Raw genomic sequence first — 141405 nt, 5'->3', positions numbered from 1 at the left:
ACGGCACGTCACTACGATTGGAGTGGAACGAGCCTCTGGACAATGGCGGCAGGGCGGACCTGAGCTACAGTATCAGGTGCCTCATGTGCAGAACGCCGAGGGGCTCGTGCGTGTCCTGCGGCGACAGCGTCAGCTACCGGCCGGCTCAGCACGGTCTGACGAGTCGCAGGGTGGAGGTGTGGGGCCTGCTGCCTCACACCACCTACACCTTCGCCATCCAGGCTCTCAACGGGGTGTCTCAGCTCAGCGGCAAGGATCCCCTCAGCGAGGGTGTCAATATCACCACCAGCTACGATGGTAAGCAGCAGCCGGGAAAATGCGTGAGGTCATTTGGGCGGTTTTTAATTCTCTTCTGCGCAGTGCCGTCTCTGGTGTCCGTGATTCGGAAGAGCGACTCCACTGAGAGCAGCTTAACTCTTCACTGGTCCGTCCCTGTGCAGCCACATTACACCATTCTGCAGTATCAACTGCGCTACTGTCAGAAGGTATGAGCGGCCACAAAATTAGATACACACACATCCAGTACAAAAACTGTATCAATAGAATCTTAGAAATTAGAATCCAGTGGACTTCATAAGATGCAGTGGTAGTAGAATGCAATCGCAAAGGATGCAATTTGATGTCATCACCAACAGCTAGAAAATTTGCTATCATCCACAAATAGTAAAGGTAGCAGATTATTGCAAGGCGTTAATGAAAAGTAAAAACAATAACGGGCCCAAGGTTGACCCCTGGGGTACCTCAGACTAGATGGGATTGATATTGGTTGTTACCTGAGACCTGAGCAACATTGATGTCATCTTCAGTCGACAGCAAGTGGCAAAATGGCCGCCTCCTGAGATGGATGAAAACCTTACTCTCATTCCAGTAACACAATATTAACCAAAATACCATAGTTAGACTCGTGGGGCAGTATAGAACATATTATTGTCCCCAAAAAATTGGGGGGTTGACTTCCCCTTTAAATGGCAATAAAAAAAATATATAGTGGAAGGGGGAGGGATAATTTTTTTTTCATAATCGTTCAGCCCTCATACTTTATAAGCAATATTAATTTTGTTATCGCCATAACTTATTTTTCCTGTAATCAAATTCAACAAGTGTTGATTAATTTTGGCAGAAACCACCAGAGTTGCAAGTGTTTTCCCAAGCACAAATGCTGCATTGTTGCCGCCTGGCGCCCATGTTTGACGTGTCTGTCGTCTCCTCACTTGTTGCCGTTTCACTCGCACCTCCATCCCTGCCAAACTGTGTTTTCATTCCACGTGTAGGAGCGGCGCAGCGAGGATCCGTGCCACTACACGGAGAGTAACAGAAACCAGGCCGTGCTGACGGACCTCCGCAGGGCCACTCAGTATGAAGTGCAGGTCCGGGCGCGTACCATGGCCGGTTATGGCAGCTTCAGTCCTGCAGCAGTCTTCCGCACCCTGCCTGACGGTATTACAAAAACAAATAGAATATATATATATATATATATATATAGGAACCATGAACGGGGAACCGAACCCTGTTCACCTCCTCCTTGTGCCATTAAAAGCTATGCATTATTCATGGTGAAAACCTCACATCTTGCAATGTTGACAAAAGTACAAAACCATTCCAGAGTCTGCAGCAAGATTTGAATGTGTTCTGCCTTGGTTTATGCCCAAACCCTCCAGAGCTTAGATTGCGTGTAATCTCATGCACTAAATACTAAATGCGATGAAATCATAACCTCCTCCAGGGAGGTTAAAACAGAAAGATTTTTTTTTTCTCATTTGGTTTAACGATGTATGGAACAGCCAATGTGGAGTAAACATTTTTGACTGGCAAGTACTGTGCGTTTGAACGTACCCGTTATTTGCAAATATGTTTGACCGTATTTAAATACGGCTGAACGTACTCGCAAATGCGTTCAAACGTGCTCACAAGTATGTTCAAACATACACTGAAAAAATGGGGATTGATATTTACTTGAAAAAATCTAGTTCAGAAATTCTAGTTAAACTCCTTGTAAATTGTACTTAAAATTTCTGTGCATCAACTTTTACAAAGCTTTTTCAAGTAAATATCACTCCCCGTTTTTTTTTCAGTGTACTCGCAAGCATGTTCAGTCATACTCACAAATATGTCCGAACATACTCGGAAATACGTTCAAACATACTCGCAAATATTTTCAAACATACTCGCAAATATTTTCTAACATTATCGCAAATATTTTCTAACATACTCACAAGCACGTTTGAATATACTCACAAATATGTCCGAACATACTCGTAAATACGTTCAAACATACTCGCAAATATTTTCAAACATATTCGCAAATATTTTCAAACATATTCGCAAATATTTTCAAACATACTCGCAAATGTTTTCAAACATACTCGCAAATACGTTCAAACGTACTCACAAGCACGTTTGAATATACTCACAAATATGTCCGAACATACTCGTAAATACGTTCAAACATACTGGCAAATATTTTCCAACATACTTGCAAATATTTTCTAACATACTCGCAAATACGTTCAAACATACTCACAAGTACGTGCAAACATACGTTTTTTTTATAAAAATTTTGAACGTTTTGTGATAATGTGGGCTAAATGATTAAAAAAGATTAGGGGAAAATATGCTATATTTGTAGCATTTAGCATGGTCAAGCGCAAGTACGTTTGAACGTATTTGCGAGTACTTTCAAATGTACCCGCAAATACATTTCGAGCGTACTTGCAAGTCAAAACTGTTGACTCCACATTGCCAGCTCTAAATATGCGCTTGTGTAATCTCTTTAAATGAAATTAACGCCGTCCTTGTAGCAGTTTATCGTCTTATAACCCATGCCAGTTTTTTTTTCTGCTTCTCTTCATTTCCTGCTCTTCTCGTGCTTTTGTTCTCCATTGATGTGAATCTCCTCCCTTGACTTCTGTGGCGCCTTTAATTCTCTTCTCTGTTCTACTCTGCCAGGAATTGACTCTTCCTCCCAGTTCTTGGTGCCGGGCATCCTTATCGCCATCGGGATGCTGCTGCTCGTCACTTTCATCTTTGTGGCTGCTTACTGCATACGGTGAGAATACAAGGGGGGGGGCATCATGGGGGGGGGGGCATGCTGCAAGAATAACAGGAAATGGAAAAATGGGGAGAATGTGACGTTTGACTGTCTAGTGCCACTTTGTTCTGTTGTTTATGCGAGTCATTTTGTTGTCTTGCACTCTGCTTTTGCGCTGAGTGTGCGTCTCTTGCACAGCTAAAAAACCTATCCTGTTCGTTAGGACACGTTCCTTTTGGGCTTCATTGTTTGAGTCAACTGTGCGCGATGCCATCTCAAGGAGAGAAAGTGTGTGTTTATATACGTTTTATGCGGGTGAGAGAGGTTGCGATGACGGTAGAGGTAGCAGGCAAGGAGAGACAGGATGCAGGCGTCCCAACCCTGTTTCCACAGGACAGGAGAACAATAGCAGTGACCTTGTGACACGCACACACACACACGCACACACACGCGCACTTACAAACCGGTGGCGGAGGCCCAGATCTGCTTCTAAGGGTGGTGCATTAATGCTATTTTGGGCTTATGAGGTGGGTGAGGGACTAGAAATGGAGGACGGCAGGGCCCCAGCAGCGACATGGCTGATACAGTTTTACAGTATCGTAATTAATAATGTGTCAAATGCCTGCTATTTTTGTTCTTAAAAAATGAGGGGTCTCGGTGAAAATACAAAAAACGTGGCGGGAAACATGATTATCACCGGATATGTTTGATGAGAAGGTTGTTGCTTAACTGGTCTCCGCTCGTGTTGTCTTAATAGCACTAATAAAGTTTGAAGCATGAAATACTTGGCAGAAAATAATGATTCTTTGCAAATGGAGCCTTTATTTGTGCTTTTGAACAAACAAGAAAAAACATTTTTTTTTAATTGGGATAAATGGAAGTTTCACACGAATTTCGATTTGTATCATGTTTGATACATCCGTTTCCAATGCTGAAAGGGAAAGTCAACCCAAACACTATGTTGATGTTTTATGCAGCCCCACTCGTCTAAACACAGTATTCTTGTTAACATTGTGTTTGTGAAATATGAATAAAGAAGCAAAATCCACCTTTTTTTTTTTTTTTTACAACTCATGGGGCGGCCATTTTGCCACTTACTGTGAACCTGAAAATGACATCACAGTTGCTCAAAGAACTCAGGTAACGACCAATCACGGCTCAGCTTGCGAATGTCACATGACTAAACTCAGAAAGAAGGTGAGCCGTGATTGGTAGAAACCTAAACACTGAGCATCTGTGATGTCATTTTCAGTCGACAGCGAGTGACAAAATGGCTGCCCCGTGAGATGGAAAACTGTAAATAATCAAGTCATCACACATTGTTTTTTTTCCCTTTTCACGTTTTCAATTTTTTTTCCAGCCATTTGTGTGATTTTGTTATTGTTTCTTCATCTTCTAAATCGGATCATTTGCATCACCAATCATTTTGCCTCGCATTTGTCCAATGGAGCGTGACGTGACGGTCTTTGTGAGAAAACAACAGAGCTCAACGTGACTCTCTTATCTCCTCTAATCTTATTTTGTCACTGTCTACCTGCAGCAGACACAGCCGCATAAAGGATCCCGAAATGAGCGACAAAAACAGCCAGTACTTAGTAGGCCAAGGTAAGTAAGGCGCTCAACACTGACACGACAAATGTGCAAACGTTACGAAAAATCCTTCTTTAATCTTGACGCCGCTTGTCGCAGCTCATACTTCTCTAACCTTCTGTTTTCTCTTCCTTTCCCACGACTTTGTTTGCTTTACTCCCATAGGGGTCAAGGTTTATATCGACCCCTTCACCTATGAGGACCCCAATGAGGCAGTGCGCGAATTTGCCAAGGAAATCGATGTTTCCTTTGTAAAGATTGAGGAGGTTATTGGAGCCGGTAAGCCGCCAGCTTTACACGTCCGACGTTGAAGACAAAACGTTTTGCTGATGTTCTTTTTAGATGCAGATTATCTTCTTTTGTAAAATGTCATTATTTGGAGTATATCTAATTTACCGAGTTAAATGGATTCGGTGACATTTTAAAGCAATTTCTGTTCTTCTTTATCAAGCTGAATTCAATATTGCGGCACAAAGCTATTAACTGATAAATATGTTAGCTATGTTAACGGCTCCTATTCAAAGCAAAAGGGCAGCACTAGCTGCAAGCAAGCTTTACATTAACCCGTCCCTCTAATGACGTAAGCTCCCTTTGTAAAGTGTATAAGCGCGTTTATGTGTCGTGACAGGAGAGTTTGGGGAGGTGTGCCGAGGGCGGCTGAGGGTCCCCGGGAAAAAAGAAAACTACGTAGCGATAAAGACGCTAAAAGGCGGCTACACCGAGAAGCAGCGGCGCGACTTCCTGTCCGAGGCGTCCATTATGGGCCAGTTCCAGCACCCCAACATTATACACCTGGAGGGCATCATCACAGCCAGCTGCCCAGTCATGATCCTCACAGAGTTTATGGAGAACGGGGCTCTGGATTCTTTCCTACGGGTTAGTTTGGTCGCTGAATGGCAGCATGCGCATTGGACCATTTCATGACAAATCACCCCCCCCCAAAAAAATCTGAAATTTTAACCAAGCTGATTTTGATTTGAATGAAACTTGGTGTACTTGTTGATTGTGACAGCACAACACAAAATCAAAAAAAAATGGGTCAATCGGAGCAGGGGTTTATTATTAAATTAACTTGTTCAGGTCACATGATGTACAAGGTCAATTAAAAGGTCAAAAGGTGACTAAAATATGCACCAATCTTCTAAGTCCGAATTTAGAATCCTTGTAGAATTCCCTTCCCAACAATACTTATTTTGTGAAGATTGGCCCAGTAGTTCCTGAGATACAAGGGTTCAAAGGAAGGCGGCCACGCCCCTTTTACCAAAATATAAACATAAAAAAATTGGCAGGCTGTAACTCCCAAACCGCCGATTGACCTAAAATTGGAGATTTAGTGTCGTTCCATCACTATAAACAAGTACACCAAGTTTAATTGAAATCAAAATCTGCTCTGTTGGCGACGACCCCCGTTCAAACGGAAACTTTTTTTCTCCATCCTCCACGTAGCTTAACGACAGCCAGTTCACGCCCATCCAGCTGGTGGGGATGCTGCGCGGCATCGCCTCAGGCATGAAATACCTGGCGGAGATGAGCTACGTCCACCGAGACCTGGCGGCCCGCAACATCCTGATCAACAGCAACCTGGTGTGCAAGGTGTCCGATTTTGGCCTGTCGCGCTTCCTCCAGGAGAACTCGTCCGACCCGACCTACACCAGCTCCCTGGTAAGCTCGCTTACGTCAGGCCCAGCCGAATCAGCATGTCAAATCCAGCGTTGCGCAACCTCTATTGAGCCGACTACTTAACAATATTTCACATGGAGAATGTTGCAGCGCTAACGTTTTCTGTGAAATGTTCTTTTTTTTCACTTGCGCAGGGAGGGAAGATCCCAATCCGCTGGACAGCGCCGGAGGCGATCGCCTTCAGGAAGTTCACCTCCGCCTCGGATGTGTGGAGCTACGGTATCGTCATGTGGGAGGTCATGTCCTTCGGAGAGAGGCCCTATTGGGACATGAGCAACCAAGATGTAAGTTGACGACAAAATCGTGTCAGGATATTCGTATTTGCGAGATGTAGCCTCGTCGCTTACGGGCCACATCATTAGGCACAATCAAAGCCAGAGATGCTAACAAGAGCAGTTTCAAAATGTCTGCCTTGAATCAGAAAATCCTAATGAGAGCCGAAGTGTAATTCGTTGCCACTATTGTTTAGCTAAATAATGATATGTATAATATTATGGCAGCACTTACAACCACAATAATAGATTTTTGGAATCAGATTGAACATTCACCTATTCATAGTTCACAAATTCAAATTTTCTATGGAATCTATCCCAAGCTATTTGTTGAAAACTCACCTCTTTGTGGCTCTCTGTGTTATTTTTGTGGTATTTCTGTAATGCCCTAAAATGTCACAAGATGGCACCAAAGCCCTGGTTAACAGGAAAGTAGTAATCGGTGTCAAGGAAGTATGCAACGGAGTGTGTTTACCGCATGCGTTTGGTTTTGCTCTAATCAGTAACAGTCAAGCTAACGGGTCATTCTGCAAATAGAGGATGTATATATATTAGGGGTGTGGCACAAAAGATGATTTGATTAATAGCGGAGCAATTCGATTCGATTTGACTCCGTTCGAGAAGTATCATGCAATAACTTTTTTGTTTACATACATTTGAATGAACTTGTTAGTACTGTTTATGTGCCATTTCCTTCTAAGATATATATTTATATATATATATATATTATGTATCTCAATATATTTCAAAGTAGATCGATTCAGTTCAAATCAATTCACTTGCATATTTCAAATAAAAAAGGATTCTTTGGTTCAAACCGTTTTTTTTGTTACACCCCTTTTATATATGTATATAGTGTTTTTTTTCAAAAATGTGTAAGTCAAAAAGTCAAATCTCAGATAATGCGACTGTCCACTACCTTCCATAATAATGATATTTTTCCTTGCGTCCAGGTTATCAATGCTATTGAGCAGGACTATCGGCTGCCCCCTCCGCCCGACTGCCCCACCCACCTCCACCAGCTGATGCTGGACTGCTGGCAGAAGGATCGCTCCGCCCGGCCTCGCTTCGCCGAACTGGTCAGCGCCTTGGACAAACTGATCCGAAACCCGGCGTCGCTGAAAATTGTCGCTCAGGAGGGAGCGGGGTGAGTCCACGAACGCGCGCCCCCGGCTGAATTGACGGGTCAGCGGTCAGATTAGGAGTGGCGGCGGGAAACCAGCCGCGCGTGCGTGCGTGCGCCTTTTCGTGCCGATTCCTCTGCGGCGTCAGTCGTGTGACTGGCGTCCCCCCTTTTTCCTGCTGTTCGTCTTACGTAGCGACCTCACGTCCTGCTGTGACCCGTCAGCATCTTGCTGTGCACGTTTCCCTCCGTCCACATTCTAGCTCGTATACAGTCGAGGACGCTCCGCCCCTGACGAATCTCATTGTTCGTCCCTGTCAATCATGCGGCCTCGCATTAGATCTCTGCATGTCGACGGGAATGCGGCCGCGGGACAAGTATGTAAGCTTCTCCGTATTGTTTTTGTTTGGTGACGCTCTTCCCTTTTGTTTCCTCTCAATTTCCTCCCCCCCCCCCCCCCCCCCCCCCAGGCCCTCCTACCCCCTGCTCGGCCAGCGGTCGCCGTTGACCCTCTCGTCCTGTGCCTCGGTGGGGGAGTGGCTGAGGGCCATCAAAATGGAACGCTACGAGGACAGCTTCCTGCAAGCCGGACTGGCTACTGTGGAGCAGCTGGGACAGATCACAACGCAGTCAGTCCTTTTTTGCAATACATACTAGAGAACAGTGGTCTCACACTTCTTTGCAGTTTTGGTTATTTTACGGATTTTTGATTGCATTTGGTTAAATCACGGTGCCCCCAAAACAGGAGCCCAGGGCGGGCAGTTAAAGGAAAAGCAAACCTAAAAAAAATAAATAAATAAATAAATCAAAATAAATAAATAAATAAAAAGAAGAAAAAAAAATAAAAAGGAAAAGCAAACCTTAACTAGAATCCCACATCGTATTGTAGCTAAAAGGTACAATACGATGGATTGTTGTGACTTTTAGATCTTTATTGCTCAACGTGAAAATAAGTTGCCATGGCTACAGCTCTTCTTTCTCTTCCTCTTCCTCTTCTTCTTCTTCTTCTTCATTTTAACGAAGAAGAAGAAGAAGGTTTGCCATTTGCACGTCGGAATGAAGAGTACGGGTTAGCTTAGCGCTAACTAGCTAGCTAGCTGTTAAGACACAATACAGATGGATTCACTGGACCAAAAGCAAAAACCAAAAAAAAAAAAAAACAAGGGAATTTGAAGTAAGCTATTTTAAACTAATTTAAAAAAATACTAATAATAATTCCGTGGGTTGACACTGCTGCATCAAATTCTGTCCACTCCGATTCAATACATACAGTAGATACATGTTTAAATAAGAAATAAGGAATGAAGCTTTGTAAAGTGCTTTGGACGCCATATGTTGTAGATTTTGTGCTCCATAAGTGCACTCCGTTTACCATTTTGATCAAATTGGATTTTTCATTTGACAAAGACAATGAAGCATTTTTTTAGGAAAAGTACAATAAGTATCTGATTTGAGTTGATTCAGGTCTCGCTCATTATCATCATTTATCAATGACATCAATAATCGACTCAGTGAATATTTAATGTTTATCAGTGTGTTTTTTGAAGATTTTTTTCCCCACGCGTGTTTTCGCTATTCGTGGCCATTCGCAATCCCTCCCGAATGGCAGCGGTTGACTGTAAATATAAAAGTTGTTGAAATAACAGATATATTGCGCCACCTTCTGATCAAATGGGTGATTGGTTATATCGCTTGTTTGTTTTCTCAGAGGCTGAAAAATCTTGACCATGTAAAGCCTATTCTAAGATATTTAGTCCCTTCCTTGTCCATTTTGTCACGACGATAGCATCTCCCAGCATTTCAGCATTTTTTTTTTTAAACACAATCAGTAGCTGATTTGATGTTGAATTACATTTTTTTTTCCCCCCCCCCAGAGACCTGCTACACATGGGTGTGACTTTGGCCGGCCATCAGAGGAAGATCCTCGCCAGCATCCAGACCATGAACTTCCAGAACAAGAGCACGGCACCTGTGACCTTCTAGCTCGCCTAAACAAAGATGCCAGAAATTTTCTGCGGATCTTCTTCTGTGACCGACTTTGGACACATTGGCAGAATTTATCATTAATCACCCTGAAAAGCGAGAATCAGCGAGCGTTGCCCGGAGCTCAATCATCACAGACGACGCCGGCGCGTGCAAAAGGACTCCCTGGCTGAGTGGGCCGCGCTCATGTGTGGAAGGACCCCCCCCCCCCCCCCATTTCAAGTGCCAAGCTGAGAGAAGAATAAAGAACACGGTGATGAAAAGCAGCTGCCCGTCAAATGCAGCAAAAGAAGCTAAAGGCCAATGAAAAGGTCTCAGTGTTGTGTTAATACGAACAAGAACCACTCACACACGTCTGCTGCAATCTGGATCACAGCTTTCGTATCAACAATCGAACACTTGAACTCTGTCGGATTTGTCCTTTTTTTTTCTTTTTTTTTATTCATTTGATTTCAATGTGACCTCTCTTTACTCAGGTGTGGCGCGTAAAACCGGCTTTGCCGTGCTCGCTTTTCATCATAACTTCTTTCATCCTCTTCCGTCTGGCTGTCGCGCGGAGGAGTAAAAAAAAAAAAGAACGACGGCACACAGAGGGAATTCGAAAAGTCCGTTTACGAACATTTTCTACAGCATGCTTTTATGGGAACTTGAACATGGACCAAACGTGACCAGGAACGTCTCTGGCCTCAAACGTCCGTGCTTATGTCATGTTCATTATCTTCCAGTGCCATTCTTTCTTTTTTTTTTTGTGAAAAAAAAATGACATCCTATTTTTCTTCATTTAAATGTACAGCAACTGTTAAAAAAAAAAAAAAAAAAAGAAGAATTTTTTTATCTTTTCAACATTGTTTCTGTTTTAACCTCAAGCTGTACAAAAAGTCTTCTTAAATATTCCGATTACAAATAATGCACCCGGTGTGCCAAATCCCTTGGTTTCAGAATGGAATGCTAATAACAGCACAGAGCTGCTGTTTGATTAGCACCACCCCCCCCCCACCCCCTCCCCCTCCCTTGTAGCGCTTGCTAAAAAAGAAACTGTAATTCTCTTTTCTTTTTTTTACTCCCAAGATTTTGCATCTTTTTAAAGGGTAAGACGACTCTCTTTCTGGCATTTACGGCAATTAGTTTGCATAACGTCCCCCGGGAGGCTGACAGCCTTGCAGTGCACATTTGGGAAAAAGTATCCTGCCAAACAGACATGTCGGATACGAAAAGGCGCACCACTTCTTTCTATGGGCCATAAGACGCAGAATCCTTCTTTTAGATTTTAATTTGCACCGCTGAATATAAGTGAGGTAATGCATAATGTAGAACAACCCCCCCCCACCCCCCACCGCCCCAACAACCTTCCTCGCTGTACCTGATGGGGCAAATTAAAGCTCACGGGAGCTTAAAAATGGCTCTTTTTTTTATCATCTGGGATCATTTTTGGTGGCTTTAAGAAGATTGAGGCGCAATTAACCCTCGCTGATTAACAAGAAGCCGCCGAAATGAGGCGCAGGAAGTGTGCGGCCATTTTATGGCTGCACTTTCATAATCAATAGAGAGTGGACTTAAGACTCCAATCAGCGTAAATCAAACTGGCGCTTAGTGTGCCATTTATTATTATTATTTTTTTTAATACTCATCTAAACCATGACAAGCCTTCATCCAAAGCACTGGGGATGCGACGCAAGTGTGTCAAAACGTTCCTTATGAAGGATCGTGGGAAACGTGGTCTTCATATTGAAGGTCTCGATATACTCCACTTTGAAATAATACATAAAAAAAAAGATGTTTGATTACTGTCCTGTGTGTAGGCTAATTTGTATTCAGTATTCATAAATAAAAATGCTCATAAAATATTCATTGTGTGAGATGTTTTATTTGTCAGTGGATACAAAAAAGAAATTAAAAAACACCCTTAACAGCTTAAAAACCAACTGGCATGTTTAGGGAGAGAAATAAGCCTCTAAAAAAGTCACACGAGAACTGATAAAAAGAGAAGAAAAGTGTGACAACGACCATGGAAACCAAAATATTTATATCATAGTCTTGTAAAAAATAAAACACGCATCCTGGCGGCTCAGTTCAATAAATCCTAAATGAGTGGCCGTCGATAATTTAGCAACGGGCTCATACTGTAATGTACATTAACAAAGACAGTTTTTATCATCTTAATATTTAGTCGTTAGGTCTGGCCAATAACAGTAATGAATTATAATGTATTTAGAATCATACAACATTTATTAATTTATATACCGGTAATTAAAAAAAAAAAAACAGCTTCCATAGCTCACACAACACAGATTTATTTCAACTGAAAGTCAAATCAAGATTTTTCTTCACAATATGTTCTGTGCTTGTCTAATAAACACGACATTCTGATTAATATTGCGTTTGTGGCGTATGAATAAAGCAGCGACATTTCGCCATCTTGCTACTTAATGCTGGCGACTGAAAACGACATCACGGTTGCTCAGGGCTCAGCTAATAACCAATGACAGCTCAGCTTGCGAATGGAACGTGACCACACCCAGAAAACACGTGAGCTGTGATTGGTCATTACTCTTCACCTGAGCCTTTGGCACTGTGATGTCATTTTCAGTCGACAGCAAGTGGCAAAATGGCCGACCCTTAAGATGGATCACAAAAAAATTCATATAGTGAGGGCGCATTAACTCTATTATTGTAAAGATGATTTTTTTTTTTTGTCTTGACATGTACTTTAAATAATGCAATTAAAATTGCAATTTGTGAGAAAAAAAAGATTTTATTTTTATGCCATATCGGCAGTCAAAGTGGTAAATTTTTTCCACGGGTATGTAAGCTAGCTTCAGTGCTAATGTCACACATCATCAAAAAGGTCAATAGTTCATGTCGTGTTATTATTCCGTGGTTAACTTGTTTATATAAATTAAGAATGTTACTACTAAAAAAAATGTGTCTTACTGTTCCTAACGGTTTTATTATGATGGCAGATGAAACAGATGATATCGTTGCGTGTTTGGAAAGATTGCGTTGGCCCTTAAGTTGCAGATGACATCACAGAATCCCCCGTGTGGCCTCCAAGTGAAAATCCACGTCATTAGCCTGTCTTCAGTCTCTTCTGACAAGCCCGCGTGACCCCGCCGCGACTCCTGTCTTAAAGTCTAATCGGTTACAATAAAGCAGATCCACCTTTTTGACCAAAGACATTTCCAGATAGGTTTTCAAACCTCCTTGTTGTAAAGTTCTTTTCATTGCGAACAGATGTGAAGTTGCAGCTCCTTGTCTCTCTTGTTCATATCACAGAAGAGCCAACGGCGTGTTTTTCTACCTTTTTTTTTTTTTGGGTCTCTCATCTATCCCGCCGCCCCAGTTTTTTTTTTTTTTTGTTTTTAATAAGGGAGCACTACTGAGGCTGACTCCCGGCTTGTGTTTCTCCAGAGAGCGTTTGCCCCAAAGGCTGGGAGCTCGTCCTCTCCTGCGTTCCACTTCCTGGTCCTCAGCCCTTGTTTAATCAGGAGGAGATGTTCTTTTCTTCTCTTCCGCCTCGGGCTCAGATGGGCTCACAGCGGGAAAAAAAAAGAAGAGGCTTAAACTCTGGCTCTCCGCTTCTTACCATAACCGGGCTAACCTGCCGGGACTTTTTTTAACAAGTCTGCCTGATGAATGCACTTTGATGATCTCTTTCCTGACTCGCGCTGCTGCTCTTGTGTGGCCCCACAAGCATCCGAGCGGTGGCGGTAAATAAAAGGCATATATTTTTTGTTTAATGAAAAGACAGCCCCGCATTCATTCCCCCGGTTTCTACTTCTGTCAGTGCTCGGAGTGACCCTTGACCTCGCCGTATAGCGCAAATCCAGCTGCAGCTTTGTCCCGCGGTCTGAATGGCTATTCATTAGCGAGCGGGCCGGCCAGCTTTTTGCATTTGGCGGATTCTGTCATTCCACTTGCATTCCTGGGTGCATTCAAGTGTGTGTGTGTGTGTGGTGGGGGTCTGTCAGTGGGACAGGTACATGTGTGTGTATGCGGAAGGAAAAAAGGGGGGGGGGGAGCAGCATGTGATCCTGTATGGAAAGCAAATAGTTCAATTACTGTTTCAATGCATATCATACATTGCCCATTTGTAAAGTAAGCAATGATAATTCGGGCAACAATTTGCACTCCAAAAACAATTGGGTTAAAAATAACCCAAATGGGGTCAAAAAGGTACCGACCCAACTTTTGGGGTTAAAGAAATTATCCAATAAATTAAATAAATAAGCCAAAAAAGTTGGGTGAAGTGAATAACCCACAAAACAACCCAATATTGTTTTGTACAAAACAACCCAATATTGTTTTGTACAAAACAACCCAATATTGTTTTGTACAAAACAACCCAATATTGTTTTGTACAAAACAACCCAATTTTTTGGGAGTGATTTATTGAACCCAAAAAGTTGGGTCTGCCGCTTTTTGACTCAATTTGGGCTTTTTTTTTTTTTTTTACCCAGCTGTTTTTAAAGTGTTCACTCTAAAATAACAACGATCAAGTGAATTTTTTGGGGTCGTTTTGTGGGTTGTTCACTTGACCCAACTTTTTGGGTTAAATAAATAACCCAGAAAGTTGGGTTGGTCCCTTTTGACCCAAATTGATGTTATTTTTTTTACCCAACTGTTTTTAAAGTATTAACAAAAATCAAGTGCATTTTGGGGGGCTGGGGGAGGGAGGGTTGTGGGTAATTGACTACCCAACTTTTTTATTTTAAAGTGTTTACTCTAAAATAACAACATTTGGGGAGGGAAGGTCTGTTTAAAATAAATAACCCAGAATGTTGGGTTGGTCCCTTTTGACCCAATTTTTTTTTTTTTTTTTTTTACCCAACTGTTTTTAAAGTGTTTACTCTAAAATAGCAAAAATTCAATCCAAAAAGTTGTCAAATGGACCCATGTGGTGAAAACGGATGGACGTTGTAACGCAACGACGATTGGCGACAGAGAGTCGCATCACGCATCGGACTTTTTGGCACGTGTCTAATGTCTAATTGTCATACGAGTGGGAAAAAGATCATTACAGTGAGTCGTGAAAAGTAAAACCAACACAGCGGTTAGAACTCTTGACATTTTGTATCAGATGAATTTCACATTGGGCCGTTCAACTCCGGGGAGGCGCCACTGTATTTATATTATACTCGCTTTATAATCAGACTTGACTGAACTAATTTGGCTTCGCCTCCTTTTTTCGTCATTGGAAGCAGAAAGAAGGACATTCAGATTTCCAAACTAAATCAAATGCAACCTTTTGCTGCCAGATTTCCTCCGAGCCAGATTTCCTTTGGCAGACGGTTTTGATCCAAATGTCTTGATGTTTTGTGGGTCAAGCAGGCAACGTGGATGAGGCGTCACCTTAGGTCACCCGGTGTCAAACTCAAGGCCGCCGGGCCACATCTGGCCCCCCGCTCGTCATTTTATGTGGTCTGTGAAAGCTTGCCAATAGAATTTCCTAGACTTCTACAACCTTACAAGTAATAACTAAAAATGAAGGGGCAATTATGTAATATGACGCTGTGATCATTAGGATAACCACATCGAAGATATTAGGGAAGGAACAAGAACTTTGTCTGTGGGAAACGCAGTGCAGAACAGCCTCTGCTTAACAGACATTATGGCTAGCCATGTGTTAGAAATTTTTTTTTTTTTAAATATATATATATATATATATATAGTGTATATCTTCAGATCAAGCCAAACCAATTTCAAACGATTATTAGTGTTTTTATAGCAAACTTTTACGATTCCGTCGCACTCGTTTGATGACGCACTCGCACGACGAGCCACCTTCAAGTGATCTTTCGGTTTTTGTCATGTCGCTCCCCCGCTGCTCGCCGTCCCCGTCTGTTGACTTAACAGCAGCCGGGGGCCCGCATCCGACCCACCTGCTCAAACAGAGCGACTAAGACTGTCATTATGCTCTCAGGCTGCAGGGAAGTCCGCGTAGAATTAACTTTGGACTTTCCAGCCGCCTCCGGCTCATCTGCGGACGACAGACCCCCCCCCCCCCCCCTCCCCCCCCTGCTGTCTTCCTCAACGTTATGATTATCCTCGCTCGTACTTCATTTCTCAGGGAGATTACTTCCGAGCTGTCGCTTTTTTCGGAATGCGTTTGTGCAAATTGTAATGTTTGACTTTCAAATGAAAAATGTGGCCAAAAGTTGCGCGCACGCAGGCTGCCTGCTCATTTGTTTTGATTTTGTTTTTGCTACTACTAGCTAGCCATCAATCAAACGAAAGAAGGAAAATGTCCTCCAGGTAAACAAAAGTCTTCAATTCTTTTAACTTCAATTTGAGCCAATTGAACTGCAATAGGAACCATGTGGCTTCTTCCAGCCAATAGACAAAAGGAAGCGTATGATAACAATAAAATTGTTAAATATTGACAGCAGACTTCAGAATTGAACAAAAAGACTGCACAGGTATAATATTACTTTAATGATTCTCAGTGCTGAGAAATGAATAAAGTAAAACAAAAGTCATCTATAGTTCATTTTTCTGAGGTTGAAATGGTGATTTAGAATTTTGAAAGAGTCGGTCTGCTCGCTACAGGACGAGTTAGAGACTTCCATTAAGTTAGCATGCATGTTTTTGAGACATGGCAGGAAGCCGGAGTACACAGAGGAAACACACGCGAGCGCGGGGAGAACATACAGACTCCACACAGGAAGGCCGACCCAACCCAGACCTGCCTTTGATATGTTTTTTTTATGTTTTTTTTATTGAGTGTTGTTTTATTTATTGTTGAGATGAATCCTCTATTTAAAGCAAACTAATGCAAATGAATCAATTAAATTCAAATTAATAGTGTATAATAAAAGGTGATTATTTTTTTTTTTAAGTTTATTGTGACTCACCTGTGCTCTTTATTATGCTGCCTGAATGAACAACTAAGGTTTTATTTTATTTTTTGCATCGTTTGAGAGGACATTTTAATTCACGGCAACATAGGGGTGTCCAAGCTACGGCCCGGGGGCTATTTGCGGCCCACCGTCCTTTTTCTCGCGGCCCACAACATATATTACACCTGACAACTATCACTAATGATAAATTTGACTTCGACGGCATTTGTAGATATGCAGAGAAACTACAACCCCCCCCCCCCTCCCATGTTTGCTATCACCTTTAGGTGTTAAACACACACACACAAAGAAAAACCCTGAAAAAAGTGGTATTGGACATCTCAAATAATTATTTTATTTTTATTCAATTCAGATATTGATTTGCGTACCATAGGGAAAGCAATGCGACCCAAAGATGAGAGAAGGAAGGCTCTTCATGAACCCCCCCCCCCCCCCCCCCCCCACACACACACACATGGCAGCACTCCAAAACAGCCATAATTCAGCCGACTTCAAAGAGCGGATCATATTTTCACTGGAGGTGTCGCAGGGTTGAAGAATGTGAACATGAACACTAACACCTTGGCAACAAGCGTCTGGGCCTCCCCGGCTCCCCCGTGGCGCCCTTTTTTTTTTTTTTTTTGGGAGCGCCAAGATGGCTTGTCATGAGGAAATTAAAGAAGTGCGAGCCTGGCCGATACTCTCAGTGTGAAACGTCAGCCGGATTGGGAAAGTTGACCCGCGCTGATTGAATTCCCCCCCCACCCCCCCGTCCATGTGATGCGGCCTTTGTGCGTGAAATGGCGCGAGCGTGTCCGGCAGCATGTTCAGCATGTTTCTGATCGCTGTGATGGATTTCCTTCTTGAACTCTGCCGGCCAAAAAGTTAGATTGATGGCTTTACGCTCTTAACCTTTCACGGAGGCCTCGCCTGCACGCGCTAACGCACCTTAACTCACCCTCTCACCTCGCCGTCCCTCAAAGATAAATCTTAGCTAAAAGCTGCACCCCCAGAACATCATCATCATCATCATCATCATCATCATCATCATCATCCAGTGTGTTTGCTCAACCCCCATCAGAGCACTCGAAGGGGCTCTTAAAGAGCCTCATTTAATCCATGATGACCACCCAAACAAGCTAATGTTGCCACATGAGATTTTTCTTTCACTTCAAGTCTGCCTCCAGGGTGCATAATAAATGCGGCGCCCCCCCGCTCGGACCCCCGATGCCCTCCTGCTGTGTCAGCCCGTTTTGGATGAATGACGGCCTATCATAACTGTTGAATTATACTGCAAAAACATGGCCACTCACGTCTATTACTGACCGTGTGCGTTTGCCGCATATTGTGTCAATCTGCGGGGCGGTCGGGGGGGGGGGGGGGGGGGGGGGGGGGCGAGACCAAGTGTGTGCGTGTACCCCATTTAACACATGGTTGTAATTTGAGCAACATCTGGATGCAATATGAGACAAAGGGGGACAGGGGGCAGCACTCCATGTTTGTAGAAAGTGAAACTGTAATCTGGAAAAAAAAAAAGTAATCAAATTACAGGTGGTTAAAGTAATCTGATAGGGAAATTAAAACGGCGGCAATAACGTGATAACAATCGCACAGAAGTAACCACTGAGGAAAGTGTGTTCGTTAATGAAAGCAATTACGAGGAATTGGGTTGAAAATGGAAAATATGATATGAGACAGCAATCTGATTATTGAGGCGCGGGAACACTGACTGAGACGATAAACGTAAACTCAAAACAGACTACATTTGAAATTGGATGACAGTGGTAATAATTTAGAAATAAACTTGACTGCCGTTTAATCAGTTAACAGTATTCCTATTGTATTTCATTTGATTTCAGAGTACATACAGTACAACATCTAAAAATGTTAACCTTGTGTCACAATGAGGAGTAATACATAGACATTTTTTTTAATCTACTATTTTGATTGTGAAAAATAACAAACACATCTAAAGTATTTTTCTCAAAATCTGTCTCTCCTGATCTGCTTCTTGCAAGCTCTGATGCATCCTTAACAGCTACGCCGCACTGCCGCCCTCTAGCGGCCAAATGATGACATTACACCAATGTCGTGTCGGAGGCGAGAATTTATGTGGCGCCCCCTTCCGTCGGCAAAAAATATGCTCGTAAAAAAAAAGAAAAAGGAAAATATATTTTCAGTCTTCGCAAAAAAAAAATCTAAATGAAAAAACTGTTTTTTTGCTCCTCAAATATTACAGTATTGGGTTAAGATACAACTTGTGTTATGCAGTAAACTGCATTTTATTGACTTACTGAACTCAGCCAATACATTAGCCATTCACAAAAGTGACCTCTTTCATAAACAGTATTAACATTTTGCGGCTTGAACCGAGGTGCAAAATTTTTGACTAGTAGCAATTTCAGCTGTATTTATGAGTGGCTGGGGACTGTTTTTCCTATTTTCTCTTTCAGTTTTTATAATGGCCCTTTGAGCGCCATACAAAATTTATGAAAAAAAGATGACTCACTATATCATGAGCTTTTGTGGGTCTAATGTTTGGGGGGTTTAAAGCATTCAGCAGTTCCTCTGAGGCGTTATCAAGTGCAAAATGGAGCAGATCAAATGCTCTTGTGGGCCGCGGGTTCCCCAACCCTTGCTTTGAATTATTAAAGTGTTTTGGATTTCCTCTAGAAACATACGTTGACAAAGATGTTTTGAAATTAGTCATCATTGTGGATTCATGCACATTGTGTGATCTTAAGTGAATTGATCATCATTTCGATAGGTTTTATTTGACACGATGCTACAAAACATTCTACAGCATAGTGGGTGCAAGGTGGAAGAAAAATAGTTTTAGATTCCTGTTTTTATATAGACAGTGTCACTTTTTATTTTATTTTTATTAATTTTTTTACAAAAGTGAAGTGTTCCCTCAATGTATTGTTACACAACCCCAAACATATTTTCTATATTTGAGCACTGCGGCGGTCACTTCATGCACGCATCATACTAATCCCACCACTTTTAACCATCACGGAGGGGGATCAAGAATCCCCCCCCCCCCCCCCCCCAACACACACACACACACACCCCACACACACCCCCAGCTGCTTGTACGGCCGCAGTCAATCGCAAGAGTGCTTATATCGGCTTAATCCCAGATGATCTGCGCTTTCAAAAGTCACCGCTGCAAAGAGGCAGACGACGCATGCAGATGTGGCTCAGGCGCAAAAGTGTGATGCTGAGAGGGTGCACACACCCCAGGACAAGACAAATGCATGAATGGATCCGCACATTGCTAACGAACGGGAATTTTCTGGACTCGTGTACGCGATTCATTCAGTTATCTCCTCTGGGTCAAAGACTTTTATTTAATCCTTCCTGCGTGGCTGTCTGACCTTTAACCAGCATACAGGAAGTCATTTAAACAGAAGAGATCCATCTGTTTTATTTTGAAGTAAGGAGAGATCCGACTCAGAAATCTGTTGAGTATGGATGTTCGATACCATTACTCTTACTCAGATACTTTTACAGAAAGACCCATATATGCTAATATATATAATTTCTCCTTAAAATGTCCTATTCTTGTCATTTCTAGTTCCTGATCATAAAATGGCCACGGTATAAACAAAAAAGGGTCTTTATACCGCTTTCCCTAATTAGGGCCATGGGTTAGCTTCAAATGCTGGAAAGAAAAATACAAATAATATATATATTTTTTAATACCTGAAACTACACTTAATATTTACAAAACCTAACTATAATTATAATAAAACTAAAACTAATACTAAGAAAAACTAAACTAAAACAAAGTATTTTTGAACCATCTCCTCTCTTTTGAAACACTAAAAACTAATAAAATAAACACCCCCACTCTAAAAAATTATTATTAAAAATAAATCTAATGAAGTAAAACAAGAACTGTTAAGTATAACACGTATACACACACGCACAAACCTATTTACAATTTAGAGCAGGGGTGGTGGGAAAATAATTACGTATTTAATCAATTTAGCCATTTTAAATCAACTAAAGAAAATGTATTTAAAATAAAAAAAAAATCTGTTTTTTTTTTTAATCCGCAGGTATGGTTAAATAATTTGTTAACTGATTTTTTTTCCTATATATTTTCCCATTGTTTAAATTGTCAAATTTCCTTGAAAATCACGATGCTTTATCACTTCTGAGCTATTTTTAGATCAGGTCCTCGATCTACTCGTGGTCTTTGGGGCGACCTGGTGTCGGTGGGCTATAAATTACTTCACCAGCAGTACTGATTCTGAAGCAAATTATATTTTGCATAACACCACATAATGGCTGAAGTCTGATTGGACCACAAAAAAAAAAAGTCTAACATTCACATTGTAGGAAATACAACGGTCTTCAGCGAGCGAAATGCATGCTCGATTGGATTCAGGTCAGGTGATCCACTTCTTGTCTAAAATAAAACTCTTTGGTCGCTTTCGTAATACCCTTCGGGTTATTGTCCATCTGCACTGCGAAGCGCCATCCAAAGAGTCTGCCTTATTCTGCGGCTTTTTTCCGACTTTTAACACCAAACGGTCCTCTTCTAAATCCGCGGTCTTGATGCATTTTGGCTGACGCGCATGTCAGCTTCATTAAGTGTCCCGCTTTTAGGCAAACTTGTCTCCTAAGGTGAAGGTCAGAGCGTTGATCTGCATCAGCCTCGCCTCTTCCAGATTACATGACGGCCGCAAGAGCAGAGTTACTTCATCTGTCTGGTAATCTGAACACATGTAAGCTGGTGGGGGCTTGAGCACAAATCCCCCAGCGTCCCTCCTTTAGGGAGATCAAGAGAGAAGGATGCGGATTGCTTTTTATTCCGATCCATTTTTTATTCAAAGAGGCGTCATCGGCAGCCAGCCATTGTTTGACGCTGACAGGTGTGCTCTTTGTTTTATTTTAGGAGCAATCCAGCACTTTTTTTTTTTAATGTTTTTGCACGGCCTGTTAAGTGCGCCTCTGCAAACATTTTGATGCCCGACATCGTCCGATCTTCACCGATCTTCATCGAGATAGCGCCGCCTTGTTGTTGTTGTTGCGTCTCAAACTCACAAGCTGCTTTTTTTTTGCTTAACGTCGCTGACACGATTGCGCCAAAGACTTGATTTGTTCCAGCTTTTTTTTTGGGAGTCGGGATAACGATGTTCGCCAGCCGCGGTGGCACCGGAGGAGGCAAGGGAGGAAAGTATTCGGTGGAGGACCTCTATGGCATCAGCAAGAAGCCCAAAGCGTCGTCCTCTTCGGGGAGCATCGCCGCCAAGGCCGGAGGAGCCCGGAGCGGCGGCAGGACCGGCGCGGATCAGAAGACCGAGTCCGAGGCCCTGGCCTCTCACATCCTGGAGGCGGCGCACAGGCTGGTGGAGCGTCGGCGACTGGAGCTCTACCTAAGAGAATGTGGCCTGTCGCTGGCCGACTGCGAGGCGGAGCGCTCGGCCATGTCGTACAGGTGAGAAGAACTTCGCCGCTGTAACCTCGCTGCTATTTTGCGCTGCAGAATTGAGTCACAATGTTTTTTTATTCTTCCAATTTCATATTATAAGCCATACAAAGACAATGATGGCATTTTTAGTTACGATCAGTACTAGTTACAAGGATATATTTTTGAGAACTATGAGCATGAGAACTAAAAGAGCGGTTTTAAAAATAACTCACAAGTTTTGATTGACGCCTTCAGGGAGGTATTTTCATTTCAAAAGTTGAATAAAAGTGCCTTGACGTTATTGAAGATGGCTTCTATTAGATCATGCCCCCCCCCCTCTCCTCCCCCCAGAGATGGTCTCATGCTTGACAGGGTCAGCATCACCATGGATGGGGGTGGGGTTTGGTATTTGGGTTTAGTCATAGGGGGGGTCAGTGACGCATGTTTTGACAGGCGGTTGTTTGTCTCACTGGCTCGCTTACATCTCACTTAAAAGGGCTCAGTGAAGCTATTCTGGGATGGGGGGGGGGGGGGGGGGGTTTGGCGACACAAATAAATCTGACACAATGTTGGAACAAGGAGACTTTTTGATATTAATACATACACCACAGATTTGTGAAATGAACGCATTTTATGATGCATTTATTGAAATGGTATGCATGTTTTGCATTTAAAGGGAAAGTCACCTCAAATAAATGCATTTCCGGTAGTATGTTCGAGTCTAAACACAGTATTCTGATTCATATTGCGTCTCTGGAATATGAATAAAGCAGCAAAATCCACCCGTCTTTAAACATCTCCGAGGGCGGCCATTTTGCCATTTTCTATTGACCTAAAATGACATCGCACTTGCTCAGGGCTCAGTTAACGACCACTCGTAAGCCTGCTCAATATTATGAGATCTAACTATATAAAATATTATTAAAATATTCATTGCTGTATTTAATTGAGGAACCATATTTGATCATTTAAGAAAGTAAAAAAAAAAAAAAAAAAAAGCAAAGGGATGGGATCCTTTATTTAAGAAAATGTTTTGTTCTTTTTGATTTTACAAACCTAAAAACCTATTTTAAAAATGCTGAGAAACATTTATATACATAAAACAAGGAAGAAATAAAAGCAGAAAACAGATGGAAAAGAACAAAAATCTTAAATATAATAACAATGATAAATCTGTGAATAAGTGAATCCGAAGCTGCCAAACTGCAAGTATGCAGGGATTGACTGCAATTTGAAGTAGTAATATCACTATCCACCACTAGATGGCAGACATGGCTTAGTTGCGCTTACACGAGGCCTTATTTGGCACCCTTAAAATTGTTTGGTCACAAATAACCCAATTTTGGTCAACAATTGGACAGACCTGCTACATATATTGGCCAATTTGGTTTATTTTTGTGTGTGTGTGTGTGTGTGTGGGTTAGTAGGTTATTTTTTTGTTTGCTTCAAACTCCAGCATTTAAAGTTGCTCATGATCTAAAGCTCGAGAAAATACACTAAAACTAATATCAAAGGCAGTCGCTAGGGGGCAGCATTATCTCGGCCCTTTCCCTGCACTTGTATCAATTTGCTATTAACTATAATGCACATATGGCAATAGCGGTAGAATATGGTTGAAATATTTACATAAAAGCGATACAGTAGCTTTAGCAGGGACCTGCTTGACTATATATTTGGAAAAATATCAACAACTTTCCTCAAGTTTTCACATTTTATCGGTACTCTTTTTTTTTTTTTTTTTTGTTACAAGAAAATACTACGCAGAGTGTTTTTCCCTTCTAGTGGAAAGTTACCAGCTCAACAAAAGTTCCACTCAGCTGCCATACAATCTGCTGTGGGACTGCAGAAGGCTCCAAGGCGAGCTTCCATTTGACATATAAGCAAACTGGCAGAAAATGATGAATGTGTGCAATTGTATTCGCAGTCGGGGGAATATTTTTTTTTTATATTGTTGTGCGCATACTGTGAACACATACTTGTATACAGCATCGACGTGACTCATCATTTTTTTTTTTTTTTTATGTGATGATGTGGCATCTGGACTCACGAGAGGTGATGGTACAGATGTTGCAGTAGAATTGTGATGGCTTCTCATTCAACTGAATGGGCGTGGCGGATGAGATGCTGCAGACATGCCTTCACGCACGCCCGCCCGTACACGCGCGCAAATCATTATGGCTGTCATTTATTTTCCAATTGAGCCACGAGGCAACATTGCATAAGCAGCACACACATGATGTGAGGAAATTTGTTCACCCGTGTGATGAATGGGAGAGAGCGAAAGAGAGAGAGGGAGGGAGGGAGGGGAGGGAGCGACGTGGGAGAGAAAGAGAGAGAGAGAGGTTGCGCGGTGTGCCGTGAACATTTTGGGGAGCTTCTGGAAAAAAAGCAAGAAGAGCAACAACAACAACAAAATCCATTGAAAAAATAATGATGAAGTGATGATGCTTACGTTGAGCTTTTTGCAGCGATTTGCGGCGCACAATGTTCAATGTTCCGTTTTGACATTCTGAGCCGAGACGAAGAATTGGGAGAGCCGCGCGCGGCTTGCTCAGCTGCTGCCGGCATGTTCGCCACTCCGCACACTGAAGAAGGTAAATCTGACAAAATACATTTATGGGATTTGATGCCGCTTTTTTCTACCGTCTCCTTTTTTGTACCCCCTCGCATCCAACTGACGGTGCGCGATGCTGCTGCACGCATGACGACGATGCTTTGAATTTTTTTTTCCCCCATCTTTTCGCACCTTGCGACAAAAAAAAAAAAAAAAAATACGGGGAGGAAAATGCTGTATTTCGACGCCAAGTGTGAGGATGTGTGTGTCATTGCTGCGGCACGCCGGCGAGCTCTCCGGCTCAAGGCGGGAGCGACTCACCTCAGCTGAAGAGGAGACACAAGCCCCGGGAACCCGTGTTCATGTTTGTGGGTCTCCCTAAAGAACCCCACACCCAAATCTGCAAGCAAGCATCATTGTGTGTGTGTGTGTTGTTGTCGTTTTTTTTGTTTTTTTTTAAAGTGGACTGCAGTCCTGATGCATCTGATGAAAAGTCAAAAAGCCTTCTGCCAGGTTCGCATCAGCAGACAGGAGACGTAGCAGACGGCAGCTCTGCATGTGTCATGCTAGAAGCTGGACCCTTGCCGGCGCCCCCTCCCCCTGGAAAATCTCAGACAAAATCTTTAACCTGGACCCTTTCAGGTGGAGCAGCAACGAACGAGCGCTACTGATTCATTTGGACATTTGTCAAGCGAAAGGTCCCACTCCCAAAGTCAACCCCCGGAAACCAGGGTCAGGATGCAGGTGTCCTTCGCCTGCACCGAGCACAACCTCAAGAGTCGCAGCGAGGACCGACTTTGTGGCCTTCGCACCGCTCCGCCCCCGGGAGGTAGCAGCGGAGGAGTAGGAGGAGGTGGGAGCGGCGGAGGAGCGGGCGGAGGAGGGAGCGGACAAGAGCGCAATGGCAACTACTCGTCCCAAGGGTCGGTCAAGACCAGGGAGGGCCCCGGGTCGCGACACACCCCTCAGGGTCATGCGCACATGAAGGAGGCCATCGGGCGCCACACGAGTATGAAGTACAGGTGAGTGTGCTACAGGTGGAGGAGAGGATGGCTGAGAACACTTTTGGTTTGATCGGGCGTGTGCCATTTGACCTCCAGATGATCGAATAAATTGAGCAATGGCAACATATATTTACAGTAAGTGAGCCCAGATACGATCGGCTCCTCTTCATATTGCCCCTAGTGGTTGGATCGAGACACAACAGCGTTGCAATCTACCTCCAGTGAAGTGATTTTTTTATTTTATTTTTTTTACAATTAAGGTACTGTAATACCCTCTTGCATGTGGGCAAGGAGAGCCACAGTCACCAATGCACTTTCAAAGGTTAATTGAATGGGACAAACATTAAGATATGAATGTAGACGCTGACACACACACACATTAAACTACGATGGCCAAGTCAATTCCAGCTGCAGATGTCACAAAAACGTTTGCGTCTCTCCAATAAAAGACGATTCAATAAGTATCACGATACATGTGGTACGATCCATTTCAAGGATGGTGCGTAGCAATGGACAAATGAAGCTTCATGAAGCACTTGTGATATTTTTAAGGGTGTTTTCCGTCGGGATTGTCCTGTGTACCCCTCTTGAACCTATTTGCTCATTTTTTTTGCCATCTTTTCTCCTCGTCATTTCTTGAATGACTTGGAGGACACGTTACGCAAACAGCCAACTCAATGAGTTGCTCCTCAATTGCTGAAATTTGGCAACGGCGGCAGCTTTAGTTGGCATCTTGCCGTTGCACTCGGCCGTTCTGCGTTGACCGCACACAGCAGGAACTTTGAGTAAATACTGAAAATTTACAATCAGAACTCGACAATATACGAAACCCGTGCTTCTTAACCTTGTTGGAGGTACTGAAACCCACCAGTTTCCTATGCGCTTGTCACTGAACTCTTTTTAATGGAAAAATAAAATCTGAATTCTTATTCAAATTTTTTATTGACAAATAAAATATTAATTCTTATTCCAATTTTGCTTTTTTTAACTTTACTTTTTTATTGACAAATAAAATATTAATTCTTATTAAAATTTCTATTTACGTTTATTTTGTAATTTACCTTTAAATTGAAAAATAAAATATAATTTCTTATTCAAATTTTTATTTACGTTAATTTTTTAATTTACTTTTAAATTAAAAAAATAAATATGAATTCTTATAAAATTTTTGATTTACTTTGATTTTTTTACTTTACTTTTTTAATTGAGAAATAAAATATTAATTCTTATTCAAAAATGTTATCTACTTTTCTTTTTATACTTTACTTTTTTTTATTGAAAAATAAAAAAATAATATTCAAATTTCTATTTACTTTTTTGTTTTAATTTACTTCTTAAATTGAAAAATAAAATATTAATTCTTATTCAAATTTGTTATGTACTTTTATTTATTTATTTTTACTTTGCCTTTTTACTTGAAAAATAAAATATGAACTCTTATTCAAATTCAAGACATTCAAGAAGGTGGACCGATTGTATAAAAAATGATCGTTTTTCCCTTCATCTTTATGCAGGAGCTATGCTAGAAGGTGACATTGAGGTCACCAACAAACACCGTGGAACATATTGTGCAGGTTGTCTACATGTGCATTTAGCTCAGCCACCGCAGCATTTGTGTTATACAGTATGTTAAAAAAAAAAAATACTGAAAAAAAGCTTTAAACCCCTGCTGGACATAAGCATGTTTATTTAATCCACAAGCAAGCAGTTTTTCACCACAGTTTACTGTTACTGTTACTGCCTCAAAGAAATTGTGTTTCCAAAAATGACCCGCGCCTATCTTGGAGGCTTTAAAAAGATATTTGTGTGGCCAGAGAGAGAGAGAGAGAAGAAAAAGAAGCAGCACACAACATCAGGTCTGAGTCATAATGTATGAAAACACAGCATCATCATCTTCTTTTTGGATTTGAGCTTGTTGAGCTTTAGCAAAGGGAATAGTACAAAAATAATCCCGTTTGTGTGCGACGCTTCATCTGTTCGCTGCGTCACCGTCCACTCCAATAAGTAGGAAGGCGTTCTCATGATCGTTTTCCTCACTAATCAAGTCGATTGAACCGCTTCCATCCTCCTCCCTTGACTTTCTTTTGCTTTTCATTCATGAGGTTTTAAAAAGGCGAGCGAAGCACACGATGAAACGCAGTCAGGCAATGCGCACGCGCTTCTTGGATTCGTCTTGCCGCTCGGCTATCGCCAGTGCAGTCGTCGAACCGGCATGTGGCCACCTCCAGTTGCCCATGGCAACGCCCCCGGCATTGCCTCGAGTTGATCACAAACACCGCAAGTGCTGCTGCTGCTGCTGCTTATCAGGCCTGCGCTGGCCGCAGTCCGTGCTGTGCATTTTTATAGCATAGTAACCGTAATCAAAGCTCGGGCGACTGTAGCTCTTCCAGACGTGAGCGATACAGATGTGACACAGAGTCGCACCTTGCAGGTGGCACCTGTCGTTCCTGCTGTTCGCTGATGTTTGCTAATCCCAACCGGCCGCCTCATTAACCCGAGTGGCACGCAGCAACAGTGACACCGTCTACATGCTATCAGCCCCTGCTGGAATTCAGTTTGAGTTTGTTGATTAATCGCGAAAGGGCAGATTCTGACGGCATGATAACCGCGAGTAAAAATGTCACGTCTTGCCATTACAGCTCTAAAATGTATTTTGAAATGGTTGGGTAAAAAAAACGTTCCTATCTTGAACGTTAAATTTGTAAAAATGGATGGCCGAGCACCGATACCAGGTGGTGGTATCAGGTCGATAACCGGCCTGATTTCAAGGTATCGCCAATCATTTCATGCAAATTTAAGGAGAACAAGCTACACTGGGATATATAGGGCTTTCTAAAAAAAATAATCTCATTGTTTGTTTTTGTATCAAAAGGTACCAGTGGTATCAGTACTTGGTATTGGAATCGGTGTCTACCGAGTACTCAAGTGGGTATAAGTCTGAACATAGTACAACAACAAAAAGTACTAACAAAAACGTACAAAATAACTCAAACCAAAATTGAAAAAAAAAAAGTAAATTAAATAAACAGTTGTTTAAAAAAAAAAATACAAAAACTAACTGAAACTACATCTTACGTTTATCAGACTAAAACTAATTGTACTTAGAACGAAAATGCCCTAAGTCTTCAAAAAAAATAATCTTCTCACTCAACAAATATTCCATATAGTACAAACAAAAACTATAAGAAAAATAAAATAAACTAACAAACATGCTCTAAAAATTTATTAAAACTAACTTAATAAAAAAAACACACACGTCAAAATGAAATAAAAACAAACTATAATGAAAAATGTAAAACTATTATAAACCTGGTGTGACTTGACAGTTTTTTTTTTATATGAGCTAGCATTCAGCCGATTTTTTTTTTTTTGCTTCGACTCGTGAGCGCAAAATGGCAGTTGCTATGTTCGTTATTTGTTGCTAGGCAACATTAAAGGGCCACTATCATTCATTGGCCCACAAGCTAATGAAAACACTGGTTTTGCAAGTCATGCCAGCTCGGCTGTTTTGGTCAACTTACACAAGAAACCGACAAGAAATGAATGTATGATACAACAAACTACTTTACAAGAGACATCTTTTCCTTATAAAAGGGACAATTGTCCAGCAATATGTGAAATCTACACTCCGTAACATCACATAGCTTTGTCAGATATGCTAGCTCAAACATGTTAGCAGTGTAGCACACTTTCTCCACAAATTGACATTACACAAAACACACAGTTCAATAACTTTATGAGCACATTTTTATGACAAGTTCATTCCAAAATCTTCCCGTGACGCGGATCTTTAGAGCTGTAAAGTTGTAAGCCTGCTAAGATTAGCCCAAATAAGCTATATTTTAGCCAGTCGCTCACATCCCATTACGACCTTGGAAAATATGACTGAAAATAGCTCTGGCTCTCTCACATGAAGAAATAAATCAAGATATGAAGTCAGTGCATGGCTGATGCACAGTTTACGTATACGTGCATGTAATATTCATAAATTATTGTTGCGATGGAGAAATGAATGGTTGCGACGTGACTGGGTCAAGTCCACTCGAGCGCGAAATGCGCAGGAAAGGCTCGGAGCGGGCCACCGTTCCGCCAAAGAGCACCGGCGGCGTCGTGGCGCGAATGCAGCGCGGCGCCACCTAGCGTGATGACACAGGACCTCCTGAGCTCCACTCATTAGCCGATTGGTCGTTTCCGTGGAAACCAGGCCCTCTTTTTTTTTTTTTTTTTTTTTTTTTTGTAATGAGGAAGAAACAACAAGCAGGGAAGGAGGTCAGAATTATTTCCAGCACAGCCACGACTGGATATTAAGTGGAATCCATCCGTCTTCATCGTTTTTGGCCAAAATGCTCCATTGTGTATTCTACTTTAGTTTCCAGGACTGGAATACGTTTAAAAAAAACAAAAAAACAAAAACAAAAATGAAACAGAAAGGCTTCTATGAATGTTTCCACAGATTTGCTCCATAGTGCGTATGCGAGGTCTACTGACTTCTCCAAGTCAACATTGCGTTCCAATTAGCATGTTTTCCGAGCTCCGAAGTGATCCCGAGCACTCGATACGTTCGCTGTGGTTCGACTGAGCAGTGCATTAGCAGCAATTAGCATTGTGATGCGAGTGCACTGACATCGAGTCTGCTGCTCTCTCGGAGTGCACTTCTACTGTGCATTTTTAAACGCCTCAACCTTCGGCGGCACGTGAACAAATCATCCGAGCTCAACAACCTTGTTTGTTTTGCACATTTTTTTCCCCCTCATTTGGTGGCCTTCGCTACGCTCATCAGACCGCTTCAGTTTGTTATTCAACCGGTATTGCCCAAACGTTACTGGTCCGAGTCGCTTTGAGATCAGCTTTGTTTTAGTTTGGTTCTTACTAGTTTTAGTATTAGTTTCAGTTTTCGTTATATATTTGCGTATGCTACACATAACGGTTTCAATCTTCCTTATTGTGTATTGGTAAACAATATTACTAACAAATGAATTAATTGAAAAACAACGGATATTTTCCTTATAACAATTAGGGATGGGCAAGTATCGATACCCTGTATTGGTATTGGGCCGATACCTACGTTATTTCAAGGTGTCAGTATTTGCGACAAACTGTCGATACCTGTATCAGCCTTGTGGTTGTTTTATAAACAGGAACTAGAAATTCGAAATTTTGTTTTATTGTTTATTTCATTCCCTTTGTAAGGATATTTTTTTTAATTATACGTCATTGTTCTTTTAAGGAAATTTTATGTATCAAAAAATACTACTGGCTCAGTACTCGTATTTTGCTCGTTTTCATTATTAACAACAACTATGCTTGAGATTTGAGTTTAAATTATTCAGTGGCCATGCTTGTATCTCAAATCATCTTTCCCAATTAAAATGAATGGAAATGAAATTAATCTGTTTTAGCTGTCAAGAAAAATAATAATCTCACGGACCACCAACAAACAAAGTCACAAAAATTGGATATACACGTTAGCTTTTGCTACTGAAAAAGCATTTGTTGTTCTACCTTTCACTATAAGTCACTGGCATAGAACAAAGATACATTAATTGCTGTAAATTACTCTCTTATATATAATATACTTAACTTCACATTAGATTTTTAAATGACTGGCTGAAAATGTTGCTCCAATTCTTGACTCTCTTCACATCACTGTTGTTGCTAGGCAGATTCCAAGTTAAATATATCAATCACCAATGGCTATGAAACAATCTGCATCTGCCAAACACGCCCCCCCCCCCCCCCCCCCAGACGTGTGAACAGTAAAATGGTGGGGGGGTGGGGGTGTGATGCTGCCGTGCTTCTGGGCAGAGCGCTATCAGTCGTTAAAGGACATTTTTAGAACGCTTTCTGTAACACGTCGTCTAGTGGCGATCACTCCTGTCTCACACTTCTAAGGTTCTGTGTTTGAATCTCGGCTCGGGCCTTCCAGTGTGAGGTTGATGTTGTTGTTTTTTTTTGTTGTTGTTGTCTTTTTACAGCTTGTTGCTGTGACAGTGAGTCCGCTCAGCTCCGATGCTTTCCATCATACAAAAATGCATCATCTGACATCCTAATGGGTCCAAACATGTGGACAAGTGCATTCAATCACGTTCAATTCCTTGAGCCGTCCGAGCCTATGAGATATGGTATTTATGAGGCAGCCAGCCAGGGAAAGCGAGCCGTCATTCAAATATTCCGCTTCATCGCTCATTGTCCAGACGTACAGTCGAGCAAGTTGGCAGGTGGCACTGACCTTCCCATATTCTTCATCTCATCATAAGGATGACTCCGGACCAAAATACATCTTTCAAAGTCCCTATAAAGTCAAAAGAAATATGTCGTTGAGATGTGACGCACTGCAGAGAAGAGTTGACAACCCTGCTAAATTTATAAAACGCATAGAAAATGAGGCTCCTAAATCATGACAAATCTACATGTTCTCTTTTTTCCTCACACGCTATGGATGGTAGGATGGAAAAACCTTGGAGGAAAATATCGCACATATTTCATTGCAGGGCTTTTCCACAATGTCACAACGAGGCGCTCTAAAGCTAGCTAGCCCAAAGCCTCAGTCCACATGCTGCTGGCAAGTTGGACTTTTGAAATGTATTTCTTCCGTTCTCACTCCTCCACACCTTTCTCTGCTGACAATGAGGCGCTCTAAAGCAGCCACGCCAGCGGGCAGAGCTAGCGAACTGCACGTGGAAGTGTTCAAGTGCTTATGTTGCGCGGGAGACAAGCATAAAATAGCAGGAAAATTGACATGGAGAAAAACCACGCAAGCGTGGAAGTGCCGCTGCGGAGTAAACATATTTAAACAGGTTCGAACACTCTCGTAAGAATGTTCAAACAGACTCACAAATACGTTCGAACATACTCGCGAGTACGTTCGAACGTACTTGTAGGCTAAATGCTATAAACATAGCATATTTTCCCATAATGCCACAGGGTAGGGGTGTTAGAAAAAAATCGATTTTGCAATATATCGCGATATTAGAGCGCGCAATTCTCGAATCGATTCGAGATGCGGCCGAATCGATTTTTAAACATCAATTTTTTATGGGAATATTCAACAAAACGTTTTACTTAGGGTTAGGATTCACATTTTAAGCATGAACGAATGTTATATTAATGAAACATTAAGCCTTAATATTTTATTTCAGTGCTGTTCAAACATAAAACAGACTGCAACCTGAATTTTTAGATAAATAAATAAATTTTCATACAAATCTTACAGTGTAAATGTAGAAGTTTACTGATTAGTATTTTCGAAATTTGGGTTAAAAAATAAAAAAAATAAAATAAAAAGCGCAATAATCAATTTATAGATTTGTATTGTGATTAATCGGCATCGAATCGTATCGTGATTAATCGGTATCAAATCGAATCGTGACACGAATCTAATCGCCAGGTACTGGGCAATTCACACCCTTACCCCGGAGTATTACTTGCGCATCCACAAGTGAAAAAAAACTAACAAGTTTTTAAGCATTCGGTTCACATTATACCAAAACGTTAAAAAAATTACATTAAAAAAACATTGTTTATTCATAACTTTAATGATTTATTATTATGCCTGCAGTGCTTGATTTACTACATTCGAACGTACTTGCGAGTATTTTGTAACATATTCGAACATACGCGCCAGTCAAAAATGTTTACTCACATTTTCAGCAATTATCTTCAAACGTGTATAACCTTCATAGAAACAAATTCACATTACAGAGTATTTAAACTACTTTTAATCTCATTCTAGTGAATATAAAAACCATCGTTAATTCCTGCCGTAGGAAAACGCGTGCCTTTGTCCATGACCGTGTCTCCTGGGACCCGTCCAACCATCATAAAGTGGTTCACTACTTTAATATCAACTGGAGCTGCTCCACTTCATTACGTGCATTTTAATAGGAGGGTCATGACCACTAATAAAGCTGTATGAGAGAGACAGAGTAGTTTCCCCCCATTTAATTCTCTCGCGGCACGTGCAGTTATTATTTTTTTCTTAATTGGGACAGACGCACTTTCGTAACTGTTTTAATAACGTGTATCTGAACAAAAAGACAAAGATTTTATTGTTTAGCTCGGTTTATTAATAATAGCTAGTAGTCACATGCTGCAGTTTCCCGAAAAGTATCTTAGATATAAGAAAAATAATAATTTCAGCAAGATATTTCCACAGCAAGCGCACATTAAATCGACGTCACTTTGCCAAAGCGCTCGGGAATCTCTGCTTTTGCTCAACTGTTTATGCAAGCGCAGCTATCTTAAGTGACGGTGCGGAAACTTCTGTATTGGGGAAAAATTAGTTCTGCCTCTAACGGCACTGCATTATTTATACGAGCCACGAATAAAAGACACATAAATAGAAACTGTGACTGCGATGGCACATTCGTCGTAACACGGAAGTTCTTCGTGAGCTCAATCTTTACAAACGCTCCCTTTTAAAAGTAATTAAATAAAATAAGAAAAATAAATACTGTAACGACACTCACTGGTATATATATTCTTATATTACTTTACACTTTACTACAGACTTTTCAGATAGATTCCGTTCAAGCCCCGAAGGCATCATTAAAAAAAAAATTGCGGACAGTCCACCATCTTGCCGCCAATTTGCTTGGCAAAAGTGCACATTCACGCGTGCGCGCGCACACACACACACACACTCACCCTCACACACATTGACGTGCGTGTTATTAATATCTAAGGTGTGCTTCCCTGTGGAGAAGCGCCTGCTTCAGCATGAGTGTGCCTTCTAAAGACAACTGCAGGGAGCAAAAATATCCATCAAGTGCTCGCGGCCATCTGCATGTTATTGTCTTGCTGCTGCTGCTGCCGCCGCCGCGGGTGCGAGCCAACCGGAGGTGGAGGGTGTCAGCACAGGTTAAAATGCTGACTACACCATGACAGAGCACCTGTGCGCCTTCCTGCCCTGCGCCATTAATAATGTATCACAACAACCGAGTCCCCGTCCGATCACCTTGTCTGGGCTTTGTGATTGATTGCGAGGCAGAAATGATACAAGAAAAAAAGAAAAAGAAAAAGAAGAAGCATGCAAAGCCACAGCGGCATCTGCGTGCACTGCTCACGAGCGCATTCATGCAGAGCCATATATGCAGATGTGTTGCCCGTGTTCCGGCTCCATCGCCATCAAGCGTGAACGGAGAGGGGCGTGCGTGACCGGAAACCGGCGCGCTCGTGCTCGTGCTCGTGCAGCACGTTATGGATGTGGTTTTTGCCTCCGTCAAATGAAACGGCATGTCTACGGACTTTCCCTCTTGGAGTGTGTACGCGCGTGCGTTTGTGCGTGCGCGCGTCAGAGGGAAAGTGAGGGGAAGGTTGTCAGCGAAAGCCAAGAGTGAGCGCGTGCCCCTCCGCACTCGCAGATAGTAAATAAGCAGACTGCAGCACTGCAGAGAGCCGCGGAGTTGGGCTCAGTGCGGGGAGGGCGCGGATGGAAGAGAGAAAACACTGACATAATCCATATAACATCAGGATGCCGATTGAAAGTATGTCATGTAGATCTTTTATGTCATGACAAATCATTGCTCAGTTTGAACAAAAATACATCAACTCACGGGTAAATATATTGTGTGTAGCTAGCGATGTGTTTAGCTAGTCAAAGTTGGCTGCAGCAAGGTTTAGCTCTGAGCAACCAATCAGGATGAGTTTGAAATCTGATTGGTTAAACAAACAGTCCAATCGCTGATCGTTTGAGGCTCATACACAGCTTGGAAGCATGACAGCCAAGAAAAGAATGCCAAGTAAAGACAACAGATCACTATTACAATTTCATGAAACACATATGAGTAATTTAGTGATAAGGCCAGTAGCTATAGCTAGCTAGCTAGCTAGCTATCTATCTGGCTATCGATTAGTGCTGTCACTATCGAATTACTTAATTGATTAATCTGATTCATTTTAAATTTTGGCATTAAAGAGTATTTAAGAAGAAAAAAAAATCCCCCTGATAACTGTTTATTAACCAGTGATTGGTGTTTATTTCACACTTCGTATTGGTTAGTGATGAAAAAAACAAAAAAACGGTGGATTTGATGTTGTATTGTATTGTCATTGTTTTCCAAAGTAAAAGCAGATGTTTGCAAATGTCTTATTTAGATTAAACACAGAAGATAACCAGTCTACAGAAATCAGTCAACAATTACTGTTGATATGCTGGAATCAGAAGATTTGGATAATTTAAAAAAATTGCACCAAACGATTACTCGATTATTAAATAGTTGCAGATTAATTTGATAATCGATTAATTGATTAATTTTTACAGCTCTACTGTATCTATCTATCTAGCTAGGTGGCTATCGATCTATCTAACCGACTATCCATCCATCCAGTCATCAAAGGCCAAAGCATATGAAAACAGTTCAGACATGTGATCGGAGAAAAGCTTTAGAAGAAGTCCCATGTGCCTCATAGACGATATTGCCAGTGTTCAAAGTGAGTGCGTTGCTGGTCTCAGAGGAGTCACGCTGTCATTGGTGGGAAGCCGTGATGGAGAGCCGGCCTCGCCTCGCATCCCAGGAATCGTCTTTAAAATCGAGCCCACTTGCCTTTTCCTTGCATCCTCCTCCCTGCAGCAACGCAATCCCGACCCTGCCGGAGTGTGCTATTTTGACAAGAGTCTAAACAATGAGCATTTCACACCCACACCCGCGCGTGTATGCACGCTCGCGCACACACACCCACACACAGCGGGGACACAATCGCTTACATGTACAGAAATCTAAAAATAGCTCAAGGGTCAGGCATTAAAAATAGAGCAGTGAAAATAAAAGCAGGGGCTCGCTGGGCTGAGTCTAAACGCTCTGACAGACTGTCTTCCCGCATTTGGTTATTTGTGGCGGACACAGGCAGGCAGACAGGCCGAGTAAAGGGTTGGGACTTGGGGGGTGAAGGGGGGGGGGCAATGAAAAGACAGCGAGCAGCTAGTAGCACTGCAGTTCTGATGCTCCTCTCCCGCCCTTTCCCTTGCCTCTAATTAGGATTTAGAAGAGCGCACATGCAAGAGGAGCGCCAGCATCAAGCCATTTTATCCGTACATGCTCTCGTCCCGTGGTCACCAAAGCAGCTCTTTTTTTTGCCCTTCAAAAACTCCGCCGTCTGGGTAATCCAATGTGGCATGTTGGGTAATAAAGCTCTCCGCAGCTCCTGCTGGTGCATTTTGGGCCATTTAGCGCTCAGACCCGAGGCTCTGCCGGCTTTTTTGGCCGGGACTCCATCTGAGGCCGCTTTTTTCCCCCCGCGGCGGTTTCGCTGAAGCGGACCACGACTGTGAGCCGTTAACATATGAACGGCAGAAGGTCGATTGCTCTCGCAACAATTAGACATGTTTTAACCACAGGCCAATTGGCAGCGAGCAGCACAGTGAGAGAAAGCGTTTCACATGTTCCCTTATAACGTGATTTGTTTTTCATTCACTTGGGAAGATGGATTTGTGGTGTAATTTTCCAAGTCTATTTTATCATTGGTAATCATATTGCCATTTTTTGCGGTATCATTCATGGCAGTAGTTGTAGTAATGATGATGCGGTCAGATTTATATACGTCGCTGTATCGCGGTCCTTTTATTGTGGGTTTAGTGCATTGTGGATTTTTTTTTAATGCTATATAGAGCTAATTCAATATCGTATATCACCACAAGTACTGCAGAAGAAAAAAAATGCTATTGCGATACAGATCTGTTGCCAAAATGAAAGAACAAATCTAGCAAGAAGCATTTTCTATAGCGGGCCACATAAAGTGATGCAATAGGCCGGAACTGGCCCCCACGCCTCGAGTTTGACACCTGTGATCTACCAATTTTGTATAATGTATCATTCATTTTTTTCCATTTTGTACCAGATATCATATCACCTTGTATCATATCATATAGAGTAAGTTACTAAAATATCAGAATCAGATGATTCTACAAGATTGCAAACTACAATATAAAATTAACTCATTCACTGCCATTGACGGCTAAAAACGTCAAAAATGTATTTGAACTATTTCTATTAGTTTAACCTTTTTTGTTTGTTAACACGAGTATGAAAACCTAGAATTTTTTTTCATTTTACATTTAGAACAGATATAAAATTTGCGATTAATTGTGAGTCAACTAGTGAATTCATACGATTAATTAAAATAAAATAAAAATTGATTGCCTGTCGCCCCTAATTTTTTTTTTTAATGAATTTATGGCAGTGAATGAGATAATGTTAAAAAAACAAAATCAGGCATCATGATGGCTATTGTACTGGAGCTATTATCTAGCGTATATTAACACGTGCATTATGATACGGAAATGAAAAATACATTTCCTAAATCACTTTCAAGTCTTTCAATGACAGTAAAGCCGTGATGTGGAAGTTTAATGAAAATAAATCAATAAATAACCCTCAAGGAATTTGTCCAATGTCAACTGTGGAACTGAGAGACAGCAATAAAGTTGCTTCACTGTGACGACACATTTCCTAAACAAATGTCCTTTTTTTTTTCTAAATGACAAAAAAAAGGATGTTTGTGCTGAAAGTAACTTTTTTTTTTTTTGACCTTGTGTCTTCTCCGTCTCTTCACAGAAACCTCGGAAAGTCCGGCCTTCGTGTTTCCTGCCTTGGTTTAGGTGAGTTCCCAAGTATGAAATATGTTCTCATTTTTCTCCCATGACCTCAAATGCAACACGTATTGAAAACTCTCCTCTCATCCAGGCACGTGGGTGACATTTGGATCACAAATATCTGACGAGGTGAGACCTTGCTCACAAGCACCTTTTTTTATTCCCTCTACAAAAATATATATATTTATTTATTTATTTATTGTTTTGTCATGTGCTCACGTTTGGGGCGGTTGCTACGGCATCCATCACATTCCTCTCAGACTCAACCTCCATTTTCTTCCCTCAGATGGCAGAGAACCTGATGACCTTAGCGTATGAGAACGGAGTCAACCTATTTGATACCGCGGAGGTTTATGCTTCCGGAAGGTCAGACTTCATATATGACCTCGTCTCTGTTTATATATAGGCTATAACAGAAATAAGAATGATCATTATGACATTAAATAGCCTTAATGTGTCTCTCCACAGAGCAGAGATCACGTTGGGAAATATCGTCAAGAAGAAAGGATGGAGGTCACTTACTATCTACTACTTATTAATCACAAGAATTCATTCATTCTGTGAGCGCACGTTTTGGCCACTAGGGGCAGTATAATACAGTCTTGCAGCCACATATGTTAAACCAAACAGGAAGAGCTCCATTTAGATTATTTCGGAATTTGTCACTATTTTTTTGGTGCCTTTTTTTGGAGGTCATATTTTTGCGCGTTTCATTTAAAGATGTTTAAGATGAAAAGTTGTTGAAAAGCTTTGTATTTCATTAGCAAAGAAAAATTATGCCGTTTTCGAGGGTCTAAAGTTGGGCGAAAACTCATGATTCATTTTTAGGGATTCTTTGTGCGAGTTTCAATAAATGGATCAATCGCGCCCTCTAAGAAGGCTTAACAAACTCCTGGTTGTCCATTTCACCTCGATTGGTGAAAACCCGGGCGGCATATCTACCCATCCAGGACCTACAAAAATAGTCTTTGGGAGCCATATGCTAAAGCTAACAAGAAGTCGGCCATTTTGAATTTATTTTGGAATTCAGTACCATTTTTGTCTCTTTTATAGAGGCAATATTTGAATAAACTAGAAAATGTATCCAATCGTTTTAAACCGTTTGATATAAAGATGTAAAAGATGAAAAATGATTGAGCTTTGTATTTCATTGTGCACTGTTGCCGTGGCGACGTGCCGTTTGCTAAGAAAAAAAAATACGCTTTATAGCTACTCGCAGCTCTAGTTCTTTGTTTTATCTTTAGTTTGACAGTAAACCTCACCTGGGAAGGGCATTAAACAGCTCCGAAACTCCATGTAGATTAACTCATTCACTGCCATTGACGGGTACAGACGTCAAAAATTAATTCTATTAATTTCAAATTTTTTCCACGTTTGTTAACAAGAGTATGAAAACCTAGAAAAAATGTATTGTACGTTTAGAACAGATATAAAAATTTGTGATTAATCGTGAGCTAACTATTAAAGTCATGCGAAGAACTACAATAAAAAAAATCGTCTGACACTCCTATTTTTTTTATAATATTTTTGTTTTTGTTTGATTATTTAAAGTCAAGATGAATCACAAATTTTATATCTCTTCTATATGTACAATATATTGTTTTCTAGGTTTTCATACTCTTGTTAACAGAAGTGGGAAAAAATGTGAAACTAATAGAAATAGTTCAAATGAATTTTTGACGTCTATAGCCGTCAATGGCAGTGAATGAGTCAATTGTTCACCATCTACTTATATTGCCAAGTGAGTCAACTCGAGTTCCGAAACAGGTGGTCGGGTCAAGGTCCCACTGTACATTGATCATAATCTGCCCTTTTGTCCGCAATTTGAAACTATTTTGTACAACTTCTCTTTAAATTGTTTTCATCCAATCACAAGGAATGCGATTTATATCGCACTTGACACTTTTCTTGTCTCGCTAAAACCGGAGGGTTTTTAGTCTCGCGCAAGTGAGCAACCTCGATTATATTTATTGTCAGTGTCAGTCAAATAATTGATGTCACTGATACAAAATAATCGATAATTCCTATTTTCTTATAGACGCTCAAGTTTTGTCATTACGACAAAGATCTACTGGGGAGGCCAGTATGTATTTTTCCAATATTCCTATTATTTTCAAAATCAAGATGATGTGTTCAAATCCATATAATCAGAATGTACTTTTTTGTCATTTCACAGAGCAGAAACCGAGAGAGGCCTCTCCAGAAAGCACATCATTGAAGGTAACGCATCATCCTACAGCTTTTTTTTTTTTGCTATCTGGTGCGAATTAGCGACTCAAGGTCAGCTGAGGGGGACAAAAAGAATACGACGACGCTCCCATGGAAAAATCCAACTCGGGATCATTGTTTTTCCAGCCGGCTCATCGGCTCTTCCCGCACAACATAATCCTAAAGAAGGCTACTTTTGTTTGTTTAGCGCGTAGCGCGTAGCGTGGCCTCGGGCCGTCCAATTAAATAAGGATTTGAATGGGCGTCATTGTCATGAGCCTTTTGATTTGAGGCAGTTGCGCAACAGGTCAAATTTGGGCAGCTTTTAACATTTGGGACAGCGATCAGACTTGGGCTTTTAGTCGGCTTCAGGCCCGTCACTAAAATGATGACACACGCGCGCATGAGGTTAGAACGCAGGACGAACCATGACATTTGACAAGAATACATAACAGATGGGCTTTAAGTCCACATAAAAACTAGAAACAGATTTGTTGCCGACCCTCCCGTGCGGCATTGTTCAAATAATTTCTGGCTCAAAACTTTTTTGTGTGTTTTTTTTTTTTTTACTTCTCTTTTGTGAGTCGTACGACTGATTTGAAATGTCAAATAAGATTTTTCCTCAAGCGTTGCATGAGTCTGACATTTGTCATGCGTTTCTTTTAAATAACTGCCACGCAAATTGCTGCAAGACACTTGTGTCCTCCTGAGATGTGCAACAAAATTATCATCTACAAAACAATTGAACCAAAGCATGCGAGGATGCTAATAAGACAATGTTCAGTAATAGAGAAGGATGTCAATAGAAGTCACCGATACCACTGGTACTTTTGATACATAATATTAGCACCCCCCACCAATTTTTTTTTTTTTTTTTAAATGACAGATTATTTCAAGAATGACCTATACTGTATATCCAAACATAGCAGTTTTACGAGTCCCGATACCTTAAAAAAAGGCTGGTATCAGCACCAACACCGATACGTGGTATCGGCTCACACACACCCCTAGTTAATACTGCATGTTAAGTTTTGTAGTTGTAGTGGAAATTGATATTATATGGTATTGTTCCATAAACTTTGCCTATTCAGATCTGACTCACTTTCTAAAGGTTGTTATGAATTGGCTGTATTTTTATTTATTTTTTATTATTATTATTATTATTTTTTAGATATTCCATTTATTTATTTATTTATTTTAAATGCTAATAATAGGCAAGTAATGACATTTTTGATGCAATATTGTGACAGACGGTAATCGGTAAATATTAGCAGTTAAATGCAAAAACAGTTGACGTCACAGCATAAACACTGCTTTTAGTAATGATTCATGTAAATTTCGGAAACTGTCAAAGCGCATTATCTAGCAATTAAATGTAAAAACATATATATAGTCATTTTTGAACTCAGTAGCCCAAAATTACTCAGAAACCACAAAATTATGTATGGCATTTGAAAGAAATGTTGGCCAGTGCATTAGGGGGTCGAAATATTTAGTATTTATATTATAGTCTGTGGATCTCACTCTGCTTCGTCTATCCTTCCTTCCTTCCTTTCCCCAGTCTTTCCTTTGGTCTCTTGAGGTCTCCCTAATTTATTGGAATTTAGATGCATCTGGGGTTGGTGAAAGATTCTGGTTGGTAACCTGGTGGGTGCTAGATTTAACTTTTCTTTCTTTTCTTTGATCCTTCCTCGGGTCTCCTGACAACTTCACGACTCTAGCTGGATTCTGAATTATTAGGTTTAGGTGAACGGTATGGGATTTTTTAATAGGTTTTAGGTGAATTAATGAGCATGCACATAAAAAAAGAAAAAGAGGAAAAAAGAAAAAAGAGAGAGAGCAGTGATGATGATGACACGTCGAATCGGTAAGATTACCGAACAATACTGAGCTCTGACAAAAAAAAAAAGAGGGTTGAAATATTTACACTATGATGTGAGGTCAATATATCAAAATTCAATCTTTTTAGTTTTTTTTAAAATATCGTATGATCATATAGAACTGGGTGAGTTAGTCTGGTTTTGTAATGTATCATTCTGTATCATAAGGCAGCGTATGGTATCGTATCACACGGTATCGCGTCATACTGTTTCGTATCGTAATACTTCACATAATATTGCATCATCACATTGTATGCAAATATTTTACAATAATATTGTCTGTTACCAACGGCAGGTTTGAGAGGATCCTTATCAAGACTCCAGCTCGATTACGTGGACATTGTTTTTGCCAACAGGAATGACGTCAACAGTCCGATGGAAGGTAACACGCTTCAGATGGCGCGTGACATTAAAGTAGAAATCGGGTTTTCCCATTTGACCTTCTTAACTGCTCTCCCTCCTCAGAGATTGTGCGGGCCATGACGTTCGTTATAAACCAAGGCATGGCCATGTACTGGGGCACCTCACGTTGGAGCGCCATGGAAATCATGGTGACCTTCAATCATTGCTTGTTATTGTCCCCCCCCGCGTTGGCTTCATGAACGCAGATGAGCAACCGTCAACTCTTTCCCTGCATTAGGAAGCCTACTCGGTGGCCCGCCAGTTCAATTTGATCCCACCCGTGTGCGAGCAGGCAGAGTATCACTACTTCCAGAGGGATAAAGTCGAAGTGCAGCTGCCTGAGCTCTACCACAAGATCGGTATCGATTCATGCGACGTTTATATTCCGCTCGATCGCCTTGGCTTTTAATTGGTTAAATAGGCAAAGACAAAGTTCATTTGTCTCTTTCAGGTGTCGGAGCAATGACCTGGTCACCGTTGGCGTGTGGGTTGATCACTGGAAAGTACAGCGATGGAGTACCAGAGTGCTCCAGAGCAGCAATGAAGGTCCGTTTGATTTAACCGGCCTTCCTGTGGGATTCCCCTCAGTGTAATTCCCCACCCAATCCTGTGGGGTGTTTATTTTATTTTTAGTGAGAAATCAGTTTTTCTTTAAACACTTTTTTTTTTCTTCCTTATTTGGCTGCGGATGAAGGGCTACCAATGGCTGAGGGAGCGAGTGAACAGTGAGGAGGGGCGAAGGCAGCTGGCTAAAATCAAGGAGCTCCACCTGCTGGCAGACAGGCTGGGATGCACCGCCGCACAGTTGGCCATCGGTACCGCCCCAAACAACACTGCAGAGATCTTTTCTTTTTTTTCTTTCTTTCTTTCTTTCAAAGCGCTATTCTAATCTGTTTTTATGAAGGGTTTAGAAGAAGAAAAAAATGGTGATCTAATGAATAGCACGGCTCAGAGGTTTTTTTTTTTTTTTTTAAGACATTTTGGCCATTAAACAATATAAGCATATATCACAAGTTATTCTCCTGCAGATAACTTTCTTAACCGTGTTTTTCCTCCTCAGCATGGTGTCTTCGCAGTGAAGGAGTGAGCTCAGTGCTTCTGGGCGTCTCAAACACAGACCAGCTACTGGAGAACTTGGGCGCTCTGCGGGTAAAGGCGGTTCTTTCTGCGCGCCCGTCACATAGATTTAGTTTTACAAAACGTTGCCTACGCTAGTAGTTTAGCGTATACGAAATACAACCTAGCTATGACCCCCCTGATTTCTCATCAGGGCTCGTTCAAGGTCGCAATGTTTGCTAATTGTTTTCCAACAGTTTATGTTTTTTTCTTGTAGCAAAGACATTTTGAACATGTTAAAAAAAAAAAACATGAAAATATGAAGTTTGTAATGGTAGCAAATGTTGATTTCTTGTTAGGGTTCATTCAAGGTCGCAATGTTTGCTAAACGTCTACCTATTGTTTTAATGTTTTTTTTCTTTTCGCAAAGTAGTTTTGAACGTGTTCAAAAGTTGAGAACTTGAACGAAAGCCTTGATGATAAATCAACACTCGCCACCGTTCGCCCTTCACTGGGATATGGGCTTTAAGTAGAGAAATTAAAACTATATTTAACAAAAAAAAAAAAATGAACAATACATTTTGATGAACAAATTCTACAGGAGAAAATAAGTCCATTCACACAACAAATATTACAGGACTCTTGAAAATGTAAATGTTTAGTGGACCAGATTAAAGAATGAAACATTATACTTTGCCCACTTCTGCTTTATATACTCAGTGAATGAAATTTTTCATAAATTTTCCTCTAAATTCACTCCATTGTACTTTGGTTACTATGCAGCCATCATTTGATATCCTTTACCTCCTTTGCAGATTTTATCCCAAATGACCCCCCAAACCGTAACGGAGATGGACGCCGTGCTGGGAAACAAGCCACACTCAAAGAAGGAATCTCGCGCTTGAACCTCCCCCACCCCCGTCCGAGCAAAAGCAAGAAGAAGGACCAAGAAGACAAAAAGACTTTGCTTTTTCTCTGCCGTATAACTTGCATGTCCTCAGCAACATTAAGCTTCCAGAATGAGCGCATAAACCATTGTGCGCAGTACATTATATCATGTATGGGAAAAAAATAATAATCTTACAGTTGTTAATCAGAACAAAAAACAGGTCGTATTAATACTCACTGACTGGAAAATTATGTCTACAGTAGAGGAGGTCAAAGGTTAACGCAAGAGGCTGCAGAAAGCAAATATGGACTTTGAAAAAGAAAAAAAGGGAAGACGACGACGACGCCGCCGCCGCCTCTGTGCTTAAATGCAACCTGACCATGAGTCAGTGGTGCGTTCGATGCGCGCGTGGGAGTCTTGCGGCCTCCTTCCAGCTGCATCTTTACTGTTTGAACCGTGTGCCCAGCAGCAGCAGAAGAAGCCTCAATTGGGGGCAGAGGTTAGATCAAATAGTGTGCATGCGACTGGTCGGGCAAGGATTCTGCTTTACCAAGTTGGGCACAGTGGATCACTTGTGAGGTTTAAAAAAAATAAAAAAATAAATTAAAAAAAAGATTACATCACATGCTTTTAGAAATAGGCAGATTACTCAGAGGTACAAAAAAAAAAATGCACTAAGAACATGAGAGTTTACTTTACGAAGTTTGGCTGAGAATTACTGCCCTTAATGAAAATGAATGCGTTTCAAAAAAGTAGCGGAAAGATTGGAGTCTTTTGGATTTTCACGCATTATTTTAACGGGGTCAAAGCGAGGTGGTCACCATCTAAAGTATATTTTCCAAGCCTGCTGGTCTCTTGGCAGGCGTCTTTTTTTTTTGCCGCATCTGTTCCTCAACTGTGCGCATGTCCCTTTAAGAGAGAAAAGCCCTAACAGCTTGTCAGCTACGGCACGGCTTTTATCAGCGTATGTCGATTTGCAGCAGTAGCCTTGAAAGCCGCATTTCAAAGATCTTAAAGCTTGAAATGAGATGTTGACGACAATTAGCGCAGAGGTCAAATGTAAAAGTCTTGCTCCAGGGGTGAGATTTAGCAAATGTATGCCGTTTTTTTCTTCTTTTTTTTTTATATGGAAGCCTTTGATAAGCTTCTTTATCATCTCTCTGGGAAATTCTGTTTTCGTTTCTGAGCATTTAATACTCTCGTTTCCATGCCTTTTCCTTTAGTTTTCTATGACTTCTATGTTGAGTGAGGGTTGTGTTCCTTTTGTCATTTCCCATGAAAACAACCACCATCGGGACTCTTGGGTGGAGAGTGTTACGATGACTCGCAATTCAAGTGTATATAGGCCGATTAGTTTGGCAGCGCGGCAAAAGCGGTTCCTTTTGGAATCACGACGCAAAATCGCCCTCTGTTGCTCTGCGACTGAGTGTCGCGTCCAGTGTACATGAACGACTCGATCCAACCTATGAAATGTAAACTTTGCCTGCATAACTTCTATTTTACTGTCTTGCGATGAAGAGAAAGTGCCGAAGAGGGGCAACAACTCGTGCTGAACATGCTGAATGTAACGTGTCTGTTGCTGCGTCTAAAGGGGGAAGCACATTACATGATTTGAAGGGTTCTTTCTCTCTGTTGTTTTTGTGTGAGTCTTTTCATACGTCACGCCAAATTCACAGTCGTCCATCAGAAGCGATTGTGTGCTTGTAACGGTGCTTGAAGTTTAAACTTTTTTTTTTCTTCAACAAACATGATTCTGCGGCTTGTGTACTTTACAGTCATCTATAGTTCAACTGTTAGATCAAACAGTGGACGCAACGTGTGCACCTTGTAATTATATTTGAGTAAGGATGGGCGAGTATCGATACCAGGAATCAATATCGGCCTCATTTCAAAAGATATCGGTACTTGAGATGGTATCGACTGCCCTCTTGTGGCCGTTTTACAACCAGGAACTAGAAAATGAGAAATTAGCAGCTTCCACAGAATGATCATTTCATCAACATCAAGCCAATACAAGCAAACAACATCTGGACTTTCATAGCCAACCAGTCAATCAGGCTTTAACAATTAGGCATCTCTTTTCAACACAAAATGCAGAACAAAACAGTAGCAGTGCACGCTAGAAGCAATTGGGTTAATAAAAACGCAAATGGGGTCCAAAATGGACTGACCCAACGTTTTGGGTTAAATAAATAATCCAATAAATTAAATAAATAACCCAAAAACAACCCAATTTTTTGGGGTCATTTATGGTCTGCCACTTTTTGACTCCATTTTGTCTACCGGTATTTTAGCCCCTTTTTTTGTTATTGTTGATTTCTGGACTTTTCACTTGACCCAACTTTTGGCCTCTTTTTGACCTCATTTGTTATTTAACCAAACTGTTAGTGTTCACTTTAAAATAACAAAAATAAAGAAGTGAATTTTTGCAGGTTGTTTTTATGCTTGACCGACCGAACTTGTGTAAAATAAATAACCCATAAAGCTGGGTTGGTCACTTTTGACCAAAATTTGGGCTATTTATTTTTACCCAAATGTTTTGAAAAAGTTCAACCTAAAATAACAAAAATAAATCTAGAAAGTTGGATCAAAACAAACCCAGGTCGTGGATCTATTTTTAGAGTGTTGCTATACGGTCTACTGAGTGAGAAACGCTTGCAAGAGGATAACAACAGCCATTAACCTTTAAGAAAACATAGCATATATCATATTCTTTGATGCATATGAGGCCAAGACCTGTTCCTTAAGTTGAGTTCTGCAATTGACATGACATTTTTATCTATCAATATATTGCCAGTTGGTGACATATAAGACTCATCTACTGAGTAACACATTGCTTGGTTTAAGATATGAAGTACACACTAACCAGCTAAAACATTAAGTACTCCCGATATTCAAAATAATAATAATAATAATAATAATAATAATAATAATAAAATCTGGAAAATGTCACGGTTGAGTTGGGAGGACCCAAATGCAGGAGAACCACAGCAGGGATGCATGTAACTCAATTTTAAGCAACCAACAAAAAGCGCACAGCACATGGACAAAAAGCTTACTCAACAAAAAGGCGACGACTACAAAAAAAAGGTGTACGTCGTGGGCAAAAAACAAGAAAACACAAGATCACGCAGGAGCGTGGAATACAAAGTAGATCAACCAAAAACGCTACTGGTCAAATCACTAGTGGTGTCCACAACACCAGGAAAGATTGCCGGCTAGCAAGCTAGCAGTATCACAACGTCAGGTATGGGGAGGAGCGTCACGGAGCAACAGCCCGACCAGAATGGACCCCGCGGACCCCAACAGCCTATGCCAGGCAATGGCCAGCCATGGCCGCTTACTTGGACAGCACCAGCAATACTTCCGTGAACTGAAGGAAGCCTCTTACCTTGAAGGTGGAGCAGAGATCGGACTCCGCGGTGGCTGACGGATCACGACCAGCCGGGGGGGGGCGTCACCCGTCTCCTCCAACGGCCCAATCAGCTGGTAACTTTGTTCTTCGGGAACCCAATATTCCCCCATCCTCGCCGCGACTCTGGCGACATTGGTGGGTGTGACCAATTCATTCACCATTGTAGTCTGGGTTTTTGATCAACGGCCGCTAACTTTCCCCAACGACGGCGCCAAGGTCGCCTTTCGTAATGAGCCTACTTTCCGGCCAGGCGGCCTTATGGGCGATGGCGATGTCAGTAAAGCCAATCCGGAGCTCCGAGCTTCATTGCCCCGCCTTCCCGTCGGAACTCAGAAACGTCTTCGACAAGCCCGGTAAAAGGAAAAGGAAGCGGGCAGCCGCTTGCTAGACCTCACGCAAGCCGACTTGTCGGTGGCTGAAATACTCGATCTCGTTCCGGGTTTCGGCCGCCGAGAGCCGTTACGGCGAAGTGGCGCTGTGCGGGATTTTTCCGGCGGGGCCGCCTCAGCCCACGAATCAAGGTGCGGAGTGGAGGACCCAAATGCACGGTGATGCATGTTATACTAAACACAATTTATTTAACAAAAACACGAGCAGGGGTACTGAGTGAACAAAACCAACAAAGATCTGAAAAGACCAAAAAAAAAAAATCTAAGTAACAACAAAACACCGGTGGTGACAGCGACAATGATCCAGCACTATATACACACACACACACGCTAACGACACAACAAGACACACCTGGAGCAAGACACAAGCGGCTGAGGGCACGGATTGGTTGACACGAGGAAGGGCGGGATTACAAAGTATGGTTTTTCCGTTGTCGAGAACTGCACTGCATCGTACTGAAAGGCATTCGTCATCTCATTCAGGTATAAAAATATTAGGAACACAGCTGTATTTCAAACACCAAAAAAAAAAACAGAACAATAAATAAGCATTGTTATCAAAATTCTGAATTTTTTTTTGGGATTGGCAATGATTAGATTGATTGCCTGCACATGCTTCATTCGAACTGTTTGGAACGGCGGCGTGTCCACGCAGCAAAAGGGGAAAAAAAAAAGAGCAACGATTGCCGAGACATTTGTCACATCAACAGCAAACATCTGTTCCGCCATCGCTGGTGAGCCTTCACTGAATATCATCAGAGCAAGGATGACACGTGCGCGCGTGTGGGTGTGCGTGTGTGTGTGGGTGGGTGGGTGTGTTTTATAGCCAATCTGTGATACAGATTACCATATGTTCTGGGAAATTGTGAGCAAAAACACTCTGCAGATATGAAATAAATAAACGTGAGTCATAATGTGATTCATGCAATCTGGGAAGGTGCTGGTAGGCAAAAAGTGATGGGAAAAAAAAGATAACAAAAACGGGGAATAAACAGCGACCATTTCAAATAAAGATCACTATACGCGTGTATTGGTTCCACACAATTGCCTTAATGCTCTTTAGCACACGCACACAATTTTCATGGCTAGAAGGAACATTTCCTAAAGGGGCCCAAAAAAATTCTGGGTTTTGTTTTCTTAACCCACTCACTGGATTGCTGCGGATTTTGAGAAGATTGGGCAGGCTGAACAGCTGGACGCCATTTTGGACAGTTTTGTTGTGTACATACAATAATACAGTGGCAGAAGTAAATAAATGAATGAGGTAGAAAATTGATGACATGACAGTTGTGAGATTTGGTGTTCGTGCATAAAGCTAAATAGAGTGTTTTGTAAACTGATTTTATTTTATTTTTTGATGCAGGGACACACCCAAAGGGAAGTATTTCCAGTTTAGCAGCTTTATGCTGGTGCTGTATATTAAAAAGGTAAGTATGTCCAATGTTGCGGAACCGGTCTTGTTCGGAAGAAATGCTTTCAAATTTTACATTCAGTATATCTGAACCTCTCGTTATTGTGATGCTAAGTAAATATATAATGTCATGAGATTTATTATAGTTCATTATCATTTTTATTTTATACCCCCAAAAAATGCCATGCAGCTTTTTGTCACTTTCCACAACAGTCAACAAAACACACATTGACACGACAGTGAAGAATCACCAAGAGACTCATGACATTTGGCAAAGAAGGATCTTAAAATGATTGGGTCCTTAGTGTGTCCAATTTCTTTTGGAAATCGGACAAAAAAAAAAATCATCATTCGACAACCAGCAGACTTCACAAGAATTTTGTAGATTTTTTTTTTTTTAGAAAAATTGCCTACAGGATTACTTTTTTTGTGGACTATCACGGCTTTGCATATTAAGTGACACCGTTGCCGCTGGGAAGTGGAACAACAATATAGTACAATATAGACTATACAAGTAGATAAATATACAATTGAATGTTTGTATTTTCTACCAAATTCTTGTGAGATCATGCTAACTTGCTAACCATGCTAACCATAATACACAATATTCACAGCTGTCGTCTTCAAAAACTTTCGGCAGAAATTCCCAATATGTATTCAAACATGACATGATCAAGTAAATAGTAAAAAATATGAATTGATTTTGCTTCCAATGAGCAAATCCTCTCCTCGGTTTTTAGATGACTTATATTTGGCACAGTCGGGATGTGACAAACTGGTTCTATTCCCCCTCCCATATGAAGGCTGTATGACACGAGAAGGCATAAGTGAATCACAGTACGGGATCATGAAATTAAGAGGAAAGCTGGATCGTGGAAGGAAGAAATGCTACACTCCTCGATTGAAGGAAAATAAAAGAGGTAGGAAAAATCTGCAGGACGGGAACAGTTGTCAAGCATGCTACGCAAACGCGCACATTCACTCACGCACACACACACGCACACACACACACACACACAGGCAGTAAATGGCAGAGCAGCATGCTTAAAATCAGCAGACTAAAGTTTCATTCCTTTAATAGCTTATGTCCTCAAATAGTGGCCATCGCTCTAATAGACGCCGTGCCTTGATTCAGAGTACATCCAGCTCTTGAACAAATAATGATATCGTTAATTAAAAAAAATATATACAAAACACACACTGTCGGGACTTTACAGTTGTGCAGCAACATAAAACCTGAAAAAGACATGAGAGCAGCTCACTGATTCGTCGAAAGTAACGCGTTTATCTTTATGAATTGCTATTGCCAGAGTTGGGATCAAGTCACACATGTACAACTCTCAAGTAAAATCTTTATAAAGTCTACACACCCCTGTTCAAATACCAGATTTTTGTAAAAAAAATAAATAAATAAAAATAATATATATATATTATAATATAATAATAATAATAATAATAATAATAAACAAAAAACAAGGTCACATACACAAAATCATTAAATATATATATATTTTTAAATTAAAAAAATAATCCATCATTAATGTGACCAAAAAGCCAGTTTAAGTGTCAGGAAAAGCTCACTAGAACATCTTATAAATAAGTGCCCGATCCAGCAGTTGCATAAATTTGCACCCCCGCCACTATTTGAGGAAATACGGTAACACACTGAACTTAAGTGAACATCAGGCCAGACGACTCCAGCGTGCATGCACACTTCCACAAAGAGGAACACAAGTAAACACAGAGAGACGTTAGCATAGCATTGTTCATGCTAAAGATGTTAAGCTTGCGGAAGCTACGGTCGCCATTTAGCACGTCTTCCTGTTGGCCTGCATGACCTCTTTGAGCGTGAACGACATGAACGCAATCTGCTCAAGTTCGCTTTCCTTGCCGCACTCCATCAGGCACGAGAACTGATCGCTGTCCCGGTTGTAGGCCAGGTCTGAGTAGCCGCTGGGCCCGCCGTGGATGACCCTGGGCCGGTCCCACCCTCGCGAGTGCAGGGGCGACCGGTTCAAGTACACGCCCATGTCCCGCCGGCTGTGCTTGCTGGTCGGGTGCATGAAGAGGAGCCAGGTTTGCGTGTCGGGAGACAAAGGGGACGTGTCTGTTTTGTTCTCGGCGTCCTCGCTGGGGATGAACTCGGGCGGGGGGAAGCCGATGACGCTCCCTTGGCAGCCGTTGGGTTGTTCCACCAGCTCGCGGGCCGTGCGGGGTTTGTCGAAGCAGACGCCGCTGTTCTCGCTCAGCGCCTCGCGCCTGTGGCCGCCAAAATTGCGGGCGTTGCAGTACAGGTGACTTCGGCCCTCGTGATCTATGATCTCCGCCATCTCGCACTCGCACGACTTCTTGAGAAGCATCTTGCCCACGTGCCAAGTCTTGCCGAAGTCTGCGCTATAAACCGTCAGCGCACGCGGGTAAACCGTGTGAGGGACAGGGAAGGAGAAACACCTGTACGGGATGTAGTAGGCGTAGGCCGGAATAATCAACCTCCCGTTCTCCAGTTGGACCCCGTGCCCCGGACCCACGGCAAAAGTGGCCCACTTGCGGACCGCCTGTCCGATCGCGCTCTCAGTTACGTCCTTGGCCTCGCTCCAGGTGAGGCCGTCGTCACCGCTGCTGACGTAGCAAAGACGCGTCTTGTTCTTACCTGTGATGATCTGCCGGTTCTCCGAAGTGTTTCCCAGGATGCACACAAAGAATAAAAACAAGGTGCTGGTGTTTTTTTCAAACACGGGGCAGGGGTTCATGGTGCGGTGGTCCGGCAGGCACGCCGTCGACAACTCTTCACTCGACAGCCACTGGAATAATAATAATAATATACTTAGTGGACTCTTCATTAGGAAGACCAGCACGATCGAATAACATTTGCTAACCAGCTACCTTAAAAGATCAATTGTGACCTTGCACTTTGCCCGTACAAAGTAAAATGATGTTACAGTATAATAAAAGCATATAAAGCGCGATAGCTGAAACGTCTCCTTCTGATGTTATTGCCAGGTCACCTGGTACAACCCGTTTTTGCTTTTAAAAAAAAAATCCTTCAAAACACTCTGCAGCAGCTGTATTTCAAAAACATTTCCACATATGAGGTCCATTAATAAGAATTGAATCGTTACAAGGTGACACGGGTCCTGAAACCTTTCTGACGCACCTCATACATTAAACTGAAAAGGAAAAACAGCACAGCCATTAGGAGTGAAGTGCATTTAGTAATTTTTAAGAACTACCTGCACAGATCCGTCATCACTCCGCACCCCTCTTCTCATAACCAGAATTTTGGCATCACAGTCGCGAGAAGAGGTCCTCTTCTCGGCAAAGGCAAGAAAGGTACCGCTGTGCCTCAGGTAGATAAGAGCAGGGATTCTGTATGTGATGCCGCTCGGCTCCCTTTCAAATAAAGTTGTTTTTGGTGGCTCCTCTCCGCCGTCGCTCTTCGATGGCGTGTTCCCCATGATGCACCAGCTCCTGTAGGGGCATGCAGCACGTTTATTATCAAGTCACATCTTGGTTGCATGCATTCTAAAAAGCAGACTCGCAGGGGGGAAAAGGGAGTTAATACTCGCTACACATCACGTCGTTGTGCAACTCGACGCGAACAAAAAAGTCCTTACCTTCACTTGTCACGCTTTACATTTGTCACCTTGAGCTGATCGACACACTGTCTCATTGCATTAAGTGGCCCAAAGAGCTCCGGCGATCATGACACTGACGCCGAGGGACGAACGCAAGAGGAGAAGACGCGGAAGGGAGGACTACTTCCTACACACTTCCGTGTTCGCTTCGGCGCCGCTTTCATAAACCTGCGGCGGGTTCTACTTCACGGGGCGCCATAATTGCTATTTACTAATCGTTGCATGTTTACTTGCAGATACTATTCATTGAGTCGACAGAATTAATTCGAAAATAGAAATTAAAAATAAATAATGTCCCTGCGCGTCGAGTGGAGAAGCCATTGCAGCGCATGTGCAGTATGACACCCTAAAAGATAACATTGTCAACCTTGAGTTGATATAACTATTACTATCAGTAGATTTATTACAGTACGTGTCTGATGCCCGGATTTAGGTGATTTTTATTATTATTAATAAACATATGAATTAACAAAAGTGATTACGCCTCGCTTCCGCATTTGCCAATAAACGCTTTATCGCCACCCATTGGTCAGGAGGTATAGTGCTGCAGACACTCTTGGACACCCTGTTGCTAGGAGATGGCACACAAGTACAACACATGGAGGGGGGCCAGTTATGACTGCTTCTGTCTTTCAGAGTTAGTGTAATTCCAGCAAATGTTTTCCAGCATGATCATTTAAAAATAAAGGTGAATAAACTATTGGATAAGAAAAAACGAGATAACCTGATTGGCCATCCTGGAGTGCCCACAGGAGCAAACTGTCACCAGAGTCTATTTCATTTTACTATATTTTACTTGGAATAATGTTGTGCTTAGTGTATTAATAATCAACATTTATATATTTGAAGTATATGCTGTGTGTGCAGTTGATTGTCCTTATGTTTTTTGTTAATTTATTCTATTTATTTATCGTATTTTGTCAGACATGCAGTCACTAACTATAATTAAATGATGATCATTGTACTACCACTAACCAATGTTCTCTTTTGGTAGGTACTTTTCATTGACTTTGCTTGCGGCTTGCAGAAAGGCAGAGAATCAAAAAAAAAAAAGCATGACTTTGAGCAGTAAAATAAAGGAGAAAGGGAGCTGTAGTACATTAGACAGAGTCTTCCTGGTGAGCCAATAGCATCCATCTGTGTTAAAATCACTTATTTGCCACTAATGCCTGTTGGTGACTGCAATTAAATGCCTCATTATCCTGTAGCTGTAGTTTCATGGCGTCGATGAGCCGACTGAGTTGTGCTTTGTCAACATCAGCGAGCAGGAGCGGAATGCTGTCGTCAATTCACTCTCTTTGGGCATCGAGATGGTTACATGCTTGTTTTCCTCTGCTCAGTTTGAGCCTGCGTGACCTCAAGGTGTTGGACAATGTAGCTTTACTTGCATTGATCTGTCAACTCCCTCGCTTCAGGTGAGTCATCCCTTTCCCTTCAGAGCTCATTGGAAAAGGTCATTTTTACAATCTTCAAAATGGCCAGCAGATGGTGCACAACCGTCAAAGTGAAATGATCTGCTCTCAGCGTTTTTTAAACGTATTTTTCGATTTTTATTTTTTTTATGGCATTCTTTTGTACAGGCGCTGTGGAGACAACACTCAGTTTAACGCCCTGGGGGTCCTGATGCTTGGTGACAACAAACTGTCCTCTGACGTGTTTGGAAGCCTCTCAAATCTTAAGAGGTCATGATGTTGTTGTTTTTTTAATGCTATTCAGCAAATCGGTCAGTGTTCAATTTCCAGTGTTCGATCAAATATGCAGTAAGTAAGAAGTGCTATTTTAACACTGTTAGGATAAAAAAAAGTGACACTGTGAGAGTAAATTTTCTTGAGTGTTGGAAAGTAACACTTTGAAAATGTCAGATTTCTTCCTTCTATGATCATTGTTTACCTCATTAGGGACCCCTGCACGATCTAAACTCGTCTAATGCAAGCGCTTTGTCAAATATGCGGCAACCATGCAGCCAAAAAGGTCACCAAAGTAGAAGAAACAACTCTCGATATGACGCAATCTCCACTACTAGGCCCACATTAAAAACACACTGTGAAATGAATTCGTCTCAGAAGTGAGCATAGTTGGCAATAGTAGTCACTCTCTGTGGAAGCAGAAGTACAAACGGGCTCGTAAAAAATAAACTCGTAAAAGTAGAATACTGATTCAACTCTAAGGTAAAAAAAAACAAAAAACAGACAAACAAAGAAATGAAATACATCATCTGAAATTATCTTAAAGGTAGAGTGTACAATGAATAAAAATAAAAACTTTTTGAAAATCTTTTTGTCACGTTATAACTATTTAACATTTTCTTTTTAAAAGAAAAATCATCCCTATCGTGTGCCTTTAATTTAATTTTGAATTAATATTTCTGAATTTATGGCAGGACTAAAACTAGCCAATCAGAGACTGCGGAGGCATAAGGAAAAGTCCATCATTAGCTCACAGAAGCTCATTGGAACACACAATAATAATAATAATAATTGGAAAGCTCTTACTTCATGTCATGACGACTGTATAACCGGGTGCAACCGGCGCTGGTATGACCCTTTTGTCCATTGGCTCATCGGGTAAGTTGATCACTTCTAATCGAACCGGGAGCATTTGTTTTTTGGCAATACTCCATCATGTACACACAGGAGTTAAAGATTCCAAAGTCCAAACAACGTATCCACTTTTCTCTCAATTTTCATATTTAAAAAGATTGAGGCTATAATAAACAAAATAATCTAATGAAGCATCTTTTAACAAACGAAAGATGACATTTAACAACACAAATGCTTATTTGTTGATCAGGCAATTGACATTCCTAAAGACAATGGTGAAAGTTCTAAGAGACACGAGGATGGGCGCGCGCGCCTGCCGAGATTCTCTCCCTGCACAAAGAAGATGCACGCTAAATCGATTCCTGATGTGGCACGACCCGATGGCTATTTTTATTCGCCAGAATTTCTTCCAGGCCTAAAAACGCTTTGGCTGCACAATGGCCCCATGGTGAAGAGGAATGCCCATACTCTTTTTTTTTTTTTTTTTTTAAACAGGGATTCAAACAGCTGCTCAAATGCTGGAGAACACACTGAAGAATCTTAATATTTAGAGAGGCTCCAAAGCAAGACTTGATAACATCCAGACGCCGTCCAGACTGAGACTGAAATTGTTTGCTGTATATGAGATTTATGATGAAAACGTTTTTTTGGGGGGTTTTTGCATGCACAAATTAAGGATCTGCCACTATTGAGACCAAGACAACAAAGTAGTGGAATGTTTTTGGAGTTAATCAAGGAAATGAGAGTGAAGATTATTAACACACGTACGTTTCCTTTTTCTTTAGTCTGCACAGGCACTGTGCTAGGCAGCACTTGTGTGAAGAAGACAGAACACAAGGAGGCGTTTATGCTGCTGAGGGATTTGTCGACAAAGTACAAGCTTCTTTTAGGAGCACAATGGAACACGGAGTAAATACAGAGAAGCCAACGTGAGTTGCATCCAAGGAGAAAATAACTAAAAACGTTCCATGGCTCGAGTGTGTGGATGTTTATTATTATACAAACAATGTGCAATGACACCAAAACAAAAAAAATGGATATTGATTTAATATGGTTACAGTGGAAAAAAAAGGATTATGAATAATAAACAACTCCAGTAATCTATTTTCTTTACCGCTTTAGGGTCTACGTGAGTCCGATTTAATTAGTTGGTCAACTCTAACCATAAATCATCCATCGTTATCTATAGAACTTGTTGACGTGCTTACCAAACATAATCTATCATGACATGACATAAGCCTGCCACACTTGCCTCCTGGCTGTTATGATGTAAGATGACGATGTTTTTATGACTTCACCAAGACCGTTTCCTGCTCCCGCGACAGTTTACATTGATTAGAGCTCCTCGTGACCAGTAAACTAACCCTCATGTGTCACCACAGTGTGGTGGTGCTACATTTTCTGATAGAAATTCCTGTTTGTGATTATTGGTGACAAGTTACAACAACACCACCACAGAGGGACATCTGGTGCACAGCAGTCCGAAGGGTCTGATGTTATCAAGTGAAAATGATGTAAAAGACAAAGTGTCCTATCCGCATATGGTTGATTGAGTCCACATGACTATTAAAATATTGTCGTTTAGATTAAAAAAAAAAAAAAAAACGAGTCAAAACTGTTTATTTAGATCACCAATTTAAAAAACGACTAGAAAAGTACAAATGCTTTGAAGCGCAAATTATACAAAACTGTTTAGCTAACAAATACACGCACGCACGCACGCACATACACATACTCACCCACACAAAAAAAAAAAAAAAAAATATATATATATATATATATATATATATATATATATATATATATATATATATATAAAAGAGCAATGATGATGACATTTCCGAATGAACAATACTGAGCTCTTAAGAAATAAGAAAAAAATAAGAAAATAAGAAAGATAAGAAAAAAATAATAAAAATAAAAAATATACAAAACTGTTTATCTGACCGTCGGAGTGAAGGTCAACCACTAGAGCTTGGCTCGCAAGGCAGCCGGCACCGAATCTTGGCTGTGACGAACACGGACCTCATCAACACCGCTCATTAATCAAGTGCCAGATGAGCTCGCTTCAGACTGTGCCGTTCATGCTCCTCTTTGACGAAACGCACTCATTGGAACAAGCAGACCCCGACCGCTGAAATCAAGTCGGCTTTCTTCGCTCTTATCGCCATTTCTTTGCAAGCGCGTGTAAAACAGTTCACATTTTAAGTGTTCGTGACAATTATACTGTTATTTGTCCATGATTCATGATGGCATGACTCACACTAGGGAGTAAAAAAATAATAATTGGGCCCTCGGCGTATCTATGAAGTATTTGTCACGAAGTATAAACACAGCAGAGTGCATGAATCAGCTACGAAAACAAACACGCCTAAGGCTTAATTAACCGTTAACACAATTTGCTGCAATTCTTTCAGTTCTTCTCTTTCTCTTGAAGCCCCCTGAAAACGGCGTTAGCCCACTAGCTAGCTAGCTAGCGCGGCATGGAAAGCCCCACAAACAACCCGCTAGAATTTACTGTAGAGACTTTAAGCTGATATATTTTCATGACACAAACACATACGGGATGTTTCATAAGAAAGATACTACACTAGGTAGCATCCATTTTTCCATCCATCTTTTGGTCCTTCTCTTCTTCTTGAAGACCCTGGAAAAGTGACGCTAGCCCGGTAGCTAGCTAGCTAGCGCGGCATGTAAAGCCCCGCGACAACCTGGTAGAATGTACTGTCGAGAGTTTATGTGGTTTATATTTCCACAACTCAAATATGTAGGGATGTTTCATAACAAACATGCTACACCAGCGACTTGTAAGGTAGCATTATGATTCTAGTTCCTCCAAAAAGCTGTTTGATGGAGTTGAGGCTTTGTCATTACCGGTACAAGCCCAACCCCTGATTGTCTGGCAACTGTTTTTAACTCATTTTGGGGTGAGGAATTTAAAACTGATCTCATTTTTTTTCTATCATGTCAGATTTTTTAGACACAGAATCCACGATTTCTTTAAAAAAAAAATTTTTTTAATGAATGTGTTTATTCTACATATGGAAATAAAAAATAAAACGGGACTGTGGTTGGTCAATTAATTACGGTCATAATTCTAAAACTCAAATTAACTGAACGTAGACGAAGGCCTTAACAAGTGTGTGATTTACACCCAGTGACTGCCCCCCCGGCTGCTACAAATTGCGGAGCGTGTGACAAATTCAAACCCTTGAGAAAAATAAACGATGGACTTTTCCCACTCGATGGCCAGACAGAAGCATATCAATGTGAACGGAGACAGACTCCACCGAACTGTCGGGTTCAGAGGCTTACGCAAAACATTTTTTCGTGTGAGTAATGCAGGCATGCAAATTTGGAAATATCTTCTGTAGTGTGAGAGTGAACGAGCGATCTGGCGCTAAAAGTGCGAAAGGAGTACAATGAGTCATTGTTGGAGGGGGTGGGGGGGGCACACGAGGAGTTCATAGAGGAGGAATTATTATTATTATTCCGGAGCCTTCGGGCAGCAACGCAAGAGAAACACACAGATAACTTGACACCTGTTGATCAAACAGGCTTGAGGATAACTGCATGTTGGTGTTTAGAGCTCAGATTGATTGCAGTTTATAATGGGCAGCTGAAGAAAAAAAAAAAAAAAAAAAACTTTGGGTGAGAGGCCGATAAGTGCTGGCTGGACTTAGTCTTGGATGAAAGATGAAAGATCTAACCCAATTTTGGGTTATACTCAGTGCATTGAGTTGAGGATTCAACCCAGCATGTTGATCCAAGGGGTAAAAACGACCCACACTGCTGAGTTAAAGCGTTAAATGGCAACCAACGTTCTTCAGCCCGTCCAAATCCCATCGACCCAAACTGTGGGTCAAAATAACCCAACTGCTTTATTTATTTGTTTAGTATGAACCAACGAAAATTCACACAGGACAATTTAGAGCAGGGGTCTCAAACTCAGGGCCCGGGGGCCATTTGTGGCCTACAGCATGCTATTTTGAGGCCCCGTAAAAAAAAAAAAAGTTTAAGGTAATCACTTTTTTTGCTGTGTCGTTTGCCCTAGGGGAGTGTGTGTGTGTGTTTTAAATGACTTAAGGCCTACAATAGCCTAACCGTAACCATCTTGTTCACATTCTGAAGAACCGTTAATGTTCTGAACTGTTATTAGTTATGACTGAGAAGATTAGATTAGTTGTACTTTTTGTTTTTAATACTTCAAGCCCTTTTTGTGAAATACTTGATGTGACCCAGACTTATCTCCAGCGGCCCCAACATAAATTAAGTTTGAGACCCCTAATTGAGAGCCTTCATGGAACCCAACATGTATGTTTCTGGAATGCGAGAGGAAGCCAGAGTCGCCAGAGAAAAACCCCACGCAGGCACAGGGAGAACATGCAAACTGCTCACAGGGAGAGTTATTATGATTTAACTTGTCAGTGTGTAGCCATAACCAAAATAAGTCGTTTGTATGGAAGTCTGAAGGCAAGTGGGTCAAAAAGAAAAGAAAGACCAAACAATATAAAAACAAAATCATGGTTTGGATATCAAGCAGGTTATATTTTTGCTGGATTTTGAAGAGCAACATATCCAAATAAGATGCTGCCATCTTTAAACTGACAAACACATTTGGCTTTGTTGTCTCATTGTCGTATTATACTGTACTACACAAAATGAACGTCATGGTGGAACCACTGTAGTAAAAAATTAAAATTAAAATTAAATCCAATTACATGATCTAAGCAGACCGAAACGTTCCACTGTAATTTAGACAATATTTAACGGTGCTATTTCCTTTTTTCATAGGCTTCTGGTTTATTCATGACAGCATATCCTAGTAATCCACTATAAAGACCTTTTTGCACATTTTTTTAAATTAGCAGTTGCCCCCCACGCCAACCAGTAAGAGCAGCCTACTAACAGCACGTCATGTGGGAAAATGTCTTATTTACAATAAATATGTACATTAAAAATAATAATTGTACATACCAAGTAGCTTGTGGCCTCATATCCTGGAATAACATTTCCATGCAGTTTAAAGTATGCGTTAATACTGTTCCCAAAAGTGTCCAATCACAAGCGAGTTAAGGCGAGCACAAGCCTTCGACCTGTTTCGGGTTGAGGAACGTCACCATCTCCCGAATGCCATCTTCACAAATGCTTGTGGCTTGATCCAGTTTGGCCCCTCCCTCTTTGAATTTCCCCCACATCTCTGGAAAACAAACCCAACAGGAGTCAGAAACATTAGATAACGCAATCAGTATTTAGAATTAGGGGTGTCCAAAAAAAGAAAATGTGCAGAATTTCACAAGTTACTTCATGTTATAGATTAGATCGATCTTAATATGAAAAGAAAAATGCACTGAGCTGTCACCGTCTTACAAATGCAATTATGCCTATTATATCTAGTGACAGAAAAAATAACCAACACAAATCAATATCACACTCGTTTTTTTTGGGTTTTTTTACAGTACAGTACATCTTTTTAATTTTAACTCATTATTACTGTATCAGCCATATTTCTATTAGTTTAAAAAAAATCCACTTTTATGTTAACAACAGTATAAAAACATGGGGGAATTTTTTTTATTTTACATTGAATTATACATTTAGAACAGATATAAAATTTGGATTAATCGAAAAAAATGTATATCCTGACACCCCTATTTAGAATAATGCTTTAAAAAAATGTATAGAAATACTGTACCTTCATCAACTGTTGTCAATAAGGTGTAATTTTCCGGATGATCCTGAACATCTTTCCTTTGAACGTCACCAATTTCCATCAGTTGTAAAATACCTGCATGAAAGAAGTCAATCATTTACAGAAGAGAAATAATTTTAGAGGAAAAACTGCACAAATATGAGATGTGCTGTACCATCTACCATCTTCCACACTTGCACCTCCACCTCAGCAGTATTTGCTCTTTCAATCGCCATTATCCGAACTGTGCTGGGGGAATCCACTTGCAATGCCGATTCCACTTTGTACACCAAAAGTTTGTTTTTGTAGCCCGGGTAACACCGAGTCTGGTTACTTGCAGCTTTGTGTTCTAGATGGAAATAGAAATAGGAGAGTGCGGATTCGTTCCAACGGCCAATAGAAAACATTGCGAGCCGTCTTTGGCTACCTGGACACGTCTTGCAGCACTTTCCCGGCGACTTGACCGGATGTTGGCACGCGTACTGGCTGGGACACGTGATGCGTTTGCACTCCTGCAGGCCGTCGCTACAAGAGCACACGATGCAATCCAGGACCTTCCCCAAAACCGGGTGCCACATGTCTCCATGCGAGTATGTCTTCCCGTTGTATAAACATGCTGATGAGCAAGACGGGGAAAAATAGTGGTAATGGTTGTTGGTGTGTGGCTGCAGGCGAAGAAGATCTTTGGGAAAAATCAAACATCTCGTAGTAACTCTAAATTAGGGCAGGGAGGCAATTCCCCACCGGGGGTATTATAGTTTTAGAATTTTCATTTTACTTAGTTTTTGTATTTCCTTCTGAGTTTTGTTTTTTTAATTTAGATAGTTAGTTTGAATTAGTTTTCAAGGCAGTTTTGTTATCATAATTTTTGTCGTTTTAGTTATTTTTAAATAGCCTATTTGACTTTAGTTTTGGTTAGTTTCAGTATTAGTTTTTGTTTTAAAAAAAAAGTGTATTACTTGTGTGCAATATTTGATCAACACCATGGTAAATGGAAAAAGTAATTTTGGCTGAGTTAAATGAAAAAGCAGGCGAGCCGAGCCATTGGAGCCAAAAGTCAAGCACAGGAAATGACATCATTTCTGTTTGACACACTTTCAAACATCCTTATTCTGGTTAATATCAAAATAAATATACTTAAAATCACATTTAAAATGAACCCCAAGAGCCCATGTATTAAATTAATTACCAAAGACTAAAACTAAATACATTTTTGCTATAATTAATGTTACTTTTGTAAATGTAAAATGTTGTTTCAGATAGTTAGCATTTTTTTAAAAAAGCATTTTTGTTTTTATTTTATTTTGTTAACGAAAATGTTTTTGGAATTTTAGTTTGTTAAATTTTGTTATATATATATATATATATATATATATATAATATATATATATATATATATATATAACCTTGTTCCCCACCAGATGGCGCTGCTGCTATTTCTTTTGAGTACTTATTTTATATGTAATACAGATTCATGCATTTCTGATCAAATAAACCTGTTGTCATTTAAGCATCCTAGTGCACGTGATTATATAGTTTTGCTGAATCTGTCATGATTGTTCCGAGAGCTCCCGCTTCCTTCACATGCAATAAACTATTCCATCTTCTTAACTGATTCAGGAAAAAGGAAAATATTCAGGAAAATAAACTTGTGGCAAACCTTTCTGGTGCTTCCTCTGCAACAAAATCTTCACAGTGGTCTCTGAAGCCCCTCTGAGGTTAAGTTTATTGAGGCTCAGGTGTCTGGCAGAAGTCCTGACCCGGGGGGACAGCGCTTCAGTCAGCTCTCCCGAACACTGGTCCACTGAATGTCTCTTTTGGAAACACACATACACGTACTTGAGCAACGCAAATATTTTTTAACAAGATTTTTATTTGTATTTTTTTTGTTTTTAATCGTGTAACATTTGGAATGTATTCGTCAAATAACATACAACGCCTCTGTTCAGCTGCTGGTTTCCATCCTCTGCTGATGACGAGCCAATAGTGCTGGAATCTGAAGGAAACAAAAAATGTGAATTTTAAATCCATGTCATTTCACAACAACATTAAACTAAAATTGAATAATAATGATTGTATAAGTGCTTTCAAAATTGGGAATAAATCCGCCGTGCGCCGACTCAGGCCCCTGTCCAAGTTGAAATGAGATACGTTCCTTTGACAGCTGGAAGAAGTTGGCCTACCTTTACACACCAAACAGCAGGTGTCGGCAAGCGTGACCGGGGAGGAGCAACTGATTGGTTGGCAGGTTTTAACTGCGCAGAAGATGTTTCCATTCTGAGGGAGGGGGAAAAAAATGTCAGATGTCTTTTTTAGGTCCAAAAGCTAAAGAGAGGAAAAAACGTTTGATACATTTTCATGTGGGCTGCACACTGTATAGCCAAATACAAAGTTATAACAGGAAGAGCAGAAACCGAGCGAGCTGGATATACACTCACTGAGCACGAGCACATGGCACACTGGTTGCTCGGCTTGGCTGGTAGGTTATGCTTGGTGAAGGTCTCTCCGGGTTGATAGGTACTTCCATTATATCTGCACAACTTCACAGGAGCTCTCAGACCTGCTGGGATCTTGGGTTTGTCTAAGAAAAACAGAAAACCATGTTGTATTGGGTGGCTGGCGAAGGTTGATTACTTATTGCTGTACTGCCCAACAACAATGTAGTGGAAAATTAGTATTGGTATGTCACGTGTTGCTTTTAATCAAATGTGCTGCTTTTAGAACCTCATCTAGGGATGCTAGTTGTTAGCATGGCAATGGCGTTTTGCATTGTTTGTTAGCATTATGCGGTTGTTTTAAAAACGCAACGCGTAGAGTAAAATTTAAACTGGGAGTAACGTTAAACAGCTTGAAGATTATTCACTATTCGTCAAATTGCTATTAATTGTGAAGTGGGTTGAAATAAGCAACGATTAAATGCTCTTCCACTCGATAGCAGAAGGGACAATTAACCCACCTGTTGCCATTCATGCAACAGCTTTATGTTCAGCTAAACAGGCTTGAAACTGTGTACATTTGTGAGTAAATTGACACAAACGTGCTCATTTCAGTAGGCATACTTTTTCTAACAGTTTTCGTTTGAGGAATTGGCTCAATAATGATGGGAAACGCTGACTTACCTGTGCATCGTGGACAACACTGCTGTGGGTCGGCTTCTGGTTTGCCACACGGCAGAGGAGGACACTTAATTTTACCGCATTTTACATGGCCTTTCTGAAAACACACCACATCAGTTGTCAGATGTAGTCATAATTCTCGTTTATTTTTTTTGAAAAGTTCGAGTACCTCAGTGCAGGAGCAGCGCATGCACAAAATGAGTCCAAAAGGCTCCAAAAAAGGATGCCAACTGTCTCCTGGCTTGAATGTCTTGTCTTTAAAGGTGCACACCACTCCTGAGCCTGCATCGGAGGTTACAAATGAGAGGATGAGCTCAATGGAACAAAACAAAGACACATATTCATGTGACCTAATTATTATTATTTTTTTTAAAGAAAAGAAAATTACAAAGGGACAGCAGTGAAGAAAACGGAATTCCATCAGATCTCTCAGTGCAGCTTTTATGTGGCAAAGTAATCTACCCAAAAACCCCAAACTGAATGCAACCTTGGAGAACAGCGAGATGATCTTTTTCCCAGCCTTTTGGATGATCGTCCTTACTGAATGGCTACGCGGAGAAGTTAATCTTACCTTTGCGGCTTCTCAGCTGAGCATCTGCACACCAAACGAGCATCAAAGACACCAACAAGGACTTCATTTTTTCATCCCCAAATCGTGCGTCATACAGCCCGAGAAGTAAAATACTATGTACGTTTCTACACGAATCAAAGCGCACGACAAAGTTTTGCTTGGTTGAGCAGTGGCGCCTCCTGCAGGATAATGAACATCATGACATGCAGTCTCACCAATTGGTTTGTTGTTGTTAGGAAAAGTAAATTGTATTGAATTACTGCTCAACCTACACCTGCATCCGTGCCTATTATATGCGGTTCTAATAATAAACAAAAATTGATAAACAAGCTTAAAAAGAAATTGAATTACAATTATAAATTATAATGTACAATTAGTAGCTGCAGTTAAATTGAGTATTTTCTCAGTTTCAGCTTGATCCAATGCAGCAAAATCCAAACAAAACATATCAGGGGTGTGAAGTTGTAAAAGAGTGAAGGTTCAAGAATACTTTACTTACAATTATTTGATATGAAAGATTACAGAAACTTTGAACAAATGTGTCGGTACAATAAAAGCAATGTGAACAACCTAACAATTTTTTTAACGTTTTTCTTTGAATATTGTAGTATCTGTTGCCTTGTTTTGGGAAAAGATATCAACCAAATAAATTAGTGTACTTTTAACACCTATCAGACTTGGCAATTTTTGGCCTTGTAAAAATGACAACAAATTCATGAAGTCTTATTTTTACATTTTATACATTTCATATGGGGTGATGCAACAGCATTTTTAAAAACAAACCCAAAAAACCTTTGTCTAAAAAATAAGGGGGGGGGGGGGGAAGAATCAGCGACCAAAGAAAAATCAAATCATTGTAAGCTATGAATTGACATGACATCATGGAGATGAGGAAAATAAATCCCTCATCATACAGATGAGGAAAATAAATCCCTGGTGCTTAAAAAGTGGACATTTGTATTTCTAAGCCTGTTTTAATCTTAAAAAAATCTTTAAAGATGTTGACTTGTAAAAATGCTAATGGAGAGGGGGGGGGGGTCAATGACATAAAAACCTTGGTAGTGAGATTTCAACGCTTTCAATACTAAAAATGTACATTTATATATCCTATTCAGTAGTGTAGATAACACTTGGGGCGTCGTATTTTAACACAAGCATGTTCCTTATACTGTCGATGGCTCAATGACTGAGAAGTTATTAGCTGACACAATGTTAGAAACTCAGAAATCCTGAGTATCTTCTGTACAACCAGGATCAGAGCAGAACATCCACCTGCCATATAGAAAGTCTCTGCCGTGCAGAATATCGCATATTTAGTCAAGGGACCAAATTGCATATCGACACGCAAGCGAGATCACGCAGAGCGACTCAGGAAGTGCTGCCGTGTGCTCCTGTGAAGTCTTCTAACTTTTGCCGTTTCTTTGCTCGGATCGCGTTCAAGGCTTCTTCTATGGAGCGAGTGTCCCTTTTGTTGGCCACCGGCACTGGTAGGGAGGTAAGCGACAGGGAAGCGATGTCAAGGAAGAGTTCGTTGTGTGCGTTACGCGGTGAAATGAGCTAACACTCACCACATCCATATGCCTGGTTGGCTTCGAGTGTGTGCGCTGCATCTTTGGCTGCGGAGGTGCCAATCAGATGGCTGTACTTGTCTCTGTAGTTGGAATTCGGACACACCTCCGACTTGCTGCTCTGCCGGGACACTTCTTCTTCCAGAGCCGCCTGCTCCTATAGTAGTCCGGAAATAAATGCATGTATTTTTTTTGTACAGCTCCTCTATTAGATGTTTCAATATTAGATGTTATAAAAAATAAAAAAATAAATAAAAATAAAAAAAAAATAAAAAAAGATGTTTCAATCCTCCGGTCTTACTTTGAGCTTGCGTCGCTGCTCCGCCAACTGCGGATCCCACTCCTCCCCTTTGCGATAAGCCTCCAGCTCCTCGTCAGATGGAGCAAACTCCTACAAGAGCACAACAGTAAAAGCTAATTACGCCGCCTCGTATTTATGTCAATATCTATTAAAAAAAAGAAGCATATTTTCCAACCTTCTTGAACAACATGACGTAACGGCTCTCTTCATCCTCACCGAAAGAAAAAGAAGTCAAACCAGCCACTTCAGCGACATCGTGCCTGTAAGCATAACCCTTATTGTTGGGTATTTAAACCTCATTCCCACTTGCACATTTGTAATTTTTAATAAACCTTACAATATACTTCGCTCAATCTTCCCCATTGGATTATATTTTCGCTTCTGTTGTGTACTGTCTTGGATGAAATCTGACACTTCTTTCTCCATCTAAACAGTGAAAGAAGCAGTTTAGCATCACCTTTGCATGCAAGTTTACAATGTCTGAAAGCAATATGGCTCAGATCAAGTACTCACCTTTTTCCTGAACGCTGCTTTCTTTCTTTTCTCCTCTTCTTCCATCTTCTTGAGCCTCGCTGCTTGCTCTGCAAACGTAGCAAAAGTTCAGGTCGCATAAACTTGATCATGTTTGAGTTAACCTTGTCTCGTGAAAGTAAAACTTTGCTAACAAAAGGATCAACTGAATTAACCAATATTACAAAGATTGAACTTCTATTGTGACATCAATTGCAAATAGATAAAATAAGAAATTTAAGTATGTATTCATTTAGTATATCAACCGCAGGCTTTCTGGACGTTGATTGGATCATTTGCGTAAGGCAAATATTGCAAAAAGAAAGCACAAGAAAGCTCAGAGTAGCAAGTGATGGCGTAAACGCGACGTCACATGTTTTTTTAACGCAGGGACCAATCACATTTCTACGAATGCGTCCACAACCAACATTGGGCATGCGCGTAGAGCTATTAGCCGATGTGTGTTGTGCCCGAAATAATGCATCTACCCGTGGGCCCGACCCGTGGAACCTGATAATAACGTAATAACAACGAGATCGTGGGCGGTGTCATTGGCTAGATCGTTACTATTTCGAAACCGTGCAAATGGATGGCCAAACTGGCTTATAGCAGCACCAGAAACAACCTCGTTTGCCCTTTCCCTATTTTTCTCAGTCGTGTATCACATCACTTTGTACAGTTTCAAAGGAAAAACGCATGTTGAGTTGTTACAATGGCTAATATATTGTTCTACCTCGAGCCTTTCGCCGGCTTTCCTGGTCGCCGACTGTTGGAGGTTTTTCCATCGAGTTTAATATTGAACCTAGCAGATCCGCCATCTTGACTTGAGCGCAAAAACAACGACTACGCACGCGCAACTCATACAGTCTTCTTCGGCGCCTCTCAAATTGGTTGTAAAATACAAAGCGCCCTCCAGTGCATAAATTGTATATTACAGATACAGGACTTCATTACAGTATTTTGGTTGGTTGAACAGTTTAGCATTTTCTCGACTTTTTCGTTTATAAATTAGCAACGCATTATAAATCTAATTCAAATACTTCCACTGTTGCAAGATTACCGCTATTAAATGAGTTTGAAAGCAGATTTGATCCTGAGAAATGCTACCGTCAATCTAAAATGCCAAGGAAAAAATAAGTAAGATACATTTGGCACTCATAGGTCCATACATTTTTTATACCAATGATCTTCATTAGGGTCACGGGCGAGCTGGAGCCGATCCCAGGGGACTTGGGATGGGGTGAGACGCAGGGTAGATTTACTGTAGCCTACACTTGGGGTTAAACAAATCATCTGTAGTGGACTATATATGATGAAAGTCGAGTTGAAGTCATTTAATCGATGACATGCACATTACAGCAGTCGGTCCCCGACTCCCCACCCTTTTTGGCGCCATGGACCAATTTCACATAAAGACATATTTCAATGGCCAGGCATAGAAACGAATGAAAACAATTGTTTAAAAGTGCTCTGTAATGTGGCCAACTGGAAGATGAGATGCCCAAAAAAAACACGTGATCAGTGTTTCATCAACTTCAAGTGGTTAACGTCGAGTTGTAAAGATGACTTGTAAAGTGGTCAACTAATTGTAGACTCTGTGCTGGTCGCAGGTTAAGAGTAGGCCTAATAATAATTCCGGTTAATATATTTCTGCTGCATATCATGGCAAGATGGCAACCTTCTGATACCATACAAATGGCTAATGGCGGGGAACAGTGTAGACTGAGAGCGAATCGCAATTGACCCTCTTACTCCTTTCTCTTGACCTTCTGTTTTGCGCTACAATCTTCTGATAAACATGTTACATCATTTGGTATTTTGGACACCCGGACTTTGACGGGCGGTCTACCTAATGAGGACAAATATATGGACGGACCTGTATTCCCAGCCAAACTATGACTCCATAGTTATTCTATGTCTGGCTTACCCCCCCCCCCCCCCTGAAAATATATCTATATATTTTTTAGACGATTTAATTATAGAGTCACAGAAGACAAAAGAAACAAGCTGCTTCAAACATTCTAAACAATCCCCAGGGGGCAGGCTGCACTCGCACCTGCGCAGCTGCATGTGTCCATGCCTTGTAGTCTTATTGTCTGGATGACAATTCGCCCCCTGCGTCATGGCTACAGCATGTTTTGTACAGTTTGATTGTGGTTTCTCGGCATCAGCAATAACCCATTAACCACTGCTGCATTCAGATGTGGGCAGAGCAGTGGGTGAACAGAGGGGCAACCCGAAACACCAAGCTGGGCACGCTGTCTTTCAAACTAGACTTTAATTTAACAATCGGGGGGCTATTTCATTCTCGCTATCCTGCCATAGGGTTAAATATTGAAGTCAACTATCACTCAGCATTTCTTCTTCAGATAACAAAACAAAAAAAAAAAAAAAAACGGTCCTGCCCAATACTGAAGAGGCCACACATAGCCCGGTTGGCTAAACCGGGTGAGCTGGCAGCCGCGACCGTCACTTCTCAGACTGCCTTCATTCAAAGACACTTTGTTCCTGGGATTTGGACAGAGCCTGGCCGACTCCACCCCCGTGATTGAAATACTGTATAAATGCAGCAGCAACGTGTCCACAGCAGAGGCTGAATGCTTATTGGTGCCCGAACATGAAGAGACTGGCCTTGGTTCTCCTCGTGCTTCTGCTGATGTTTGCCATCGGGGAGGGTAAGCAAAAACGGATCTAACCATTTTCACAACTAAATGTTGCAACTAATACTGGAATAATAATAATAATAATAATGTCATCAATATTGTTATCTCCAGGCAATGATATGGAACCACAGTACTGGACATGTGGGCATAGAGGGCTTTGCAGACGGTTCTGTTATGCTCAGGAGTACATGGTCGGTCATCATGGGTGCCCTCGACGATACAGGTGGGCGTGCAAAGATCGTAAAAAAAGGCTCACGTAAGGGAATTGTTTGGATGTGGAATAGAAATGTCATGATTTTTTTTTTTTTTTTTTTTGTCCACGTTCACTTGCAGGTGCTGTGCCATACGGTTTTAACAGCTGCCAGGCTTCAGATGCAAGAAGTCACAGAGTGATGTGTGCATATTCTGAGGGCTTGAGTTGATTTTTGCCCTCTAAAGTTCAGCAGGATTTGAAAATGAGCATTTTTGCTGTGATTAAAAAAAATAACAAAAAAACGTATAGGCTCATAAAATTCCATCTTTTTGTTTGAAATATTGTGTTATCTGCATCTTAGATTTTTTTTTTTTAGTTGATCATTTCAATTACATTCTGAAATAAAGTGTTACTAATAAAGGTGTGAAAATACAAACACTATGGTAGGTTTGTCTGTACAGTATTTCATTAGAATTATTATAAATATTTTATTTCATAGCAGAAATTGCCAAACACAACAGTATTTATATGAAATTGTTTTTCCGGAATAAAATTCTAAAATGAGTCCACGCGTGTCCATCGTCGCATCGACAGGACACAATGTTAGTCAAGCGACTGACCAGCGCTTTTTGTGAATGAAGCGTCTCTTGTTTTTGTTCTCACCATCGCGTCTGTCTTTCTGTCTGTCTGTCTGTCTGTGGACAACATTGCCAACCAGACATCAGACATCACAGTTCAACAGTCTTGATTGCAAAGCACATTCTTTGTTCTTCTGCCTGTGAGAGGAAAAAGGTCAAATGTCTGTGGCAGGTGAATGTTGACATACTGGAACCACGAGTTGCAATCAATTACACACACTGGACTTCATTGTTATGATTAGTTACTCATGTATGAGTGATGCTGAGGGTGGGGGGGGGGGTAGCAGGCATTAAAAGCATGGATGCTATTTGTAAACACGAGCCTCTGCATTGTCATCGGGTATGAATTTTTCGACACCAACGTGACCCTACGTCAACACAGCAAACCCCCCAACAGATTTGTTTACATCAGGCTGACTGTCTTCACTCGGCAAACGCGACAGACGGCCGAGAACAAAAAGTCATTCCGGGTTTCCCAACAGCAGGATTTACACAAAGGTTGACTTTTTATCAAAGGGGTCTCGAAAAGGCATAACAATATCAGTTTTGATTGACTAACTTTTTTTTTAGCATAAGTATTTTTAACTTCACCAGATGTTGTGATCAAACAGTCAAAAATGATCTTGGCAGTGCAGTTCTGTCATTCTTAAAGGAGCAAAAGAAGTCTCGACCCCATTACTGTCTGTAACCATTTTTAATTATTTCAAATGTTTACCATAGAGAAACATTCAAATGAGTACTTTGTCGTACATGAAAATCAGGTTTCCCAGCAGCAGGGAAAGTTCATTCCGACAGCTCCCCACCCCCTTCGGCCCTCAAAATAAAAACAAACCTCCCCTGCAGAAATGTACTTTATTCCCTCAAAGTCATTAGTGCAAATTCAACATGAAATACAGTGCAGCTAAAAAATCATACGCGCCTTGAATTTCTGTATCTGTTGTGCGACTGGAGCAACTTTTTTTTTGTGAGGGGAAATCCAGCTGAAATTGACATACATTGGCATATTGCTGCCTATAAAACAGAATTACACATTAAGGGCTCTTATGTATCAAAATGTGCACCATTTATTTCCTGTCTACGGCTTCATATGGAAGAGATCTAATTGCCCATTGGCATTCAACGGTATTGTTTCTTATAAAAACCCAAATAACATTGACTGTACTGTACACAGATGCGTGAACGCCCTCCAGAAGGGTACGTTTTCTCTCTCTCTCTCTCTCTCTCTCTCCATTTGACAGTGCATATATTTCATGTAATGCAACGTAATGTGCAGAAAAGACACGCTTTTAGCTTGGACACCTGGTTGTGACCTTTTAAAAGTTAAGACACCACTGCTGAGACAGTAAGGTGCAATCAGGCAAAAAAATATTACAGCATGTGTATTATTAGCAAAGAAATATGTTCATTGTGTAAGGAAAAAGTAATCAATGACGCAAAGAAATTGGCCCTTGGTATTACAGCCAAGGGCTTATTTATGCCTGAGAATCCGATTGTCTTAGCAGAAATAAATGAAATGAAATTTCAAACCTATATTTTGTGTCCCATAACAATAAATAAAATAACGATCTGATGGAGGCGTGTTTGAATTTAAGGGGGGAAAATAAATTGAAGAATGAAGAAAATGAAGACAGACATATGTATATATATATATATATATATATGTATATATATATATATATATATATATATATATATATATATATATATATATATATATATATATATATATTCTGGGGGAGAACAAGCAAACAATTTACATTATTCATCAGCTGGATTATTGATCCTGTTTAGGATCTTTTTTTTTCTATTTGTACACCCCCCCCCCCCCCTCCAAATCATAAATCGTAAGCAAAGCAAAACACAAATCAACTATTCACAAACAAGAGTATAACAAAATCCCCAAATTACAAACATTGATCACTTACTGAAACAGAAACACACACACAATTTATCTCCTCGGAATAATGTGCCCGGCTGCAGTCAATTAAAGATAAGCAGTGCTCGTGCACACCAATGCAGGTACAATCATCGCTGACCGCCTGTGGATGACAACGGTACTAACAAATGACACACAATCATCAAAATTCAAGTGCAAAAGACCCATAAAACATTTAACTGCACCTTAAACAGCAGATTATAAGTAGTAGTATACAAATGTGTTATTTAAAACAAGGCATGGTACGGTCTTGTGGTTTCGCCATCACTTCGTAGTGCATTTGCTTTGAAATTGTGCGTAATTAGCAGATGTTGGATTTAGAAGGACAGTGTGTAGAATTTAGCGCCGTCTAGTGGTGAACTAATAGAATGCAACAATATAAGTTCGAAACTACGGTGCCTCAGAGAGACCATACTTCGCAAGCGGGCCACCATTTTTTTACATTCGAGAAGTTCTTCTCCTACTGGTATCCACAGCAGAAAGATGGTGACAAAACGCGAGCCTCCTATAATGTGGAATATGCATTGTAAAGATCTTTGAGCACCATATTGTGTGTGTGTATATATATATATATATATATATATATAAATAAAAGATGTGAGATAGAACCTTTTTTCTCAAATTATTGATTTTTTCTTTTTTTTTAAATGAATGAAGATAAAAAATAAAAATAAACAATTCTACACACTTTCCTCTGACGTGTTCAAGATGCTGTAGCAACTCTGCCATGGGTCCTTTGCCGCTTCGATTCTACATTCATGAGCTCAACACGCATAAGAATATTAACAGACCGTTACAGTAGAGATATGGTGTCAATGGCGTGACAACCGATGGCAACATGCTGGGGGTGCATCTTACCACTTACCAGTAGCCAGCATTATGCCATCATGGCTTAAATGCGCCCCCTACCATTAGAATGGAGTATTACAACAGCCCAATGACATAATGTGCAAAATTGGTGCCTCCTCCAAAATTGAAAATATGACATAGTTTAAGCCACATGGAAAAAAAGAAGCCCTGTTGTCGAAAGACACATGTCAAATATACACTTGGGGTTGCCACGATTTTTGGCTGATGCGAGTTTACAATACAATACAGTCTTCATATCGTTGTCAACTCCTGGGCCTCATTTTGCAATGTGCGCTAAAAACGGAACATCAAGACTGTGATTTGGCAGCAATCAACTACATTTAAGGCTGATGGACTCAAAAGCAGAATTTCAACATAACCATTTTATTCAACGGAAACAACTGGAGAAATTTGTGTTTGGGCCACATCTCACGAGCGCGATCGGAGTAATGGCTTTGGAATGAGTCACTAGCTCAAGTTTGGCCACACGAGGCTCACAGAAGGCGAATCAAATTGAATTACACCCAGACCTGCTGCATGTGTCATTGTGGTGGCACACAACATTTAATTCATATCAGGGGGGGGGGAAGAAGAAGATATATATCCCAAGGTATCCAAACTGCCATGAATCACACAAATTATTTGCAAATAGTCAAGTCCAAGCAGAGTGCTTCTTCCTCTGTGACTGAAGAAGTGAAGCTTCACAAAAAAACAAAACAAAAAAAAAAAGTATCCTGCTTTTGGTCCCCTTCTTAAAGAATGTCCCTTGTCAAGAGTCCGAGCAGCCAACGGGAACAGTCCAACAGTTGGCTGTGTGATTGCTCACATTCACGTCCTCACAAGGCAGAAGCGGTCATTTGTGAAACAAGTAGATTGGCCTCTGAAAACCTAAAAGAGGAAGTTGATCATGACATCAAATCACAATGCAGAATGAAAAAAACAAAAACAAAAAAAAACAAAAACAATGAATACCTCTTGTTAAACTTTTAGGCGTCCCGAGGAACTCGCAACTGGTGAAGCCCACTTCATTGGTGAGGTAGGATGAAAACTGATCTGGCTTGAAGCGAATGCTGTGAAAATGTCTGTTGATGTTATCCTAGTGAGCAAGAAACCACCCAAAAAACAAACAAACAATCACTTCATTATTATTTAACAACACATAGGCTTCCAATAAAACGACTCTCCGCTTTTTACCGTCAGCTTCTTCCTCTTGATGTACGACTGCCAAGGCTGTGGCTCCAGGATGAAGACGCCCCCGGGATGAAGATGCTTGTAAACTCTCTTGAAGAGCCGCCTGAGGCCGCTGTCCCCCCAGTTCAGGTGAACCCATTTGGTGACGCTCAGGCACAGGATCACGTCGTACTCGGGCCGCTGAGTCACCAGCAGGTTGTCGTTCTGCAGCACGTAATTGGCCTGCAGAAAAACGGAAGCAAACTCATTCGACCACTTCAGAAAAAGACGGGAGTCTTGTCAAATGTTTGCTAAGCACCGACGACAATATTTTCAACAGATTTTCAAAGACATCCGAAATGCATCAACAACAATGTAGCTGTTCACTAAGGCCAAACAGTCGATACCTCTCGTAGCAGTGATTCTCAACCATGCGTCCAATTTCACCTCATCGGTCTGAAAATTATCTATTTAATAAAAAATAACATTTGTTCAAACATCTATGCCAGTGCCATATAGTGGCAGGCAGAACAATTAAATACTCTTACACTCAAATTTACATAATTAAACAGTCACTTTAAGTGACATTCTTGTTGCGAATTTGATGTTATTTTTTTCTAAGATGGCAGGAATGACATCATTTGTGTCAATTTATGTGCCGTTTTTGTTGTGAACTTCACTTTTTTTCCCCCCCTAAAATGGCAGGATTTACATAATTACCATTTTTTTGTGTGTGTGAATTTTATTGTTTTCTAAGATGGCAGGAGTTTCATAATTAACCAAGCGTCACTTTGTGGCATTTTTGTTGTGAATTTAATTTTTTTTTTTTTCTAATGAAATGTGCATCGCCTCAATAGAGGTTATAAAAATACTGCTTTAAAAGGGTTCACAGTTTGAGAAAAATGGACAGATTTCATACATTTTACTTGGCTATCGGATTCCTTTAAGTTCAGATGAACACAATAAGATTCAGAACGGATCCTTACTTCACTGCAGTTTGTGTATAAACATTGATAGCAGTGCGCTACTTTATCCATTATTGAATTGGACACAAAAAGAGGAACAGCAAACCAAAGAAAAGGATGAAAATGTCATCCAGCATTCTTGGCATGTGGCCATTTATGAGAAGACGACAAGTGTCATTTGAGGAAAAAGCCCATTTTGTGTTCTCGTTCCTTTACATTGCATATAGGTGATGATTTTCGCTCGACCAATCAATGGACTGCAGAAGGCAGCCTAACGCAAGGGTGACACACTTGACACACGAAAACTAACCAAGTCAATTGCTAGGTGGAAATGGAGCTCGTCACGTCATGTCTAATAATAGAAGCCTTCATAAACGATGCTGAATACTTTTGTTGTTGTTATTCTGAACTAATGAGCTCAGTTCCAAGATGCCACCTTACCTTAATAAATGACACGTTGGCGGGGAACTCCCCTGGTTTTGCGGTGGATGATTCAGTAAGAGGAGGTGCAGCGATGGGCCCCCGGGAGATCTGCAGGGAGAGAGGGAAAGCGCAGCTCCTGGCCTGATCACTACCTACGTGCTCTTTTCCCCCCGTTTTGCCGTCTTGTTCGCGAGTCTCGACCTGTTCCGTGCCACGAGAGCCCCCGTCGTCCGCAGCATCCTCCTCTTTCAGCGAGCTGCCGTTTTCCCTGCTCTCCGCGCGGGTCGCCCGCCTGGCCTCTTGCGCCTGCATCTCCGACAGGTAGTGCCTGATGTTCTTGCGGGCGGCGTGCACCAGCCCGTTGTCAATGTCCAAGCCCAGTATGTGGGCGGGCCGCAACATTTTTGCAATGTAGAGCGTCAGGTGGCCCGAGTTGCAGCCCAAATCGAGCACACGTTTCCCTTCAAACCACTCTGGACGAAAGACGTGTATCCGAGGGTCCTCGCTTGCACTCGGGTTGCGGTAACCGTAATATTTGTTGTAGTTCCCATACTGGAACTTCTTCTTCTGCTGCTGGTGGTGCCCCCCCGGTGCAGATTTGGATCTCCCTCGAGGCGTGTGGAAGGAATCTTTGGACCCCCCAGTTTTATGATTTTGCTCACCAGATGCAGATTTTCCAACGGGGGTAGAGTGAGTCACAGGGGGGTCCATTTTGCCAGAGTTGCGCCTCCGCTTGCGTCTGCTTATGTGCTGGTTAGCCCCCACCGGAACAGAAGACGTGGAATCATCCGCAGACATGGACGTCGCTTCCTCCTTGAAGTTGGATGAGTCGTCTGCAGAGTGGTCACGAGAATCTCCCTCGCCGCCGGAGACGCTGTCCGACGCTTTTGAGGCTTGTGGATTAGACCGTGACACCGTACCAGGAAATGACACAGAGTCTCCAGTTTTAACCTCATTTTTGCTCGAGTCTGAAAGGTGTAACTGGGTTGAAAAGCTGCCACCGTGATGTCTGTTGCGATGTCTCCTTCTGCCGCCGCTCTTTAAGGGGGACACCAAAAAACTGCTATCTCCCATGCAGCTGTTCAGATTGAGCGGATCTGTGATGTCCCTGGGGATGAGGATCTCCACAGGGTCTCGACTCTTTGCCGGCAACGGGGACGATTTAGGGGTCTCTGCGTTCAGCGCCCTGTTGACCTCCTCATCCTGCAGGCTGTTGAGATTCAGTGGGTCAAAAATGTTCCCACCTAAGAGGAAGTTTGTGGGCAGGACGGAGTCACTTTCTGAGTTTACCCGCCGTCTCCTTTTACCAGAGCTTGGATGCTTGAAACTAAAGCTTGATGTGTTGCGGCGTTTTGCCACTCTCATTTGTTGATGCTGTTTGGCGTGATGGAAGCTATTCCTGCGATTGATGCTAGCCTCGTTCCCTTTGAACCTTGGTCCAGCACCGTGGGAGTGGCTCAGAGTGTCCACTGCGCTGGTGTGTTTAGGGGAGGCGGCGGTGCCGGGGACAGGGCAGGAAGCCGCCAAGTCCGAGGCTGCCTTAGCTGAACTGTCCGGTAAAATTGATGTGCCACTGCAACTTCCGGAACATTCTGAAAGCTGCAGAGATGAAGCTGAGCTAGTCTGTGGGCTCGCAGTTTTTATGGTGTCTTCGTCAACAGACATTGCGGTTGATTTTTTGAGCCAATTCGGACATGGAACTTATGTTAGATCTGCAATATTGGATCTGAAATTGGAGAAGATATCAGATGGAAAACGTTAGAAAAAGCAACATAATTTTAAATTGAACGCTGGCAACAATAATGACACTATAAGCAGCAACGTAATAAGTGGCTGCCATTTTTGTGAATTTTTCCAAAAAGCTTATTGGTAGATACTTTGAACCAAAACTTGTCAGTTGACTAGAGAAAAGCTTCAATGAGTAGCAGACAAAACTAAATAATTAAGTTATACTGTTTTATTCTTAACTGAAAGGTGTTTTTTTAAACCAGATTTTATATAGACAGCACACAAAAACTACACTGTAATTTTTTTTTTCAAAATAGAAAAAAATTAAATTAGAAAATTCTCCAGAACCCAACATACGAATTTTCATAATTCACCTTGAAATGTGTCTCTTTATATAAAAAAATAAAAAAATAAAAAAAAAATCTTGTCACGTTGCTAACAGCAAAAATATTAAGTACACTACTTCCACAACCAATACACATAAGAACATGTAAATATATATATACACTTTTCAAGTAACTCTCTCTTACAAAATCTATTAGGCTAACTTATCTTTCACACTTACTTGAATTTAACCACTATCCGATTAGAAAGGTGGCAATGAAGACAAGGCAGGGGTTAATGATGTGAAAAAGTTCAAGCCACTATGTTGGACAGTTATCCTGTTAGCATGTTAGCACCTAGCATCCGGGCCAACGTCGAATAAACGTTCAGTTTAAAAGACATCCGATGACCACAAAAAGTCCCCACTTCGACTTGTCGTTGCCTGGAACGCCATAAAACCCCCGTGTGACTCGCATGGCGGTGATAATATTTCGGGAACGGTCACGTTTTCGAGCACAGTCCAGAGTGTGGACACCATCAAAATAATAGACTCACCTCGCAGTTCTCCCCGCCTCCGGTCGGACTGTCAATAGCTGAGCTAATGTTAGCTAGAAGCTAACTAGCATACAAGTGGAACCACATCGATGCTAACACGCGGCTAATAAAAATATTATTAGCAACAATAATATAAACAAATCACGCGTGTCTGCGCTAGTCTGGCCGCGTTGTGGGCTCCAGTACACATCACACGCTCCTATGCACGTCCTCGATCAACTCTCGATACTCGTCAGGCAGGTAGGTGAATAAATGATTGTGGCGTTAGAGTCGGCATGGCGGCGCATCCGGGCTAAGGGATGTAGCTTCAAGCTAACGGCGGAGGGCGGAGATGAGTTAGGCGAGAATTGATGGCGAGAGGCCGGCCTGATGTGGGACAACCAGCAGCCTCTTTGATCCACATCACGGTCACCACCAGGACAGTTTTGTCGGTACAACAGGCTGCATGGACGCACTTTGCACAACCTTGACGTGGTTATTACGTTTTCAATGTTGCTCCTTTTCTCTATGTCAAACTTTGTTTATTGTTTTTCTATATGCCTGCATTAATTGACACTGCCAGAGAGTAGAGGTGGCAAATTACAGTACTTTCATGTTGTATAAGTTCAGGTAATAATAATAATAATAATAATAATGATGATGATGACGATGACGACAATGATTATCATCACCATCATCACCATCATCATCATCATCATCATCATCATCATCAATCAATCAAAGGGACACAGCAAAGTAAGCATAAAAGTATACGTAAAAGAAATAAAAGAACACTGTCCAACTACAAACACAAAACTGTCATTAAACTCCCCATTCACCCTAATGGAGAGCAGTAAAACACTGTACAAAATGCAAGCATAAAAACAACAACAACAACAGCAATCTAGCACATCACAACACAATACAAATGTGCAAAGAAGAGAGTTACATGTCAGAGTATGAGTGACTGGTTTGAAAACAATTTAGCTTTTTTTTTTTAAACTATGCAACGAGATCAACAAAGGCAAGTAAATATGTACTCAATGCAGCTACCTGAAAAAAAATCTACTTCAATACAGTAATTAAGTATTTTTACTTTGTTATTTTCCACATCAGGGATGTCCAAACTCTTTCCACTTAGGACCACATAAGAGCGAGAGGTAAAGAAATGTGCTAAAGAAAGAAAGAAAGAAATCTCTATTTTGCAAGATAAGTCAACATATGCTAAGCAGTTTAACATGTTTCAAGGGAAAAAAACATTAAAAATCTCAGCTTTGTTGGTTACTTTTAAGCAAAAAGTTATCACTATTCCATAATAATTTTGTAAAGATAAAAAAAAAGCATAACATCTTGTGAGATTCAAATTAAATCATTTGAAGGTACATAGTGTAATATCTTGTGACCTTCAAAATTATGTGTATGTGAAAATATTTAGTTGAACTTTTATACAGTATATATTTAAATTTTGTGTAGTCTATGGGATGTTTTCTCAAATTAAACTTTTGTTATATATATATATTTTTTTTAATTGAATTTTTATTTTATTTTTTATTTAAAAAGTATGCTGTTTAGCAAATTGAACGTATTATCTGGCTGGGTTTAATTTTAGTCTTAGAATATGAGGTGGGCCAGTTATAAATAAATAAATATAGAAATAAATAAAAAGAGCAGTGGCCCTCAAATGGCCCCTGGGCTGGACTTTGGACACCCATGTACAACTACCGTGTACTGCATCATGCTGTTGTTATGTCGTTCTCATGTTGCTAAATTAGACAACCACAATATTAAACATGTCTCAATTGGATAAATTAAAACAATTCTTTTTTTTTTGGCCCGCAATGAAAACTAACGTGATGATTTTTCACAATTTTGAAGTCTCGTTTTATACACATGGCGATTTTTTTTTATCGCTCAAATTTGGTAGGGTTGTTAATAGCACAGCTCTATGTGGTGTTGGTGTTTCAAATTCAGAATATTTTCACTTTCCAGGGACTTTTAAGGCAAGTGTAAATGACTTCCATAAAGGGAGACTGCTTTTCTGCAATGGGCCACTAGGGGGAGACACCACGACAGTAAAATTAAACAATTTAAGACCACCTGCCGGTTCATACCATACCATACATCGCTTCCTTATCATAGCTTTAATGGTTTTGCTGTAAAATTAATGTCTTACGTCAGTTTCTCCAATTATTTGAGTTTTTTTTTTGTTTTACTTGAAGGAGATTTTTAGTTATGCAGTTAAAAAAAATATTTACCAATAAAAGTACTGTATAGGGAAGATCAGAAGCTGTAGATTAAAAAAAAAATAATCAGCCGTTGGGTTGACATTCTTTGCCCTTGATCTGACAGCTTGTTCTTAATTGGGTTCCAAATCAGTACCGCCATCGGGTAAATGCGCCCCCTCACTAATCTCCATAAAGGAGGGGAAATAGAGGAGAGGGGTACCTGTCCTCCCGCTTATGTCAATCTCTTTTCTCATGGAAATAGGGGCGCGGCCCTCGATTCCGGGCACCATCTGCCCTTCCTCAGGGTTTGGGCCCCAAGCACTCCAGACATGCTCTATTGTTGGTGTGTGTCCAAGCAGAAAGTGGTGAGCACACGCGGCCCTTGTGTCCCAAAAAAAAAAAAAAAAGCGCTTTGCATCAAGAGCCACGGGCCTGCTGTTCATTAGCCTACATGTGACAGAAGAGGGGTGGGAGGCTTCAAGCGTGGCCTGTGTGCCATAACATCGGGGAGCGTTTTGTCTTTGAGGCTTGGGCAGGCTTTACACGTGATGTCATTCAAAGTAACCGTTGACTTGACAGGTCAAATGACCTTTTGTGATCACGTGGGATGCTGATGACATTTTGATTTCAAGCTAGTATGAATGGATAAAAATGCATTTATTTTAGCGGAGTATTGCCAAAGTTGGATGTCAGATGAGACACAAAGGAGGTGGGACCGATCCTTGAGTGACTCTTTGCAGTGCTGCACTTGTGCAGGACAAGATGTGCCAGATCAAAAATTCATCTGCAGTCTTGGAGAGAGAAATGGCATAATGCAGAGATAACCTTTTTTGCATAATTATTCTGCGTTGAAAACGAAAAAAAAGACAAGGCATTGATTTCTGTTTTGATTTTTTTGTTAAACTGGATTACAAATTCATGTAATGTGCAAAGCTGGTTATGGTGTTTGGATAGTTAACAGGAAAAAAACGTTTACGTCCTCAGTCGCTGGGCGAGTCATTCAGTGAAGCAATTTAAAAATATAAAATAATGAGAACAGCATTTAAAAACGAACAAATATGATACAAGAATAATGCTTTTCAGCAGTGGTGTCCAAAATATGGCCCGGGGGCCATTTGTGGCTCACCATTCGCTCTTTGAGAGGCCCGTAGCATATACTAAAAATGAAATCGCCTCTTACTAAAATTGTCTTATATACTTTAGAAAATTCACAATATGGAAATAATATATAAAATAAAATCTTGCAACAGATTGGTCCTTCTTTTGGTTCTAATGTAGAGATGAGATGTGGCTGCTGTTCATTGCCGGGGCTGATATTTTCTGGTGGGTGACAAAGCCTCAACCACCCCAAAATATTGTAAAATCCTAAACTATATGCCTTACCGAAAGTTGTTCAGGTAGGATTTTTTTTTTTTATATAATATTGAGCAATATGCAATTGCTTGATTGACAATTTTTGGTGTGCTTAACAATTTAAACTAGTAAAATAATTTCAAAGTGTATAAGTACAGCTCACATCTTAATCATCATATGAGAAAATTTGCCTCAAACAAAACTCATTTGGGTTCTTAATATTTTGGAGCGAGCCTTACATTTCTTATCATATATTGTAATTTCGCCAAAGTGTCTGTTTCGAATGAGCTGCTTAGGCCAGTGTGACATTTAGAAAATGAGGGAAAAAAATAGAGTCTACCTCTAAATGTACTACACTTTAGGAAGCATCAATAATCAAAAGTACTTTGATGTTCTATGCATGCTCGTTTTTTTTGGACTGGTCAATGAATCATATAAAGTGACCTCAGTTTACTGGACCCGCCTGCCCTCCTCATTTTCCAATCTCCACGCTGCCGGCTGCATTGAGATTAGTTATTGAACTGGTCAAGCAAAGGGAAACAAGGCCGCTTCAGAGACACGCCGCACAATAAGCCAGCTGTCAGAGGGGGGAGGGGCTTGCCCAAACCGCGGTTGTCATGGCTTAGGGTGTTGCGTCGCCGTCACAGAGGTGCCACTTCCACGTGCGCCGATTAATATTGACACAACGCTTGATCGGGCCGTTCAAACATTAAAATGACAGCAACACAGTTGAGGCAAATATAACAATAAAAGTCTCTATTTTTCATTGAAGATGACCACTTCTGGCCAGTGATCTTACATCCTTTTTGATGATGCTGATGATGCTCTAAGCCTCTTCCCGATCCACAGAGGCTCCACATTTGCCTCCCTGTTACTTTTTTTTATATTCAAAAGGTCATCTCGAGCCTCACCTGAATTAGAGCTGATGTCCTTTGAGGTATAAAAAAAAGGAATTACGTTCGCAAGACTCTGATCTTTGCCGACATTTAGCGATTTTTATTATAACGGACAAATGCCATTCATTCATTTAGCCGCTGTGACGTCCACATGCATCAGATATGCTCCGTGTGAGCTCCCACTGAGCCTTATTATCCTCTTTGATGCAGCAGTTTGAAACGTGCCATAAAACCTAAATATTAAAAATTGAGCAAGGCCGTCCAAAGAATTAAGCAGTACATTTCAAATCAAGCTGTAATCTGTCGTTACTGTGCTCATCTGTCCACGCTTAACTCGCTGCACAATTTATTCCAATCAGGAAAATAAATCAATCAATATTTACCCGCAATCAACTGGATAGAGGTCCTCTAACCTCAATTAAATAATTTTTTGGGGGTGGGCGTGCTGGGTGGTAATCTGTCGTGTCAACACACACACACACACACACACACACAGCAGACTAAAAGTAGTCGTTGTGCTTGTGGATGCAGCTGTAGCATGGATGAGCGTGACCTATTATGTTCTGCATGCCAAGTTTACCAGTGAAAGGCTTAAAGAGGTTAATCTGATGTAGTAAAATGAAGCGTATTTAATAGACTGTGCATAGCACACATCAGCATCAACATTGCTGTGGATACATTTGGTTTGAAAAAATAACGCAAAATATTTTGTCATTCTAGTCAAAAGTAATTACTTTAGATTTAAAAAAATATATACTTGGTCTTGTGTAGTGTCGTGGCTATTTTATGCAAGTTTTTAAGTGATTGAGTCAAGTTTCTCATTTATAATAGCGTGTTATGTTGCGTTGTCCCAGATTTGTAAATTATTTTTAAATTGTGTCTCACTCTCGTGCCTACTTTAGAATGTTGGATTTGTACTGCCAAACTAAAATTGCATTTGTCCGTGTTTTCAATGTCACGGCTTAATCTCTTAGCGCTCCTGAGAGCCCCAAAAAAATGTAGATACTCAAAGGAAAGATGCGTGTTGGATTATACTTCATCTGCTATATATCTAAGACCTCTTAAGAGAAAATACACGGGCCTTCGCTGAGCTTTTAAGGATGAATACAAGTGTGTAACTGTGCAATATTGGCATTGAAAATTCCGAAATGTATTATACATTTTTTTATGTTGTTGTCTTTCAAATCACCAGCCTCTCCATTTGAGTCAATGCTGTCGACTGTCGACGTTACAGGCGTTGTCGGGACAACCAGCCAGGATCCACAGGGCCTTGGTTCGGCTTCCACCTTGAGCAACATGCTAGCCATGAGACTGAGCAGATGCTGTGCTCTTCAGCCAATCACAGGTGAGCTCGAGCAAAACGATGACATCATAGGCAAATTAAGACAAATGTAAGGCAGGCTTTTGGTTGCCATGCCTGCCTTCCCTCCGAATCCCTAACTGCCGTTATGGGGTGGCACGATGACTCTCAGGTATTTATTTGGCATTTTGTATAAATCTGAAAATGACAAATATTGGGGTACTTTTATTTTTAAATATTTAATTGGTGTACCAGAATGCTATTTAAATCTGACCACAAAGCTTTATCATGACACACGACAAATTTCTCACATAATTTGCATTATTCATTCATTCATTCATTCATGTAGTTATTTATTAACCCAGATAAAGTCATCTTTTTCATCCCCAAATTTACCATTGAAAAAAACAAACTGAATGTTCTGGCTCATATTCTGTGGGGGTTAGTAATAAGGACACACGTTTTGTTCTTTTTATTGCATCATGAATGAATGACATCGGACAGCATCTGCATATAAATGCTTCAGAAACGTCAACAAAATTTACTGCATATATAATATTTGATATTGCAGTATTCGGTGTGCTCTTTGTATTTTATTATTGTTACTATTCTTATTTTCTGTTTTATTGTGGAATTTCCCGTTGAGGAATTATGAGTAGCTACAATAAATAAATTAAACTTTTAAATGACACTAAAATCTTTATACCACAGACAATTAATTATTGACATTACACGTTTATTGTATTATTATTATTATTCTTATTATTATTTTTATTATTATTATTATTATTATTATTATTATTATTATTATTATTATTATTATTTTTATTATTATTATTATTATATGAATAAAGTATGCATAAAAGGAAGGAAAAAATATAGCAGAAATTAGTAATTCGGTCCCGCCCTGCCGACTGTCTCACTCAGCAGGTTTGGTCTGTCAAACAGAAAACCAACAGTGTCTTACTCTCTGCTGGCTCCTCCCACAGACCAGCTTCTCTCATTAATATTCATCTTCCCGGCCAATGGGCGAAATAGGGCGGATGACGTCACGAGCTAGGGAACAGCGAGCAGCCAGTGAAGCATCCAGCCAGCCTGCCGAACAAGCCTGCTTTTAGGGTCAGGAACTGGTCTGACAAGAGAATGGCAATCCTGCCGTAAACTGTCACCAGGACCAGGACGGAAGACGACGGTTCCCACCACAGGTGATGGCACACAGGCGAAACACGGACCGAGAGAATGTGAAGACATATTTCAGGTAATTCCCCTCTGTGTGTATGCAACATGGGGATGTTAGAGAGGGGGGAGACAGAGGAGGTGAGGAGGAGGAGGAGGGGGAGGACGGGCGGGCGGGGGGAGGCAGTGAATGTATTTCGGGGTGCTTTGTAGCCCTTTTTTAGGCGTCTTCCACCCCGCAATGGGCCCGGCTAAGCGGGCAGCTGTTTGATCTGCAGTCTCTTCGAGTGGGGACAGGGTGACTGCATTCATTCAAATGAGCTCGGCATGTTCTTTTTTTATTTTTATTTTATTTTATACCATCCTATATGTGCGCCCCCACCTCCACTCCTCTGCATCTCATCAACTCCGCACCCCCTCGCAAATTAGTGATGGGGAGGTGTTTCTAATCAATAGTGGCATTTGTGTAGGCCCGCGGCAGCTGCAGTTGCAACGCCGAGACCCCAAAATGTAAAGCAGCCTTTCTATTTTGGGTTTAGTCCTAAATCTGAGGGATGGATGGGAGCTACGGTATGCGTTTGCGGATGCTTGATATGGCCACGGATGCTCTTTTGTTACCTCTGCGGTGCATCCTTTTGACGCCTCCCTACAAAGGATGATGCAAAGGGAAAAATGTATTTTTTTTTTTTTGGGGGGTCAGTAAGCAAACACATAAAGCTGGGACGTGCCGCGGTCTCCTGGCTTTGACGCGGACGTGTGCGGCAGTTTCATGGCGGCTCCACTGACAAGCAGATATACAACATCTGGTCACCTGACTTCTTCGGGGATGGGAGTGGGGGCGGGGGGGGGGCCGGTCCTGTGAGAGCCAAGCCGCTATTTCTCAAGATTCTTCCGCTGCCCCGTCCGTCGGTAGAGAACGATGGGATGGATGGGATCCAGATGAATGCGCGTTTCCACCGTCTCCTCCTGCTCGTTTTAGTCACGGCGCGCGAGCTAGCTAAGGGAGACATCCATCTCCAGGGGGGGGGGGGGACATCCGTCCCGGAGATTTGTGAGGCGCAAGGCCTGCTGGGTAACCTGTTGTCTCGCTGTCAGGCGGAAGGGAGATTTTTAGGGAGTCAACCCAGTGATGGAGGGGAGGGTGAGATGATAGCAAGGAGAATTGGGGGATGGGTTACAGAAGGTGTTACTCCCTGCTAGCACTGGTCTGCTGTATACTGATATTCAAAAGGCTCTTCTATTTCCACGTCTAAAAACGCGATAACACACATTATTTCCTTGCCCTCTATATTTAAGAGGACATAATCAGTTGTCATATTGCATTGCCCCAGTTGGAGACGAGGCCTACACCTTCTTCTGTGCTCTGTCTGCCCACCACTGTGTGTTTTCGGTCCGTCTCCGTTGTCTCTGAAGCTTACATGCAACTCATGAAAATTTCATAGCTGAAACAAACAAACAAGTAGGTAAAAGGTAACATGGCCGATTCCCACGACGCTCACGCGTTTGTATTCAGCGTGACTGGAAAGATCAGTAAAACTGCACCGGCCACTGCAATGTTTGTATAGTAAACAAATAAAATGTGTGGCCGCGAAGATGGAAGGAACCCGGTTGTGAGGTTTATGCGGGTCGTTTCATTCATTATCGGCGAACAGTTTCTACTAAACTTCCAGTTTCAAGTTGAGTGAGTCAAATATGAATCTTAATGACAAAATGCAGGCAGTGGGAATGCTGATCCGAATTACAATTTGGTTGACCTTGGCAGAGGTTTTCTTCTTGCTCTCACTGATATCATGGAGAAGTCAACCCATTTGAATTTATTTGAAATAAATACAATCCAATGTATGATTTTTTGCACTGGCCTATTTTTCCTCCCGCGTTTTGCATTTCTGGGGCCTCCTTATGTTTTCCATTATGGCAGATGTAACCCAACACACGCAAGCCTCTCTTACCTCGCCTCGACTAACAAAAGCAGCAGAACATCGTCTTGGCCTGCGGCCCACTTAAAGTGGACTCTCTGAAATCTGATCCACGTACAAGGAAAAGGCCTCCATCTGTTGGAGCCGGGGCGAGACTCGCTGCTGGAAAGCATATTGTTCAGTAAAGTTACCGTTAAGGTCTCCCGTGTCCTTTTTTATTAATGCAGGAGCTATTTAGGGTGTGTGTTTGTTTTAGGGTCTAACTGACTCCAGCAGTGTATTGTGGTAGGTGTGTCAGAGCTGCAGTGTGTGTGTGTGTGTGTGTGTGTGTGTGTCATGGATTAGCATGTAGGATTGGAAGCCATCTGGCCATTTTGTTCGCGTTGGGGAGGGGGGAGTAAGTGCGAGAGGTGGATGGAGGGGGAGACACTCACACACTGACACATTGACACAGCTTCAGTCGTAATCTCCCTACTTGATGTGTGTTGCTTCTTACAATACAGTTGCTTGTCCGTGTGCATTAATGTGTGTGTTTGTTTGTTTGGCTGACACGCCGCGATAGTCCCTCCTTCCTTTTCGATGCATCCAACTCCAGCTGTAAATTGGGACTTTTAAGGAACGTCCAGAGGTTTTTTTTTTTTTTTTTAGCTTGGAAGGGTTCAACGTTCCAGAAAGTCAGAGATGCTACACACCCTTTACTGTAAGATGAGTCACAGGAGGAAAGATGGACAGAGAGACGTGCCGAATGGATGAAATGTTGCAGACTCGGAAGAGGTTTAAGAGATTAGCAAGTTTCACTGTGGGGCAGGCGTTCGCGAGATGGGTTGGCTGAACTTGAACGTCTCGCGTTGAAGAGGCCAGAAGAATTTAGAAGGAAGACTGCAAACTGCAGTATTTAACTGCTCCTAATTCCCGAAAAAGCTGTTTTGGCCAGCGTATGATTCGAGCTCTGCAAATGCAGGTGAAAGGGAAGATTGCACACTGTTGCTTCGCCCCCCCCCCCCCCCCCCAAAGAGGTCTGTTTATTTTCTCAGCTGTAGGGAGGTGCAACTATTGCGGAGGGTTTCTGTTCATTCGCTTGCTGACTCGAAAGCGAATATGAGGCTCACGAGAATGCGTATATCGGAGGGTAGCGGAATAATAACTTCAGCAAAAAATGTTTTGATTCAATTTAAAGATCATTATACAAACAGCGGGTGTAACATTAGGTGCAATTTCGCAATTGAATGAAATTCAATGTATGAGTTGCCTTTTACAACAACAACAATTTACAATTCATTTACAAAGTAACTAATTATTAATCATTGTGTTGAACTACTTAAAAAAAAAAAAAAGTGGTAATTTTGCTATGTAACCGAATAAAGTAACTAAATATTGTAAGAAATATAATTTTTTTTTTATATATTTTTATTTAAAAAAAAAAGAAGAAAAAAAAAAATATATATATAATTTTATAAATCCAGCTCTCGCCTTTATTGTCATTCAACTGCTGGTGTACTTTTACTTGAAATACTTTTCAATCATCTCTTCCCTGAATGTAAGTGGAAAACACACAACTTAACCCAAAACACCGCCTTAGGGATGTTACTAACACAAGGCAAATGTAGGTTACAAATAAATTTCCTATTCCAAAGTGTAAGCTCATTAGAATAAATGTGTTACATTCACGCTTCTGGCTTCCCCTGCACACAAACATGCACATGCAAGTTTATTTATTTGTCAGCATTTCATCATTGTCTGCTCTCGTTTTCCCGCTGCACTCTTTTTTTCTGTTTCTGCGACACAACATGCCAATGACGCAACCCACAACAACACACCTTGATTGCACATGGCTGTGTGTGTCATTTTATGCCACACGCCTTACCAGAATCGATTGGCTGTTCATAACACAGGCAAGAAAATGTTGTATTTGTTATGTTGTATCATTGTTATGACTGTTCATTAAAAGTGCGACCTGTTTGTAGAATTTTATTTACATTTTATTTACAGGCGCTTTTCTGGACACTCAAGGTCACCTTACAACAACAGTTAAAAACACACAAATGCAATGTTAAGAACAACTTAACCTCAAATAAAATAAAAGGACGCAGTTATGGTCAGAGTGAGTACGCTTGTCTAAACGTGTGCGTGGAGGGTTAAACATCTGGGCAGGAATCCGAGCTGGATAGAAGTGGTCAGTGTTGATATACAATCCCGAAATGCGATGTTTTGTATTTTGAATTATTTAGTGACAACATAAAAGATTTTAGTTTAAACAAAACATATGTAAGATTCTATCAAATTAAAACAAAGATATTACGTGTTACCAAATATTTGACTTCTAAGTGTGCTTGAAAATGCAAGTGGAAAAGTTTTTTTCCCTCTCGATCCGTAGCAGGTAGCTTCTTTCAAACTGCAAAAACGACAGGAAGTAAAAGCCTGTCAAAATAAAAGACTTACCATGGAAACATGCTTTCAATAACTTCTCTGTAAGGAGGAATTTTTGTGTCTTCAAAACTGACGACTTGTCACGTTAATGCGCCTAAAATGCTTTCAGGATCATACAAAATGTTGTGCACTTGACAGAAAGAGAATTTAATTTGCGCTAGGCTACACGAAAAGACACCCGACAAAGTGAGCTTGTTCACATTGAATTATTTTAATTACTTTGTTATCTCCTCTCCACGTGGCAGCTGCGACTATCCGTTTGATTTGTTTCTCACTTTTGAATTTCTCTTTGCGTTGATGACACGTCGTCATCGAAAAAGAGAAGAGGTGCATGAATCCATTCAAATGATCTTGTTCAAATGTCAGGTTTCACGTGTGTGTTTTTTGCGCGTGCGCGCGCTCCTTCCTGCAAGTGCGACTGCGATATAGCTAAATATTAAATGGCAGACATGTCTGGGCTCTTACAGCGCCCCAGCAGGGGGGCTTGGAGAAGGATGAGGGTTTGGTGGTGAATAAATTAGTCTGCAGGGTGGACTAACCAGTTTTCTCAGTTTGTTTAATAAAGGGAACGTTCTCCCTCGACCGTTTGAGCTGATCAACTGAATCCTTAAAAACTTCAGCCAGACAAAATGGACTTCCTTATCATTTTTGATCTATTTGATTGAAATGAAAGCTGAGCTTGAACACTAACTGCAAGTGACTTTTGAGCTTTTCAATAAAGTTCTTATTCAATAAAACTAGGTTTGAAAAAAATATATCAATGTCTTGTAATTTGGCCAGGAAAAGGCCACAATCAAATAAAACAAGATCAGGTTAATAATAGCCCCCTGCTAACTGATTAGCGATGTTTGTGCTCTGTGCTTGCTGCATGCAAACGAGCGGCTGAGGGATAATTTTGCTACAAGTTTGTCTTTACAAAAAAAAAAAAAAAAAAACATAATCTAGCTTCACTAAGTATGTGAAAAGAGAACTCGGCGGGTTGTCAAGGGGTCAGGCTGAGTGGACTTTTGAAGTAGAAGTGCAGGCGGTCATGAAATCCATTAGCTTCGCCTTTGATATTGTGTAATCATGCTCTAGTTGGCATATTACGAATGAATATGGGCCTTTTATGTCAACACAAGACGTCGACGACACTCGCTAAAAATAGACATTTACCATTTTTTTTCAATAAAAATAAGCACAATTGCAACAACAAATTCTCTCTGTCTTTTGTTCTATAAATTCATATTGTCATGGTAAAAAAAAGCTTTTTCAACCATGGCCCGCAAAGCACCGGGTTTACGCCAGAGCCCATCTCGTCAAGTAGCCATTACTGGGATGCCGTAGATTGAAGATTACAGGCTCTTCCTGTGTTAGCAGTTCAAATTCAGCATTAATGTGCGAGATAAATATTTCATGAGAAGGAAACGTGAAAGCATCCTCTGTAATATCTGTCTGAGCGTTGGAAGTGTCAGGTTTGTTTTTAAATACATTCCGATACAAACTTTTAGCAAAGGATGCCGGCGCAATGATTTGACATTGTTTGCATTTCATTGCTCATGTTGTTTTCTTTTCACTGCTTTCAAGAAGAATATCGAAATGTGTTGAGGCAGACTTTGAATCAATCAATAAAGTGGCGCGCTTATTTTAGGGACAAGTGCAGCTTGCCTGTTGGTTTGCGTTGTAAGTGGGTCAATTTTTTTTATGCAAGGGACAAATCAGGGATGTCTGGGAAATATCTGACGACCCAGCAAAGCTGCAGCAGCAAAAATTGTGATGGCTACATATGCTACAATTCTATTGTTATGATCCAGTGATTCCAATCCGGGTTTATGTTTTGTTTACGTGCTTTCTCTCTCTCTCTCTCTCTCTCTCTCTCTCTCTCTCTCTCTCTCTCTCTCTCTCTCTCTCTCTCTCTCTCTCTCTCTCTCTCTCTCGTTGTGATTTGCTCTGTACTAATATCTTAATACATGAATAAATTTAAAACATTTAAGGAGCAACAGTAACTGGCACGAGTTGATGTTTTGGGTATCCGTGGATTTTGAGCAGATTGCGTTACTTTTACTCAATTGAGATTTGGGGTGTGAGCGCTTAAATTTGGGCGGTCTCACGAGCGGAAGCTTGTTTACTATTTTTGGCAATGTGTACTGAAGTTGAAATAAATTGAATGTCGCATTCTAAAATGTTGCTGAATAGCACCGTGTGTAACAACGCAGGGGAACATTGCTTCTTATAAAACGTTGGTATAGTGAAACTAAACTAGTATTTTTTTTTTTTTTTTTTTTTTTTAGCACAGCTATACTAATAACCTGCTAACCCATTTCTTGATAGCTTTGACTCATCAGTATGGGTAGTTTTAACCCCTTGTTGGCTCAACTTTCTTGATCGAATCCTCAACCCATGCACTGGATATATATATATATATATATATATATATATATATATATATATATATATATTATTTTTTTTTTTTTACCCATAGTTGAGCTTTTTCACCCAATTTGGGCTACTGTTGAGTTGCAGTGAACATCATGACATACAATCATGATACTAGTGTGTCTCCACCCCCTTTCCCACGCGCATGCTTGCCACAGCGCTCAGGCTTGAAAGAGAATTGAAAGCGCATTTGTCTTTGAAGAATATAAAGAAATGTTTAGAAATGGCAAAACAGTTGTTGTTGTTGTTGTTTTTTTTGATGAAGGCTGTTTCTATTGGAACATTTTTCTCTACTCACCCAAGTTAGAGAGAGGGCTGACCCCGGCATTTCGTTGCCTTTTGTTTCATAGGTAGGTTCAAACTCAATGTATAGTTTGTGTCAGCTTCTTCAGAGTAAATTCTAATAAACACAATTACGTTCTGACTGCAGTCTTTTTGCGGAGCTGTTGACTATAGTGTCAAAAGAAGAATCCCATTTAATGTGTACTCATTCGTAACTGTTATTCATTGTGTTTTTACGTGTCACAAAGCAGGACTGTGAGGCGTCGTGATCGAGTATGAGAGAGTCGTGTGCCCGAGTTCATTATGTTGGTGTTGTTACTATTGATCGATTTCCCCTCTGTAATTGTTGACCAGATAGTGATCCCTCATTGATCGCATCTCAGTTGCACTTGTCATGTGTATGACCAGTCGTCGCAATGGTATCGGCAACCGTGGCAAGATACTGTCGACCTGTATCGATGGTGAGTCACATGCAATCCGGTTTTCAACCTCCCGTCGCTGCTTTAGACTGCAAACACGGTGATAGACCCAACCAGAAAAGATCTTTCTAAAAAGAGATTAATGAGCAACATTTCGTATATACAGTCGTTTGCCCTTCTCACCTTTGTGTGCAACAATGGAAATGAAATGTGAACTCTAAAGGCATTAGTTTAATAAATTAGTTTTTGCCCCAAATGTTTATTATTATTATTATTATTATTTTTTATTATTTTTTTTTTTGCAAACAGCCACATGTAAAATGAAAGATAGCAAAAGGTTGTATGTCCTTCCTTGAGAATCTTAATTCTGCAATCTGCATCTTTGCCAAGCTGTTTTGGACAAGCTGGTCTATGCTGTGCCTTAGTTTACAAATCAAGGTCCTTAAAGCCGGGTTGGTGTGGAAGGTTGTGGGATGTACTGGAACACATTGTGGGCTTAACATTTTCATAGGTCCAACAATAACATTTGTTTAAAAAAAAAATTCTCTAGTCCTATTTTGTGAGGGAAGTTGTCTAAATTGGCAAAGTTTCGTCTTCTCCTCGGCAGCTCTGATCAGATCAGCGAGCTGCTTCCTTCCCTCCATCTCGAGGGCTTCTTGCCAGGTCCTATGCCTGCGGTTTTGAGTTAAGATTTGACACCTTTTGGTGGTGAGAAAATGCCCCCCCCCCCCCTACAGCCTCTCTCGTCTCATTAGTGCCATCACAATCTGTTCGTCCTGTCCATCATTATCTCACAGCCAACCATAAAGCCGTGTGTTCGCTAAAAGTCCCTTTTCATCAGATGCCTGTTTTCCTCACTCCTGATGATTTTCTGTTTTCTTGAACACTCAAGCTGCAAACCTTGTAACATTTTCTCCTTCAGAACTTCAATAGCTAGTGAGTCTGCTCCACACCTTTTGACTGACCGCTGACCTTGTATAAAACCTTAATTTTGAACACGATGCATCTCTTTGCTTGTGTCTTTTTATTGTCAATGAATGTTACATAATGGTTAATAATATATTAAATAAAACCTGTTACATTTTCAAGGTCTTAATCAAGACAGATTTTCTCTATTTCATTATTTCCGATGGGGGGGAAAAACTAAATGGGAGTCAACCTTAAAGGTTCTGCAAAAAATCAAATTTTTTTAAATTGGGACAAGTTGCACTTCTTAGTATTAACAAAATGGAGGTCAGCCTTAGATGTTCCGCAAAAAATTGGGACAAATTGTACTTCTTCTGTGAGAAGTGATGTTTTGACATGAATACCAACAAAAATAAATATATATAAAATAAATATCAGGTTGTTTTATTTCTTTTGGGAAGATGCAAAGAGTTTTAGGTCACCATGAAGGCACATGTGTGATATGCGGGATTCGAAGTGCCGGGGTGGCTTTTGTTTGTTAATGTAGGTCTCCATGAAAGGGGGGGGGGGGGGGGGGGACTGGCCCGCTTTTCTGGCACAGTCGTGCTGCACATCACATGATGGGCTTGGCCTCGGGGCGAGGCAGTGAAGGAGTCTAATATGCTAGCGGGAAAACAAATACATGAGTATTGAAAATGTTTATATAGTACAGGTTGTCACATGTGCCATTTCAGTTCACTTTGTTGGTCCACCAAGCCAATTTGTGCTTCCTTCTTGTTTAGAATGCTCAAATAGGGCAAAGCTCAGACCACTTTGCACCACGGACCGTCCCGTGCATCTGTATGTAGTGTGATCTGTCTGATGTGACGGTCACATTGCTCCAATTCTACTGCCTCAGAAAGCAGCTGACCAGAAAAGGAACCGCGCACATCACTACCCTCACTGGACCTTTAGCACCATTTTGTGTATGTCACATCACAGCAAACAGGAAGTGCCGTTGATCAGTTTTCCACACACTCTCCCCTAAAATACAATATATATTTTTTCTCTTTCCCAGGACACTGTGAGTGCTACTAAAGATGTCTGATAGTGTCGATATTGAAGAGAAACCACCAGCCCCGCCCTTGAGAATGAACAGCAGTTCCAGAGACTCATCATCAGTGAATCCCGCCTCTAAACCGCTTCCAATGGCTCCCGAAGAAAAAATCAAGAAAGTCCGCCTGCGCTCCATCTTCCCCGGGGGAGATAAGAGTGAGTACTCGTCTCCGTCGACCCCCGTGTCGATTTCACGCTCAGCCCCCTTTCGATTCCATACGTATTTAGAAATCATTTTGTGGTCATGATTTTGTTTAGCAAACAAGAAGAAGGAGAAGGAACGTCCCGAGATATCGCTTCCTTCCGACTTTGAGCACACCATCCACGTCGGCTTTGATGCAGTAACAGGAGAATTCACAGTGAGTGTCGATTTCACCCGATAGAACTTGCAACCGATCGCCCATCTGGCAGCATTCATTAAGAAACATCACACTTTCGGAAGGAGGCTGCGATAGCTCCACTGATAAAATATTTCCATTTCTGGTGTGCTGTGGAGACCCTAATTTGAATATTTGATGTGGTATTTTTTTTTCTTTTCATTTTTTCATTTATATCCATTTGGAATTAGTTATGATGAGTAGACAAGTGACGTTTTGTGTGAATCCACTAATTGATGCCGTCACAATAAAAAAAATAATAATAATTGCATTTATTTATATAGTGTAGGTCTATATGAGAATACAGTATAGTAATAATAATAATAATAATACTTGATTCAAAACTAAATCAGTCTATGTCTATAAATGACCAAATCTGTCATTTCAAAACAACTTTTTATCTAGTTATGATCCAACATTAGCAGCATTTTAAATGTAACATTGAAAATCCTATTATACATGTTGCGATGCTTTTATTTCCTAATCAGAGATAGTTTTATCCACATCTGGAATGACTTCTCAACAGGTGAAAAGCATTGAAAGTTTTTCCCATAATTCACTGTTATACTCAAGCGCAAAAGAATTAGCAATAAATTCTCCCAGCTTTGGACTTGCATGATTGCTCATTAGCGTGAATTCCAAAAGTATAGTTGTGCGTTTTAAAAATAACAAGCGCTTGTTTGTTACTCAAGCCGTGACTCGGTGTGACACACCGAGGGCGCCGCACTGACTTAGTGTGGTTGATTTTGACTTTGATGGTGAAAGATTAAATGTCTTTTGCTCAAAGCTATCTTGGCCTTCACCAGAACTGGAAAATGTTGACACAAAACAAACCATGTCACATCTTTTAGTTCCATTCACTCACAGATGAAAAGCTTTGCCTGCAAGGAAAGTCGCTATGCTTATTATAAATATGAATCAGATTTTGTAATATTAGAAAAAGAAAGTCATTGCTATTAAATTCATGTCACAGGGGGCATATTGATGTCGTGGTTACCACATTAGCCTCATATTTTCTCATATTTGATACGGCATCAACATCATGTTGCTGTTTTTTTTTTTTAGCCATTTAGTCCGCTGGTCAACAACTGCCTTCTTTCTGCATGGCAACATTGTCAGTTGATGACATCAGAGGGTTTTCCCTGAACATATAATGTTATATAAAAGTGTGAACTTTTGAAGTTTGAACCCCCCTCCGCTCGGTTGCAGGGAATCCCAGAACAATGGGCGCGGCTCCTTCAGACCTCCAACATCACCAAGCTGGAGCAGAAGAAGAATCCACAAGCTGTATTGGATGTCCTCAAGTTCTATGACTCCAAAGAGACGGTCAACAACCAGAAGTACATGAGCTTCACCTCAGGAGGTATGGCGCTAAATGCTAATCATTTTGTTTTTTTTTGTTTTTAAAAAGGGATTCGGAATGCTTTTTAAACAGTATTTTAATTCGATAATTTCTTTCTTTTTTTTTTCTTTTTTTTTTCTTCTTAATAATAATAATAATAATAATTTCTTTCTATTTCAGACAAGTCAGCCCATGGTTACATAGCAGCAAACACTCTGGTGAGTTATTGTATCATTACGGTTTATTATTTAATATTTTTGTTTTTCTGATTATGCATGCTACTTTTTTTGCTTCAGGTGGTTTATTTGGCCTGTTTATTAAGAATGGTAGCATTTAGCTTGACCTTCCCTGGAGGTCGGGTGCCACACATTGGAAAAACGTTGTTGTTTTTTACAAGATTATGTTCTATGCAGCCCCACTAGTCTAAACGCGGCATTCTGATTAACTTTGCGTTTGTGGAATATGAATTAAGCAGCAAAATCCGCAAAATCTCAAGTGGCGGCCATTTTGCCACTTGCTGTTCACTGAAAACGGAATCACAGCTGCCCAGGTAACGACCAATCACGGCTCAGCTGTTTGCTAAGTTTGGCCATGTGATGTTCAGATTTTGGTCATGTGACATTTTGTAAGCTGAGCCGTGATTGGTTGTTACCTGAACCCTGAGGCACTGTGATGTCATTTTCAGTCAACAGCAACTGATAACCTACGAAAGATAAAAAGGGGTGGATTTTGCTCATATTCATATTCCACAAATGCAATATTAATCATAATATGCTTTTTAGACTAGTGGGGGCGCATACAATATGTTAAGAAAATATTTAGCATAATTTATGTTAATTTCACAGGTAAGTTTGAACATTTTGTGTAATTCAATTCATCAAAGTGACTATTGGAGTTGCTATCAGTGCACATGCTTTCCTTTCAAGGGCAAAATGTGCACATTCCTCTCATGATACTTTCTCAGTAATTCCCTGAACTTTGCAGCCATTCCAGTCAGTTTTTTTGCGCTCAAAAAACGGATCCTCCGTGAGAGCGACTGCTGCTCATAGTTTATTTTTCCGATCTACTTAACTCGATTTTGAAATACAAACAATAGCCCCGGCTCCAGCCGAGGCTCAACTGCATCGAGGAGGACTCCCACCAGGCTGACCTCATTCCGAGCTTCGACCAGAGTAATCTATGCTTTTAATGCCTTTCTCCGCGCGCACGCTCGGCCGGGTGAAGAAGTGCAATTCGAGTCTGGCGAGGGGGGGGGGGGGTGATTGGTCGCCCCGGGCCAACCACACAGGGATCACGCAGGGCTGCTGCTCGGATAGCGCCAGCGAAGGGCCGGGCGAGGGTGGCAGTAAGTCGAAAGAGGTTGCGTGCGGGAGCGTATTTGAGGGCGTCTCAGACTGTTGCGTCGGTTCTCTGCCCTGCAGACGGGACTTTGCTCTGAACTTGTGCCATAGATGGATCTTAGTGTGTCCGGCAGGCAGAACTATCACAAAGTGGAAACAAAAAAAATGAGGTCATTGAACTTAGAAGAAGTGCTTCGGTCTTTGGGTTTGCACTTGCTGGCCCTTGCGTGTACTGTCGTCAACAAGGGTCAGGATTTTGTATTGTATTGTTGGGCAATTTAAACTTACCCGAGTACCCAATCAGTTATCAATTCACATTTTAGGCCGATAAGACGCAATGCTTCCAGCTCTTCATAAAATATGAGATTTGTTGACTGGAAACTTTGCCATAAACACAACAAATTGATGTTAGTGTCAGCTTTGATGTGGTTACTGAGGCTTCGGTCACAGAGGTTTAATCAACTTAGTATTGACTTTCAGAGCTATAAACGTGATATGTGACAAAATGGCCACTGCCATCACACCATTGTCGTTTTTTCCCGTTGTCTGTTTTTGTGTTTTTGAACTGCATTGCCACCTGAGGAGCGTTATAATGGTTATACTGTATGTAAAATCTGCCTCAACAAAAGTATGGAAATTAGTGACGTTTTTATATTCCGTCAGCACTCCTGAATGATACCGCGTCCGTAGCCCGGTTTTATGGACCCGACGTCCATCCCTCAGTAGTGACCCCCTCCCCACCTGCCCTCCCCCTCCCTTGAAGTCCACTCACTCTTCAACACTGTGTGGGTTTGTTTTGAGTAAATCCTCCCATTTTCAACCTTCACATTCAGAACCGACTGCTGTCATCTGGGCCTCCTGTCAGCCTTAGAACCTGCAGCGCATTATTTGACAAGGTAACTCCTCCATGTTATTATTGCACATCTCTGCATTGGCTTTCAGGGTCCAATAATTTGATCTAAATCAGGGATGGGCAACTGGCGACCGCACTGTCAGTGGCCTTTTAATAAAATAAAAAAAGATTTGACAAAAATAAATTCGATTTTTTTTTTTTAACAAAGCCCCCCAACATTCTTGCTGATGAACATTAAATATACTTGCCCTTTGATTTTGATTTTTAATTTTTATAAACCTCAACAAAAAAGGCTGATGAGCATCCAATACACTTTTCCTGTGAAATTATTCCGGAAAAAAAGGTGAAAAATCCAAATGATGAAAAAAAAAAGAAGAAAGAAAGTGAAAATTATAGAAAAACATGCAAAATATGCAGGGGTCGACTGTAGTTTTAAGTTGTAATATCACCTATCACCACTAGATGTCAGGCGTGTTTTAGTTGTGCTTACACTGGATTTTAGACTCATCAATACCACAACGTAAGTAAAAATAATAATAATAATAATAATAATAAAGTGCAGATTTGGAATGATATACAGGACAAACATAGTATCTCAATAATATTACAATTTGGAGTTGATTTTTGTGGGGGGAAATGTACAAAATATGTTTTTGCACTTAAAGCCGGTTTCTGGTTTTGTGCCGTCCTTGGATGCACATTTTTATTCGCATTGAAAAAATGTGGTTATTTTGTTTCCTTCCAACCCCTTCTTGTTGGGTTTAGGTTATTGGATCTAGGGGTTAAGGTAGCACGTTGTAAAATTGTGGCCCTTTCCAGCATTTATGTTGCCCATTACCTGATCTAAATTATGCCCACTGGCGAGTATAAAATACCTCCTACGAGATGTCTTCTTTTCGAGGCATCATCAATGTACCGACATGCAAGCTGTGGTCAACAATGTCGAGGGTGTATATGAATAAGAGGACCTTGTTGGTGGTGGCAAGGCAGGGGCGCACGCCGTATAGGGTTCTGATGACTTTGCATGTTCTGTACCGTTTTGAGAACTCTCACTTCATCACCATTAACAACATTACCGCATGGCCTTTTTTTATTTATTTATTTGATTAGTATTTTTAAGAAGGTATTAAAAAAAAAAGTTCACTACTTACAAACACACAAGGGACTCATTTGTGCACTGCACCGTTGACCCAATCCTTCTTGGAGCAGGTCAGTGGCCGAATGATCTTGAATGAAGGACTGGGTCTTTCCTTCTTGTTTAATCACCCGAACTAATCTTCACTGCTTCATTTATGCATGACAAGACTGGAAATAGATTTTTCCATAAGTGGAAAATGATTCAAGGCTAACTGACTTTTGGATGGGGATGGGAACAATTACTCAGGGGGGGGGGGGGGGGGGGGGGCATAATAAATATGTCGGAAGCCTATTAGCGTAGTTTTCTGCACTTGTTGAAAGGTATCGTGCGTATCCAAGATGGCTGCAATGTTGCAGCATGTTTGCTCCACTTAGCATATTCCAATACGTAACCTCGCATCCCTGAAAGAAAGTGCATTCTCATCCCCGGTTCTTGGCACACAGAACCATCCGAAACCCTTGGCTCTGACAAAAGTGCACCTTTATTCCTTGAGCTCTCACTCGGCCGCTAACACTTTCCTGCCCTTTAGCGCAATTGTTCCTGACAATTGCGCTGCCTCGTTTTCCTACCACGTTTAATAATATGAAGCATCTCTCATTTCCAGGATGTTGTTTAAGGTTTCTAAGAAAAATTCTAACAAACGCGGCGCATCTATTTTTTTTTTAACCATCCAGCAGGGTGCCAAAACATCAACGTCAGAACCCCCGATTGCGCCACCTGTGTCAGAAGAGGAGGATGAGGAGGAAGAGGAAGAGGAGGAGGAGGAAGAGGAGGAAGAAGATGACGACGACGAACTGCCACCCGTCATTGCGCCTCGACCTGAGCACACAAAATCTGTGCGTTTTTTTTAAAATTGATTATTATTCATTTATTGAGCATGCCGAATGACTCCCATCTTTTCGCATTCTCTCATAGATCTACACGCGCTCAGTCATGGACCCGCCCAAACCTCCGACTCCCATTAAAGAAGTTGTGACGCCACCCGAGTCACAGGTCCAGCCCGACAACACATCGAGTACAATGTATCGCCACACTGACCGCCAGAGGAAGAAGTCCAAAATGACAGATGAGGAGATTCTGGAGAGACTCAGTATGTGTCTTTATCTTATTGTCTGCCCTTACAACTTACCCACAACACCATCATTAAAACTTTTTTTTGTTTTCATTTTAAAGGCAGAGTCAAATTGGTTTACAATAATATGTTCAATATGTCTAGTCTAAAAACATAATTTGTAGAATATGGATTAAACAGCAAAATCCGCCCTTTTTCATCCTTTTCAGGGGGCGGCCATTTTACCACTAGCTGTCGACTGAAAATGACATCACAGTCACTCGGGGCTCAGGTAACGACCAATCAACTCAGCTTGTGAACGTCACATGACCAAACTCACAAACAAGTGAGCCGTGGTTGGTCGTTACCTGAACCCTTAGGCACTGTGATGTTCTGTTATTTTCAGTCGACAGCAAGTTGCAAAATGGCCGCCCCCTGACATGGATAAAAACGGGTGATTATTGCTGTTTAATTCATGTTCCATACAATATTAATCAAAATGTCATGTTTAGACTAGCAGGGGCGCGTAAAACATTTTCAAGTAAATACGTTTTCGGACCACGCAACGTGTACCGAAAGTTGTGACCAGCGAGCATACGAGTTCATTCACTGATGCTTACTATGAAAATGCTTTGGCTTAATTTCTAAAATTAGATGTGCTCGAAGGCAGAGTCTCTGCCATGCGCTGATGTTTTTTTTTAAGCATTTACGCACACCCACACACACACACAAAACACGCACAATCATTATGCTTGTGTTTTGTCTCTGACTCAGGGAGTATCGTGAGTGTGGGGGATCCCAAAAAGAAGTACACACGCTTCGAGAAAATAGGGCAAGGGTAAGTGTGTGGAAACTTGGAGTGGATTTTAAATAAATAAACTTAAATGACACTGTGATATTTTGTGAGTGGTAAAATAGAGTGGCAAATAGTAGGTAAAGATCTCTGTTTATTGTTAAAATGATATATTATTTATAGCCTTGGATGATGCCCTCATGTACAAGCAAGATTCGAAGCAAATCCGATGGGTTGTGCAAATGTGTCCTTCTGCATAGCATGCCATTTCTTTTCAAACTCTTCAAGCTCAATTTTTTTATCAAATTACTCATTTAAGAACGGACATAAAACCTGGCTATGCTAACTCACATTGTTGTCATTTCTAAAAAATAATAATAATAATAATAATAATTAAATCAGGCCTTTGCTCTCCAGTCTGATGATTAAGTAGGAAATGTGATGCGGTGTTGCGGACTGTCATGCGTGCAAATTCAAATTGAATTTCCTCTCAAACATTGTCATTGAATTCAATTGATTTGAGCCATTTTAACAGTTTCCTTGCCAATTATAATTAGTAACTTCCTGTTTTAGGCGTTTTAGAATCACTACCTTTAAAGAACAAATAATAAATCTGTATGTTTATTGACATCGTTTCTTTGTCTTCAGCGCTTCTGGCACTGTGTATACCGCCATCGACATCGCAACCGGCCAAGAGGTAAGAATGATATTGAAATGTCATTATCTTATTGTTGTAATATGTATTGTGTTTTTTTTTTTCATCCTGCCACTACTACAGGTGGCCATCAAGCAGATGAACCTGCAGCAGCAACCCAAGAAGGAGTTGATCATCAATGAGATCTTGGTGATGAGGGAAAACAAAAACTCAAATATAGTCAACTACCTGGACAGGTCAGTTATTTGAGTTTAGAATCCCTTTGAACTGACATCTATTCAGTTTGATTCAGATTGCGTACAAATATTTGACAGTCTGCATCACTTTGAACTGTTTACGCTCGTTAGCATTATTTAGAAACTACATTACTGCCCCCTACTGTTGAGGAGTAAAGAATAGGGACACCAATAACCAATATGTTCTATGCAGACCCACTAAATATGGTATTGTGTTAGTGGAAAATGAGTTACGCATTATAATTATATATTATATGTGACCTCACTAGTCTAAACATGACATTCTGATTAATATTACATTTGTGGAATATGAGTTATGCAGCAAAATGCAGCCGTTTTTGTCCGTATCGGGGGGCGGCCATTTTGCCACTTGCTGTCGACTGAAGATGACATCAATGTTGCTCAGGTCTCGGGTAACAACCAATATCAATGCAGATTCAGAAAACAGATGAACATTTATTGTCATCTTCAGTCGACAGCAAGTGGCAAAATGGCCGCCCCCTGAGATGGATAAAAAATGGCTGGATTTTGCTGCATAACTCATTTTCCACAAATGTAATATTAATCAGAATGTGATGTTTGGACTAGAGAGGCCACATATAATATTATTGTCAAGAAATGTTTAAGGTTGACTTCCATATTTTTCAATTCTTTTATCACAGTTACTTGGTAGGAGACGAGCTCTGGGTAGTGATGGAGTATTTGGCCGGCGGCTCGTTGACGGATGTCGTGACTGAGACCTGCATGGACGAGGGCCAGATTGCAGCAGTTTGTAGAGAGGTAAGAGCCCCGCTGACGTGACCTTTACTTTCAGATGGAAAACATGGAAACACATTTGAAAATGAAAATCGCAAATGTTCATCTGGTTGAATGGAGAATCCCCCCCCCCCCCCCCCCCCCACACACACACACACACAAAATGTATTTTTTATTCTCTTCAGTGTCTTCAAGCGTTGGATTTCCTACACTCCAACCAGGTGATCCACAGAGACATAAAAAGTGACAACATCCTTTTGGGAATGGACGGATCTGTTAAACTCAGTAAGTTATTGACACAAACAAAAAAAGGGCGATTGAATGTGTTCACTGATGGATTTTCCTTTTGTCTCCCGCGACAGCCGACTTCGGCTTCTGCGCCCAGATAACGCCAGAGCAGAACAAGCGCAGCACAATGGTGGGAACGCCCTACTGGATGGCACCAGAGGTGGTGACCCGCAAGGCTTATGGCCCAAAAGTGGACATCTGGTCTCTGGGAATCATGGCCATTGAAATGGTGGAGGGAGAGCCTCCATATCTGAATGAGAACCCTCTCAGGGTAACAATTGCATCATCAATCATGCCTATTTTCTAATACGATGCCCTCCATTTTGACCGCGTCCGTCTTTCCAGGCGTTGTACCTGATAGCTACCAACGGGACACCCGAGCTCCAAAACCCAGAGAGACTGTCGTCCGTCTTCAGAGACTTCCTCAACCGCTGCCTGGAGATGGATGTGGACCGCAGAGGTTCTGCCAAGGAGCTGCTTCAGGTAAGAGCGGCCAAAAAACTCGAGTACAGTTTTAAATGAAAACTTTTTTTTTTCTGTAATATGTGTGTGTTAAATAAATAAATAAATAACGCATTTATTTATTTATATATTCAAATAAAAGATGTATTTCATATTTATTTATTTAAATAATAAAAAATCATGCTTTTATTTATTTATTTATATATATTATTAAATAAAAATAATCAAAAATATTTTTATTTATTCAAATAAAAGATTATTTATAAATAAAGATAAGATAATGCCGTATTTATGTATAAATAAACAAATTGCAATTAAAATCACACATTTATTTATTCAAATAAAATATCATTTATTTATTTAAATAAATAAAAGATCATGCTTTTATTTATTTATGAATAATTAAATAAATAAAAAGAATCCCCAAAAATTGTTTTATCCAAATAAAAGATCATCTATTTATTTATTTAAATAAATAAAATATAATGCTTTTATCTATTTATAAATAAACAAATTACAATTAAAATCACACATTTATTTATTTATTTTTTAAATTAAAAGATCATTTATTTATTTAAATAAATAAAAGATAATGCTTTTATTTCTTTCTTTCTTTATTTATTTGGGGGAGTATATTTTTTAAAGTCACCAAGGGGCTCCAAACATGCCTTTGGTTTGCTTATGACTGCTTATGATAAAAGTAAGTTTATCAATCATATGTGGGGGTAAAGAAAATCAATTTGATCTCACAAAGGGTTCGATTTGACTTAACAAAAATGTGTGTGAACCTTGTTCAAAATGTGGAAGTAAAATTTGGTTGCATAATGCCGGCTTGTTAGGGTCATGCTTGACACTCTTGTCTGCTGTCCTCATCTTCATTTTGCCTTTTTCTCTGTGCAGCATTCATTCCTCAAGCTGGCCAAGCCTCTGTCCAGCTTGACGCCTCTGATTGTAGCTGCCAAGGAAGCCATAAAGAACAGCAGTCGCTAGGGGGCGCCCTCCGTCCTCACCCAAGGCCTGAGCACTGCGTTCATGACGGTGGAAGGGTGCTTCTGATATTTGCTGGCTGGGTGATGTGACAACACAAAGTGCTCAAAAGAAAAAAAAAGGGGGGGGGGGCTGTGGGTGGAGCTCTGTGACTCCCTTTTCAAAAGCCTTCACCCCCCCACCTCCACCACCAGCGCCCCCAGCCCACCCATACGTACAGTACGAACGGCGGCCTTGCAGCCTCTCGGCACCGTGCTGCTAAAAGGACCTTTTTGTTTACGTCTTCGGCACTCTGTACATGTAGAGCAGTCTGTCGCTAATGTGTGTGTGTGCGTGCGTGCGTGCGTGCGTGCGTGCGTGCGTGCGTGCGTGCGTGCGTGCACATCTGTTTAGGTTCTGTGGGGTGGGGACAAACTGCTTCCAAACCAAAAAAGAGGGGGACAAAACCCTCAAAGAAGAGCTTTTGGTAGAGTTTCCTCTTCCTACACGTCATGCCTGGCAGCGTCCTATCAAAGTCACGCTTGGACCCAAACTGTGTTCGTATGACTGGAGGAGTTGGTGGTGGCTGTGTGTGCGTGCGTGCGCGCGCGCGCGCGTGTGCACCAGTGAAGTTACAAGGGGAAAGCCATGATTAATTTAACCTGACCAAAGGTGGATTTGCGCATTCTTGCTTTGTTTTAGCTTAGCATTGCTCTTATTTCTCAGTTTGACAATTTTTCAACAGATTTGGCCCGAATCTGACTCCATTTTCAATCCGACAAATATTTAATATCGAATATGGCATAAGGATGTATTTAACCTTGAATCCCGTATATGCTCTTAGACTCCTATTAACATTTGTGGTTGTTACTCAGCCCTTCTTAGTTGCAAATGTGCCAGTTTGATATAATATTTATAATATTTCATTGATTATTTTAAAACATGTCAGCAAAATATTTTATTTGCATGCATTTTATACGTTGTTTCTGAATATTAGTGTAACTTAATCCTGCTTAAAATGTAAACAAAATTCCCTTTTAAATGCATTTTACCCCGTGCATTATTGGTAAAAAAATTAAAAAATAAAATAAAAAAAGACCAAGCAAATATTAGGAATAAATGTTGCAATGAAACATATAAAATGTATCAAGAGATCTTTGAAGATAATTCCAAAATTAATAAGTAATGTTTTTTTTGTTTTTTTTAATCATTGCAGAATAGTTATGATCATCCTTTGGACTAAATACCAAAAAATCTGGCCTCTTCCTCCTTCTATACTGAATGTATCATTTTAATATTGGATATTTCAATTTTATACAACCGCCTTCCTCCTCTTGGGCTTAATAGTGCTTCTTTTTTTTATTATTATTTTGTGTCTTACATTAGCTTTTCATATGATAATTTATGCTTTGTAGATGTGGCATCAGTTATCCGTCCAGGATTTTAAATGTTTCCCCCCCCCCGCTGTGTCTGACTATGAAAATGCTTTTAAGTCACATCAAGTTGTCATTGGACTGTCAAACATAATAAGAGTGAAGACACTCTTGTGTGAAGACACACATTTCTTAAACCAAAAATAAAGGGTCACCTTAAATTATTAATTTGCTATAGATGATCAATTGTGTAACTTTTATCATCGCAACAGCGCAACTTATCCCCATGTAGCTACACCGCCCTGTGTGTGTGCGTGCGTGCGTGCGCGCGCGCTCTCGTCTTCCTACCGACATCCTTTCATCCTATTAAACTGCGAGTGTCCGAGGGCTACCTCAGTCTGCGCGAGTCCAATCCTCCACCGTGACATCGAGGTGCGCGGGAAGCTGCTCAGCCACATTTTGTACCTCCATTGTACAGCAACAGTCCACAAGCGGGAGTGATGTGACACAGGAAGTCATGCATGTCAAACAACCAACTATAATACACTGTATCTCCTCATTCACTTAAGTTAAGATTGTTAGGATACGTGCGATGTATATAAAAAGTCTACACACCCCCATTTAAATGGAAGGTTTTTGTGATACGAAGTATCAAGATAAATGGTTTTACACCTATACAACTGGATTGACGCAAAAAAATTATTGGGAAGGGAAATGGGTGTTTGCATAAGTTTGCACACCCTATTGGGAGTGTGATTGTGTTCATAATGGCATGTGAAGTCATGTTACATGGGAGTCAATATACCACCATTTAAAGCTTCTGATTAACTCTAAATACATCTCAGATGTTTTAGCAGGATTTTCCTGACATGTTTTTTTTTTTTTGCTGTCTTAGCAGACGGCGGAAGGTTATGTCCTAACCCAAATAATTCCAACCGTGTATAATTCCCTCCACCTTGACTAGGACCCCTGTTACAACAACAACAAAAAACAAAACAAGGGATGTTCGATACCACTTTTTTTTTTTACGACAGATACCAGTATCAGTACTGAACTCACGAGTAGATACCGATACCAAGTACCGATACCAGTAGTATACTTGATACATACAGAAAAAAATATTTTTTTAAAGAAAGACCTATACATCTGAATATAGCATTTTTCCTTAAATATGCATGAAGTTAATGGCAATTTTTAATTCTTATGCGTAAAACAGCCACAAAAGAGCGGCCGCTGTTCTTGAAAATAAAGACAGGTATTGGCCTGATACCGATACCTGGTAGCAGTACTCGCCCATCCCTAACAACAAAAACTTGAATCCCAAATTTTACTAAATCATTCTTGAACTCTCACAAACTCCGGTTCAGGAATACCGGTAAGTGGTTGCACCAAAACCTCCATGCTTCTGCAAGCAAAGAACATATCAAGCCTACTAGAACATCCGAGATTTATTTGGGCTTAATCAGGGGCACATTGATTCACATGTAACATGATTTTGGATGTTTGGTCAATTTTAAACACAGTCACATTACCAGTTATAATAGGGTGTGCACACTTATGCAAGCATTAATTTTTACTTCCCCCCCCCCCTTGTTGTATACGTTATAGGTCATAAAGGTGGAAAAACATTTGAATTCTTTTTTTTATACCACAAAAAAAAACTATCATTTGAACAGGGGTGTGTACACTTTTTATATCTAATGTATGTACAGTATGTATGTATGTATGTAAATATGAAAGAGGGAAACATCCCCTCTACCCACACCAACCCCCCCTTTTTTTTTTTAAATGATGTAACTTAAAAATAAGACATTTTCAGTTGCTTTATGGTAAGTATCGGTCAATGTTTTGCACTCCGCAAATGGAACAAAAGAAGAACATGCGCTACAGAGGTTCCATTTTGGGCCCCTTTCCACGGGACACTCCTTCACGTGGACAGTGAACTGATGAGTGTGTATGCGTGCGATGGGTGTGGCTGGCCTGTGAGGACGCTTGGTCCCAGCGACGCCCACGTACAGGTGCGAACTGTGAACACAAGAGGCGGAGACGCCTCAAATGTGCCGCCTCCCCCCTTTCCGCTGTTGCCCCCTGTACATTCCTTATCTTCTGAATGTGTCAATCTGTACATGTGGTGTGAAAATTCCTCTATTAATGTGTATCAAGAGAATGGAACCAAGACAAAAAATGTTACTTTTTAAATTATTATCATTATTACTACTCTTATTATTGTCAAGCTTTGTAAAACTGCTGATTCATCCGGCATACCTCAGCATTTGAGAAAGGACTGGGGGGCGGGGGTGCGTGGGGGGGGGGGGAGCACGACGGTGACCTGAGGTTTTGGATAAACTATTTTTAATTGTGGTCGAAGCAATAGACTTTTTGAACTTTGAATTGTGCATGGCTGTGTCTTGAGTGTAAAAAAAAAAAAAAAAAAGGACAAAAAATCGCAGTTTGGGAACTGGACTGAAATAAAAAGAGTTGCTGTATTGCATCATGCTATGGTGAGCTGCATTCAAGGTGCAAGTTTGAACATGAAAATTCGTGGAATTTTGCTATTGTGGTAAATCATGAAAATGGAAAATAGATTTATACATAAATTGTGTTTTAATATTTTGCAAGTTACACACTTAGTGGACACTTCATTAGGTACGCCTGCACGATATAATCCAATACAAGAGCTGTATAAACAAAGATAATACTCAATTGTGATTGACACTGTCACATTTTAATCGGCTATTAATGCATCATACTTGGAGCTGTTTTTAACTCATTCACTGCCATTGACGACTATAGACGTCAAAAATTCATGTGAACTATTTCTATTAGTTTAACATTTTTTTTATGAAAACCTAGAATTTTTTATTGTACATTTATAACACATATAAAATTATCATGCGATAAATTATGATTAAACGCCCCTTATTTTTATTTTTATTTTTTTTAGGCCCGTTGTAATTAATCACGTCTTCACTAGTTAACTAACAATTAATCACAATTTTATTTCTGTTCTAAATTTACACACACAAAAATTCTAGGTTTTCATACTCTTGTTAGCATAAGTGGATTTTTTGTAAACTAATAGAAATAGTTAAAATATATATTTTTTTACAACTATAGCCGTCAATGGCAGTGAATGAGTTAATATTTTGACCCTCATAAAGTAACCAGCATATTAGAAACACCTCTCAATATGATGCAGTGCGAGTAAGAATTAAAAAAATTTTTTTTTATTGTTTCTTATTTATGAGTGACAAAAAACTGATTATAAGTGTAAAACAGTTCATTAGAAATTGTATAAGTTACTCATAGAAAGATACAATGAAGGTAAAAAAAACAAAAAAGACATTCACACTGTCCAGCATTGCCTTGCTTTACGTATGCAAATCATAAAAAGCGTTGGCCTTTTTGCTGCTGTCGTCGTTTCACAGTTGCGCACAGATCCTCAAATGGCGGTGAGCTGAGTGGAAGTGATTATTCTCAGACTGACGCTGCCGGGCATCTCGTCGGCCATGTTGCGGCCTTGTTTCCTCAGCCGAAGCCTCTGCGGATCGGCGGTGTCCTTTGCTGAACCTGACAGCACCACTTGGCCCAGGAACTGGTCCTGCACCGCATTGCTGTTCCAGATCTGGTGTCGGGCAGGCAGTTTTGAGAAACGGAAAATGTTTAATAGTAATATGCCACTGATGCCATTCATTAGCCTGTTGATGGTTATTTTTGAATTGTTTGTTAGCATCATGCTAAGCAGATTTCCCTTAGGCTAGTGGTTCCCAAACGTTTTTTGCAGCGCCCCCCTTTTCGGAGATGAAATAATATGCCAAAGAGTTTTACTTACTTACATTAAGTACAGCAAACAGCAAATACAAATACACGCACGCACATACACATACTCACCCACACACAAAAAAAAATAAAAAATAAATAATAATAAAATAAAGAGCAATGATGATGACATTTCCGAATGAACAATACTGAGCTCTTTATAAAAAAAAAAAAAAAGTACAGCAAACAGCAATAATTGACAGTTTTGAGAATGTAAACAAACGTCTTACCTGTACTGTTAAAGGCTTCCTGGGCTTCTTCCTGTAGAAAATACCACTCATTTCAAACTCTGGTGTCAAAGTGTCCTTCTGGATTGTCGATCTCACGGATCGACCCTCGCAGCTTATAATCACGTACGGGTCTGCGCCTGCGGGGAAGCACGGGGGGAAGGTAAACGACCGCAACGAAAATGCCGTGCCAGTTTCAGGGTATTCCGTCAATTTAAAAGCAAGCGACTCACCTCCCGAACTGTCCTGGTTCTGCAGCCCCTCCGCAGCGTGGATGTAGACGTGGGTCACGACTTGTGGGTATCCCAGGAAGGAACTACAGCATCTCACCTTCGGCTTATCATCGCTCAGCTCCCTGGAAGAACGGGAAATGGATACGACATCCCAGATGAGGTAAAAATGCAGAACGCTAACTAGCAAAAAGTCAGCAGAGCACAGATCTCCATCAGCGCTGTGTTTTTGTTCGCTTGTTTTGACGCCACAGAGACGACGGTACCTGCAGCCCGAGTCCACGTCAGTGAAGAGTCGTATCATGTAGTCGCCCAGAGTTTGTGGCTTGAAGGTGGTGGGCAGGATGACGTAGCGGCCCTGCTGCAGCGTGCACCTCATGAAGACCGTGCGGGCATTGATGTACGTCGACGTCGCCGCCACCTTCTGGGTCAGGATGTCGTGGAGCCTGTATTTTCTGTTCAGTTCCACCTGAGATAGATAAACAGTAGTGTTAGAGTAGACAATATTTGTATTCTACTCTTTGCGTGTTCAATTAACTGAATGGTGAGATTCTGGTGAAGAAGTCCCTTTGCAAAGGTATCATTATAACAGAAGCTTCTGGTCACACAAATGAAGACACTCAAACCGTGTTCTGTTCAGATTGTGTGCTCTCCTCCTCCTGCACATCATTATTTATTGAAAAGTGGGTGAATACGAAAAGTCTCCTCCCATCAGCAAGTTCCCATAGGTATAAATCAGATTAGAGAAAAACAATAATACATCAGCCTGTCCCTCCCCTCTTCCGACTGAGACCGGTACCAGACTACACTCCCTTCTAGATAACAGTAAAAAGAACTTGTTGCCCTTTTCTTCTCAGGCGAAAGAGACAGATAAGAATATAATAGACCATACTATTCATTGAGCTACACAGCTATAACTAAATCCAAAACGGCTAAAATATAAATTGAAACTGAAAAACAATGTTAATAACTCAACAGTAGAAAAAAACTTCTAATAGTTTCGATATATATAACAAGACAAGAAAGTTCCACCCTAAGTCCTGCTTAGTGGTAGCCTCAGGCAGCAGAAGCCCAGTAAGGGGAAGGAGCCAGATGGGCTGTCATGGAAAGACAAGCCCCAGCATGGCATTGACCACCGGCAAATTGTAAGACAGCGCGGAAGCACTAACCAAAGTCCTGTCATCCATCCATATCGCCGACATACGAATTCAAATTCAAACGAAAACATGGCGTTCATCATTTTCCCGCCATGTTATCACTGTCATCTCACAAAGGAAGAAACCGAGATAACAAAGGATAAACGGATTGTTTCCAGTTGGCCATGTGCAGACGGCAGCTTGTTAAAATGACATGTTGATCGTGGCGCAGACCTCAAATGCTGTCCGGAACGTTCACAAGCGTCCGCAATCGGCACGATAAGAGTGAATGATGTGTGCTTGAACGTGGCCAGATGTCAAGTCCAATTGCATTACAGGACAAGGTTTGGCACAAACGTATGCGAGAAAACGTCATGTGAGCCTGTGCAGAAACCTTTTGTGAGAAAGCGTGTGTTTTAAACCCTAAAAAAAAATACAAAGTAAAACGGAATGTTAGTTGTGTTACTGTCTGCTGTTTCCTCAGCTTGAAACAATCAACTTAAATGATTGCAGTCTTTGGTATGATTTAATACCTTGGTGGGAAAAAAAAGGCCTGATATGATTTGATAAACTTAATAGGGGTCATTAAAACCACTTGTTCATTCTTTGGCCAATGCCAAAATGTGAGCAAATGAGCCGTCTCTCTTCCCAAAACAAATTATATTTTGGCGTATGTGCACACATCCCAGACGTGAACCCAAGAGGCATTGTTATCAAGCATGCCAAGAAAACAATCAGTGTCTCAACAGTTTTCTTTTCTTTCTTTTTTTTTTTTTTATAACCTTTTTATATGGCAAAAATATTTAATCTTGGACTGCACATTGAATTGCTTGTTTTGCACAATGAGCCCTTATGCGAAGCATTGCTTGATAATTTGCTGCCCCCTAGCGATGTCTTTTCAAAATGCAGCTCGTGTGTGAATGCTTTTAAATTTCAATTAGTCATTTAAAATTTTAAAATCTTAACGCACACCACAAGGACTACTGGAACATGAATTTTACTGAATATAAATACGCCATACATTACTAGGCACGGGCCAATATTAGATTATGACGGTATGATAACCATGAGCCAAATGGTCTGAAGGTAATAAATGTACAGCTATAAAATGACCTTTTGGAAATGTTTGGGTAAATAAAAACAAATTTTCCCCATTATTTTTAAACAAAATAAAGAATATATAACATAAAGCTTAAAAAATATATATCTATTAGTATTCATCTTCTGTTTTAATACTTCTTAGTAGGTCACAATGTCCCACCACAAGTGAGCTGTTCTTGGAGCTAACCAGTACTTGCTGGCACTTTTTTTTTTTTTTTAAGGAAAATGCAGAACAAAAGGCATCTATGTGTTTTCAGTCTCTCGTTTTGCTCCCTCGCTCCTCTGTTAAACTCAGAGAAGGAGAAAAAAAAAAGGGAATTTGAGTCCATTCCTATAACAACCACTAGTTGACAGCTGCTATGTTCCTTCTCCATTATGTTTGAGTAGTTTTACTTTATTTTAGAATACTTGCATTATTTAACTTTGTTTTTTTGTTTTTTTTTTACCTTGAAGATACCGAAGCCAATTGTTAGATTTTCCCCTTGACCAAATTTCCTGTGGATCTTCATATCTCTTTGTTGTAAGGAGACGAGCACCTCGTCGGCCTCCTTTGTGACGTCGAACACAAACTACGGAAAGACGATGGAAAGCAGTCAGAACAGCAGCACACGCGCGCACTTGTTCAAATATTAGAAAATGCTCTCGATGCGACGTACCTGTGGGTTCTGCAGAAAGGTCGGCTTGTGGTTGGCACAACCACCGCAGCGGTTCAAGAGAGGCTCGGCGTGCTTGGTCCAGCTTCCAAAGTGGACGATCTCATGCCAGGTCTTGTGGATGCTGATCACCGACGTATTGATGAGGCGACACACGTCGGCGTCCGTAAAGTGCTTGCACCAGTCAGTGAAGGACATCCTGCGGAAGGTCCAGTTGAAATGATTGAAGGGGGATGTGGGTCACTAAAAAAAAAAAAGGATTGTTTGCAATGTGGTGAATTGATTGCTTACCAGAACTCTCCATCGTCCTCCACCGTGATGCCGAGGTTGCCTCTTTCGGTGTCGCCAACCTTTGACCATTCCTCGGAGCTGATAGGATGGTTGAAAGAGAGACGATTACGCTAATATAGAAAGTGAACACCCCCCCCCCCGCCCCCCGTTAAAATATCACTTTGTTTTCTGATTTTAATGAATGTTAGTAGGAAGTTCATTCACTCAAAAAACTGTTGGGTCAAACCCATCTACTGTTTTTTTTTTTTTGTTTAACCCAAAAAAGTTGGGTCAAGCACGAAACAACCCCCAAAAATGCATTTTATTTTATTTTTTAGTGAACACTTTAAAATTAGTTTGGCTAAAAATAACCCAAATGATACGACCCAACTTTCTGGGTTAACTATTTAACCCAAAAAGTCGGTGGGTCAAGCCACAAAACAAACCCCCAAAAATGCACTTGATTTTTGTAATTTTAGTAAAAAAAAACTAACAAATTGGGTTGTTTTATACAAAACGAGATTGGGTGGTTTTGTGTGTTATTCACTTGACCCAACTTTTGGGGTTATTTATTTAACTCATTGGCTTCTTTATTTAACCCAAAAGTTCTTCTTTTTTTTTTTATAACCCATTTGGGTTATTTTAAACCCAATCCATCCATTTTCTATAGCGCATATCCTCATTAGAATTGGAGCTTCGCCCAGCTGACTTGCCAGTCAGTCACAAAACTAAACAAAGTAAGCACAGGAAGTTCAAAGATGAATTTCCAAACCTGAAGGTCAGAACTCCGAGTCAGAAGTACTAACTACTGATTGTAATTAGAACCTGTTACAATTTGATCTGAAGAAAAAAAAAATATATATATATATATATATATATATATATACACAAAATGTTTGGTGGTAAATATTTAAGAAATATATTTTTTATTTTTAAAAAAATCACAAATTCAACTCTCCATTTCTTTAATTCAAAGTCTACAAGCCTCTTGATTGGGTTTGCCTTGCCACCAAATGACTAAATATGCAGCACGGTAGACTAGTGGTTAGCACTTCCGCCACACGGTTCAAATCTCAGGTCAGGCACTCCTGTGCGGAGATGCTATGCTCTCCATCGTCTCCCCCCCGGTCATGTAACACCCCCCCCCCCCCCCCCACCCGTGATTGTTTATAGTTGACTTAATATTGACTGAAAAATGGATGCTTGGATTTGGATGCATGCTTGGGGGTCACACCTGTCACTCCAGGATCCATTCCACTCAGTCTTGCCCCACGGGTTCCTCATGCGAATCATGGGGATGGTCTCGTTCTTGAAGTAAGCTATCAGCCCGTGACCCAGCCGCACGCTGTTCACCGCTGTCACCGAGTAGGCGTGACCTTTCACCAGCCCGTTGGCCATCCTGGACTCAATTTCATGAGGTTGTGCCTAATAAGAAGAAAACAGAAAGAGCTCACATGTAAGGAACATTTATTTTCAATGTAGACTACTCAAACCCGAGGACGTCCCACACACCTTAATGGAGCAACTGATGATTCCGCCGCGGTCGTACACCTTGAGTAGATCTGCAAAGAGATGGTCCATTTTCTTCTGGTCTTTATAGTAAGCCTCGGCTTCCAGATTGATGGCCTCGGCCACGGCGCCACTGAAGTCCACCACAGCATCTCCGGTGTTGCCCCCCACCAGTGATTCATAGCAGCCAGACAACCTGGACACGCAGCGTAAGGCCCGATTAGGCCCTTATGTTGTATTTTCACTATCAGCTGCATTTTATCAATGGGACAACTGCTACTTGTTGCCGGGCAAAGTTCAAAAACACACACAAAGGAGATTATAGGGACTATAAATTGGATACTGTGTACTGTCAAAACTATTGGGTCAAAAATAAAACAAAAATGGAGTTATTAAATTGTTTTAATTAATAATCCAGCAAAAAAATGTATGTGATTTATTCATTCGACCCAACTTTTTTGGGTTAATTGAATAACCCAATTGAATTTGGTCAAAAATGAACTGACCCAATTTTTTTTTGAGTTATTCAATACAAAACATTGGGTCGAAGGAAAAAATAAACCACAAAGCAACCCAATTTGTTGGGTTGTTTTGCGGGGTTATTCATTTGACCCAACTTTTTTGGGCAAGTGGAATAACACAATTGACTGGGTCAAAAATAAACAGACCCTTTGTTGTTGAGTTAAATAACTCAAAATATTAGGGGGGGGGGGTTAATAACCCATAAAGCAACCCCAAAACTGGGATGCTTTTTGGGTTATTCATTTTACCCAACTTATTGGGTTAATTGAATCACCTAAAAAGTTAAATTGGTCAAAATTTGGATTATTTTTGACCCAACTGTTCTCAGAGTGTACAGGTGTCTTATTAGGAGTCCTGCAGGTTAATTGAATAACCCAAAAAGTTGAGCTGGACCCATTTTGGGATATTTTTGACCCATTATTAGGAGTCTCGCGGGTATTGTTTGATGCTGACTTGCTCCAGTCCACCATTGTTTTTGAGTTATAAAATGTTACATTACAAGTGTCCGCCTCACTTTGCGTAGGCTTTCTCCAATAGGGCGCTCCAATATTCATTGTTGTTTTTGGAGTGACAGTAGATGAGCTCCCCGTTAATCGTCGGAAGCCGATCATCCACCACCACATCCACCCATTCTCCAAACAGCCAAAACTGAAAGTGAAAGATTCCGGCATAGTCCTCCGGGTGTTTGGAGTCCCACTCCTGCTCCTTCCAGTCAGGTATGACCTGCGTACATAATCGAAAATCTTTTACTCGCACCAATGTTTTGATGTTTAGAAGACTTTCATTACAAGGTTATGGGACTACTTCCAGTTAGATTGCTTTAAAGAAAAGTTTATTGTTTATTGTTATGCATTGAACTTTGAGTTTTGGGCCAATCGAGTGGTCGTATTTTGAACAACTTACTTGCAATTTCTGTACATTATTTTTTTGTAGCAGATGACCAAATAGCTGGACAATAACCAATGTGTGACAGGACGAGTGCTTGGATTACTTCTTTTGGTATTTTTTGTTTCATATACCTGGAGAATCTCCTTATTATAGTGAGGCAGCAGTGTAAAAAAAATAAAAAATAAATAAAAATAAAAAAAATGGCCAGAGAAACTTAAGCTTCACTTGAATGAGTCAAACGGCCTCGGGTGAATTCCTGCTGTCCTCGCATGAACATTCTCGCATATATCCCAGCTCACCCCATCGATTAAGCTCACCTTCTTCCAGAGGTTGGGCTTCAGTGCCAGACACGAGCAGGCGGCCACAAACCAACAGTTCCCCACTGATCCTTGGTTCAAGTCATGCGCGCTGACACCCTCCACAAACAGGTGAGGGTCGTTGCTTATTTCCTGCAACACAAACAAGTCACGTTGCGAACGAATCATGTGAAAATGTTTTTGACGAGTCACAATGGGCGCCACGCGTGTCACAATTCGGCTAAACCATGTGATGAGATGTTTAGCAACCGCTACGTTTGTCTGGCGTGACCACTTAAACTTTGCTTTTTTTTTTTCAAATGGATTAGCTTCTGTTTGCAATTAGCATTATTTCAAAGGGAAGTCAACCCAATTTTGTTCTTGACAAAGTGTTCTGTGCAGCCCCGCCAGTCTTAAAAACGGCGTTAGGATTAATATTGGGTTTGTGGAATGTTTTTTGTCCATCTCAGGGCGGCCATTTTGTCACTTCCCGTTGCTCAGGACTCAGCTAACAACCAATCGCGACTCACCTGTTTTCTCAGTTTGGTCATGTGACATTGATGTCATTTTCAGTCAACAGCAAGTGGGCAAAATGGCCGCCGCCCCTGAGATGGATATTCCACAAACACAATATTAATCAGAATGCCGTATTTATTGAAAGACATTTTTAAGAAAAAGATAAGAATAATAAATAGTCTTCTCTCAGTATTTACACCATTACAGCAATCTCTTCAAAAGAGATTAGCTTTGGGTCCCTCTGGCAGCTTCACATAACCCCCCCCCCTCCCCCCCCCCTTTTTAGTCAAATATGTTCTATTGTGTGGGGCACATTCTGCCAGCGAGTCATAACTGATAAGCGATAACGCCGTACCCAGCACCATGACATACAATTCTCCAACAAACTGCGGAATCTTGTCCAGTAAGTCGGATCTGTTCCTTCTTGACTTCCCAAAATTTCCCAAGAGTAAACAGCGCTACTCACCCCAGGACGCTTCCAGTGCACAATGCCAGGTGGCGGGTTCCGATAATACACTGACGCATCTATGGCGGGGAATTCGGGATCCTCAAACAGTTTCTTACTCTTGACGCAGTCCTTCTTCAGCTCAGCGTAGTGCTGGTTCTTGTAGGGGGTCACGGAGGAGAACATGGTCCACGAGCGGAAGACTCACAGCTGCACAAGGACATGACACAGAGTGACTTTTTTTTTTCCCGCCCTAGTATCCGCAGAAGAGCATTGTGCATACATCTGGAGAGTCTAACTTTGGATATATTGGAATACATTGCTGAAGGCTTTTAAAAAAAAAAAAAAAATTGAATCCATACGACAACGTTCACGTCCAGGTTTTTCCTGTTTTAGCTCAACGCAATGAAAGCAAAAGTAACATTATTGTCTCCATAGAGCATCTCAAAGCGTCACATGACTTAAAAAAAATAATAATAATAAATAAATAAATAAATAAATAATTAAATAAATAAATAAATAAATAAATAAATAAATAAATAAATAAATAAATAAATAAATAAATAAATAAGCAATGAACAATGGAGCTGTACACAAATATTGACAAAACGAAAATAGACTTACATAAAAAGTAAAAGTCATGTTGTTATTATGTTCATTTAATCATTTGACCACACGGAATGTTTCTTGAGCAATACGACGAGCCAATACACGGACGGGCGCGTCTGTCCAATCTGCCCCCCCCAATTTTGCAACTGAATACAATACAGTGACCTCATGCCTACATGGGATTTTGAAGACCAATTTCCCGTAAACATTTCTTGATCAAAGCGACAAACCAGCTGACCATACCTCTGACGCAGGGACGAAAGCCTTCCTGCTTCCACGATAAGGAAGCTCCTGAGTGTTTTTACCTGCCCGCCTTTGCCCTCCCACAAACTGTCGGTGCATTTACTGCATTGTTGGAGCCGCACCCTGCCTGCTTTCCAGCGCTCTCCTCTAATGCGTAAACTTCCCTTGATATTGTTTTGACTCGATTCAATTTGTGGAATATCACTTAACAGAGATGACAAGGCAGATTTATAGTGTAATGGAGGAGCCAGTCCAAAGGGGGGGGGGGGGGGGGGAACTACTGTATGCAGCGCTGGCTTGGTGTGTGCGTGCGTGCGCATGTGCGTGTGTGCGTGTGTTATCTATTTTAGAGTTCCAGTCTACTGTGATCATGCAGTGTATTTTGGTAAGGTGTTTATAGAAGACTATAACGTATCATTTTTGTGTGTGTGTGTGTTTGTTTATTATTAGATCTCAGTTAATGTTTCATGTGTAATAGGGCTGCAACTAACTAATATGGTGATAATTATTTTTGTCAATTGGTGGATGGATCTGATTAAAAACATGTTTAAATTGATTTCCCTTTTATTCAAATTGACAGCGCAGAAAAAGCACAAACATTAATTTGCATTTAGTTACTGGTTTGTTTGCGACACTACAGCGTTGTGGGTTATTCACTTAACCCAAAAAGTTGGGTCAAAAATGAAAAACCCACAAAACAACCCACAACCAAAATATTGCTTTGTTTTGTGGGTTATTACAGTTGGGTCAAAATGTATATTCCACAAACCAACCCAAATTTTTGTTGTTGGGTTATTTCATTAATTTGTGTACGTTCACTCTAAAAACAGTTGGGTCAAAAATAACCGAGATTGGGTTAAAAAAAAAAAGGGTCTAGATTATTAATTTTGACCCAAGTTTTTAAGGTTAAAATGGATATGGAATGGAATTTTTTTGCGGGGGTGGGGGGGGGGGATGTATATAATTAAATTTACTTGTGTACCAACACTCTAAAGCCAGTTGGGTCAATATATATATATATATATATATATAATAAAACAACCACCAAAAATGATACAATCTAAAAACAGTTGGGTAAAAAAACAGTCCCAATTTGGGCCCAAAAATTTATTTTATTATTATTTTGTTTAACGGATCCATTTTTGAGGGGTTATTTTATGCAAAACAACCCAATTTTGAGGGTTGAGTTTGAGATTATTTAAAAAAAAAAAAATTTTTACCTAACAGAAATTAGCAAAAGTGTTGATCATTGCTTTCTCAAGTAACAGCAAATGTTTTCTTTTGATTCAACACAAAGATAATCAAATTTCACGAAGGACTACAGAAATTACCAGGGACTGTCCAATTTTTGACCCACCCTCTTTTTAGAGTCTATCTGCATTGCGTCTTTTTGAAAGCTAATGCTTATTAAGCTACAAAATATTACAAACTTCCTCATGTGACAGATCATTATCAGATTTTTTGTTTTTTTTAGGCGCAGATCAGATCCAACACACGACTGTCAACAAGGAGCATGCTGGTATACCTAATCAAGTGTTCTGTGAGCCTTCCATAAAGAATTAGGAGGTCACAATAAGGCATTTAATAGGCAAAAGGGTTTGAGGTAACTAAAAGGTAACGCTCACCTGTAGAAGGCTGTCTTGTCGTTGCTCTGCTGAGGTCAGGCACGTTCAAAATCCCCACTGCATCCCACGTTGAGGTTTCAACGTCTGTTTCCATAAAACACGACAGGGGGGGGGGGGGGGGGTGGACGGGACGGGCTCAAATGCAGATTGTGAATTTTGCAAACTCCCCGGAGCCAATGTAGTAATTAGACCACACGCGCGAGCAGAAAACTGGTCTGACCAGCAGCTCCGCGCATTCATGCAAAGAAGAGAAAGAGGAGGGAAGGGGAGACTGAAACTAAATACTTGACTGATCCTTGGTGGTGAAACAAGCCAAAACCTGTTGTGTTTGATTTGCATTGCACCACCAGAGCACGGCGTGGAATCGACTAGCGCTTTTATATAGTGGACGTTTTGTTTTGAATCGCCTAGAAAGAGGTCAGAGGTCGGTCGTATTTTAAAAGCCTGACAATTAACAGCACTAACAGGGCATTCAGTGCACACACTAGGTGGAGTGTAGTAGAAAAGACAACCTGGCAACCACTCTGTTGTCTGGCTCAAAGTCGGGAAGGAGCACAAGAAGCTCTTTGACTCTTTGAGACAGAAGAGGAAAAGAAGTCTTTTAGATAATCTTCCACCGTGAAAAAAAAAAAAAAAAGAATGTTCCAAGGCAGCCAAAAGAAATACGGCAACTCCGTGCGGGAGATGAAACGGGACTGGCTCAAGAAGCGTTGAAATGAAAAGTCAATCTCACGGATTACGATTGAACTGAGAAAAAGCGATCAATGTGATATTTAAAACACAAGGCAAGCGCGCGAGAAAAAGACGGAGATACAAGATTTTTCATATTTACCTCGTCCTTCCATATTTCTTGACCAGTACAAACCAGCATTTCAACACGAGGGAAATGTCGTGAGATGACCATTTTGAAAACAGTTGCTAGCCTTTGCGGGAAGTGCCATATTTTATTCTTAACTCATTCACTGCCATTGTCGGCTATAGACGTCAAAAATTATTTTGAACTATTTCTATTAGTTGAAAAATGTTCCCCCACTTGCTAACAAGAGGATGAAAACCTATATATTTTTTTATTGTATTAGAAGATATACAATTTGTGATTGATCGTGAGTTAACTAGTGAAGTCATGCGATTAATTACGATAAAAATTGTAATCACCTGACGCCCCAAAATTTTAATACTTTTCTTTAAAAAAATCTGTTCTAAATATACCCCCCAAAAAAATGTTCTAGGTTTTCATACTGGTTACCAAATATGGCAAAAAAAATTGTATCTAATAAAAATTGTTCAAATGAATTTTTGACGTCTATAGCTGTCAATGGCAGTGAATGAGTTCATATACGCCGTGGGCCGCTGAAAGATGGATTGTGGGCCGCAGATGGCCCCCGGGCCATATTTTGAAAACCCCTGCTCTAAATCCCTCCATTTTCTGTGCTGCTTCCAATCCAAACTGACAGGTTAAAACGTGTTTTATCCCACACTGATAAGAATCATAATTATGCTTCCGCCATTCCTTTATCATTTTTCCCAAAAGAAAAAAAAACAAAAAAAAAAACATTCGAGAGCAATAATGCGCCAGTGACTGCCTCTTGCATTTAAAATGTGATTGAAACAGGATGGGTCAAATATGTGCCCCGCAACGTCACAAACGGTTCGGCCAATATTTGTGAAACATGATGAAGCAATTTGTCTCCATTTATTGCAGCGGCAGTCTGGGGTCATCTTTGTCTTTGCACAGGTCGAATGTCTTGCGGACGTGCAATAAAATGCAGTTTAGCTTGAAAAGCACACATGAATACCACAAGGTTACAACAAACATGACTTTTAATCTTGGTTACAAATTGACTTGCATAGAGGACAGTGCCCGATAACAGCATTTCCCATCTTCTGCTTGCTTTAATTGATTTTGGGCACCGTGACAATTTTTTTGTATATCTCCAAGTATGTTTAGATGAACTCTGTTTATTTTTACATAGCACTTCCTCCACTAGTTAACCTACCATTTGCAACAAATACAACCAGCAGATGGCAGCATATTCCCATTTAACTTCATTAAATACACTTGTAAGAAGTACAATAGCTTTTTATGGACACATTCGAACATCCGGGCATTTCTGATATTTCCGCAAAACAAACGCTTCCTTTACAGGGTAAAAAAAAACTGCGTATTGTATCGTTTTGTTTTTGCCTGTGAGTTTAGCGTACAAGCCAGGCAGATAATGAATATTGAAATCAAAATAATCATCACAAATCTGTGAACTTATTCTCGGCAGATTTTCGCTATACTTCCCATCACGGCATATGAAATAAATGACAAAAGTGAGGTACTTTTACAAGTGTTTTAATTGCAAAATGATACCAGTTATTACATTGAATAAAGCACTGAAACAAGCCACCGGTTGACATTGCAAAATACCACGGGGGGGGAAAAAACAAAAAACATTGTACATTCCAAAGGGGGCGGGGGTTCATTTATTTAATGAGAAAAAGGCATAGGTGGAATATAAAAAGAGTACAGAAGGAAGGTTATTTACACCATAATAAAGTGTCTAAGTCTACAAAACAAGCATTGTTGGGAGGCCTCATTTGAAAAAGTGGTTTAAAAAAAAAAAAAAAAAAAGGAGTAAGCAAGATTTCTCATTTCTTGTTTGTGCAAAAACAAGGCACCATTGTAGGTGAATATTAAACCACATTGGCCATCTAACATTGCTGTGGCCAGTTTACACAAGACGGACATTTTGTTTTATATGCTGTAGAAACAAAGCAGTAGGAAGGAACACATTAAAATGTGCGGAGAGGGGAGAAAAATAGTTTCATACAAAATGGTGAGCAAAGACTTGAATGGCAGCGCCCTCTGTTGGATAACGATTGCAATGACAGCAAAAGCGCATTTAGTGATGATTGGGTGGCAAACTGTTAAGAGCTTTTATGGAATATCCTACTAGTGGGCTCAATTGTATGCTCTGTACTCACTATAGTAAGAATTTAGCACACTAATAACGTTTTTGACACTACTGTATGGCTGACTGCTTTCCATATACTTGAGTTTGTTGACGGAACACGCAACTTTCATGACGTCATAGACAAACGGCATGGACATTTCATCACTATCCCTCAAATCCAAATGCATAGATGTTCAATTGAAAAAAAAGGACGCCGCACGAGCAGCACTTTAACATTTCAGTTTTGCGGGGTAAATTGTGGTCCTGCATTGTAACGATGCCATGCAGACATTCAAAGTGCCTGTAGCTGGTTGTGCTTCAGTGTCATCCAATTGAATCAAAAGAGTCTCGGGCTTGATTGCCTGCAAAACTCTTAGGGAAAAAATAAATAGAAAATAACATACACATACTTTAATATATTTTAAAAAGAGCTGCACAAGGAGCCTTAAAAAGGAAAGTAGTGCTCGCAGCTCACAAGTTAAATGTAGAGAAAAAATCCAAGACACGTACCCTTCATATAAATTAATCAACTTTATCAAATATTAAAAGCAACATTATGTCGAGCATGGGGAGGAAAATTCTTACATCACCAGGTTGTTCCTCCAGAATTTTACTCTAGTAACTAAGTTTTTATTTTTATTTTTATTTTTTTTTAATAAATCCTGCAACACTTTGGCTTTGTGACCTTTATTTATCTGTGACTTATTAAAATGGTACTCAAACACTGCCGTACACCGATTGGCCTAATTTAACAAGTTGAACTTCGGTCAATCTTATGCACCATTAGGTCCTTCAAACCAACTTTTTTTTGTAACTAAATCTTTAAACGTATTCAACAGTATCATGCAATGCAGTATGTACAAGACGGAGGGTATATGATGTAACCAGGTATATAACCTGCTATTGTACCGTATGTATGGAGCCAAAGTAAGTGTTTAAAAAAAATAAAAATTAAATTAAATTAAAAAAAAAAAATCACTGAAGGAATGTGTGGAATGTTTTTGTAGTTATTGCAATTATTGATCAGGATCAGAAGATCTGTCCACACATTGTGCCCTCAAGAGTTTTTTTTTTTTTACTTTGACTACAGCGTGAAGAAGTTGAGCAAAATGTTATATTATGGAAGCACAGCAATGGTGACCGGAAAACCAGAGAAGGTTATGAGAACTATGCACATTATATACAGCAGCAGGTTCAGAACACTGGACCTTCATCAAAAAAAAAAAGAAAAAAAAAAAGCTTTTGTGATGATGACATTGCTGAACGTCACGGATCAAAAGTGGTATAAAATTGAGATTTAACCCCCAAAATGTCCCATTATGCTGCTCAGAATTTTGTGATTGCCGTCTAATGAGTGTCCAAAAAACCAAAGTGAAAATTCTAAAACAGTGACGTTTTTAAATCAGTGAACAGTGTAAATACATTTGTGGCACGGTGAGATGACTATATTGGTGGTGAAAAATCGATTTTGAAAAATACTTTAAACAAGTGTTTTTTTTTTTTTCTTTTTTCGTGTTCTCAAACAGCAAAGAAAATCCTAGTTGACACCCCAGTGAATCTCCCAGACCATATGGTGGAGAGAAGGGAAAAATAAAAAAAAAGTTTCAGAGTCTACATGGACTCTCCAATAGAATCATCATCATCCAGAGATAAGGGCAGGTAGAGGTCCTGCAAAACACAGAACATGTTCAAATGATGCGTTTAAGGACCCCCCCCCCCCCCCCAAAAAAAAATGCAACAAGAGTGCGTGTGTCAATACCTTCTGCTTGCTGCTAGGTGCAGGACTGGTAGGGGTGGAGGTGGGAGAATGCTTGGAGACGGGGGTGGAAATCTGGCTGCTGGAGCCTGTGCCGTTGACTGGCGGGAGTAAAAATAAATAAAAAATTAGGACCTCTTCACTTATTCACTGAAAGACTTGCCAATTTTGTGATTTTGTGCTCAGGACAAAGCACTTTCTAATACAGTTGTTATTAACCTTGTATGAATCCCCGTGGTTCAATCAAACCCAGGTTAGCCAAAGGGCTACATTGAAATGAGTTGAGAAACTTCATGTCGTGCTTTGATGCCATCTTGTGGCATTTACTGGAAATTGTCAAACCGTTTCATTAAAGAAGGCCAGAACAAAAGCAGTCGTCTCATCGAAAGGATCGCTTATTTTTTTAACATAGCATCATGAATGATAGATGATTTTCTTCCACTACCGCAACATTACCCTGCGATTTCCATTCCTCCAAAAAGTTTAACAAGTTGGTTGTTTCTCAACTGGGTCACATTTTTGGGATTCCATCCAATGGCGCATTCGTGTTTACATCCAAGAGCAGCGGCAAGAGTTTTTTAAAGTGCTTTTTGTCTACAAGAGATTTAAAAAAAAAAAAAAATGTTTTAAAGACTTGAGCAGACTGCCAGCCAGGTGGCCTCGAGTGTTTCAAAAACAACTTGGACAAAGATTCATTGTGACGCTGAACGCAGGCTTCATTTCAACCACTCGGTCAGACTAAGTGTATCATTAAGAAGAAGGCCACCCAAAAACCACAACACTATTATCACGTTAGTACATAAAATCCCTCAAGCATTACAGACCACATCTTATTTGGCGTCCTTAAGAGTTTAATACTATTCAGTGGAAAATAAAAACCAGGACGGTGGTGTTTCTCAGCCAGTTAAGCGAAAAAAAAATAATAATTTGTATTTACTGCACGCAATAATCCATTCAACTACTGCTGGGCTGCTAATGTGTGCAATCATCTGCATGGCCTCCTCAATCAATACTGATCAATAAACTAAATCAGCAAACCTTTTGATTACAGAACGTGATTTAAGCTTAAATATTTCATCCTATTCCTCTCGATGACTTAGATGGACAATCAGCAGCTTTTTTTTTTTCTTCCAATATCAGAAGATGAAGCCACTTTCTGCAATTACAGCTGGATCACAATATGGGTCAGATACTGCTTTTTTTATTTTTTTAATACTTTGTCCTTCACTCCCAAAAACCTGTTTACACGTTTGTTTTTAATGCAGCTTCTGACATGAAGAGGTGGCTTAAAGCAATGGTAGTTAAAAAAATAAAATTAAAATTAAAACAGCCAGCAGGTGGCAGCAGAGTATAAAAGAGATCAGTCAGGGTCATGTTGCAACAAGCTCTTTTTGTCAGCGTTTTCACCAGGAATGTGAATAATGATGAAACTTAGCTATATTCTATATACAAATATACTTTTTTTCTGATAAAAGAAGACTCATCTTTCTTTTGGTAGGATCAATGTTTTTCATAGCAATAGGACATAAATAAAAGTAAAAAATAAAACTATTTTTTTTTTTTAAAAACGGCTTACTTGATTCAGCAGGCGACTTGCAGCGTTTGACCGATCCAGGACTCTTGATCAAACTACGATGAACTTTTTGATTCTTCATCACTCTGCACTCTGCAATGGCAAACCAACAGTATTTTTTTTTTTTTTTACACAGTTTATCTTACTGACAAATATGTTGCCAGGCAGAATTTTCACCATCTGACATCATAACCTCTCATTCTTAATAGTACAGAATATCTTATCTATATTTTGTAGTCTGACATCTACTTAAACTAACATCACAAAATGACCTTGGCGGCATGTGATGCGCACAAAAAAAAACAAAAAAACAAATTAACACAGCTTCTTGTGTATTTTTTATTAAGTGGAAAATGTGGCGAGTTGTTATTGCCCAAGGCTTCTCGCCACAGAATTACGGTTGCTTGGTAACCCTCTTCGAGGGGGCCAAACAACAGTTTCATCTTCATGATGATTATTGATTGCTCAACACACACAATTCTTATACCAACATGAAACGCATGACAAGATTGTGTCTTAATAGTGTGGCAAGCAATAATGTTGCAAAAAAAACCTTCTGCTCTTGAATAATTATATTAATCAGTCCACCCCTCAAGTCTCCAGGGGTCCCCCGGCACGTCGGTCTTCATCCTAACCATCAAAGCAACACCCACACCCAATAGACCCATGCGCTATTGTTCACAGCTCATAGAAGCGCACTGAATTATACCGAGAAGGTGGTAGACAATGTTATAAGGCGCACCTTCAAAAACTGAGCATCATTGTTTGTGAGGCAGAATTCGCAATGTGTTCATATTTGAAGGAAGTGGTTTAAAACGGCTAAGAAAAAAAAAACAAGAAAAAAAAGGAACAAAGGCTTGATGGGAGTACGAGTCACTAAGAGGATTGCGTGAAAATTTGCCAGTATCGGTAGCGGCGCATCAGCAGGCCTAAACGTGTCACCGGGCAGATTAATGCTTCTTTTTCTACCTTTTTTCTTATTCCGCTGCTGCCTGCAGATAAGAGACTCCCTCATTGGCCTCGCTCTGTTTGCTTCCCTCAACAATCATTGAGCACCACATGCAATATTAAGCCTATTTAGGCACACTTGAGGGAAGAAAAAAAATAAAAATAACCTGTGTTATTGCTGTACAGTTGCATACTAACTGCAACCACAACAAAATTATTGCCAAGTTAATATAGCATTATTGCTGTGAAATATATTTTGAATACAGTTTTTTTTTGTACTGGACAGTGATAATTAGGGACGGTTTGCCTGATATACAAATTAAATAGCTGTACCATTCTCATCCAGAGAGAAGTCATCCTGGGCGTAGCGGAATTTCTCAGGTCCACATGCAATAAAGACATCCTCATCCCCAAAGAAATCTTGAAGGCAAGTAACCTGTGAAGGCAAGAGAAAATATGAGCAGGAATAAAAGTACAGAAGTCTCATAAAAAAGTAAGTTGACAGTGAATTTTTTTTTTTTTTTAAATGCTATAATCAAAAACATTTTTTATTTTTTATTATTATTATGGAGTGGTTCATTATTAGTTACTGTTGTTATCCTCAGCAATATATTTTTGTATTTTTTTATCTATTTACCATTGATGTAAAGTAAGACAATATGAAGAAGGGAGGGGATTTAAAAAGTCTTACGACTTCTTTTCTTCCCACTCCCTTTTGAACATGGAAAATGTGTTGGGTGCGCTTTGTTGAATTTGTTTGTTGAATTTTGCTTTGTTATGCAGCCATTTTATTGTTGTGTTTATTACTGTTGTTTTTTTAATTCTTTCATGTTTAAATAAACTCAAATTCTTTGTTATTCCCGCTAGTAGTAGCTGTTATTCTTTTTCAAGTAATTTTCCCCCAAAAAATTCAAGCAGCCTTCGGAATCCTGACCTGAGCCAGTGTGTTTCCTTTGTGCTCTTTTCATCATGTCAACAATGCTTTTAGCCAGAGCAAGTGCCAATTACAAAAAGCCCACCTACGCAAAAAAAATTAAAATAAATAAATAAAAACTCAGACATTATAGTATAAGGTTACAACTTTGCTGCAATATTTAATGATTCCACTTTCAACGCTGAGAGACCTTTAAGTCCGCAGCAGCTGTTGACTAAATGTGCTGCATGTTCTGAAGATGTGACATGATGGATGCCACGGCAGCGTCACATTTAGGGATGCTGGAGACGCATCATGGCACATTTGCCGATACGCGTCCAAACTATGAGCTAAAGATAATGTGGGAAGGTCCCACCCAGCCGAGCAGCTGTCCTGGCCAACAAGTTACAAGTGTGTGCTGGTGACTTTCTGGCATGGCATCCAACAGCTGTACCCTCCCTCTCAATGGCTCATAGTGCACATAATGCCCCCCCCCCCATCCCAACTAGATTAAGGCAGGATGATCCACATAGATGGTGCTTTGACTCTTGGGATTAAATGCTAATTAGCTAGCCAATGCAATTTTCTAAATGTGTATGTTTGTACCATCAAAATTAGCAACAGAATTAGATGCATGTTACTTTTATTACTGCAGTGTGGTAAAAAAGATGGAAGCTCAAGGAGGAACTAATTCCCCCCCCCGAGAGGAGGAGAAATGGGCCGAATGGGCCTGCAGGGGAGAGGCTGGAATGTTTTAATAGCTTTAAGAACAGAGCTGATTAAAGGGATAACCTGGTTATCCTAAAGACTGCCAGTTTAAACTCTCAGCAGGAATATGCGTGCAAAATAAAGACTGATGCTCTCCGTGTAGGCCTCAGACTGCCAGCTGGGGTCATGTGGGCACATAAGATCCATTATTTTTCCCAACATTCACTTGACTGCGATACGAGCCGGTCAGCAATTAGGATGAAATATAACAATATGTGCTTGAACATTTTTAAAGACTTAAGTTTTGGGCACAATATTAGGGTTCCAGCTGTCTATTTTTGTATTGGGATATCCTACAGAAAATTATATCAAATAATTAAGTATTTGTATAAAAAAAGAAAAAAATCATTTTTAGATAATCAACTTTTTTTCCTTCCTAAATTTAAACTGTGCAAAGCAGCCAACTGTACTTCTCGAGAAGCATTAGTGAGATTTTGGGCTCTGAGACAACGCGACTTAAAAACCAAAGTCGCAATTCTGCTGACCAAAACCACATTTGATTAAACCTGGTTTGTTAAAAAATGGATCAGTAGAAACTGCATCTGTCAGGCTGTTAGCATCAAAGTGTGAAGAGTCATTTTCACCCATCAAGCCACCTTTGAAAAGGATTCCGATGGCAATTGCCAGCCTATAAATCGGGCACTCTCTTAGCTAGCAGCTCTTAGCTAGCAGCTAACGCTGGGAACAGGCACGGCATCATATAATATCAGTTTAATTAGTTTTTGTAGCAATTGAACATTATTTCAGTATGATGTGTTGATATTAGTGGCAAGAGTTTGTGTTTAATTTCAACTTAAATTAGGCTCCAACGAGTCAACTTCCAGACAGGAAGACGAGTCAAGCTAGCTGCCACGCCAACACACACTGCCATAAACAACTTTATATTAAAAAAGGCACTATTATGTGTTACTGTAGTTGGCACAGTTTTATTTTCGAACCGCCCTTCTCACCAATTCATGCTAACTGACCCAACAAAAACCAACATCTTCCCCAAAGAGTATTAGCTATTAAACTCCATATTTATTAATTTTCCTGTGGTGAAGGAGTGTCAAAACTGTACTCAAAAGGTCGCTCCAGGGAGAACTCGGTAAAGAGAGTCTATAAACCGCAAATAGTCTGCACAACAACATCTAAGCAAAACACTCAGACTAATCCCATTGCCATACAGTTGACTTTTTTTTTTATTTTAACTTGCTCTCAAGACAGCACAACATAGCATCTGCTTTCAACATGGAAAAAAAAAATCAAATATAGCACATCCACCAGACGAGACTGTTGAAGCGAGTGACCTGTGACACTACAACACTGCCAACAGAGCTCAGGTGTCTAAAACAAATTTTAAGTATTATTGTGAGTGCATTTGGAATTTATCAGCGCATTGGAAATTAGGCGGGTCTTAAGTGGCTCTTTTCAGATGGCCCGCCCTCCCCCAAACTCCATCCACTCTCCATGCCACCAAGCCCATCCCCTAATCTCTGCTTGACCAGCTGTCAAGGACTACACGACCTCCCGAAAACTCTTAACTGAATTATTCAGACTAACAAAGTTGTCAAGATAGAGAAAATCGGGGGTTTTCTGTATTAAAAGTGAGTTCGACAAATGTCATCTACTGCACCTAGTTAGTTATGAGAATTTTTTATCAATGAAACTCATCCTGTGCCCTACGCATAACCTTGCTGCAACCAGCACGTTCTCATCAGTGCTCATTTGAAGCACAGATGAGTGATTCTGCCAGAGATATATCTGCACAGTCATGGGGGCCAGCTGGTGTCTGCTCTGTTCAGCCCCCCCCCCCCCCCCATTATAACCCTCTCCTTCCCCATCCTGGAGGAAGCCAGCATCGCATTTGTCTGACTGATGTTGGCCAGAGCGTCATTAAAACGTGATTCCCTCTCTTCCCCCTGGGTCATGTTCACTAGTTGATGCTATTAAGATGGCGGCCACGCCCCTCTAGAAACCAAAGAGTGTGTGTGTGTGTGTGTGTGTGTGTATGAGAGAGAAAAATCAGGGGTTGTTGAGTTCATATCTTCATACGAATGAATGCAAAGTAGACAGGTAAGACCCAAAGTCAATTACAAAAGACCCACTCAGCATATCCCAGCCTTTGTCAAAAACTGGATCCATCCGGGAGGAGCTTATCGCCATGACAACTGCTTCTGCAGTGTGGCCAAACACGAGCGGGCTGCAAAAGCAGACAATTCTCCCCTCTTTGCAGATGTATTTCGTCGTTAAGACGCTGCTAACACATGTCCGCATCCATCTCCCGTGCTGCAAATCATTCCCTGTAATTGGCTTTTAAAAGCAAATGGGAATTTTTTTTTTCCCCCTCGCACAAGATTCCTCACGCCACAGCTTCTCTTATAGAGAATGGTTTTAATAAAAAAATAAAAGGTCACTCAAAACTGCTGTGCACCTTAAACAGATTTCCCAAATAGCATGTGGCATTTATTAAATGAAAGCCTTCCCACAATTCATTTAATACAAACCAGACACTGCAAATGTAATACAAAAGGTCTGCCGGCGATTAGATAAAGACTGATTTAACGTTATATTTGATAGACAAGTAAGACTCGTTTCAAAAAAGGCAATGGGAACAATTAACCGGCCTGTCAGCAAAAATAAATAAATAAATAAAATGATGGCAATTGGCTCAAAGGATGGAAAATTACTGCTGAACGAATCGGCCCCACCCTTTTGGACTCAAGTGAAAAGCAGCCGTGTTTGAGAGGAAAATGGTGATTTTCCTCAAAGTGAGGACGGATGCTGTAGTTTACATTTAGAAGAAAAAAAAATCTATATTCCTAAATAAAAAAAACAAAAAAAATAAATAAAAAAAAAACACCTCAAGCTCGACAGGGGGGGGGGGGGGGGGCAGCAATCAATCACATCCCGTAAAGGAATGCAAATATCCAAATGATTTCTTTGAAGCCAAACCGGCATCGATTGTAAACTTTCACACCCACGAGACACTGCAGGATGAGTATCCGGCAGACCGGTCCACACCAGCTGGGCTCTCTTTGTGCCTGGGATGTGGTTTCCTAGCAACCAGACCTAGCAGCTATCGCTATGCAATGGTAGGAGGAGGAGCGGCGCAAAGTCAGGGAGGGGCAGGCACTGCATCAATAACGCTGCTACCAGATCACCTCGAACGCACGGCCGTTATTAAGTCTACCCGCTGAACTACTACTAATATCATATATGAAACTATCATTGGATTAAAGAAATATTCTTGTAGTTATGACAATCCACTATTCTATGATTAAGATATTTGACAGTGATAAAAAAAATATTTTTTTGAAAAATCACATTTAAAAAAAATCTTAAGGCATCAATAAAGCTAAATAGATGTTCACTACGGCAACATTCAGTATTTTACGATGGCTGCTGTAGCCAAACATTTGGTTCTGCAACACCTTAGGGCTACGGTAACCGAAAGCTCCCCTGGGAGAATGCATTCAAAATCAAATTCCTCCATCCATCATAAGATAGCACCTCCCCTCCGGCAAGGTCTTACTATACACAAGAAAATGGAGGAACTCGCAGTTGGAGAGCCGTTTCGGACCCGGTACCGGCTCCATCTGTCATGAATGATGGAGGACAAACAGCTGGGAATGAGGATATCTCGTTTAAGAAGCATCGATGTCTTTTTCCAGTGTTGATTTAATAGCCATATAGTAGTGGTGTCCAACCTGCGGTCTGGGGGCCGTTTGTGGCCCACCATCCATTCTTCAGTGGCCCAGCAACATAACTAAAATGACATGTAATACAGCCTGCAAGGCCAATTAAAAAAAAAAATCAAATAAAATTAGTCAAAGGGTCAAATAGGTGCCCCTACTACTAATGAAGTGGTTTGTATATTGTAGTTTTCTGTATGCAAAAAGATACAAATACATTTAGCACTAAAATAATGGCAACAATAAAATGGTGACTTAAACTAGATCCATTTTAGAAGCAAAGATTGTTTCTTCCCATTTCTGTTCCGTCTATAAAAATGGTCATGTTACTACAGTTTCCTCTTGTGGTTCTGAACGTGAGGATGGGATTTTGGTTGTTCATTGCAGGGGTGGATTTAGTCTAGTGGGATACAGGGCCAAGGCCACCCCAAAATCTTAAAAATCCCCAAAACTCTAACAACTAAATTATTTAGAATAGAAAAAGTTTTCCCCCAAAAAAATAAAAGAAATTGCATGATTTATTGATTACAGTGTGTTTATTAAATTAAATGTCAAAGCAGCCCTTCTATTCGTTTTTTCTGTATGCAGCATTCAAATTAAAAACGTTTGGGCCCCCCCTGCCTGCCATATAACCTCCCAAGTGTCTGGGAAAGTACAGTTAGGAATTCTACGTTTTGGGGGACAAATATGTCCTCAGACTCACATACTGTAACAGAATTAATCACAAAAGAACCCAGTTTAACTCACAAGACTGACTAAGGAATTAATTTGAAAAGGAGCAGCAAAAGTATTGTGAAGGAAAAAAAACATTTCAGGAATCATTCTATTCCTTTTTTAATACTATAGCAAGCTACCTTTTTGACATTGTTAAAAACCATGGAGGATGTTAGCTCAAAAGCTATCATGTCCTATTGGGGGGGGAAAACCGACCAATGAAAGGATTGCATTCAGCCTCAAAACCAAGCTCACAAGCTTTTTGAGGTTCAGCTCATTCCTCATATCCTCCCGTTAAGATCAAAAGGTAGCGAGTGCTTATAGAGTTGCAAACGTACATCATTAATCAAAAGTGGTTTCATTGGCTTTGACCATCAAAGTGGACACGAAAGGTCGAGTACAAAGTATTATTGCGTGCCATGAGCCAGCAGATCAAAACAGTGAAGCAACGTACACAACCGTCATTGTCTTTTTACGGCTTTCAGTCAGTGTTCACCTGCCTTGTGGTACTTTCTTGTCAAGCTTGGGAAGTTCAGTCTTTGGCCAACCATGTTCGACAAAGAACCAAGCCCTGCATTGTATGTGCATTTATAAAAGAGAATGCGGTTTCATTTGAGTTCAGGCATCAAGGATTTAAGGGAGAATTCACAGATTTTGCGATGAGGTTTTCAGTTATGCTCACGCGTGCTTTAGAGTTTCATATTAAAGAGAAGAAATAGCACACTGAAGCCACAGAATAATGTCATTTAAGATACTTTGAGTAATCTGAAATGAGTCGTCTAAAAATGATAAAACCAACTAAACCAGTAATAAATAGATCACAAATAAAACTTGCTGCACTCAAAGTCACAGAATTAAAAAATGTGGAAACAACTGGTATGACATTCGCCACGCTTGCACCAGCTGCTCAGTGGATTTTGCAATTCAGTATCCTTTTAAAATCAGAGCAAGCATTTGTTTTTGTTTTTACTTTGGCATAAAGGCCACTTAAAATTGCACAATATAATCCAAAAAGGAGCTTTAATAATAAAACTGCTGTCACACAAACACAATAAAACCATATTTGAATGAATATAGAAAATATTGCAAGCAGAAAATGTACAGAAAATACATTACATATTGCAGTGTCCCTTTAAGAGGCGGGGCCTGGCATGTGACATAAGCATGTCTGTGAGTGTCCGGGGTGTGAGCTGTGGCCAACAGCAGCTCATAATGGCTGTAACTAAACACTAACTATTTTTGCAGAATAAAATCCCTGTGAGTACCATTTCATCATTTTTCTTACCATTTGTAATTTAAAGGTTTATCCTATGACAGCAAAGCAGTTAGCCCGGGAAAGGCATTTTTGCACCGTTAGCATTACACTAGCAGCTACAAGTTTACTAAAAACGTGTCATTTTCTTTTTGTCGAGTCAGTTTTACTGTAAAGGTCAACTGGGAGTGGCGATAATTCGCTTAGTATAGTATGAAAGCCTGGTGAATTTTATCCAAGGTCATAGCATCGGAGCTTTCTTTCCAGTCGCTAGGCAGTCATCATGAGGCTAAAGTGGGCGGGACAACGACATACCTGTTTACCATCAAGCGTGTAGATCCGTTTAACCACCCCACTTTCCAGCTTGATGGCCTCCGTGATGTCGGTGAGCACCTGCTCGAACGAGTGCGCCGTCTTCTTGTTGAGCAGGATGCGCACGGCCTTGCGCGGTTTGACGCCGCTGCGCATCACCGTCACGAGCTTGGGGCGAACAAAGTCTTTGCTTTGCTCCCTGGGATCGCCGGCAGCGCGAGCTGCCAACGACTGGATGTTCTTCTGGCTGGCCGAGGCCTTCACGTTCACCGACCAGTTTGGGTTGACGTTCTTCGTGTAGTCCACCTTCTTGAAGATGTTCTCCGAAGCGCAAACGTAGCTCTCCCCTGAGACGGCAGCAAAATATTGTATTAGGTTCCCGTGGCGCCACATTGTGGACACCAGAGAGTCCGGGTGGCGTCTCACGCACAGCAGATTAAATCTTGAGATCAAATTGTTTTGCTCCAAGGGGAGTTCCAAACCTCGTTTTGGCCTAAAGAGTCTTTTAGTAGCACAAAAATACCCAGTGTATCTCTTTAAATAAATTGGATACATTTAGTTGCATTAGCTAAGCAAAACTGAGCATTATATTAAGGTTCGCTATGCTAGCACATCCTCCAGTTGAACTGCCGTAATACAGAGAAGCAGAAACAAAAGACAGCAGGCAAAGGGCGAGAGAGAGAACAAGCAGGACATTTCTGGCAAATACAAAAAAGGAAGAATCCAGAAGGCAACAATTAGGCCAAATGCAGGCTGATAAAGACAAAAAGCAGGATTACACAGTGTCCCAGATATTGAGCAATTAATTATATACACCACAAGATGAACAATGGAAAAAACACTCACATTGCTTCCTGACCACTTTTTTTTTTATTACACTTTACCATGTATCTAAGTACGCCCAATGTGAAATTAAAATTGTCAAAGCAAATTCAGAAAGTAAGGTATAAAAGGAAACATCAAAGACTGCTAGACTTAACTCTTACATTGAAAGTAGCAAACCGTATACATGTGCAGCCTTTAAAGCATAAATCTAACCAAAAATGTTCTTCACAATAATATGTTGTATGTGCCCCCACTTTTTGGACCTCCATACCCACGAGTCCAAACACGGCAGTGTGCTTAATATTGCATTTGTAGAACAATAAGCAGCAAAAATCAACCCATTTTTATCCATCTCAGAGGGCGGCCATTTTGCCACTTGCTGTCGACTGAAAATGACACTACAGTTGCTCAAGGATCGACGAATCACGGAGAAGCTTCAGAAAACAGGTGAAAGAAAGAAAGAGCGAGAGAGAAAAGGATAAAGAAAGAGCGATAAAGAGAGAGAGAAAGAAAAAAGAAAGAAAGTTAGCTTGACCAATCACAGCTCAGCTTCACTTGAGCAACTGTGATGTCATTTTCAGTCGACAGCAAGTGGTAAAATGGCCGCCCTCTGAGATGACTTAAAAACGGGTGGATTTTGCCGTTTAACTCATATTAGTCAATATAATCCCAGTAGAGAGGGACTTCTACACATTGTGGCTGTAAAGGTTTACCAGTTTAAAACGTAATTAAACGCTAATGCTGTCCTTTAATGGCGCATTTTCCCCACACTGAAATGCTGAGAGCTCAGGATGAGGCTAATCACCTTTAATGCTCAAACCGCTGAACAGTGAGACAACAGAAAAATATAAAACGTGGCACATGTATTTTAAATGTATCCCTCGAAAAAGGAGTAAGGTCAGCAGGATAGTAGAAAATAAGGTAGAGCATGTTAGGTGAACACCTCGTCAGATTAAAAAACGGGATTCAATAGATTCTTTAAGACCGAGAAGAATCCCTCAAAGAAACTCCACAAGCAATAAATAAGCTTACCTTCTTCCAGTTCATCTAGTTCTGAGATCCTACTGGAGCCATCAATGGTGAAAATAAAGCGGACACCCTGAGGCAAGTTGATGTGGTCGGAGAGCGAGCGCGTCAGGTCGGCCAGCAGCGCGTCAAAGGTGCGGAATCTGTCGTTGGCCACGGCGTACACGATGCCCTTAAAGTAGCGGTCTCCGTTGCGGTAGAAGCGGACCTTTTTGGCCTTCTTCTCGTTGGACAGCGTTTGCAGCGTGCGCGTGCGGTAGAAGCTGCAGTGGGCGCTGTGGGTCGGGCTGGGGAGTCCATTCAAGCGGCCGCCCCTCGGGGTCCGGGACCCCTTGTCTCGCTCGTCAAAGTGTGCGAAGTCTAGCTCCATGTTGACCAAGAGTTTGGGTACTTTTGACGGATGTGTGGAAAGTGGGACCAGGTCCACAGAGTCTACAAATACAGGGAACACAATGTTGGCAATTAAGTCGGTAACCAGTTTGTTCGACCCTGAAAAGTGACTTCAGCGATTTGTTTCTAAATACTATTTAGTATTTAATATTAAACTGTTGGATACGGTTTCAGTTTTCTAAATGGCACCCAGTGACATGCTTCAGCATCAAACATGATGCCTTTTGTTCACATCAGTGGTTATCCGTCAGGATTGTGAATTTGGCTCAGTCATGTTAGCGCATGAGCTAGCTGGTAGCTAGCACCAACATCACATCATGGAAAGCCTTGAGATGACCCAGTGGATTTCAAGAAGGATGGAAACAATAAAAACAGTTTTGTGACAAAGGGAGTTCGCAAACTTGGACGTCGGAATGGAGTGGAACCCTCCTAGGTTAGCTTAGCGCAAGCTAGCTAATGCGAAAGACAAAGATGGATTTAAAACTTTAACAAGAGTGGGGAAAAAAACACTGGTTCTGATGAAACAATAGCATTATGATACTCAAGTCAGAAATGGAACCAACACTTTCGGGGGGTTTTTTTGTTTGGGTGTTTTCAACATTTGTATATGGTTAAAAGTTAGCCATGACGAGCTCAATTCTGAAATCACTGGTTTGATGTCACACAATTTACATAGATGACACAGTTTTCATCCTCTATGCTGAATCGAATTGTAGCACTTGGGATGAAGAGATTTTCTTTAATATGGGACTAAGCTCAATAAAAGGTTGGGAAACATTGTTTTAAAGTATCATCAATGGCCTCCACTCAAATGGAAACTTGTCTGATGCCGATGTCAAAGGTCATGAATGGAAAGAATACAAAGTTTAACACAAAAAAAAAAGATGAATAATATTAAGTGGTTGGATTGTAACCCGAAAGCTATGCAAGTAGATCTAAAAGAGAGGCATGAATTTAAATGAGGTTTTCCACTTCCACTTCAGGAAATATGCAAATGATTGTCCATTAAACAATCACCAAAGCTGTGCTTTGAGCTGGACGGTCCCGAGACAGGAGGATCGGCCATCTCTTTCAAACTTGAGCACAACCGCATACCTACACCCACACATCACCTGCACCCCATTCAGGTTTGTTCCACTGTCATCGTCAAGTACGCCGACTGGCATAAATTTAAGATGGTAAGTTGTCACAATATGATATGGACAATAGGTTAAAAGGAAATGAAAATGGAAGAAAGGGAGTTCTTTGCATACAGCTCCCATACTTCAATTAAGAGTTTATTTAATATTTTTGGAGTTGTTCTGGTTCATCTCAAATGTGTTTGATAGGGCTGAGGTCAGGGTTATGCAAATTATTCAAAACCAAAGTCACCACCATGATTTGCTTTTCCTAAACCAAAGCCCCAAATTTGGAAGCATGGAATTGTCCAAATGTGTTGTGAATTCAAATTCAAGGTCAACTCAGGGCTTTTGTCCAAACCCTGACTGATTAATTTAGAGATACAAACAACAGACTGCTATAAATCATCACGTCATGAGAATCACTTAAGATTTTAATTTCCCATTTAACACCACCCCCCTTCTCCCTATTGTGAATATAGCAACGAGATTTGATGGCAAATGAAAGTATTGTTTCAAAAGGCCAATCAGAGGTGACTATAAATCAAAAATAAAAAAATAAATGAAGTAGCCATTTGTGTTCTATATATAAACAAACTAGAAATATAGCAAGATATAAAAACCCTCAACGTGCAATGCAATCCAATCCATTCTCTCAAATGTACAAGAAGCCTTCAGCTCAGTTTTTTACGAGGGGCACGGGGACAGGGGTGTGACCGGTAGTGCTCCTCGACTGACAAAGAGCAGGTTCCAAGCCCATCTGCTGCTCCAAAAATGACCCTTCCCCTGCAGAACACGGACTGGAAGGACAGTCCATTGTCTGCATACAAGCTGGTTCCTGCATTTTAGGTTGACATCACCTACCACCATACCGCATTACTGTTAGGGACATCCATTCATGTTCTAAAAGTACATATCTGGCAAAAATACATTTATTTTCCCCCCCATTCATATTCGCATTTTTAGAAGATTAACATCAATGAAGAGAATATATATTAGGCTTGATTGATACATAAAAATAAATAAATAAATAAATAAATAAGCACTAGATTGGATTTTTGCATTGATCCCTTTTGAGTGACTTCAAACTCATAATGTTACATCCACACACAAAAAGCAACTAGTTTATTCACCCCTGAAATGAACACGCCGAAGCGTTAAGACAATTAGTTACAATTAATGACGCCGCATTTCTGACACATGGCACCGGCTGACGCCAGCTTTTCTTTCTTTTGTATGCACAAGTAAGAAGCCACTCTCACGTGCATAACTTGGAAAATAACTCAAATAATCTCCTTTAAAAGTCTGGGAAAAACTCCAAATGAGAGACACTGCAATAAAAACGCACCATTAATCCCACCTTGGAGTGGACTCACCTGCCGGGGCTGCTTGTACGGGTAAAAGGAGCGTGTGCAGAAGTGGGAGTGTGGGAGTAGGAGAGGAGTGTGTCAGAGCGTGCGTGTGCGTTGTATGTGTGTGTGTCAATGCTGCAGGAAAATCTCCACGCCGCCTCTCTGCTCGCCTTTGTCTGCCAGCCGCTGCCTGCCTGGCTCACCGGGGCAGCCCCCGGGTCCTAGAGCCGACCAGGTCACGGGACACGCCTACTTTGGTCAGTGTTATTAGTGCCAGAAAAAAAGTGGGTCAATATTCTAAGTCACATCACATAAAGTCAGTAATAATACATCATTTATGTTTAAAATGAAAAAGAAGAAGAAGAAGAAGAAGAAGAAGAAATTACTCTTTGAGGCAAACTTGGCTTGGATTGGCCGACACAATATATTAATTGATTGGAATCAGCTGATTGATTCATCTCAAAGCAATAAAATCGGAAGTCAACCCCCCTAAAAAAAGTTCTAAACATGGTATTGTAGTTAATCAACAAATCACCCGCTTTTATCTATCCATTTTGCCACTTGCTGTCGTCTGAAATGACACCACAGTTGCTCGATGCTGCTCAGTAACAACCAATCACTGCTCA

At 40.7% G+C, this 141405-nt stretch overlaps 9 protein-coding genes and 1 long non-coding RNA gene across 18 annotated transcripts in view; 4 read left to right on the top strand and 6 right to left on the bottom strand.

Annotated features, from left to right (window-relative positions):
* The window catches only part of ephb4a (eph receptor B4a), a 40475-nt gene extending 28955 nt beyond the window's left edge, over positions 1-11520 (top strand). Inside the window, exons 6-17 of the mRNA XM_086098156.1 lie at positions 1-297; positions 361-485; positions 1272-1437; positions 2947-3046; positions 4569-4633; positions 4784-4897; positions 5247-5494; positions 6065-6280; positions 6433-6582; positions 7524-7717; positions 8164-8322; positions 9568-11520. The exon at positions 1-297 is cut by the window's left edge and continues 39 nt beyond it. Coding sequence (XP_085954282.1) covers positions 1-297; positions 361-485; positions 1272-1437; positions 2947-3046; positions 4569-4633; positions 4784-4897; positions 5247-5494; positions 6065-6280; positions 6433-6582; positions 7524-7717; positions 8164-8322; positions 9568-9676 — 1943 coding nt within the window. The 3' untranslated portion in view covers positions 9677-11520. The remainder of the gene's footprint in view (positions 298-360; positions 486-1271; positions 1438-2946; positions 3047-4568; positions 4634-4783; positions 4898-5246; positions 5495-6064; positions 6281-6432; positions 6583-7523; positions 7718-8163; positions 8323-9567) is intronic.
* Positions 11521-21256: 9736 nt separating this feature from the next.
* On the top strand, positions 21257-46765 carry LOC147161053 (voltage-gated potassium channel subunit beta-3). 2 transcript variants are annotated; one of them, XM_086098399.1, is made up of 14 exons: positions 21257-21964; positions 38047-38090; positions 38176-38213; positions 38371-38450; positions 38553-38597; positions 40123-40167; positions 40261-40304; positions 42468-42554; positions 42638-42723; positions 42813-42933; positions 43026-43120; positions 43269-43389; positions 43635-43723; positions 44446-46765. In XM_086098399.1, exons 1-14 carry the CDS (start codon positions 21660-21662, stop codon positions 44533-44535), a joined length of 1290 nt encoding a protein of 429 aa, XP_085954525.1. In that variant the 5' UTR covers positions 21257-21659; the 3' UTR covers positions 44536-46765. The 2 variants fall into 2 exon arrangements, with proteins under 2 accessions (XP_085954525.1, XP_085954526.1); XM_086098400.1 differs by lacking the exon at positions 21257-21964 and adding an exon at positions 24273-25513.
* Positions 46766-49720: 2955 nt separating this feature from the next.
* LOC147161052 (sialidase-3-like) lies at positions 49721-53689 on the bottom strand. Its single transcript, XM_086058006.1, has 3 exons — positions 53349-53689; positions 52965-53202; positions 49721-52535 (listed from the first exon to the last, which is right to left on the bottom strand). Exons 2-3 carry the CDS (start codon positions 53187-53189, stop codon positions 51543-51545), a joined length of 1218 nt encoding a protein of 405 aa, XP_085914132.1. The 5' UTR covers positions 53190-53202; positions 53349-53689; the 3' UTR covers positions 49721-51542.
* A 6747-nt stretch (positions 53690-60436) lies between these two features.
* Positions 60437-65606, bottom strand: chrdl2 (chordin-like 2). Its single transcript, XM_086057988.1, has 11 exons — positions 65289-65606; positions 64887-64999; positions 64721-64814; positions 64040-64182; positions 63785-63878; positions 63536-63597; positions 63262-63415; positions 62029-62217; positions 61777-61950; positions 61605-61697; positions 60437-61109 (listed from the first exon to the last, which is right to left on the bottom strand). Exons 1-11 carry the CDS (start codon positions 65353-65355, stop codon positions 60982-60984), a joined length of 1311 nt encoding a protein of 436 aa, XP_085914114.1. The 5' UTR covers positions 65356-65606; the 3' UTR covers positions 60437-60981.
* A 139-nt stretch (positions 65607-65745) lies between these two features.
* spag7 (sperm associated antigen 7) lies at positions 65746-68538 on the bottom strand. Its single transcript, XM_086057989.1, has 7 exons — positions 68401-68538; positions 67671-67738; positions 67495-67583; positions 67333-67417; positions 67158-67247; positions 66857-67013; positions 65746-66772 (listed from the first exon to the last, which is right to left on the bottom strand). Exons 1-7 carry the CDS (start codon positions 68483-68485, stop codon positions 66657-66659), a joined length of 690 nt encoding a protein of 229 aa, XP_085914115.1. The 5' UTR covers positions 68486-68538; the 3' UTR covers positions 65746-66656.
* Positions 68539-69878: 1340 nt separating this feature from the next.
* On the top strand, positions 69879-70964 carry LOC147161049 (uncharacterized). The gene is made up of 3 exons (XR_015097410.1): positions 69879-70342; positions 70442-70553; positions 70664-70964. It is a non-coding gene; the product is annotated as an uncharacterized LOC147161049 (long non-coding RNA).
* Positions 70965-74311: 3347 nt separating this feature from the next.
* Positions 74312-79528, bottom strand: mepcea (methylphosphate capping enzyme a). 3 transcript variants are annotated; one of them, XM_086058015.1, is made up of 6 exons: positions 79112-79528; positions 76706-78230; positions 76523-76612; positions 75141-75359; positions 74919-75042; positions 74312-74834 (listed from the first exon to the last, which is right to left on the bottom strand). In XM_086058015.1, exons 2-6 carry the CDS (start codon positions 78167-78169, stop codon positions 74800-74802), a joined length of 1932 nt encoding a protein of 643 aa, XP_085914141.1. In that variant the 5' UTR covers positions 78170-78230; positions 79112-79528; the 3' UTR covers positions 74312-74799. The 3 variants fall into 3 exon arrangements, with proteins under 3 accessions (XP_085914141.1, XP_085914139.1, XP_085914140.1); XM_086058013.1 differs by having other exon boundaries at positions 76523-78230; positions 79112-79527; XM_086058014.1 differs by lacking the exon at positions 79112-79528 and adding an exon at positions 78798-79094 and having other exon boundaries at positions 76523-78230.
* LOC147161047 (serine/threonine-protein kinase PAK 3) lies at positions 79192-109621 on the top strand. 4 transcript variants are annotated; one of them, XM_086058019.1, is made up of 18 exons: positions 79192-79351; positions 84757-84909; positions 85903-86069; positions 95463-95656; positions 95759-95859; positions 97087-97240; positions 97400-97437; positions 99393-99455; positions 101225-101386; positions 101466-101640; positions 102376-102439; positions 103043-103091; positions 103173-103285; positions 103948-104065; positions 104227-104326; positions 104404-104600; positions 104675-104812; positions 105692-109621. In XM_086058019.1, exons 4-18 carry the CDS (start codon positions 95485-95487, stop codon positions 105779-105781), a joined length of 1734 nt encoding a protein of 577 aa, XP_085914145.1. In that variant the 5' UTR covers positions 79192-79351; positions 84757-84909; positions 85903-86069; positions 95463-95484; the 3' UTR covers positions 105782-109621. The 4 variants fall into 4 exon arrangements, with proteins under 4 accessions (XP_085914145.1, XP_085914144.1, XP_085914147.1 ...); XM_086058018.1 differs by having other exon boundaries at positions 79194-79351; positions 85903-86122; XM_086058021.1 differs by lacking the exon at positions 99393-99455 and having other exon boundaries at positions 79194-79351; positions 85903-86122.
* A 97-nt stretch (positions 109622-109718) lies between these two features.
* Positions 109719-122068, bottom strand: LOC147161046 (calpain-5-like). 2 transcript variants are annotated; one of them, XM_086058016.1, is made up of 14 exons: positions 122052-122068; positions 121220-121303; positions 118764-118952; positions 117803-117934; positions 117112-117320; positions 116079-116271; positions 115801-115991; positions 114588-114665; positions 114300-114495; positions 114090-114212; positions 111673-111875; positions 111410-111531; positions 111180-111316; positions 109719-110755 (listed from the first exon to the last, which is right to left on the bottom strand). In XM_086058016.1, exons 3-14 carry the CDS (start codon positions 118926-118928, stop codon positions 110573-110575), a joined length of 1932 nt encoding a protein of 643 aa, XP_085914142.1. In that variant the 5' UTR covers positions 118929-118952; positions 121220-121303; positions 122052-122068; the 3' UTR covers positions 109719-110572. The 2 variants fall into 2 exon arrangements, with proteins under 2 accessions (XP_085914142.1, XP_085914143.1); XM_086058017.1 differs by lacking the exons at positions 121220-121303; positions 122052-122068 and adding an exon at positions 119595-119740.
* A 1473-nt stretch (positions 122069-123541) lies between these two features.
* On the bottom strand, positions 123542-140954 carry LOC147161045 (neuronal migration protein doublecortin-like). Of its 2 annotated transcripts, none has more exons than XM_086057937.1 (7): positions 140804-140954; positions 137926-138351; positions 136072-136415; positions 128769-128871; positions 127491-127580; positions 125918-126015; positions 123542-125826 (listed from the first exon to the last, which is right to left on the bottom strand). In XM_086057937.1, exons 2-7 carry the CDS (start codon positions 138287-138289, stop codon positions 125770-125772), a joined length of 1056 nt encoding a protein of 351 aa, XP_085914063.1. In that variant the 5' UTR covers positions 138290-138351; positions 140804-140954; the 3' UTR covers positions 123542-125769. The 2 variants fall into 2 exon arrangements, with proteins under 2 accessions (XP_085914063.1, XP_085914064.1); XM_086057938.1 differs by having other exon boundaries at positions 140776-140897.
* Between the last annotated feature and the right edge of the window lie 451 nt (positions 140955-141405).

The sequence above is a fragment of the Leptonotus elevatus genome, chromosome 16 (genome assembly GCF_054856555.1).
Source record: "Leptonotus elevatus isolate MCC_2025b chromosome 16, RoL_Lele_1.0, whole genome shotgun sequence".
NCBI lineage: Eukaryota > Metazoa > Chordata > Actinopteri > Syngnathiformes > Syngnathidae > Leptonotus > Leptonotus elevatus.
This window is presented reverse-complemented; position numbering and strand designations above follow the sequence as displayed.

What these genes read in the sequence shown, in the direction of transcription:
- LOC147161053 (XM_086098399.1), top strand. Translation starts at nt 21,660, where the DNA reads ATGTTCGCCAGCCGCGGTGGCACCGGAGGAGGCAAGGGAGGAAAGTAT. An exon ending in GAGGTTTATGCTTCCGGAAG is followed by an intron (nt 38,451 to 38,552) that starts GTCAGACTTCAT and finishes GTCTCTCCACAG; the next exon opens with AGCAGAGATCACGTTGGGAA. An exon ending in GCTCCAGAGCAGCAATGAAG is followed by an intron (nt 43,121 to 43,268) that starts GTCCGTTTGATT and finishes CTGCGGATGAAG; the next exon opens with GGCTACCAATGGCTGAGGGA.
- LOC147161052 (XM_086058006.1), bottom strand. Translation starts at nt 53,189, where the DNA reads ATGGGGAACACGCCATCGAAGAGCGACGGCGGAGAGGAGCCACCAAAA. An exon ending in GTGATGACGGATCTGTGCAG is followed by an intron (nt 52,536 to 52,964) that starts GTAGTTCTTAAA and finishes TTATTATTCCAG; the next exon opens with TGGCTGTCGAGTGAAGAGTT.
- chrdl2 (XM_086057988.1), bottom strand. Translation starts at nt 65,355, where the DNA reads ATGAAGTCCTTGTTGGTGTCTTTGATGCTCGTTTGGTGTGCAGATGCT. An exon ending in GTGTTGTCCACGATGCACAG is followed by an intron (nt 64,183 to 64,720) that starts GTAAGTCAGCGT and finishes TGTTTTTCTTAG; the next exon opens with ACAAACCCAAGATCCCAGCA. An exon ending in ATTGACAACAGTTGATGAAG is followed by an intron (nt 61,110 to 61,604) that starts GTACAGTATTTC and finishes TTTGTTTTCCAG; the next exon opens with AGATGTGGGGGAAATTCAAA.
- spag7 (XM_086057989.1), bottom strand. Translation starts at nt 68,485, where the DNA reads ATGGCGGATCTGCTAGGTTCAATATTAAACTCGATGGAAAAACCTCCA. An exon ending in AAGATTGAGCGAAGTATATT is followed by an intron (nt 67,418 to 67,494) that starts GTAAGGTTTATT and finishes TTATGCTTACAG; the next exon opens with GCACGATGTCGCTGAAGTGG. An exon ending in ACGTCATGTTGTTCAAGAAG is followed by an intron (nt 67,248 to 67,332) that starts GTTGGAAAATAT and finishes GTGCTCTTGTAG; the next exon opens with GAGTTTGCTCCATCTGACGA.
- mepcea (XM_086058013.1), bottom strand. Translation starts at nt 78,169, where the DNA reads ATGTCTGTTGACGAAGACACCATAAAAACTGCGAGCCCACAGACTAGC. An exon ending in CCAACGTGTCATTTATTAAG is followed by an intron (nt 75,360 to 76,522) that starts GTAAGGTGGCAT and finishes GTTTTTCTGCAG; the next exon opens with GCCAATTACGTGCTGCAGAA. An exon ending in GCCTAAAAGTTTAACAAGAG is followed by an intron (nt 74,835 to 74,918) that starts GTATTCATTGTT and finishes TTCCTCTTTTAG; the next exon opens with GTTTTCAGAGGCCAATCTAC.
- LOC147161047 (XM_086058019.1), top strand. Translation starts at nt 95,485, where the DNA reads ATGTCTGATAGTGTCGATATTGAAGAGAAACCACCAGCCCCGCCCTTG. An exon ending in GCAGCGCATTATTTGACAAG is followed by an intron (nt 99,456 to 101,224) that starts GTAACTCCTCCA and finishes TTAACCATCCAG; the next exon opens with CAGGGTGCCAAAACATCAAC. An exon ending in GACCTGAGCACACAAAATCT is followed by an intron (nt 101,387 to 101,465) that starts GTGCGTTTTTTT and finishes ATTCTCTCATAG; the next exon opens with ATCTACACGCGCTCAGTCAT.
- LOC147161046 (XM_086058016.1), bottom strand. Translation starts at nt 118,928, where the DNA reads ATGTTCTCCTCCGTGACCCCCTACAAGAACCAGCACTACGCTGAGCTG. An exon ending in TCATCAGTTGCTCCATTAAG is followed by an intron (nt 115,992 to 116,078) that starts GTGTGTGGGACG and finishes TCTTCTTATTAG; the next exon opens with GCACAACCTCATGAAATTGA. An exon ending in TTGGCTTCGGTATCTTCAAG is followed by an intron (nt 111,876 to 114,089) that starts GTAAAAAAAAAA and finishes TATCTATCTCAG; the next exon opens with GTGGAACTGAACAGAAAATA.
- LOC147161045 (XM_086057937.1), bottom strand. Translation starts at nt 138,289, where the DNA reads ATGGAGCTAGACTTCGCACACTTTGACGAGCGAGACAAGGGGTCCCGG. An exon ending in ACTAGATGAACTGGAAGAAG is followed by an intron (nt 136,416 to 137,925) that starts GTAAGCTTATTT and finishes CTGCCGTCTCAG; the next exon opens with GGGAGAGCTACGTTTGCGCT. An exon ending in CAAGTCGCCTGCTGAATCAA is followed by an intron (nt 126,016 to 127,490) that starts GTAAGCCGTTTT and finishes TACTCCCGCCAG; the next exon opens with TCAACGGCACAGGCTCCAGC.